General features: G+C 39.8%; 1 protein-coding gene across 1 annotated transcript; it reads right to left on the bottom strand.

The window, feature by feature from the left end:
- Positions 1–2,196: 2,196 nt before the first annotated feature.
- On the bottom strand, positions 2,197–103,565 carry mmp17a (matrix metallopeptidase 17a). The gene is made up of 10 exons (XM_085279360.1): positions 103,131–103,565; positions 43,191–43,323; positions 41,382–41,517; positions 24,959–25,245; positions 16,478–16,654; positions 15,845–15,947; positions 14,576–14,658; positions 12,824–12,976; positions 12,416–12,673; positions 2,197–4,252 (listed from the first exon to the last, which is right to left on the bottom strand). The coding sequence occupies exons 1-10, from the start codon at positions 103,263–103,265 to the stop codon at positions 3,927–3,929; spliced, it is 1,791 nt and encodes a 596-aa protein (XP_085135486.1). The 5' UTR covers positions 103,266–103,565; the 3' UTR covers positions 2,197–3,926.
- Positions 103,566–112,474: the final 8,909 nt, after the last annotated feature.

Below are 112,474 nucleotides of genomic sequence, written 5' to 3'. Positions count from 1 at the left end.
TTAACACCACTCAAGCGTGTACAGCAAAGCACAAAGGAAATTGTGTTTATGCTCGTAATCTCAGGACACAGCACAGAAAATTCACACAATAATCAAGCAGAAACATTTTTGCGGGGGAAATAATGGCTGCTACATTTACACAAAACAAGAAAACAAAACTTTTCTCAAGACAGAATGAAGGCTAGTGGAGGTCATCTGTACCCAGGAGGTTAAATTATTAGCTGTAATTTTGAGGTGAGGGTGAAACTTGTCACCATCATTGCTGGCCTCATTGCCAGTGGCAGAGCCAGACAATTCTTATATTGGTAGCCAGACCGAGACCATTACACTCACTGGGTCACCTCCGAAATGTAGTTATTTTTTTTTTCTGTGTGGCAAAGCCCTCCAGGCCAAAGTGTTCTGGTCAGTCGCTCTTAGTATTTGATTTGGCACTGTGAGGACACATATCTAATAAACTTTTAAAGAAAAATCTGGAACTGTTGTCGGAGCCCATCCATTTTCTTAATCGCTTGTTTACGTCAGGGTCACTGTGAGTCCATCACAGGGCAATTTAGAATCACCAGTTTACCTAGCATGCATGTTTTTAGACAGTGTTTCATCTCTCCTGTGAAAGGAAGCCAAAGCACTTGGAGAAAACCCACACAGGTACAGAGAAAACAGACAGAAAAGCTCCTACCTAGCCGGCAGATTCAAACCCAGCACCCAATCTTCCTGTGAGACCCCCTTCTAACCACTGCACCACCCATTTTCTGAAGTTATTTTTTATTTATTGATAAACTAATGTAATCTAAGCTAATAAGCTAATGTATCCAATGGCCTAGATTATATGTATGCAGTATGTCAGCGGTCCCCAACCTTTTTTGCGTCATGGACCGGTTTATGCCCGACATTATTTTCACGGACCGGCCTTTAAGGTGTCGCGGATAAATACAACAAAATAAAACTAGTACCGGTACCAAAAAAAAGAAGATTTATTCATAACACACGTGAAAAGACCCAGGAAAACCAAGTTAACGATAAAAACGATAAAAACGATAACAAAATAACGCTGAAAACCGATAAAAACCCTGAACACCATACATTTCACACCTGAGCCTCAACTCTCGTGGCCCGGTACCAAACAACTCACGGACCGGTACCGGTCCGAGGCCCGGGGGTGTGTGTAGCCATTTGTTTTTGTTTTTTTGCAGTTACCTTCAGTGTCTATCTTAGCCACTCATGGGTAAAGCATAACAGGACCTAAACGTGTTTGGATAAAGAGGGATTAAGTAGGTTACCCCTCCACTGTACTTCACATGAAAAAAAAAGTGTATACACTGTATAATCATCTGCCCAGGAGCAAAGCTAAAGGGTGGCAGATACCATCGATGACACTCTGGCAAACCCCTCTGGTCAGCTCACAAAACAAGCAGTAAAATCCTTCAGGGCTACATGCATATTCCAGGACCATATTCCATCCATCCATCCATCCAATTCAGGGTAGCAGGTAGACAGGCAGACAATCACCCATACCCAAATTTACACCTATGGCCAACTAAGAAACAACCTAATGTGCACGTCTTTGGACTGTGGGAGGGAGATGGAGTACCCAGAGAGAACCCACACAGGTACAGGGAGAACATGCAAAACGTTCATGCTGTGAGGTGACAGTTCCAATCAGTGCACCACCGTGCCACCTCTAGCAAAACATTTTATGCTATTTCTCTGTGATTACTGTTCCCACTTGGATCTATTCTAACAGCTTAAACGCCCCAGAATTACTCTTATGAGCTTTTTAAAAATAATAACCATAAAAAATCCAACTACAAACAACTTTTGAGGATGACATCCATCCTTTTTCTTAACCAGTTGTTCCAACTTATAGGTCCCTATAGAGTCATATAATTAGAGGTTACATAAAAATGCTTATGACATGCTTATTACATGCCAAGATTGAGTGAGTACAATGTGCCGTGCAGTTTCTGTGGTGGCTAAGTGAAAGTAACCATCACACCCCAATAAAGCTGCCTGTCTCTGCCAGCAGACCTATATTGAAATGTGCAGCAGAGACCATTACAACACGCTTAAGAACATTAGCAAGATGGAGAGCAGATATCAGTTAGTGCATAACCTCCAAACCTGGGCGTCTTTTCAAGTGCCGCTCAATAATTGCACACTCCGCCCACATGATCGAGTAGCTGAAATAATTCACAGTCATCCAATAAAGTCATTCGGATTCTTTAATGTTTTTTCTACAAAAATATTTTACATTAGAAAACACAGCTTGAAATATACACAGTCCACTTGGATTGAAGTACCCATGGAACATCTCCATTGAAATATATCTGTGTCTATATTTAAACTGTAGGTAAATATACCAGCAACAATAAACCTGGTTGCTGTTTTGTGAGGTTTTTCAATGATGTCACCAGGAGGAACTTGGGATTGAAACCGTGAGCTGTAATCTGATCAAAGCAAATATGGACTCACAATCTATCCATATTAATTACAAAAAATACAACAAAGCAGAGGCAAATGCTGCCTCTGATAATGGCAGGGAATGCTTCTGGTGAAAATAACGACTTTGTGTAGATATATGAACATCATTTCCTCAAAGAGTGTGGGAGTTTAGGTAAAGGATCAAAGCAAGGATAATGGCACTAAGCAACCGTGAGAGAGACTTTCTGCCATGAATAACATTCGTTTGTCTGTTTTCCAAATCCCAGAGTGCCCTTTCCTGCATGTAGCTGTAGCAGGTGGTATTCACCTGCCTGCCTGTTTACAACCTCAAATGCCACTCATCTACCTGTTGCCATCCAGCGTGCCATTTATGCCTGGCTGTCAGGATCCCACAGGGGCCATTCATCTACAAACTATCTACACCACATCCACAGGGCACTTTTTTTTTTTTTGCCAGGCTGCCTCGATATGTGCCGGGGTGTCAGTCAACTGTCTAACTACAGTATTTATATCCCAGGATGTCATTCTTTACCCTGGCTTGAGCCGTTCTGTGGGGTTTTTATATCAGGTTGCGTAAAAATACTATTTTTCTCCGGGATAGGTGAATCAGAACCCTAAACTTCGCCATCATGTTAACTGCAGTCAGGCTGAAACGAAAGATAAAAAAATAGATTTGACGGACAGGGTTTTGAAAGGCATATAGTAGCCTGGTAGGAAGTTTTACTTTCCAGGCACAATTTTTTTCTTTGGCAAATATGCTTCTTTACTCTCTTGCTGATAGTTAGATGCGAAGATAGGTGTTTAAATATTTATGGCTATGCTGGAAGGTAAAAAAAAAAATGTCTTGAAGCAAGTAAATGACTTGTAAATGACAAAAACAATGCTAGTTCAATGAGCTTGAGGTCAGCTAGCTATTCCCCTCTTTTCCTGGTCTTTCTAAAGCAAATGTTCTCATCAAACTCTCAGCAAGGAAGCATATTTCTCAAAAATGTCTGTCATTACCAGATTCCATGGTGTCACTTATTAAAATGTTTCTATTTTTTTTAACCACTTCACATCAAACAAATGCCATTCATTATTGCTGTAAACTTGGTGCACATGTAAAAAACAATCTCTACTCATTTAGTCTTCTCAGCGTTAAGCCTTTTTAGCCATTCAAAAACAACAAAAACAAACCTAAAACAAAAAAGATATAACAATTTGTCAAGTACGGCACTAACATTATCATTGTGGATGCATTGATACCTGTCAGGGGTACCTTAGTTTGATAGTATGATACTGGTATGTACATCGCAAACTGCAAGGCGCTTTAGATGACCATCAAATGGCATGTGAAATAAATAACAACAAAATAATGGTAAAAACATACCAATCAATACTTATATGAGCAGAAATTTCCAGTTTGTACTTTAGTGTGTGTCCACTGGCCCTTCACTAATAATTAAACTCTTGCACCCAGCTTGAGAACTGTGTCCCATGCTTTAGCATCATAGCAGTTCGGAGCGGAGGGCCAGTGACAGCGTCCAGAGTGGCGGCAGCAGCCAGACGGGAGACGGGGATGGGCGGACGCCTAAAGGCGATGCGGTGTCCGAGGTGCAGGAGCACACCTCGTATCCGTTCTCCGCGTGATCTGGGTGATTTTGCACGTTGACTCTCGTCTCTGTGCTTTTGGGCTGTGTGTCCGGAGAGTCCGACTGCATCTCTGTGCACAGCAGCCAGTCCTTTGCGATGAGGCGGGGGTATCCTGCCTCCACCTCCATGTCACTGCCTGGCACTCGCCAGTACTCCTTCCCTTTGAAGAAATAGGACGAGCCTTAAGAGAGAGTGGGAGGGAGGGAGGGGGAGGACACAGGGTTGATACTGTTATATTTTTGGATGTGAATAAACAGAACAAGATCACATGGAGCAGAGAAACAATATAATACTAAATCGCACGTAAGGTGGAAAGTTGGCTGCAGTAACTGTATTAAAAACACAGCAAGTGAATATATGAGCAGGATTATAGAAGTTTCCGTGTGATGTCACTGGTGAAATCCAAAATGACCCACAATGACTTGGAATTTACGAGGAGACCAACAGGAAAAAAAACCCCCCGTTTTTGTGTTAAAGCCTGCACAAAAGTAATGACTGGAAAATATTAATCATCCCAAGAAGGAAATGTGCCTGTTAGTTCATACATAATGGGCTATTAGTTCCAGTGATCTGGTCAGGGACGCGGATGTTATGAAGGCTGAGGTTCTGCACTAAAAGCTGCAGGAATTAAAAACTGGGAAGGGAGCAAACTGACTGTTTATTAAGTGCTTGCTTATAATTTTCCAGAAAAGTTAAAAAAAGATGTTCAGAGTTTTAAAAATGTGCATTTGATCAAACGTAAAGATTAAAACCAGCCTTGACAGTTTGTCAGGAGTGAAGCGCTGCCTGTGTGCACTGCTGCAATACATAATGAGTTTTAAGTTTAATGTACAAAATCAAGCATATATCAAATGTATTCTGAGCTAATGATACAAACATAGAAACCAGAATAAACTTAGGGTGGCACGGAGGTGTAGTGGTTAGCAGGCAGTGACCTCAATGCAAGAACATTAAGTTTTGATTTTGAATGTGCCCGTTGGGGAGGCCAATCCATGAGTGATACTGTTGGTATGTTTTTACCGCTCTCCCAGTACATCATTGTTATGCTGAAAAATGAAACTGGTGCCAACCAGACACTTTCCAAATGGTGGAGTACTGAGAGTACTTTTCTACATTCACAATTCCATCAATTTGACAATATTTCCAACACCAGTGGCTGAAATTCAGCCCCAAACCATGCTCTCTTGACCTCCTTCGACAACTTTTTGAGTCAGAAAGTTGGATTCGTCACTCCATAAAACCTGTTTCATCTCATTTTCAATCCACTTCTTCTGTAATTTGGCACACCTCAATTTTTCTTTCTTAAGACGGGCTTCTTGACAGCCACCAGTCCATTGAAAAGTAAACTTTTGAAGAGGTTCTGGCACTCACATACATACTGATAAACCAAAAAATTTGAACATTTGAAAATTGGAATCATCAGTTGTCACTGATTTTCAGTCCAGATGTTGTGGACTCTGCTTCACTTCCTTAAGAAGGACTTTTGGACAGCTATCCTTTCACTGAGACCATTTCTGATGAGGCCTGAGTGAACAGTAGATGGATCAAATGTCTCATATATCTCTTCCTGTTTCTTAAGGACACGACTTTGACATACTGTTCACATGCTGTAGACGGTTTTGTTCAGGACCATTTTTCAGGTCACACTGTACACCACTTTAACCCCACCTGATACACACAAAAGCACAGCTTTACAGAAACCCATACTATACTTTTTGACACACTTGAGACATTTTTCTCAACCCGTGGAGCTAACGTTATGCACCGTTTAACATCTTCCCCACTAGCTGCTTCTCGCTGATATCTGTGTCATGTTAGGTGACCAGAATTACATCAAATGTGATGCACTATGCAAAAAAGAAGCACGCATTGTAAGGTGTGATGTAAGGTAACGATCAGCACAATAATTTGATAAGTTTGCCTCCCTCAGACATGCTTCTACAGTTGCTTGGGAGCATAAAATCTGAATCTACTGAGCTAGACAAGCGTATAACTGATGTGGCTCCTCGTTTGCTGCTTTTGTCCCCTTCAGCATTGTTCACATCAAGTCTTTTCTCTTTTCTTCTTAGCTCTTAAAAGTGAATTCTTCCATGGCTTGTGTCTCTCCTCAACTCTATTCTCACTGCTGCTCACCATGAGTTATCTTCCCATCTTCTTCGTTTCTCTCTCCTTATCCTATTGGAAACAGCCTAAAGGCAGATAAAAAGCTTTGATGTAGCTTAAGTTTCAGTGCCCAAAGGTGTATATAGAGTATACGTGACTGTCTGTGTTCTTGTTTATATAAATGCACACATTCCTATGTGCCCTAACATGAAGCTTTGATTTGCTGGGGCCTTACCTTTTGTGTGATTTGCCTATTGCTATGCACAGCACAGAGCTTGGTGTAGGACCTCTGAAGCTGGTAACAACTCAGATGCAACACAGACCTCTAAACACCTGACAGGGAAAAGAGCTTCCACACATTCAGCTGGGAGTTGCTGCAGGGGAAATCAGTAATGTTGCTCACTCCTGCTGAGAGTGGCCTGAAAAACACAACCAAGTACCTCTGGCTAATTAGCTGTTTTTGTGCCAGTTTTAACTACAACAAGTGCTTAATCAAAGCCTAATATGGACAGCCAAATGGATGACACATTCTTCAGGGGGCTTTGCTTCACAAAGGCTTCCAAAACAATGCAACTAAAAGTAAACATTTTTTTTCTCTACCAGAAAATATTACTGTTTGCTTTTGACCTTTAATAACCATTTAGGAACTTCAAGCAACCCTTTTCCTGCATCTGAGGATCATCTGTAGCTCTGAAGCGTTTGCCTAGTCAAAGCAAATGTCAGGACCTTGTTAATATAATACTTTGGTGGTGTGATTCTGGAGAACTTTACCTAAAATATTATCTCTATGATCATGCATAGCTCTTTTAAGGTCCCAGCACAGGATTTTAGGTTAAGGTGTGGACTTTGGGCCATTGCAACACCTTGATTCTTTTCTTTACAGCTAAACTTGTTGTAGATTTGCTAATGTGCTTGGGCTCTTTGTCCTGCTGCTGGTGTTAGATGTTTGTGCTCTGACGCTCTGTTTAATTTTTGCCAAATGTGGTGCTTATGACCAAACATAAAAGAAACAAAGCAACCCTTCCAAACAAATCATGCTTCAGTCTTTTTCAAATTTTACTATCATGAACTTTAACATTTAACACGATTTGTGAGACCTGTAGAGGCTGAGATGTAGCTCTTGGATTTTTTCTGCAGTTTCTGACCTCGGAGTGAGTTTCCCGGGCATTTACTCCTGGGAATATTGGAAACTGTCTTGAATATATTCCACTTCTGAATAACGGACTTCAAGCTGTTTGGAAATGGCCCTATAACCATTTGCAGATTGATGAGTAATAACAGTGTCTTCTCTGAGATCATTACTGATGTCTTTCCTCCTTGGCATTGTGTTAACGGCTGAATGCTCCAGACCAGCAAACTGCTAAAATGTCGGCTTTAATTGAGGTGCTCACACTCGCTGATGATCAATTAATCAAGTGCATCTGATTAGCAGCACCTGGCAGCTACTTACCCTTTTAATCCTATGGCAGTAGTAAGGGTGTACCTAGTGCCTGTAGACTTACATAGCATAGGCTTTGTTTCAGGTTATTATTATTTTTCCATTTAATTATCAAAGCATGGATGTGGTGTCAAAATCGGCTTATTGTTAATTGTCCAACGGACAGCTGCTTTTCTGATTTCATAGTCTTTTACTCATTAAGTCTAATATTATTGTCCACGCATGCTGTTCTGTGATTAAATTCTATCATAAAACGCTTTCTAATTGTGAAAGAAATTTTAAGAGTGGCAGACAAAAACTTTACAGTTTCAATGTGAAATCAAAAACTGCTACTTTTAGAATAAACTTGTCACACTATTCAGTCTACTAGTTAATTTATTCTGTGCATACTACAAACCCCAAAGCCAAAGAAAAGCGTGCATTTCTTTATACATACCCAACACTAAGCACCAGATTTTTGAAAATGAATTCTCTATTTATTAAGATTTTTTTTGTCAGTACAAACTAATAATGCCTCATCACAATGGGTAATGCCGCGCTAATGCCAACCATAATTCTGCTGGAAGAGCAGTGAGCTCGCACAAGCTTATATTTTCACGTGTGTGGTTCTTAAAGAAGGTACTCAACATTTTTACAGGAGGTAAAAGACCAGAATGTTTTACAGGCACAGATGCACACAGTCCATAAACATTACTGACATGGCACATTCAGGCGTGACATGCTCCAGAAATGATCACATTATCCCACCTCCTCGCGTAAAGCTCGCCACTTTCAGAGAAACTAACAGGAGTGTGGGCTTGGGAGGGACACACACACACACACACACACACACACACACACACACACACACACACACACACACACACACACACAGTATGTATTTGAGCTGTTTTATTTGGTTTAGCAGCCGTTCATTTAAATTTCTGTGTGTAAATATTAGATCAGGCTTTCTGCGATGATTTAAAATTTATAACGACCAAAAAAATGACAAAGCTAAAAAGACGCTCGACAGCTATCCTTGCACACAGGGGGCATTAAAAATGAATATCTTAAATGCAAAGTAATCAAACGTTTTTCTTTTTATAAATGAGAGCAGAGACTCCCCATCATTTTGACGATGGTACTGACATTTCAGGAATACTCTGTGACTGATTCTTGTACCAGATTAACCAGCTTCTGGTTAAAACTCAAACAAAGGCAGGCAACGCACGTGTCACAAAAACATCTGACACCTGATATTTATGTCTCTTTGTGTAATACACAGCGTAGTATGAAACACTTATTTCTCATAGTGTCTAGCAAATCCCAATAGTCGCTGAAGCTTGCACTTCTCTGCAAAAACAAGCACTTCTGACTTGGTTAAACATTAAGTGGAATGATGCTTTTTGGTAATATGCTGAGCTATGTCTGGGAAAAGGTCATCGGTAACTGTTGATGACTATTTCAAATAGCTGTCAAGTGACTCTGAAGGGTTAGTGGCTAACCATATGTCATAAACACTGGGAGCTAATTTGGGGCGGTTAGCAGAAAACAATACCTCTGTTGTCTATCCAGCATGGAAATAGAAAATGTCACAGACCATAATTGCATTTTGGAACTGGACTAATTATCTACAAACAGAAGGCAGTGCCCGTGCTGCTGCAATGAAACATTTGTCATGCTCAACAACTCGGTGACAACTGTTGAGCACTTACACTCTCCAAAGATTGGAGTACTGGCTGTGGCCAATGAGAAAGCCAGTAAGTAAAAAAGTGCAGGCTGCTGTCTATGTGAGGACGGCACGCACACTCAGAACAGCGCTTAAGTGGTCACTCTCCTACAAACTCTTATGCTACATTCACACTAGTGAAAATAATAGCTGGAGACCAGGGTGTGACCAAAATCCCTGCGACTGTGTGCAATGACCTTGCAGTCTCGTCCCTTCAAAGACAAGGACCAGGTGTATGACCACTCAGACTCAGCTGCTGTCCTTCAAGCGACTTCGAGTGATGATATGACAATAAACTGTGTCCCTTAAACAGTCCGCAACGACCTTCCAATCTGTCCACATTCATAAATTAGATGGAAATAATTTCCAAACATTCACTAATTGAGAGTTAGTGCAGTCAGTCTGAGTCAGTCACCTGTGAGTCAAGAAACTCACAGGTGGTGTGTTCCCATCACAAGATGAACAGTAGTTAAGAGTATTTTATCGACTGTGAGTATGTGCATTCTGGCAAAATGATAAATCACACGAATTTACCAAATGCTAAAACTGCAATAATAAATTCCTATCATAAAGAAAATAATATAAATCTGAAAGAATTAATAACACAGATGTAAATAAGGGAAAGAAACTGAGCACTCTGTTTAAGTGATGAGTGGTTATTTATGATTCTTAAATGCCAAAGATGGCTGCTGCATGACACATAGTCATCTTCTAAATTACAGCTGAACTGGGAAACATAATCCAGCCAATCGTGTTGCTAATCACACACAAGTGTGGAATAAATCACTGCTGCGAAAATAGCAAAAAAAACATCCTCTAGGATTTTTTTCCACCAGCATATGTTACAATCCAAAGTTCACTAAGCTAATTTTGTCTGTATGCAGTGACACAGCTAACAGATTTTACACAATTGCTTCTTAATTAAGACTTAAATAAAATGTGTAGGCATACACGAGATAAGTAAAATAAATTAAGATGTTCAAATCAAAAACTAACATCAAGTAAAAAACTAAACGTGCCGTAAAAAATGCAGGATGTTACTAGTCTGAGGAGATCAGTAGAGTGCCTATTTACATGATTCCCTTAGTGCACTTCTGTGTTTATGCTGTGTATACTGGTGTTTGCATGTGAGACAGAAAGAGACCTTGTTTCAGTGATAAGAGGCTTACCAGGGCGGCCGATGGCTGTAGAATAATAACTGATGTTGAACCGAGAGCTGATGCAATGAGGGCAGTCTGTGAAATGCATGGCTGCCCAAACGAGGTAAAATCAACAGTGCTTCCCTTGCCTTCTTTCACACTCTACCTCCTTTCAAGTATTTTAAAGAAGATGAACAGAGTGACCGCTCCAAAGATAAACTCTACTTTCATCTTGGAACAGCAGCAGCCAGAGCGGCATCAGAACACGGATCTGCAGAAGAGGATCGACAGCATGATGGTGATTTTGCTGCGGCTAATGCAGCACGAACATTCTCAGCTGGAGCTTCTTGATTAAACCGGAGATCCTGTCATCCCTTCTTAGCCTTTTTTTTTCAGATGGTTTGTTCCCAGCGTATCTGACCATGTCCACCGAGCTCACAGTGGCAGCACTGATTACTTGAATCTTGTGGATTCATAACAGCCAACACAACTCTACGCTGTGTTTGCAGTGTAAAGGTCAAGGCTGTTTTCGGCAAGCCGGGATGCCTGCCTCGCGAGCCGTTTCTGGTAGCCTGGTTCAGTGTCTGTAATCTAAAAAGTTTGTTGTCTGGAAACTTCAGCAAGTAACATCCAAAAGGTCCGTAGGCAAGGTAAATATATGGGTTTACATTACATTTACTATAACCCCAGCTCACCTTTTATGGGGCTCTGGCTCCTTGTTGTGGTGTATCTGTAAGTCACATTTTCGTGTACAGTTTGTATGTGAATGTGAGATTTTGTGTAGATGAATGTGCGTGTCTGTTTACTTTAATCATTAAAAACAAAAGTCTGAACATGTGAGCATGGATTTATTTTTTGAAGGGCTGATCTGCTTTATAAAACATATCACTGTATGTATTTCTCCAAATCTCCCAAACTCCACGACTCCAGAACGATGCACAGAATAATGCAAATGTTCTCTGAGTTTCAGAGCCCCTCTGGAGCCTCTAAAAGCTCTTTAAGCCTCTCTTTTAAAAAACATCTGAAAAGTATTCACAGCACTTCACTTGTTCCACATTTTTCATGTTAAAGCAAAACGGATTTAATTTGTTTTTTCACCTCAAAATTCTGCACACAATACTCCATAGTGACAAAGTGAAAAAATGTTTGCTTGATATGTTAATAATAAAACTAAAAACCAAAGATTTAAAATAGAAAACAAAATGTATAGACAGATGTGTGCATTTCCAAATCTTCAGTCAAGTTGTCGAAACATCTGATCAGCAGAAACAAGGATGCACCTGAACTCAACTTTAAGTGTCATGGCAAAGAAATCGGTTAATACTTATATATATATATATATATATATTTTATTTTTAATAAATGTGCATGAATCTGAATTTTATTAGACCTTATTAAATTAAAGATAAATGAATTCATGTTTTTATACTTAGCAAACTGGACTTCTCTGAAAACTCTAATTAATTTAATTTATATGGCACCAAATTACAATAACAGTCACCTCAAGGTGCCACAATAAAAATGACCTACAATAAGAGGGGTAATCTGATTGTTGAGGAAACACAATCAGATTACATTAATAAGCAAGCTCTTGGCGACAGTGGGAAGGAAAAACTCCCTTTTAACAGGAAGAAACTTCAGGCTGAAGGCGGGACGTCCATCTGCAGCGATGACTGGGGGATTTTCTATTCGAGAATACAAGTCAATAACTGTAATTTGACATCTTAATATAAAAAAGCTTTTTTTTAAAGCTTTTTTATAAAACAATTTAGTCTTAAACCTTGTGCATACTGGTGGATTAACCACTACAGTAACAGTGAGATATATATGTATATATTTTGCTGTGTCATTCAGTGATTTGTTTTATTGAAGTACTGATTATACAGGCAGCAAGCCAACTTCTGTCAATTTGATGAAAAGTCATACAAATAAACATTGGTTTTTATGTCTACTCACCATCAGACCACCTCATGGCATCATCCAGGTGTGGAGGCAGCCCCTTCCATAGTGAGCTGTCTTTAGGGTAGCCCAGGTCCATACGTCGCAAGTGGTCATCGTAGCGCCAGTAGCGGTTGTCCTTAAAAAAGTAGGTTTTGTCGTTGTGCAGCCAAACAAAGACGGCGTCCACTCCTTCCAGTGGCAAGCCAAAGTCACTGATTGCACGAGGGTAACCCTCTTCTACATTATTGTCTTTAAAAACCCAGTATTTTAAACCTGAGTGATGAACATAGAGGTTAAAATCAAACCTTTTATATGATAGGATGTATCCACACAATTACAAACTAAACTAAATGAAACAAACAAGCAAAAAAACAACTTGTGAACACACAGACTGAGTAATCGAATAAAGTTACATAGATTTACCTTTGAAAAACACGATTTTGTGGTCCCCTGGTCTCTCGTACACAGCATCCACACTGTCCAGATTAGGAGGAAGGCCCCTCCAGAAACGATGAATCTGAGCAGGACGGAGAGATACTAGGTGCTTCTCTCGAGTTAGCCGCCAAAAATACTTCCCTATGATGGACAGAAATAGCAAGTAAAGATCAATAAGAACTTCTTAACAATACTCTGCAGGATTTATTTAGAAGGAAAGCCACAGAGTGTGCTGTATCTTCAGTAGTCACATCACAAAAGCTAGCTACTCCTTCAATTTGGCTAATTAACAAACTCAGCACTTTTTACCTTCTGTTGATTCTTCTGGAACTACTTTGATAAACCAGTTAGCAGCACTGGAAATTGAAAAATTTGGCTTGAGTTTAGGAGGAAAACAATTTATTATCCAGTTGAGCGTAGCCAAAAAACATCATGTATGCTTATGAAAAATGAAAGAGAAAACAAAAATCAAAAATGCTGCTCCACTGATTTTTCAATATACCATACAGACTGTTAATGCCCCAGAAACATCACTTTTTATGCTTAGTAGATTCCGTTCATCAACCAGTTTGGGCTTCATTTTCTTTGGACTGGAGAATTTGTGATAGTGTGTAAGCCTTTTATTCAACCTCATAGAAACACACATGACTTGGCTTCCTGTTGATTGCTGGCGCCACTGCTCGGCCCCACGCCCAGCCTCACTAACTTCACCATATGTTCTTAACTCATGTTTTTCGCCACATGTTCAATGTTGCACATTGAACTGCAACAACAATCAAAACCCAGTTCATCCAGGAAAACACTTTTTCTCCATATCTGATGTTGGACAATAAAGTACACTCTCCCTTTAGAAGAACGGCAAGGCATCCTTTGATCTTTAAGTGGAATCGCCGGTGGACCATTCACTAGTTCAATTTAGATTCATGGAGTTCAGTTAATGGCTTCAGACACTCAGGCAATGGCAGGGGAATTACTGTAAGAAAATGCAAGCGAGCGAGCGAATCAGTTTGAGACTCTAAGAAAGGACTCTCCAATCAAGATGTGCGGCTGCAAAACTACAAACAGACACAGTTTGATCTTGAAGAGACACCAAAGTGAACCCAAAGAGCCCTAAAATGACAGACCTACAAGATACTCTCAGAGAGAAAAATAAGGATGACAAAGAAACACAAAACAACCGCAAAGAAATGTAAAATAAATCCAGCAACAAAGCGACTCCTCGACTGTTGGAGTGCTCAAAATGAGAGCTTTGGGGCTTCAGACTTGCCTTCATCTACTAGGCCATTTGTCATATACCATTTCCTTTGTTTATTTTTTATTTAATTTGTTTGGTCAGTATGCAAATATGCATTCCTTATGCAGAGGACTCAGTTAACTTGCAGAAGACTTCTGCACAAGACCCTCACAAATGCAAACATAATATCTTCTCGCAACTTCAACTTGATCTGAAAATATCTTCAAGGTTTTTGCTATGTACGAATTCTAAGAGGAAACCAGCAACAGCCCTTTGGGTACTTTTACAAACCAAGGAAAACTAAGAAAAGAGCATGTTTTAAAAGCTGCTCTGTGTCCATCTTTGATAAGTGTAACTTCAGATCTCCATATTTGGCCATTTTTAAGAATAATAACAAATTAATTTTACTGTATTAAATTATTTAACCATTTGTTGGACTGGGAAGGTTGTATCCTGCAATCATAATTACACACACACTCTGACTTTCTCCTTTCAGATTTGAATACCTTTGAAAAAGAAGGCCTCCCCTCGTATTTGGGCCACGGCATCAAAGTGACTGGTGCATCTGTCTGGAGCATCCCGTGCCAGTCTGAGTGAAAAAATAAGAAGCAGAAAAAAAGAAATGAAGACAAAAGATGGAAAAGGTTGTAGTAAAGAAGTTACTACAATTACAATCATATTCGCTACTATGCCGCATACCCACTAGACATAAAACATAAAGGAACCCAAAACGATCCAACCGAGTTGCAGCTGTTTGCATATAGAAAAATGTCACGATCGTACTCATCTAATGAGAGATGTTCTGAATGTGTGCACAAATGTGCATGTTATGTGCTTTAATTAAATGGGCTAAATATGAGGTGAAATGCTGTCACACTGAAACGGTGCGGTCTTTCAGAACATTTATCCCACAAGCTAATAAGTGATTTAAAGCACTGACGTGGTCAGCCTGCCAATTATCAAGGCAATAGCACTACAGACCTGCCACTGTGAGTGGGAGGGCGAGAGCTCTCCTGTTATCAACAAAGATCTCTATTCAGAGCTCTTTTAATGAAACTCTGCTGCCTATAGTGGTCAGCATTTGTGACCCTTGGCAAGCATGATATAGCTTTTCCACGCATCATGATAACATGGAGTGGGTGAAAAGTGAGTGATGAGGACAGTGAAAGGCCAATATTACTGATGGAAAATGGGCTTCTATTCTTCATTGGTTTTAAAATGCTTTTAAATTGTGTGTATGCATGGAGGTCAGGAAGCAGCGGGTAGCAGGCGGCTTTCAATATAGCATGAAACATAAAATCTAGCTAAAAGGGCTAACAATTAAAACATTTATTCTTTATTATGGACTATAGCATTAGTTTAAATGGTTAAATAATGTGCAATTTATTATGCAATAAGAATAATATGCAATATAATGACCACATCTGGAACATGATATGTTGTGCTGTTGAAAGCACTAAATTGGCAGGGCTGTGAGAAACAGCTTTTGCAGGTAGCAAGCGGCTGTTTTTACTTAGTTTTGCTTTTCTGGGTGAATCTATTGGGGACGTTTATTACACTTTCCACTCCAACATCTTTAGTGCAGTGAACAGAAAGACCCAAGGGGGCTTGTAAAAAGAATAAACCACAATTTTGTGTTTGTGTGTGTGTTTGAGAAGGCCAGAAAAGCAGAAAGAGAGAAGATGAAAGGTTGAAGTGTATCATTTATGTGTTAGGCTACCAGAATCATTAAATTATTTGCACTGTGCTGAAAGCACACCAGGTGTCCTACTTACAGGAGTGTGGATCTGTTTTCGGGGAGGTCCAGTAGAACAGGAGGTTCAGCTGTCTGGGAGGGGTTTCCTGGTCGATTTGTATGGGAAACTGAGTCTCTGACACCTGAGAGGGATACGTGTGATTTCATTTGAAGAGGAAAAACAAAACGTGGCAAAAAATTACACTGTTTTATTCCTTCATGTAGGAAAAAAAAAGATTACTTATATTGTCACATAAAAATCATCAATTTCCAGAAAGAATTGAACATTTTGCACATTTTTAAAAATTGCTTGCTCAGTTGTTCATCGTTTGTACGTGTTTCTTTTATTACAACCAAATATAGCAGTCTTGTCTTAGTGTCTGTCTATCTTTAATTTAGTTCAATTCATTCTCCTCCATTCTGTCCCGTCCTTTAACATTCTTTCCTGCACTTCATTCTCAGCTCATGATCATTAGTCTCCCCTCAGCTCACTGATACTCTGTATATCAGGGAATGGTGTGATAAGGTCATATGCCATAAAGAGGTCCAATTAACTCCAGCCACGTTTTCATTAATCAATAACAGTACTCTACACAACTTGTCAATCTTTTTCTGTTTCAGTCACACGCACACACACACACACCGATATGCAGAGGGAATGGAAACCTCATACCGTAGAGCTGCCAGACTCTGACTTTGTCTTCATAGGGTAGATCATATTTCAGCGGGTCTCCCACGGGACCCTGGTAGTATGGTCTCATGATAGACTCTATGGCTGATGTGTGCACCAGGCCGATGGCATGACCGAACTCATGGACTGCAACTGCAAACAGATCCATCCCATGAGATTCTAAGGCAGACACAGAAAGAGGGGAACACTCATTAGCCTTACATGCATATCTGACTTTTTTTGGTCTCATACCTGCTCAAAGTGGACAAGACTGTGTGAGACTATTAAAAACCTGCATTAGTAATGATGCACATTAGAGGTCGGTACAGGAATAAAACATAAAGACGCACTTCTGGAAACTATTCTTAATTTATTTAAGAGAGAACTGACTTCAATCAAAGAAGTAGCTGCACACAAGTATTACTGCTGCTCTTCACCACGGTAGAAAGATTAAGCCACAAGCATGACAAGAAAAGTTACCTAAGAAACACCTTCTCGTTCCTTTCTTTAAACATTTCAAAACTAACCTGCGCTCTTTTTAGGGCAGTAAGAGAAAACAGCGGTGTTATCAATGTGAAACTGTGACATAGCAGAAAACTACTATATTCTTCTCTGCAGTTTAACCATAGCTTGCCTGTATCACCTCCAGCTTTGATTGAGATCACCTAGCTGCTTACAGATTTTTGTAAAACCCGTATAGCCACTGTTTGCGTGTTTATCCCTTTTATGAGTGAACTCTATAGGTTGCAAGTTAAGAAGCGTGACAGACAGCTCCTGTGGCTGTGAGTGCTGTTAGGAATGTGGTGCAGTGAGATAACTATGGTAATACTGCCTGAGCCCCTGGGCTGCCAATCAAATCCTAAGTGTGGAAAGACACCCAAAGAGGCTGCAGGCTATTAAAACACATTTCCCTGGATGTTGAGCTAAGAGGAAACGGCAACGCTTCCAAAAACTCCTTGTTTGGCTCTGCTAAGCAAGACAAAACCTGGTTTTTGAGATTTAGATTCGCAAAAATGTGAGTGCGGGCGAGTCGAGCCAAGCTAGCTTAGAGTTCCTCGGTGACTAGGATCAAATCAGCATTCTGTTAACCTTATGTTGGCCTCGACTTGGGAACGTCTTAGCGCTGTGCTCTGTCAAAAGACAAAGGACAATTGGAGAAGTGCACTTGTGCTTGCTGCACCTGGGATTTCCAGAAGCCAAATGCCAACGCTAATCTACATGAGCACAAGGTGGAGAGAGGGAGTGTGGATAAATGAAAGGATCGAGGGAGAAAACAGGGATTCAGAACAAAGTAGGCACCATGTCATCGCATTTACAACCCATCTGAGGTTGACAGACAAAAAAAATGCTCGTGCCTGCGGACAAAGAGAGATTTACGTGGATGAATAAGACTTATTGAGTTAGACTCCCATGCCTGGAAAAAAAAACAGACAAAAAAAGAAAAGAAAGTAAGCACAATAACATCACTGACAACAATTTGTGTAATTCCAGGTTATTATAAGATAAAATATTTTTAAAAAAAAGTGCTACTACTTTAATGCACAGTAAATACAATGCAATAAGGTACAATACTCTCTTGGATATGACATGATGAGTCCAGAATGCTGCAAACATGGCCTGCAGCATTTGGTTAAAAGTTTAATAAGAATGGTGTAACATAAGGTAGACGGAAAGAAACAAGTACACAACTAGCCAAGGGCTATCCTTTTCATCTGGCGCCAATCCATGCGCTATTATGACCTTGCATTACCTTGTGCCAATCTGGAATCGGTTTATACAGTGCTTAACAAATTTATTAGATCACCACCCAGTGTAAGGTTTACGTCACAGCTGCTCTAATGTAGTACTGCCAACTACCAAAATCTTTCTTTATGTTTCTGTAATGGTGAATCCACCGGTATGCACCAGCTCTTTAATCAAAAAAAATTATTATTGTTGCTATCTATGTTTTTTTTTTCTAATTTACTGTAAGAAAAAAAATAGTTTCAGTGGTTGAATTTTCAGTAATCCAGTACTTTTAGTTTTAAGCAAGTGTTTTAGAGGTTTTCTTTAACAGGGTGGTCACTGTATATATTTTTGAATACAAATGTTTAAATTACACATTTGTGTTTAAACTTGGTTCATGTGGTAAATTAACGAAGGGTGATGATTCAGAAGCTCCTGAGGCCTTTTTTTCTATCAATGATTTTTATAACTGATTTCTCAAACTAAACAAATGATGAACTACATGTTTTTTCAAACTTGTAACACTCAGAAACAAAACGTCTGTCTGTAAAAGCAGTTTATTACAACCTGTAATTGCAACACCATAAAAACAGTCTGTTTAAGGAAACACAAGGCAGTGCCCACGGTTGCAAGAACTTGGGCTTTCTCACAAAAGACTATTGTTTGTTTCCTTATCCACACTCGAAATTACACCATTTAATGTAATAAGTCTATTAATATAAGCTTGACTATGAAGGCAACTCTGGCGATTTCCTAACCTAACAAAACTCCTTGCAAATCACCAAACACAGCTTAAAAATAATTATAAAGTATTCACTGGCGTGGTGCTGAGGGACGGGCAGTTAAAGATGGTTTAAGGTGAAGGACTTCCTAACATCAAGGCATTCCTATTGTAAATGTTGGAATCTATGCAGAAGTACTTGTGTATTGGATCGGAGTTTTTATACTTCATCCAAAGTCTTCTGGTAACATTCAACCCACATATTTTGCTTCTGCATCTTTCCCCGACGGACTTTCTATCTAGAACACTGGAAAGTATACTAAAGGCCTAATTTTCTGCAGTACTCCAGTGCAACCTCTCGTTGCTAAAACCCAAATAGAAAGCTGATCAAACTTGACATCAATAAATAAACTTTACTTTTTAGAACTCTGTGAAAAAGTGTCCAGAGAAGCAAACTCACATTTTTAAGTAATAATCAAAGTTTCGTGAACCCCGCTGAGCTTCCAAAGAAGGAAAACTAGACAGAAGTAAGATTCTTGTACTGTAATTTAAAAAGCATGCCCAACTTTTCATTTGGAAATCAAAATCTGTTCCGAGTGAGACGTGTGACAAAAATAAACATGTAATGGTGACACGGTTTCGAAATGACCTCAATTATATCTTTGGATTACTCCAATTTCGTGCTACTAGCCTCCAAAGATAATCAGTGTAATAATAATATTGCTCTCAATGTATCGGGTCAGGCTCTATTAATAAATGTAACTCTGCCTATCCCATAATCAGTATTTGGAGACAATACTTCTTCTGAGCTGCAAAGTGTATGCAAAGAGCTATTATATGATGTCAAAATTAACTGTGAGAAATGGAGATCTGCATCAGCTCCTTTGTGAATATTTAGTGAGCTAAATTAGGCAAGCTGGCAGCTGCGCAAAAATGATCCTTTATATTAAGCAGGCCGAAGAGCTGCTATACAAAACTGTTTAATCAATACATTTTCAGATTGTAACAAAACCCAGAAGCAGAAACATCTGGCTCGCAGACATGAGTGACTAAACACAGAGTAGAAGAACTGGAACAACATGCTGGTACCTTAAATATTCTTTTAAGGTAGTAAAATAATGACAGATTTTGAAATGAATTCCATCCATCCATCTATTTTCTTCTGCTTATCCAATTCAGGGTTGCATGTGGGCTGGAGCCTATTCCAGCTGTCTTAGTGCGAGATGATTGGTGGCAAAAAGGGATCACCCGCTACTCTTTGGACCAGGTTATACAGGTTATAGAGGTAATGCAAGTTAAGAGGGTTGCAGTGAAATTTCATATACGATACACTGAGAATTTTGAATTATATGTGGAAATATAAAAAGTAGGTAAACGTTCACAAAAAGTGATATGAGATTTAAAACTCAAATGGAGGTCAAGATTCTCAGAGGTGGTCTATTAAGAGGAAAATGTAGTGACTGGCCTTCTTAGTAAATGAGCTGTGGCCGATTACCACAATGTCAGGTTTGCCAGGATTGAGATGGTGGAAAGTTAAACAAATCCACTTTGTAAAAAAACCCAAATGCAAAAAAAAGAAGCCAAACAGTCATGAGAGAGAAGTAAAGCTTCTCACATAGCAGTGGAAAGAAAGTTAAGCAGATGGCCTGATATCACTTCAAATTAAAACTGAAAAGGTCCAATGATTGACCTTTAAAGGTATCCCACCTGGGAGAGAGATGAAGCAGAAGAAGGTATCGAATCATTATCATGAATACTAAAATGTCTGTCAGTGAAATATGATAAAACTGAGTGAAGTAGCAGAAATGCCAGGTCCAGTTAAACTTTCTCTAGGTTTAGAATCGCACGATCAGTGGTGTCAAAATCAGAAGTTAGAAATGTGCTAAAAGGGGGAGGGAAAGACTTAAATAATCATGTATGCACCCAGAGGAAACTGATTGATTAATTGATAAGCCAGCGAATGCAGAGGAAATAACAGGAAGGAGACCTATTTAACAAAGAAGTATTTAACAAATCTTGTTGAAATTGTGTCTTTGGGGAAAGATGATGGGTGCACTTAAGTAATTATATCTTTGATGCAACAAATGCAACAGAAAGAACAAGCACATTTGAAATTCAATAATTTCTAATCATCTTGGTCTAGAAGTGCTAAAGTGCTTCAAGGAATTTAAGTAGACAGTAAAAAAAAATAAAATAAAAGCAGCATTTACACAAACCTGAATTCTGAGCTAACTTCATTAAAACATTGTAAGCTGCAGCGAATGGGATTTTCTTTGGCACTGGTTGGCCATAAGACACTTTCCCCCCTTTATGGAGTACAGGCGAACAAGAAGAGGCAGATGCCTGATTACCAAATGAAAGAGTCTGATGTGATTTTTTTTTGATGTACATTTCACCCTTCATCACAGGCAGTGAAACACTAGCCTTGAAGGCTGGAACATCTAACAAGGTAAGATGATTCACTGCCAGCATCTTTTCTCTCCTGCTCACAGTAAGAATCTGTGTTTTTAACACTAGTGCGGTCTTCCATCAGGCCGTCACCACCGCTGAGCAATTCGTAGCTGGAAGCACGAGTCTTTGCACAGAGAATTTTATTTGCTTAAATTACCTCTTCTAAGTCAGCGTTTGTCTGTGTAAGACAATTGTGTGGCTTGAAGAGATCAATAGAGGTCATGAAGACAAGAGCGCTCCTCTGATCCCTCTTTTCTTTAGCAACCTGCTCTCATTAATCACGACCACATTGACCCAGACGATGCTCTGAACTCCTGGAGCATCACGTCATCATGCCGTGACACTGATGCAGGCTGTTGGGAGATGTAATTGAAGCAAATTGAGTTGCGGTAACATATGTTTCCTAGTTTTAGGGCAAAAGCAAACAAAGAAATTGAACTATCACCCTGCCTGCAGACTTGGACTACGTGTCTTTATCGATTGGGTTTTTGTCTAAATTAAGTATTCAATATACTTTTATTTGACAAGGAAATTGCATTATATAACAATCACAATGGATTGTTTCAAGGAGCTATCGCACTAATACCACATCTTCAGGTGTTTCTTTTTTCAAAAGAAAGGTTTAGTATTTTGGGAAATACGATTCTGTGAGCATTATCATTTCATCTAAGGCAAGAAGGCAAATAATACTCGCAAAATGTCAGACATTAGAGTTTAAAAATAAACCACATTCAAAATGCATATACGTGTTATTGACTGTGCATGCATAAATTAGATTTAGATTCTTTTTTTTTAGCCATTTTTAGTTCAAATTTAGCTATGCTTCTTATTTTGCAAGCACATCCTGCAGTTGACTAATAAATATAAATAGTTTACAAAAAGTAAAAGTAGAAGGTATTGCCTTTCCTTATGAAATAGAGTGGAATAGAAACCTCTCAGTAGAAGTTAAAGACTATAAAAATGCACTTCCACGCAAAAGAGCATGCCCACAACCCTAGAAATCTCATCTCTGCTTCATTGCGTCGCAATTACTCTTTCATCGATTGTCATTGGTGCAGCTGTTAGCTGACATCACAAATTATAGTGGTGCTTTGTGGTCTGGTGGAGACATTTATTTCAGCTTCTGATCGGCACAAATCAAAAGGAAACATTTTGCTGTCGGCTAAAATACTTTAATCACCCTAAATATGGTGCTATTTCCCTCTGGTCTTTTAAATTTAAAGACTCAATTCTTGTAAAAAAAAAAAAAAAAGAAGCCCCATGGCATAGTAAAATTAGATCAATAAATGTCAACAGTGAACAATAAACAGCTTGTGCTAATTGCTGAAAAAAAAACTGATTTCCTCGGTTTGGGTAGGACGTTGGAGTGGATTCTTTGTTTGTGGCGGTTGGAAGAGATGAAAGAAGGTCTTTTATGCTTCCTAACAAGCTTGTGAAAACAGTCAATGCTGCTGTAGTCACCACACTGAAGCCACAGCATGTTATATTCTTAGTTCGAACAGATAAAATATTGATAATACAATCTGGAACATGAATAAAAGGTAGGAGGCGCAGCTTGGTTCCAAAGTACAAGTACAAAGTACAGCAATCTTGTTTTGAATACAAAAACCTTGGTGAGTATGGAAGTTCAAAACTGTTCTCAAGCACTTTTCATTTTGTTAAAGTTTTGTTGACGCAGACCGTTTCAGGCTCTTTATTTCATAGTACTCTGGAAGTGTCTCACAGAAACAGATCATCCTTCAGTTTTTTATGTTCTTTTCATTCAGGCACACTCTTTAAGTAATACAACTCACCGGCCATGTTGTTGGCTTCAAGTGCTCATCAGCGTTTTATTGCAAATATCTAATCAGCCAGTCACATGGTCGAAACTCAGTGCATTTAGTCGTGTAGACATGGTCAAAAGGTTTAAATTAAGTTTCAGAATAGGGTTGAAAGGTGATATAAGAGAGTTTGAACGTAGCACGGTTGTGCTTGTAGGGTTTACAGAGAATGGTTTGAAAAAGGAGAAAATATCCAGTGAGCACCGTTCCTGTGGGTGAAAATGCCTTGTTGATGCCAGTTGTCAGAGTAGAGTGGTCAGTCTGCTTCGTGCTGTTGGGAAAGCAACAGAAACTAAAATAACTACTCCTTATGACCAAGGTATGCAGAAGAGCATCATGTTAAACCAGGGGTGCCCAATCCCGGTCCTCGAGAGCTACCGTCCTGCAGCTTTTAGATGCATCCCTACTCCAACACAGCTGAATCAAATGGTTTGGTTACCTCTTCAGCATGCCATCATGTTTGGCAAAGGCCTGATAACAAGCCATTCATTTGATTCAGCTGTGTTGGAGTAGGGATGCATCTAAAAGCTGCAGGATAGTAGCTCTCGAGGACTGGGATTGGGCAGCCCTGTGTTAAACACTGAAGCAGGTTGGGTACAGCAGCAGAAGGCCGCACTGGGTGCAACAGCTTGCACGGGCTCACCAAAATGGGACAACAGAAAATCTGCTGTTATCTCTGGGTGGTAGGTTCAGAATTTGGCTTAAACAACATAAAGGCTGATCATGCCTATCCCATATCTCTGAAACTGGTCATGCAACATGTAGCACCTGTATAAAAAAGGCCAAAGCAGACTGTGCTTCCTCAGGAGGCTGAGGTCTTTCAACATCTGCGGGAAGCTCCTGAGGATGTTTTACCAGTCGGTGGTTGCTGGAGTACTGTTCTATGCTGGGGGAGCAGCACGGCAAAGAAGGACTCATCCAGGCTGGAAAAACTAATCAGGAAGGCTGGCTCTATGGTCGGCATGAAGCTGGACACTCTGGTGACAGCGGCAGAGAAAAGGACACTAAAGAAACTGCTGGACATTATGGACAATGCTGGGCATCCTCTGCACACGGTCGTGAATAATCAGAGGAGCCTATTCAGTAATAGGTTGCTTCTCCCAAAGTCAAGAACCAACAGACTTAAAAACTCCTTTGTCCCACACGCCATCAAGCTGTTTAACTCCTTGTTGGAGGAGAGAGGGAGGGGAAACAGGGGGACAAAGGAGGGCGGGAACAACTGAGCTTTAGTGCTTTTTTTCACTGTGCAGTATTCGTAATATTCTTTCTTATATTCGACTGTGCAATAATCACTGTGCAATAGACTCACTCAAATGTGCAATCCACTGGTATTCCTATTTATCCCTATTATATATTCTGTATTTATATTATGTGGTATATTTATGCTTATATCCTTTCTCTCATTCCCCTTTATTGTATCTGTAACATGCAACTTCTGCTGTGCTACTGGAAACAGAATTTCCCGGAGGAACCCACCCGAGGGATTAATAACGTTTCATCTAATCTAACCTAATCTAATTAAGACTGCAGTGTGCCCATCTTCTGATGGCTACTTCCAGTAGGATAAGCCACCGTGTTACAAAGCTCAAATCATCTCAAACTGATTTCTTGAGCATGATACTGAGTTCACTGTAATTAAATGGACCCCATAGTCACCAGATCTCAATCCAAAAGAACACCTTCGGATGTGATGGAAAGAGCCAACAAACGCAGCCAACAAATCTGCAGCATCTGTGAAAGATGTAGCTAATAAAGTGTGTTCCTTACCTGGTGACCTGAAGGTCCAGGCCTCGTCATCATCAAAGTGTGTATCCCCAGCAGTAAACCTCTCTCCAGGGAAAAAGGCATGTGCCACTGTGCCACCCGGCCCATCAAAGGGGTATCCATCGTTGTGGTCAGCCTTAGTGAAGTCGATTTGAATATCTGCATCACTGCCAGCTACTTCATGAAAGTTAAGGGGCGCAATATCGCTCCAGACCTTCAGGGCGTAGTACATGAGGGCTCGAACAGTGTCCCTGCCCAGTAAAGCCGAATCCTTAGGAAAGGTCCTGACTCTGTGAGAGAAAACAGAGATCACATATATGCTGAGAAAGAATGTGAAATAGATGGATCGATCTATCCACAGTATAGATCGAGTTCTTCATTTCAAATGCCACCAAACCTTTCAAGACTTTTTTTTAGATTTCTTTTCTTTTCTTTCCTCTTTTTCTTTTCTTTTCTTTTTATTTTTTTTACACATCATGAAGACGTTTTACAGAAATATCATTTATATCTGTCAAATACTGAAAAGTAATATAGTTTTTATGAACTCTGTTAATCAGACTAATCAGAATCTCCTTTTTGATCTTTCATGATTTACAGCAACATTTCATTACTTTTTCACTGTGGAGTCGCTGCTCTTTATAGTACTGTATAAGAAGTGCTGCATTAGAAATACTCAGTTTCTCTGCCAAGATAGGCGACTCTTTTCATCTGACTTCTGGTACAGCTTTAGTGTTATTGTTTAGAACATTTTTCTGGGAAAGTGAACTCTCTTCTTTGAAAGAAGAACATTTTATTCTTGTTTTTATGAAAGTATAGTACACTAAATCTAACTCGTGTGAGTGCCAAATGAAGCACTCTGCACTCCTTTTTTCCATCTTAAATTTAAGTTAATCCATATTTCATTTATTTATATACTTCAAAGGATATCGCACATTAATTTACATCAATAAAGTGAATGTATCAAATTCTGATGAAAGGATTTGGTCCTTGGCCTTTCCTGCTTCACAGAATAACAGCAGTGAAATCTCACTACATTTATTCCAGTATAGTGTTTTTTTAGCTATATTTTGGCTGCTTTCTCAGCTGATACCAACAAACATAAAGAAGCATCATGTATTAACGTAACAGTTTTTTTTCTTTTTTTATTACAAGGAGATGAAAAGATATGAGATGCTTCAACATTTTGAAAGAATAAACAGCCTCATGTGTGGGGTCTATATACAGGTAAGGTATAAAGTTTCATGTTGTGCTTAACAATTCTACGAATGGAAAAAAAGATAAATGAACAACAAAGTTATTTTTTTTTTGCTGCAGTGATTTTCAAACTTGTTTTTTTTAATGCCAGCCTTCCTCTTTTTCATTGTACTTTTGTTTTTCTGAGTTTTTTGCTAATATTCCCAGCAAAACAAAGTCATTCATGAGGCTCCATTAATATTTCTGGCAGTGCTTTTCCATTGGGTTAAACATTATTAACTCAAACATTAATGAGAATTTAGGGGCGAGTGCTTTTGCACTGGTTTAAATGAGCATATTTCTAACATAAAGTAGGCAAAATTATCCCCATCTATATTTCTCTATAGCAAGCAAACTATAAGCTAGTATTCAGTGCTTAACATGAATGCCGGATGGATGTACCGTTTCTACACACTATGGTGTGAAAGGTCTGTAGCTACCTTTACTCTTAGGAAAACAACTATGCCCTGTGACCCAGCAAGTACACTTTCAAAATGAATCAATATAGGAAACATATCCAACAAAGTTTGAAACTGTGACCTCATGAGAGCTTATTTTCACCCATCTTTAAAGCATTTGCTCTCCTCAGGACCTGCTAAGTGTTTTCTGATAACTTGAGTCACAAAACCTTTCAAGCTACATTCAGTCCTTTCATCCCCACATGAGCTGGAGAAGCAGCTGTTCAGACGATTCAGATCATAGCTCACGGTCACTGGACCTTTACAGTCAGGCAACCTCCTGAACACCTGCCAGAGGAGATCACAGCAATCAGAGCAGCGAGGTCTCTCTAATCCTTTAAATCACTTCTCAAGACACATGTGCAGGTTCTGTTTCAGTTTTGTTTTCATTTATCACCGCCTATCTTTTATCCAGTCTTTATTGGGACTGGTATTTTTTGTTTTGTACTATGATGGACAAGACAGTTTTAGTTCAATAAAACTATTTTGTAGCTGGCAACTCTACTGTTGAGTTTACACTCTGCTCTGATAGTGTTGTGTTTGGCCAAGGCTGTTTTCAGCAGCTGTTTTCAGCAAAGAAAGCTCTAAAAACCCACTACATAAACAGTAGCACTGAGATATTACAAACAGAGACTTCTTCTCAATAGCTGGTGGAGGACAAAACAGAGCTAAAAGTTGAGTATGTGGCTAGGAAGTGTAATAAACATGCCTCCTAATTAAGCACAATTTCAACCAAAAAATGGTAGCTGTATAAGTAACAAATGATTTCCTCATGAGGTTCTCAATCTTACAGTCATGACAGCTGCAGTATACACAGTACAAATCCACTACAGTCCTCTATAATTAGTTCTTTAACTTCTGGGAGCAGCGTGAAAAATAGCAGTCGTGCTGGTTAAGAGATGCACATGGAGACTAATCTGAAGGGGACAGCTGCCAAATTTAAGTAAAGTAAGGGAAGGGACAGTTAGGCTAAGGTATGGTAAGTTTTTTTGCATTTTAAAGTAAGCTTTCAGTACCCTGAGGTCTAAGTCATCACTGATGATGACCTCACTCCTAGCCCCCAAAACCTAACCCTATGTTTTCGAGACAAGGAAAAACTGACCTTTATGGGAAACAAAATTGATGCCTCTGCAAACCTCAAAACTATGTCTGAACATTTTGATTTCTAAAACAGTTTTAAATGCATAAATTGCAAATAAACAACACACAGTTTTGGCCCTGCGACAGGCTGGTGAATTGTCCAGGGTGTACTAAACCTCTCGCCCTGTGGTGGCTGGGATCAGCTGGCTGGCTGGATGGGAACGACCTGGCCAATCAGATAGCAGAAATTGCTCTTTGGCCTGTTGCCATAACGCTCTGCTAATTGTGACTGATTGACAGTTTCAATAATAAACCCAGTTTAATTGTATTCAAGTTTTTTATTGTACTATTGTGGATTAGTAGCACCATTTCTAACCCACAATCAGAATCAGAATCAGAATACTTTATTGATCCCTGGGGGAAATTATTTTTTGTTACAGTGCTCCATTTTAAACCAACATTAAGACAAGACAGACAATACGCTAACTAAGAATAGTACAATATATACATATATATACATACATACATACATAAGTCACTCATAAATAAATAGCTGGAAAAGAAACATGTGTAGTTGTAGCAGCAAACAGTGTGTTAAGTGGATGCGTTGTACAGGGAGATGGCCACAGGCAGGAATGATTTCCTGTGTCGTTCAGTGGTGCTTTTCGGTAATCTCAGTCTCTCACTGAACGAGCTCCTGTGACTGACCAACATGTCATGGAGTGGGTGGGAGGTGTTATCCAACATTGTCTTTATCTTGGACAGCATCCGCCTCTCCGACACCACCTTGAGGGAGTCCAGCTCCATCCCCACAAAATTGCTGGCCTTACGGATCAGTTTATTAAGTCTGTTGGCATCTGCGACCCTCAGCCTGCTCCCCCAGCATGCGACAGCATAGAGGATCGCACTGGCCACAACAGACTCATAGAAAATCCTCAGCATTTTCTGGCAGATGTTGAAGGACCTCAGTCGCCTCAAAAAATAGAGACGACTCTGGCCCTTCCTGTAAAGTGCTGTGGTGTTTTTAGCCCAGTCCAGTTTATTGTCAATGTGTACTCCAAGGTATTTATAGTCCTCCACAATGTCAACACTGACCCCCTGGATTGAAACAGGGGTCAAGTGTTTCCTGGTCTTCCTGAAGTCCACGATCAGTTCCTTGGTCTTTGCCACGTTGAGCTGCAGATGATTCTGCTCACACCACGTGACAAAGGAGTCGACCACAGCCCGGTACTCTGTCTCATCATCCCTGCTGATGCATCCAACCACCGCAGAGTCATCAGAAAACTTCTGAAGATGGCAGGTCTCTGTGCAGTGGCTGAAGTCTGTGGTGTAGAGGGTGAAGAGGAAGGGGGAGAGGACAGTCCCCTGTGGTGCCCCTGTGTTGCTAATCACCTTGTCAGACACACACTGTGGGAGACGTACATATTGTGGTCTTCCTGTCAGGTAATCAACAATCCAGGACACCAGAGAAGCATCCACCTGCATCGCTGCTAACTTATCACCCAGGAGGGTCGGCCTGATGGTGTTGAAAGCACTGGAAAAGTCAAAAAACATGACCCTCACAGTGCTCGCCGGCTGGTCCAGATGGGTGTAGACACGACTGAGCAGGTAGATGATGGCGTCCTCTGTTCCGAGACGAGGCTGATAAGCGAACTGAAGGGGATCCAGATGTGGTCTTACTATGGGTCGCAGCTGGTCCAGGATGAGCCTTTCCAGGGTCTTCATGATGTGGGAGGTCAGTGCCACGGGCCTGTAATCCTGGGGGCCACTGGGACGAGGCGTCTTTGGTACAGGGACGAGGCATGATGTCTTCCACATCACCGGGACCCTCTGCAGACTCAGACTCAGCATAAACAGTTTATGAAAGACTCCACACAGCTGGGGGGCACAGGCCTTGAGGACAAGGGGACTCACTCCGTCTGGTCCAGCAGACTTGCCTGAGTGAAGTCTCCTCATTTGCATCTCAACCTGGTATTGAGTGAAGGTGATGGGTGGGGGAGGGGTGTCAGGAATCTCACAGGAGGCAACATGTGAAGAGAGAGGCTGGCACAGTGGTGTGGCTCTGGATTCCAGGCTGACTGCAGGTGAGGTTGTGGGGGTGGGAGCAGACACTGTGGTGTCGAATCTATTGAAAAACAGATTCAACTCGTCGGCTCTATTCTCACCTCCCTCAGCTCCCCTGCTGTTGATTGGCCTGAATCCAGTGATGGTCTTCATGCCCCTCCACACCTCTCTCATGCTGTTCTGCTGGAGTTTCCACTCCAGCTTCCTCCTGTAATTGTCCTTAGCCTCTCTGATCTTGTCCTTTAGTAACACCTGGACCTTCCTCACCTCCTCTTTGTTGCCCCCTCTGAAAGCCCTCTTCTTGTTGTTGAGGAGGGCTTTGATGTCCTTAGTCACCCACGGCTTGTTATTTGGGTAACAATGAACAGTCTGAGCTGGAACAATGGAGTCGGTGCAGAAAGTTATGTAGTCTACAGTCTAACATCATCAAGTTCAAAACTGATAGAAAATGAACTAAAAGATAAATAAATGAAAGCATTTGTGCTGTTACGCATGTTAATTTAGATGTATTTAAATTTTAGCTTAAACAAATCAAAGGTTTTGACTTTTTCCCCCATGTTGCATCACATGCTGTGATTGGGTCATCAATGACGAAGATTCGTGGTTTAAGCATGCTTTTTTGTTGGTCCCAAGTATGCATAGCGTAACACGCTGGTTTACGAACCTTCGTCTACCTTGTTGTAGCGATTCACAGCGACCAGCCGCGGAGAAGAAAGAAGTTATAAAATAGCTGAAATGAATACGAGTGATAAAAAACAATGAAAAGTGCCCAATGCAGGCAAGTCTGCGCTTCTCAAGCTGTTTAAAAAAAATCTCAGTGAACCTTTCAACATCAGTATTTGACCTTGGTCTGCACACAGGCACGTTTGCGTAGGCTGCATACAGTACCCATCCGCACAGCATCTGCGTAGGCAAATACCTAGGCAAATGGACACAACTGCAGTACTATAAAATAGGCTTTAAGTCTCAGAGGGTTAATAGCACTGAATCTCTTTAATGATTTTTCTTTATACCCTTGTATAAACTAGACGGGCGCTCTGAAAGTGCATCCTCAGTCAACACCAATGTCTTGTCATTTAAAAAAAAAGTGATCCTGATTCATTTTCTCCCTGTTTCACATTCCCACCACGTTTCACGATATCCGGTTTTGTAGTGTTTTTGTGTGATCCTGATACTACACGCACAAAACATATGAAAACCTATATTCACCTTGGTTTGTAACTTGGCAGGGGAAAAAATATCCAGTGGAGTAATAATGAATATGGAGCATGTTTATCCCTTAAGTCTAAAACAGAAACTATCACCTATAACATCACACCTCTCTGATGAAATCCCTTCGAGGACTTGACAGCTAACATTAATAGTTTCAGCCCATATCAAGAGATATTTACTCCTGATCCTCACTGCAGCGAACACTTGAGCTGCCTGTTCTGCTGTTATCACAATGCCTTTAACACATCCAGTGATGCGAATGGGTTCATTAATTAGCAAATATGTCTATATCAACATGTTGTCGCAAAACACATGGTCGGCATTAACAATGTTTAAAGCAATAAGGAAATAGCAGCTTGAAAATGGGATTTTCCTTATTAATATGCAAATGTATGCAGCAAAGTCACCTCAAAATCTAATCGGATCATCTATTCTGTGGGGAAACTTGCAGTGTACAGTAGTGCAGAATTTTTCTTGCCTTGATTTATTTGGGAAAATGTGGCTGTGCAGTCCATTTGTTCATGCTGCCTGAGCATCTGAGCCTCACTGCTAACCACAGTTAGCCAAGGTCACTGCAAATGGCTCAGCCTCCACAGACAATTCACCTGCTTATTAGACCTAATTCAAACAGACGAGGGTGGGTGATTGTGTATGTCTGCGCATTTGGGTGGATGTTTGTGAGAATGAAAGATGGGGAAGCACGACGGTGTGTAAGTGTCCAAATATCCAAATGTGTGCGTAGCATCGAGCTGTAAGTGAGTGAGTGTGTATGGGTCTGTGTATATGTGCTAATTGCAGGTAAGTCCACCAAGGTCAGAGCATTCCTGCCCAGCATCTCAGATGAACTGAGGAGTCTCTGGGTGATGCTTGTGTTTACATACAGTATGGTGCAAAGGGGCATAAAAATGAGGCGGTTGTCATTTCTCTGTAGTGCATCTTGTCTGAGTAAACACCTTCATGATGTTTATTAAACACCTTGGCCTCAATAAATCCGTGTCAGTGTAGGGGCTTTATGATACAGTTACAACACACCCAAGCTTAACTTTACTTTTTGGAAAATTTACCTCAAAGAGATTCACAGATTTTCCACCCAGGTAAAGTCATATCGGGTTAATGTATCACTCACTTCATTTAAATCAGAAGTGATTGGGTAGTTTGCTCAGTAGCTGTGTAAACTGACTGAGTATGTTTAGATTAACATTTGAGGGTAACTATTTTCCTTTCACAGTAGTATGCAAAATTCTTGAGCCACCCCTCTTCTTTATATTTTGCCATGGAAATGGGAAATATATGCAATGGTTTATTGACACATTTGCAGTATAGGTCTTGTAATTTTTTTTAAAGTAGTCTTCAAGAATACTTCTCCAGGCCTTCTTTGTTCTCTGCCAGGATGACCCTACACTGCTTCAGTTGTTCTGTTGTGGGGAGCTGGGGAGGCCAGTCTTTGACTGATAGAGCTCCATGATGTGTTTTTCTATCCAGGTATGCTTTTCCTGCAATGACAGTGTGTTTGGGATCAATACCAATCAGATGCTTTCCAAATGGTACTGGATGGTGAATCAAAATCAGATGATACTTTTCTGTGTTCATAATTCCATCAATTTTGACAAAATCCCCAACACCACAGGTTGAAATACAACCCTAAACACTGACAGCGCATCAGTCTTTTTATTTTATTTATTTATTCTTTTTACAAATATCTGCAGACCTTGCTCCTGACCTCCTCTGTACATGCTGACAATGATGAAAAAAAAAATCTAACTGGGATTTCTCTGTTGCCACTGATTTTCAGTCCAAGTCCTCTGTAATTTAGCATACCCAAGTGTTTTCTCCATGTTTCCCTTTCTTAAGAATGGCTTCTTGAGAGACACCAATCTGCTGTAGATGGATGAAATGTTACACCAGATGCATCTCTCAGTTCCTGTGTCAGGTCTTTGCTGGATTTTGTCCTGTTTCTTAAGGATATGACTTTCAGCTACTGTTCATCTGCTACGAATTCTTTTGTCCTCCAGTTGTCTCAATATTTTTTACAGACACACTGCACACCGTGCTGAAATATGCAGACTAACATATCTTTGGGAATCACCTTGCTGGTGAAAAAATACTATTTTATGCCTGTTAAACCATCTTTGACACTTTTCATAGATTCAACTAAAAAACAAAAGGATCAACTCGTGTGTTTTTGAAACTGATAGTGACAGTACCGTAGACAAAGAGCCTGGGCATTATAGGGACCTTAGAAATGTGTAATGTATACACTTTTTAAAAGTATTTAATATATCTTCATACAAATTAAACACACATGCATGTCTCCAACACCAGATAAGCTGGGATAAAAACTCTTCATTCGCCCTCCTTTTTCCCCTTTTTTTAATTGCAGGGAGGATATTAAATTATAGAATCACACTTTGAGTCTGGCTGTTATTTGTAGCTGTGGGGTCTACAGACTTTTTTTGGCATCATATCTGCTGCCACATGGCCCCAAACACCACCTGAAAGCTATGCCAACACTCATTACTAATTCTGCCGCAGCTGCTCATTAAACCACACTTCAATTCTCACATCCACCTGTAAAGAGATCAGTCTCCCTTAGGGAGGACTTATTATCATCACTTTCCAATCCCTGCAGTGCTAAGATTAATGGCACCATCTGAGAAAAGAAAAGGTCGTAGCCTGGGTGCAATATATAGTGTTATCTATATTCACATATAACCACGATCCATTCCGCCCGAGTTGTTCAATGTGTAATGTGTTCAAAGCATCAGGTTGGGATTTTAAGGGCAGTAATGGAATCACACGTATCACTGAAGGATTTTTCAGGTCAGCATTGAAAAAATAAGCTTGTGGATGATCAAGATAACGGCCGTGTGATCATGCCGTAAATGTCTGTTTTCTTGAAATCGTCAGACCGTGACTCACGAGCAGTTACAGAGTGATAAGCGCATGAGCCAGCAGTTTGTAAAAACAAAACAACAACAAAAAGTGCAGATGTAAGAGTTTTTGGCAGCAGCGTATAACAGTAGTCATCAGAGGCTTAGCGGCTGAAGGGCTGTTTAGCAGCAACAGAGCTCCTGAGTATGCATCATCGACTCACAAATAAATACCTGAGAACGGAGTGTACTGTCAGACGTTTACACATCAATCAAACAGAACAGGTTTAGAAAGAACTGCTAACATCAAAGTGCACACTGAGCAGGCAGTGCTGGACAGGCTGTGGATCTTTTGCTGCGGAGCTTAAGTGGCGGGCAGAGGATAGAGTTGAAGGGAAAACAAAGAGAGGGGAGCGAATGATGGAGAAACGAGTGTAAGCAAGCGAAGAAATCATATATGCAAGTAGCCGAGCTTATCTTCAGGCATTCAGTCATTAGATTTATAGATGTGATCATGTTTAAATCATAAAAGCACACAGAATATTACTGCTTAAAAAACAGCTTTTCAAACACCAATCCGGCACTCAAGTACTCTCACTCGAGATTTATTTCCCCATCTAACAAGAACATTTTCAACTTACCAAGTTGTAAGAAAAGGAAAGTCATTATATATATATATATATATATATTGAATTTGCGCTTGTTTTTTTGCTTTCACTTTGCAATCGTGCGAACTGTGTATAGAGAGCGACAGCACTGATCTGTGAGTGATGATAATTTGTGCACCAATTCCTCTGACATCGTCTTATTAATCGTTAGCTTACTATGCAAACATGACAAGTGAAATCTCCCGCAGCAAGCTTAAACATGTGAGAGGTTGATCGCGCAGAGAATCGCTGAGCTTATGTGAGTGAGTGTGTAAAAGCATTTCAGTTCTGCTGAGCCAAACAAGACAGGTCAGGGTGAAGAAGTGACAGCCAAAGAAAAGCTTACCACAAAACGGAGAAGTTATGACAAATCAGACTATAAGGCAAAAAGAAAGTGCAGCTTTATGGTTTCATGGACAAAATAATTTCTGTGGCTGCAATATGACGAGCTATATAACCAGGGCTGCACATAAGTGGTCCGCAGGTGCGCATTCGCTGTCAAAATAAAAAACACGCACAAGGGTTAGGGTTAAATTTAAAAACTGTACTTTTGAGTTAAAATATATATTTATAATTTTAATAAATGACAAATTAAAAATGCATGAACATTTTTTTTGTATCGAAAAAATATCGAACCGTGACACCAAAGTATCGAACCGAACCGAACCGTGAATTATGTGTATCGTTGCACCCCTAATATATATATATATATATATATGTATATATATATATATATATATATATATATATATATATATAAAGCTCAGTTTGTAACACTTTATAGTATGGCCCGCACAAAGGGTGTAATTTCCCTGTAATTAAAAGTAATTTCAATGGATTAGATATAAAATTATAATAATTATTATTTTCATCTACAAATATGTAAATTTGGTAGCTATAATAATAGGAAACAAATAAAAAAGACACACTTTAAGTACTTTTAAGTAGCACATAACTTCATGTATTTTACAGGCAATAAAAAATAATTAAATTGTAAGTAAATTTAAGTAGTTTTTTAAGTACTGTGCAGTTTCTTGGTAATATTGGGGAAAAACAAACAATATTTCCGCATCTTAAGTACACTGCATTTTTCCGGGTCTGGGTTGTATTATGGATTGGATTAATCAGACGTTTTTATAGCTATTATCCTATAACTATTATCATCCATATCTATACCTAGCCCAAAAGTATAGCATATTTACCATGTGATTTATGAAAACACTGACTGATTTTCTGCAAAATCATTATGAAATTGTACAAATTGTTTCCTGTGAAATAAACTTAGTTGTTAGCCCCTTACTCTAGCTTACCTACCTGTAAGTATTTGTAAGTAAATTTAATTTCATTGTAATTTCAAAGACAATTTAATTACACCCTGAGTGTAATTCCCCTGTAGTGTTACACTTTTCCCCTGTAAATCAGTAACAAGACTGTTAAGTTCTGCATTAGTGGTAAACGCATTTAGTTGGGCTAATTTAAACCTGCCTAGTAAGACACAAGCAGCTCAAAAGTAGTTTAAGGAGGAAAAACAGCAAATAACTGACAGGTCTTTGCTTGGAGTCAAGCTTGGAGTTTAATATTTTATTTTTGTGCGTTATTATATTCCTTGTATGCTCTGTTCTATATATTGTTCTTCATATTCTAAGCTTATTTTCTATTTTCTTTGGTTGAGTTTCCTTATTGTTTTTCCCCCGAGGTTTTTTTATCGCCCTTCCTTGTCAAGTTTGCGTTCCTGTGTCCCCTGTTTAGTTACTTCCTGCTTCAGTCTTTTACCAGATAATCTTCTGTGCATTGTGTTTGGATTTTCTTCTCCTTGTCTCATTCATTGACTCTCTTCACCTGTATCTTCTTTTCGTAATTGCCTCATGCTAATTAACTAATTAACTAACTAATTACCTAATTATCCCTGCTATTAGTATTTGATTTGGGTTACTGCTGCTTGTTGGATCGTCCCAATTTCACTTAAATAAAGGGTTAATTTGGCTTCAGGTCTGCACCCTGGGTCCAAAGCATTCACCAACCATGACAGATATATTATACATACATTAACATCTTTAACTGGCTCCATGTGTATTGCAGTGAGATGAAGTTCTCATAATTTAAGATAATGGACATAATGACAAGAAAATGGAAAAGTTACTCATTGCAGAGTAATGTGATCACCCTCCTGGATGCCATGTAAATAAAATGGTTGAGGGAATTTAAGATGTTTTCCCATTTTCAAGCTTTACATCTCATCTAGCAAACGGAAAACTTCATTCTTTGAAAAATGGCTGTGAAATAGCATTTCTTCAAAGTCTTTAGCGAATCTAAGTCATAAATATGTAATGAGGAAGGAAATTAGTTTTGCCATTACAAACTCCATTATGCAATATTGTCCCAGAGTAATACTGGACTGAGAAAAAAGGAAGTTCAATTACAATATATTGCCTTTTTCTATTGAGATTCTGCTTTAACAGTGTTTTAGAGTTTTTAATTGTCTAAGATCCCATCGAGGAACAAGTGACTGGGACAGTGACTCTTTGCTTCATTTATTGGCGATGAACCTAAATGTTCTTGAGTCAACAAAACGGTGACCTTGGTGCTAAACAGAGATGGCAAAAAATACCAGACTGTTTGAATTTGTGATTTTCCAAGTCGGATAATTATACGAAGCATAATATCACGGCAAAAAAGAAAAAGTTGGCACACAAATCAATACAGAAGCAAGCAGTGATCCGTGCATTTTTTACATTAAGCTAAATACCTGGATGAAAAATGCCTGTGGTAACTCAAATGCCTGAGGCAGTTGTTCTATATAGAATATTATATCAATTTACTGTGTAGCTTTATTGATAAACCATGCAATATGGAAGCCTCTTTAGATGTGAATGAATCTGAAATCAACAAATAATCCACAGACATTTATAATAAAACCTGAATAATTGCCCCATCTGTTTCTCGGCAGAAGCCAGAGGCTGTTTCTTTTCTTTTTTCTTTTCCTCTTCTTTTTAAAAGACACCAAGTCTGTACATCTCAATTTTCAGTACATCTTGGCTGCGTTATGGTGCTACACAAATGTGAGAGCTGCGAGTAGAAAGGTGGCTTCACTGGACTGAAAAAGAAGCTGCCTTATTTCACAGAGCCAACTAGGGCCAGGCTGGAGGCAGCATAAAGCAGGTGATTGACAGCAGAAGGTTTGCAGCAGCAGGATGGAGAGAAGCAGAGTAAAAAGAGAGACTGAGTGATATGAAAAAAAGCAAAAATGTTCCAGTCATAAAACAGCAGGACCTCACAGCTATGTGCATGCCGGTCCCCAGAAGCAGATGTTGACTCCATGGTTTCAATGCGGTGTGCTGCTGGATTGCGGCCAACTGCTTTTTCCAGGTCATCTGAGACCTTATGCGGACCACCCCCACCCCACTTGTCCCCCTAAACCACCCACCCATGTGCAGTTACATCCTCACCCACCCCACCCCTGAAAAAAAGGCTGTATCTCTGACCGAAAGCCCCAAGTGAACTGAGGATTATTTCAACAAGGAGATGCCACAGGGACAAAGTCACCAGGTAATTTGTTATCAAAAAGCTGTAACCTTTCTGCCTCCGGTGACAAGTGATTCATCCACCTGAACTCATCCGTCTTGCAGTCTGAGCAGCTGCTTTTGCTGCCACAAACCTGCTGAAGAAGCTTACTTTCCTCAGCTGATTCTGGCTGGATAAACCTGACCTGTAATCCCTGGGAATAAAGTCTGGATGATTTTCCAACATCAACTTGAGTTAGTAATCTGTTATTAATGTAGCAAAGTGGAAAGCTCCTGGCACAATTTTCTTCCACGGAAATTACACTTTTCACTTTTTGGAAATGTAACACTACGTCACATTTGGCTCTCACACCTTTTAAAATGTGGGCTGGCTACGCAGCACTACTTCACTGGTGGAATCGAAATTAATGACTCACTAAATTTATCATAGTTCGTGTTCTAATCAAACAAACAAACAAAAAATTCTTTCCTAAACACAAATGTCAGCCTTGCTGTGGGCGTAGTCGAAAGGCCGATGGATCGACTGGTCTACATCTAGGGCCACACTACCACACGGTGAAAATAAAGCTTTCTTCATAAAGTTTAGATAAAAGCTAATCTTTGAAAAAAAAATTATTATATTGACGAGCTATCCACCCACCCATGACCCTGAACTGGATACACAGCTAAGAAAAAGGATGGATGACATTGGTTATAATCAAATACTTCACTGTGCAGCTCACAATTACCCAGACATCTTCATCTTGCTAACTCCGTTTTACACACTGCTTTACTTTCTGTTCTGCTATTAAGTATCACGGCTCACCCACAGTCCCTTTTGCGCGCTCAGCCCTCCCACCAGTGGAAAATTCCTGCTTATCGACCTGTTTCTTCAATCCTCAAGTGCCCTGATGTCCTGCTTTCCAACCACCTCTTGCTTCATTTTGCTTTCCTTCTGTCCTACCTTAGATCTATTACCCTGCCTGTTTCATCATCCTTCTGCAGGATGCTGTGGTCCATCTGTCCTGCATGCCACACTCTCCCTAAAGCAAAACTTATAACTACTGTATGCTAAGTGACATAAAAACACTTGGCCAACCAATAGTTGTTTACCCAACAGATCATACACAAAGAAACCTTTGTGTAAACCCTTGATTAACATTCACATATATTTTGCTACTTTATTCATATGCACATACTGATATTTATGTTGTATTTATCTAATTATTACAAATAATTAGAAATCAGCTGTCAAAAAACAGTTTGTACCTGCAAAATCCTATGAAAGTAGCACAAAGCAGTACCAGCCTCAACTGTTTTTGAGCCTGTTCTCAAGCTCTATAACGCAAACGTAAAATCATGTCTAAAATCAAGTGTAAAATCTGTACTTGTACTACATGCATAGACTGTATTTTAAGTTCACGCAGACACCTTGCTGCTGCTCATTGGTGTGTGAATCTTTTGAAAAGCCTTGATTTGAGCAGTTAGGCCATCAAGGGAAGGAAAAGCATGCTTAGTCACAAAGCATACCCTGCTTTCTCATCTGTTTTTACCTAAACCGGGCCACAATTTACAAACTGAATCTCATTCTGTGTCAATTAAGCGTTGTAACTCAGAGGACACGAATGCATTAATAATAGATTAAGAGAGCAGCGGAGTCATTTTCCCTCAGACCTTTATACAAACTGACTTCTTTTTGCAGGCAGAAGAGTCTCCCCCTGCAGGCTATTAGACAGAATGCAGTTTTAAGACATTTCTACTGATAAACTGTGACAAATTTTTATTTGTTATTCTCTTCCATTTTAAAATATTAATACTTAGACTAGCAACTCCACAACCTCCATTCCAACCCTATATAATAAAGTATAGCGTTGCCAATATGTCATATATAAAATAATAATTTGGCTGACTCCTTCCATCAGCAGCTTCACTGCAGGCCAATATCACAGCAATATCAGTGGGTGACAATAAGCAGAGGGTGATTCGGGGATATTTATCAAAAGACCTCCCATCTCTAAAGGGAAAAAAATCCAGCCACACATGGGAGTGAAGAGCGTGGGTGTTACTCTACTCTTTGTTTATGTGTGCATATGTAGTACCAAAATGTTTATTTATTCGTTTTCTCTTCCCCTGCACTGCTCTTTAGGTTGATGTCTATTGCTGCACAGCACACACAGATTAAAACAAACCGGCTGACACACCACCTACCTTAGATCATCTCCCGATGGCGTGTGCGAACCAGCTCAGGCCAACCATATGTTTCACAGCCTCCTCCTCTGCTGTTTAACACTAAGCTGGATCCCTGACAGATGGCCCAGCTGCTTTTAACATGCCCATATTATCTTATCATGTACTGTATAAACAGCAGACTGTGACCCTTCTCTTTAGGAATTATAAAAAAGGCATCGGTATTAAATCTGAAGACTTAAAAAAAATAAAAGCCCTGTCTCATTTATGAAAACTTTATGAATAATTTACACAAAGGTTTGTGTATGATCTAATAAGAAAGACACGTTTGCTGATTATATTAAGTTCGATGTATTCTTTTTATTTATTTATTTTTACAAAATACTCTCAGTCAATTAAAAACACCAAAGTTTTCCACTTTAATAAGGGACATCTAATCTGTTCTAATAAAGCATGCACAGATGGGAAATCATTTTAAATAGACTGAGAGAGGATTTTTACTATATTATAGTTAAAACAGTCAAATATAAGTAGCAAATGTTTCCAGTGGCATGTTCCTTCCAGCCTCACGAGCTGGGTGCACTTCTAAGCTTTCAGTGGTTTGTAACCGTTTACAGCAGGGTTCCCCAATCCCAGTCCACGAGGGCCTGCAGGTTTTAGATGTGTCCTTGATCCATCACAGATGATTTAAATGGATAAATTACCTTCTCAACATGTCTTGAAGTTCTCCAGAGGCCTGGTAATGAACTAATCATGTGATTCCGGCGTGTTGACCCAGAGTGAGATCTAAAACCTGCAGGGACACCGGCCCTCGTGGACTGGGATTGGGGACCCCTGGTTTACAGAATAAGGTCTAGGTCCTAAAAAAAAGGATCATGCATCATTTGCAGGACTTGAAATTCATACAAACCTCTAAAAATCCCTTAAAGCTAATATTTATCTATATGGTTACAGACAGATAAAAGCATCACATCTGAAGAAAGAGGGAATTTATTTTGTTCATTAGGATGATTCCTATTTAGGTTTCATATTTGTATTATACATTACTGCCTTAACATAGCTACTCTCACTGGGAATGAAAATAAGGATTCACCGTCTGTGGACTCGCTGGTTTTATTGTATCTGGGCGACAACGCTTGCGTGTCACCTTAAAGCGTCCTGTTAATTTTCCCTACCTCCAGGATAGATGTCTCTTGTTCCATTTGTTCTGAGGGTTCAAGCTTCGCTTCCTGCGTCCCACTGTCCCCTCTGTCTCGGACACGTCAGGCAGAGAACATCTGGGTGTTTTCATCAGCCCTAGTGTTTCTTGGTCTGCAGGACAGAAGAGATACATGCACATATATAAACTAATTCAAATACATGGCACAGTTACCATGTTATTTTTAGAGAAAACTAATTAGCTAGTGTATGAATGCATTTTATGCTTGCGCATGAATAAGGACATGTGATCCATCACTGTTCAACATCTGTTTGAAAATGAATGCTTCAGTAGTTGAGAGTCATGTTACACTGTATGAGCACATATACGTACACAGCTGACTGAACAAAAGGCTGCAAGAAGCCATTTGGGCCAAAACATATACATGCTCCCCAACTTCCCCTTCAGGCATTTACTGAGTAAAAGTCGTGATAGCAAACCTATTACGTCAGAACTAGTGATATTTATGGATACGCATGTAGCGCAGTCATGATCTGCATTTCAGAAGTCAGCAGGCCTCCAAGAACTTGTACGGCCTTTTGGCCACTTTAAGAAAGAGAGGCTGCCCGGACTCAGAGCCAAGACGCTGGAGCGGCCCGTGGAGATTACTCGGATGGACATCCAGGAGAAGGCACCTGTCACAGACGTTTTGAACCCCATTTCTCTTTTTATTCCACCACAACCACAGCAGCATTTCTGCACAGTGACGAGACACTAAAATGGATTGTGCTGATACCTGAACCATCTGTTCAATCTTGCGAGTATAGGAAATGCTGTGCCTGCGCTGGAGCTATCTCTGATAAAGTAGAGGGTATGTCTGAATGAAACTGTGATGCTTTGTCTGAACAACAGATCACCACAAAGTTACCGAACAGTATTATGTAACTTTATGTATTTTTCTAGGACACTGATTCTTTTCTTTATACATTTTTTTGGTCTTGAGTTTCTAATAAAGATTGATTGACTGTATCTCATCCCAGGAAGAAGTTTAACATCCTCCAAATCCACAGTTATTTCTGGCATTCCCCACTACAGAAGCACAAAAAAGGGTCATTTTACTGATAATTACCCCAAATAATTGAGTCTTACTTAAATAAATATTCATTAAATATGTTCAGCTTCACCCTAGCATCACATCATGTTCCTCAGATGGCTGTCCACGCCCCACAGTTTGAGAAGCAGCGCTTTAGGCTAGCAAATTATTCACATACAGTATCCTGTTCTCTACCTTCTATATTTGTGTATGTGCGAGGGAGTAGCCTGTAAAGAGTTTTGTTTGTAGAGGAGAATTGCTGTCTGTGCGAGTGAGTGAGACTGCCAATATGCACCGCGGGAAACTATGAGGGCCTCACATGAGAGCGAACAGTAAAACCCACACTAATCAATATACTGCTCCGCTTCAGACATACCAGTGTTATCAATCACATACAGTACAGTAGGTACATAGCAGTACTGTAATTCTGCTTTGTGTGGTGCGGCAGCAAGAATGATTTATGCTTACAAGGTGTCTCATGACATGGAGACAGCTGTGCAATATAATGCTTTTCAGTACATAAGAACTGAAATAAAAGCTACCTTTTTATTGTTCGGTGGTTATTGTGTCAAAGCGTTATTGATTCGCCTCTGTTGCTTTTCTGTTGGTAGGAATGCGTTCTATTGTAAGGCATACCTTATATTTTCCTCCGCAGGCGTTTACTCTTACATACGCTGGTATCAGTGAACATATAAAACCAGCCATAGTGCTCCTTTCGTAGAGCAGAGCTTCGCAATCAACCTAGCCACATACCCAAGACTCCAGTCTCCTTAAGCCCTCCAAACTTCTGCATGGCTTTGATGGCCTTGGTCAGGGCCTCCTTGGTCTGAAGCTGGCCAGTCACAGGATCAGGCGGTGGGAGGTACCCAAACTTACTCAGCCAGTCCTGAAAGGGAAACAGAAGACACAGAGTTTAGTCGTCACTCCAGGCACCTGAAAATATTCAAGTGCCCTAAAGATGTTGAGACCGTCTTCAGTTTGATCTCTACTGAATCATATTTGTATATTTAGGATCAAAAAGAGCTTTGTGCTTCTGTGCAACTGTTTGTGCGTCCAACAAATGAAAAACCGTTTTCCTTCTCTTAACAGAAATTTAGACACTATTTGTCAGCATTTTTTTAATTGCAAGATGTTTGAATGGCAGAGAGCAAACTTTAATTCTTTTGCTAACATCTGACTAAACCAAGTCAGGTGTGAAATAATTAATTTAAATGTTATGTAATATATATAAATTAACCCCTTAAAGCCTGAAATATTAAATATTTGCAGGAAAAATTTTTTTTGGGGGGGCAGATTTTTGCAATTTCACTTTAATTTCCCTGTATTTGGTGGAAACAACAGTAGACGACAATGTGGGGAATCCCCGCCCCGCCTCATTGTTTTGTAATAAAACAAATATCATTAACAGCTGTTCGCTGACAATGAGCCAGTATGCACAATATTAGGATCTTGGATGTTTCTTATTTATATGCAATCATTTTAAAAAATATAAATGCTTTTATGACAGGTCGAAACATGCACTGCAAGAGTCCTGTACCACGATTAATTCAGATATGCTCTGTCAATTTTATTATGAAAACTTTCCGAAGGTTATTTTTTGATCTTGTGTATCATGAGTTTAAATTGCAGCTAAATCCATCCTCTTCCTTTTTCTCTCAGTGCGTCACACTCAGGTATCCATTTCAGCTCAAACCCTCAATTTCCGTGAACTGATGGCTGGTCTGACAAATCTGTTTTTTAACGGTTTTAATGGTTAGATCACTACTCATCAGAAAGGAGCAACAAGGAGCTATAGCAAGACAAGGTAAAACATAAAAACAGGATTTTTAAGACCCATTTGACTGATATTTGGTGATGTAAAAATCTGATATTCAGATGTATATTTTTAGACATGTAATATATAAAATGGTTTGCCTGACTCTGCTCGGATCAGCTGGCTGTCATATTTGTGCCATTCCAAAAACTTGTCCCTGTGATGGACAAACCATGCAACATTAATACTCATAATAATGTTGAAGGGTGTTTCCGCTGATTCTACAATCTCTTATTTCCACCAGTATTTCCACTCGGAAAGGAAGGTTTTGACTTGACTTGGTTTTTAGAGTTTTCTATAGTTATATATGGGAAATTGGCTGAAATTGTCCCCTCATTAGACTGCAATTCACTGATTGGTCAGGGAATGACGTTAGCCAATAGGTCTTGAGAGCAACTCCTTCACAGGAATCAAACCTGCCATTTTTGAAACCTGGCATTGAGGCAACGCTGTGGTCCAATGATGAGATGTAGACGTTTACCATTGGTTTAGCAGCAGGTATACCATCGCCATTATTGTGTTGTGTTTCTGTCAATGTTATATGACGACCCCACCCACATTGAGGCGGGGTCGTCAAGGGCTTGGGTTTCATAAAAGCCTTTTTTTCTATATTAGAGGAAACAAGCTGTTCATGTGTTTGCTTACAATATCTGAATGCTTCCCATATTTAGACCCTACCCTTATGTGGACATTATAATTTAAGGTTACGTATAAATGCTACCTTATATTTTTATGTCCTGGCAAATGTCGGGCAGACAGCCCTCTTTTCATTACCAATAAAACTGAAGCAACTGTGTTCGATTTTGTTGCTTTTAATACCCGTGTTCACGGCAGGTGGCTGCAACTGGATATAAAAGGATATTGGAGGGCAGATCTGCTATTGAGACATAATGTTCACTTTTGCTGTGGTACAAAGGTTAGAAAGATGAGAGGCAAAAATAAACATAAAAAAAGAGCTGATTCAGAATACTGAATGGCATATGAGCTTTGGCTTGATACAGTTGACACATAATATGTGTGTCACCTGGGTGAAAGGAATTGAGATTCTGGGGCAGGTATTGCTGAGCAGGAGGTTCTAGATAAGCACTTTAAAGTTCAAAAGCAACCTGGCCCACCTTTCAGTGACTGAAGAAAATGTCAGCGTACTCAATGTTCTGGCAGGAAAATAATGATATAAGACTGTATTGTTGTTACGTTTCAGTCAGTGTGAGTCTCGCCAGCTAGAGCACAAGGTCAGGTATATAATAACACCTCTGCAGCTACTATAGATTCAGGAACTTGCTCGAGGTCCACCTTACTAATACTTAATCCTAGTAAATCTAGTAAAAGAATGACTTCACTGCATCACCCTACAGCTGCTACGTAGAGGCACTCACTGTAAATGTTTTGTGTGAGAAAAAAAACATGGCGGCAGAAGTACTTGGCCTTGTATGCATTAGTGGACCTTTTGGCTATACTTTCGCTGAAAGAGCATCAATCAAAAGTGTTAACTTTGCAGTTAAAGGCCAAGGCAATATGTGCCGCACATTTCACACTTAAGCAGTTCAGTGTGCATTAAGTAATCACAGAAATGCATTAGAGCGTTTATGGACCCACTGAAGAGGAAAATGAGCAGAAATCAAATCAAATAAAACAACACCAGGAAAAAAAAAAATGACAATTTGGGTGAGCATAATTAGATTTTTTATAATGTTTACAAAAGACTCCTGAAATGCAGTTTCTGCCTTTCAGTTCATATATGGAATGTATTTGGAAGTATTACACATTACACATTGTGGCAGCCAAAAACTCACTAATGCTAATGTGAAGGTACGTAGGCAAATAAATGACACCAAAAGCCACATTTGATTACACTAGAACACACTAGAAGAGAGAAACCTTGCTGGGAAAGAAAATGTTATATATGATGAAAGGAATGAGACCAGCCACATGAGTTTATTCGCTCTAAATCTGTGATTGACTGTAGCACGAGGGGCTCATGCAGATGGAGGAGACTCTGCAGTTCTTTAATCGTGCATTATTAAAAAATGCAAATATAAAGAAGCAACGGCACAAAACAATGTCTGCATCCCCATATTCTTGGTCTCAAATGAGAAACACACACGCACAAAAAGCATAAAACACATTCTGCCAAGCCTGCTGCCATTTTATTGGGCTCTTTGTCTCAACAATCCGGTTTTTGTAGTCTCACAGTTTCTCCACTGCGGGTGGCATGAAAGTTTAGATTTCAGAAATTTCTTGTCTCTGTTGTATGAGAAGAAGAAAGAACAAGTTGAGGAACAAGTAAAGAACTGGTTTTAAGGTTGTTTGATTTATTTAAGGGCAACACGAGAGATGGAGATAGTACAAATGTACTTGAAACACACAGAAAGATAACTGCCCGTGTACTGCTGTATTGCATTTCCAGCAACAGTAACAGAAACATGTATTTTCAATTTGTGTCCATCTCAGTTCTAACCTTTAAGATCATTTAATATAACAAACCCTCCAATCCCTCAACTATTACCAATTCAGGAAGTTTTTAACCCTACATCAGACTAGCATGAGCATAAAAGTAAGTAATACTACTAATAATACTGTGAATGGATTTTAGCTTTGGTGCCTCACAGAGAAAACATGATTACAGCCATTTCCATGACTCTGCAGCTTTGCAAGCAAACTCAGCTACATGCTTACACCACGTCGACAGAGCCAAGGGCTGGGGGCACCCTATGCCCCCCTTCTGAACATGCCCCTGGACTCTGTTTCATTCATATGAATTTTTAAAGGCTTGGTAACCTAAATGTTCCCTAATTGTGCATTTAGACTATATATCTATAATAGGCTTTAGCTGCAATTTATAAACCCTTTGTTAATTAAAAAAAAATCTACTGCCAACTACCTATGGAAATAATTTTTTGTCCAACATTCCTGCCCACAAACATCCATTGCCAGTCTCGAATAGCAAGTAGAAACCAGTGTGACCTGTACTTAACAACAAAGGCGAATAAGTGTGTGGAGGTTTTGAATGAAGAGGATGAAATTCTGAAAATGAAAGAGGAAGAAAAAACCCAAACTTGAATATCCTGGTATTATTTGGCAGGGAACCTGTTTATTACAAAGTTGTACTTCATTTTTTGTGTGTGTGTTTGAGCACAGAGCAATATCATTGTCCTATCCTGTCAAGAACCCCCAAATCCATCATCCATCTCACTGTCAGGGCTGCTTACCAACTGTTCACAAAGGTTACTCTGAATGCATGTTTCCACATACAGTATAAGACCAGAACTGTGTGAAGGTCAAATAAAGTTTGAACTTAACAAAGCAAAAACACTTAATAGAAAAGCACAGTAGGAAAAAATGAAGACAAGACTGGAAAAAGAAATGTAAATGGTAAAGTGGAGAAAGATAGCAACACAAAGGAGACCACTGATGAAAAGGACGTCTTAAGTCTTAAGATCTGCTAATGCTCTAGGGAACTTTCTGTTGTACAGCCTTGTAAACATCAAACCAAACCACTGACTATGATTTCACACACCACAAGAGAGACAGGGAGTGTGTAAATGCGAGTCATGCATGAGTCATGCATGAGCCGCATGAATAAAATCGACCAAAAGCAAAGGCACTAAAACAGAGATGTGCACACACACACATAAAGGGCATCCTGTGTTACCTATTAGTCTTATTCTATCTGACCGTCCTAAAAATGGATGTTCTTTCAGAACGAGGTAGGAGAGCAGGTCAGGTAAGCACCGCATCTCCCGATGTGTGTTTTAATACCAACTGCATGTGTGAGTTGCATCCAAAAAAGAAAGAGCTTTTAAAGTTTTTAGCCAGATTGGTTTTATGAGTTCCTGTGACCATTTGACTGCTTTTTCCACCATTAAAACATGTTTCCTATTCAACAATGAGAAGTCAAATTGAACACAATAGCTTTTGCTTATAAAAATGAACAAAGTGGGAACTTTAAAAGCCAACAGTGGCAACGAATTGGCATTAAAAAGGCACATTTACAGTTATATGGTTTTACAGTTATAATATACCAGATTTTAGATAAAAATGGCCAAAGGAGGAGCTTATTATGGAGACATATAGCCACTTTTTGTGGAATTTGTAGCTGCTTCCTAATGAGACCCTTTGATCTCCCAGTTGTTTTAATCTAGAAATGAAGCAGTACAGAGGAACTTCTGCAACAACGCAGAAGAGATAAAAGAATAAATACATAACTGCACACAGACTCAATCTTTTAAACACATCATCCAGCAAACACAAAAAATATCTTTTTTTTCTTGTATCATCGTCAGTCTTTTTCATAATACAATCTACCAATTCCTCTTGCACAGTAGGTCTTCCCAATTTTCCCATTTACATGAACATGCTATGTTTTGTTATTTGTGTGCCAGATCAGGAAGCCAGTGAAGTCATACAGAATGCAAACTGTTAGTAAGAGCTACAGCAATATTTTTTATTATGCTTTTACCAAATCAGTTGTATAAATTCCTGTGACCCTTTCATTGCTTTTTCCATTGCTTTAAATCAGGTTTCTAATTCAACAGTGTGAACTGAAGCTGAACACAACTGCTTCTGCTTACAAAACTGAGCAGACAGGCCCTTTAAAAGGCAACAATGGTAAGGAATTGGCACAAAAAGGATTTAAGTTTTATGGTTTCAATAAATTACTGCATCTATTTCCCATGTTTTGTGCAAAATGTAAAGAAAAGAGGGGTGACTCATGCACACATGTTCATATAATTAAATCCCTGTTACGTATTAATTCATTACTGGTTTGTTGGTTTGATTATACACACTGAGTGAGTCACTTTTCTATGGTATAGTGATCTCGCCTTCTGCCTGTTAGTATGTTTTTGTGTCTTTTATATTGTTGGAGGACTGTGCCATAGTACTCAAATATGCTAAGAGCTTCAGGACAGTCTATGCTTCTGGTTGCACCTTAGCCCTCAGTCTATTTAACGTTCACCTCCTTCCCTCATGCTCTCTCCCCGTCTCCCCTTCTAACTCAGCGTCGCCCCTGCATATCTTGACATGAGGTCAGCCAGTGAACATGATTTAAATCAGTTTCCTACAAAACAGAGGCGCATGGGATAGAAGAGCAACAGAGTGGGAAAAAAAGGGCACACTGATGAGAACACAGCAGCAAGTTAGCGAGAGCAGTTAACAGACAGTAACATGAAGCTGATCTTGTCAGCTTGTCCTTATCGCTCCCAGGTCAAGATGAGCAAAATAAAGATTAGATGTTGGACCAAAGCAGCATGGGTGTGGGAGACAGATGAGGTAGAGGTGAATGTAATGTTGCACGGTTTAAAGAAAACAAATGGCAGGAAATACTTCGTGTGCTCAGGGGAAGCATACATTCACGGTGATATTCACAATATGTGGAAATCGCTGCGTTTAGATTACTTTATGTTAAGAGCACTCAAGGGCTGTTACTTAAAAAAAATGTGATTTACTTGCAGGAAAGGGCAGTGCACATTGAGTAACTTGGAAAATCCTTCTGGACTCGTTGTGCAATTTGTTTCGAATGTGTGGCTTCCTGACATATAGCCATTTTTGTGGGATTTGTATCTGCCTCCTAATGAGAGTCTTTGATCCCCCAGAGTTGTTTTAATCTAGAAATGAAGCAGTACGGAGGAACTTCTGCAACAACACAGTAGAGATGAAAGAATAAATGCACAACAGCACAGACTCAACCTATTAAACAGAAAAGCTTGCGAACAGAAACAGATAGGTAAGTGCATCACCTTGTGTCATCGTCAATCCTTTTCATAATGCGATTTACCAATTCCGCCTGCACAGTAGACCTTCCCAATTTTCCCATTTACACAAAATGAAAACACTATGTTTTGTTATTTATGTGCCAGATCAAGAAGCCAGCGATGATACACAGAGTTCAAACTGATTAGTGAGAGCAGCAAATTAAGGGAAAAAACTAACTTCTGTTAAACCCCCCCGCCCCCCCAATGTGTTCACTGATAATGATAGTGATTATGTAACATAATTATATGTCTCATCTATAAACAAACGGTTCACTGTTTCACTACGACGGTGCACTTTTAATCATGCTTTTCACAGCTCTCCTAGCAGACTGCGGGGCCCGAGTCTGTAGGTTTAGTACAGTACATTACACTTCGGTGAGCGTGCAGGAGGCATGCTGTGAAAATGGCAAAAGCCCTAACAGGTAACGTCAGGGCCATCCTGCATGGAGTTTCTCATTTATCCCACTCCGGGATGTGGCTGACTGCATTTTTAATATTATTGCTGTTGTACTTTGGGATAATGCTTCTTCCAATCTTCCATGAAAACAAGGCACACATGATAAAAATAAAACCAGCCTTGATTTATCAAACTGTGGAGGAACTGTGATTTTGAGATGCTTCTTCTTCTTTCTTTTTTTTTTTGAATGTGACCGGCTGTCACAAATACAATTTTTATCTGTAGTAATCAACAGTGAACATTCAAGGATTTTATAACTGCAAAGTTGTCTGACAAAATCACCACTCACAGAAGTTAAAGCTGAGGGCTGTGCTGTTATTTCAGCTGTAACTGCATCAGTGGGAAATACAGTGTTAGACAGTGGAACAAGAACACAGAGACAGAGAGAGAGGCAGGTGTGCCCGGGGGGTTGGAGAGCAAGATTTTAGTTCACTCAATCAAGTAACAACAGAGCTGCGTTCATTCAGTGGGGTGAACTGAAGGGTGATGATCAATGTGGGATAGGTAGGCAGGCAGCCAAGCTGAGACTGTATATTTTTCCACAATTAACAAATATTCGCATCCCCAAAAATGAAAACCAACATCTAACCAGTGAAGTAATCTTAGTATTCCAAAATCACTGCCTCAACGTGATGCACTTAGGTTCATAATTTTGCCTGTAGACTGCCACGGTTAAAGGTAAATCAAAAATAATAACACCAAAGTACTGTTAGGATTGTCTGTCACTGTTTAGGACTTAGAGCCACTTTCATTCATGGTTTTTCATTTCCAGAGGCTCAAAAATAACTGGACTGACAAACAACGTTAAACATTAGGACTGTTTTCAAGCAGTATTAACTTTGACAGCATTTTTTTTTTAATTTTAGTGTTTGGCTAAAATTTCATGTAGTTTTAATTATTACTTAGACGTCTAAATTCTTTTTGTTTTAGCTGACTACATAAGATTATAGTAGACTGAACCTAAGGTTGATGTTTTGGCACGTTTTCATGAGAAACAGGAAAGTCGCACTCTTTCCCCGCAGCCAGAGCTAATGTGTGCCTCTAACCTTACTGCACAAGGATATTACTTGATATTGGATCACTTCCAAACTTGTCCTGCCTTTCTAAACAACTTAATTACTTTGCATTGGCTCGTGTAGCTGCAAAATATTTTATTTAGTGTCAATACATTTCAGCACAGTTTTTGTCCTCGTGCAGGAGTTTTTATTTATTTATTATCTTTTGTTAGCTTAGTATTTTTTTCAGAAATAAAATGGTTGTTGATGAAAACTATGACACAGATTTTAGGTCAATAAAATTAACTCTGTTTTTAATGCTCGGATGATCCTTTGCAGTCAAACTCATGAACCCATGGCATCACCGAAAGCCGTTTCCCTTCTTGAGATGCTCTGACAACTCTTTTACCACAGTCACCTTCAGCTGCTGCTTGTTTGCGGGTCTCTTGGCTCCAGCTTTGAATTTAGTAACTGAAAAGCACGCTCTGCTGGGTTGAAATCAGGTGACTGCTTCTCAAAGAAAACCTCGTTTCTTTGTCCCGATACATTTGGCCTCTTGTAGACGTTTTTTGGCAACGTCTAATCTAATCTTGCTCTTGAGTGTAACCTGTCATTTGCACCATGTTGTTAAACCTCATTCACAGCATCTCTTTTATTGTGCACTTTGGTAAGCCCACCTCCTGAAGTTTTTTTGTTGACTTGTTAAGATGTTGTGAATGGTTTTTCTGTGGCCTTTCAAGCCTTTTAGTGTTGCTGAGCCTGGTCACTGTGATTCCTTCTTTTTAAGATTTGTTCACCCCTAACATTTTGGCTGTCTCTTTGACAGGTTTGGTTTTTCAGCTTAAAAGCCTCCTTCACTGGCATCTGCACAATTCTCATGTTGGGAATTCATATGAAAAGATACCAAATGCCATTTCAGCACTTGAAATCAACAGATCTTACATCAGCTTAATTTCTCATGGAATAACAAGAGAAAAAAACAGCGATGCCGTGTGTAAGAGGAGCTGCAATTCCCAATACCTTTGTGCAACACTTTGAAAGAAAAGAAAAGACATGTATCATTATGTAAAAACCTATGGACTTGACTGTAAATCTGGTAGTCACTTTTTACAGTGTAAATTGTTACAAACTTTATTAAAACTAATTAAAAACTTACACGTTCATGAGCTAAAGCCACGCTTCTAACTCACGTCAAAGCCTCCAAGAGACTGCAATAAAGGCCATTTAAGTGTTTTGTATCTTACACCCAGCAAAAGACTGAAAACAAAAAGAAATGTGTGCATGTCAGCAATGTAGTGCTATAGTCCTTTTTTCCTTTCAAATTTAGGACTCAAAGTACCTTGGATTGCAAGATTAAAGTCTGGTTGCAAGATAAAAATGAAAGGTCACAAGATGATTATCACCACAGAGTAAGAAATAAAAAAACGAATTCTCTGGTCATTGTGAAATACTGGATTGTTTGACCTTTGCTGGCTTCAAAAAGTATTAAAATAGCACAATGTGAGATGGGAACTATACTACATATTGCGCATGCTGTCACAGGGCGCTGTGAGGAGATGTTCGTTTGCTTTATAGTGGAAGGTCTAAAACTGTTAATCACTGTTGCATTACACATAATGCCACTTCTCACCCATGTAAACATCCCACAAAATGCAAAGCAGCAAGTAAGTCACTGGGGTGTATAACACCACTCTGCAGTATTTGACATGGCTCCAAAGCACTCTACTGTAGTTTTACTGAATCCACACTTGTTTATATTATACAGCGATGTCACTTTTGTGCCGCTGTAATTGAATCATTTAGGCATTCACACATTTCTGTGCTTCTCAGGCTCTCTTAGAGACAAATTATCATTAAGTACTAAAGTAAATATTAAATCCTCTGAGCTTATGTTTGTTCTCTTTCACACCTCCTTATCTTTGCAATAAAATTGGTTTGCTCTGTTCTGAACCCTGGTTACGGTAATCCTATCAGGAGTAAAAAAGAAACACAATGTAAATGTAAAAGTCATTTCTTGTTCAGTATCATGTGTCCCTCTATTGCTTTGCTCTATTTTTATACTTCTATATCTTTTTTTCCCCCGATTTTCACTTTTATTCTTTGCCTGTTTGGGCAATGCTTCGTATAGAGTGGCATGTTCTGAGGAAAATAAGAAGGATTTTCCCCACAGACACAAAACTATAGAAAGTGGACACTGAGACAAAAAGACAGAGGCATTCTGTATTTATCTCAGATAAATTCCCCCATCCTCCTGTAACAGATTAAAGTCATTCCAACACCATAGAATACGTCCTGTCAAATGGGAAGAATCCACTTCTTGATTCCACTAAAGGTCAATATCCATCCCCTTAGCCTCTATATAAAGCTCAGGCTGCTTCATCCTTCTGCTTCTGAGCTGCTCCATCTGACAAAACCTCCCTGTTTTCCCCTGATGAACAGCTTATTGACAAGAAATGAGTCATCGGGAGACGCTTAACCCCACAACCTCACTGTCTCTCAACGTTCAGTGAAGTAGCGGGGGCCACTTTAGAGTTTACATTTTTCTTTAATGCCTCGGGGACACAGGAAGACTTTTATTTTCCTCTCCGCTAAAAGATTCTATGAAGCGCTTGAAGAAAATGCTTAACTGTAAAGTTTTAGTAGAAAACTGCAGTCTTCTTACGTTTAGATAGCTTTACTAAACTAAGGTAGTTCAGAAATCCATCTTAGCACTAAAGAGTCCTTAGTTCCCAGCAAATCATCACACTTCTCAATCCTTTCAGCATCTAGTATGTTACCTACTACTGCCACATTGTCCTTCTTTTGTAAATCCTTTTGTGATTTTATACAGTATTAGGTCATTTCTGTCACAGTTTGCGGGGCAAGCCGTGTGGAGTTATGAATGAAGGACCCAAGATGAAGGCACTGACTTAGATGTGAGTGATCTTTATTTATGATAACAGAAATATAAACAAAAAACGAAGGTGGCAAAAATAGAACTAAGAAAGAGCCTAAACTGGAAAAACTAAGAACCAAACTAACAAACCTGAAGGAGATGGAGAGCAAGCAAACACCGGGTATGATAAGCAGGGAGAAACGTACGGAGGAAACACAGAGACTGACTGAACCGCAGGGCCAAAACCTAACAACTAGCAAATCTTAACAGAATACATAACCAGAATAAACAAGAACATAGGATAATATTAATAAATACAAAACCCTGAGTCAACAGACTTCAGACGATTTCTGACCACCACGCCACCATAGATAGACTGTACATAAAAGATGGTCGAGGCCAACGGTTAACCTTTTTTCCTGTTTCTTTTCTTTTTTTTAGTTTAAGGTCAGTTCTTCAAGGTCAGCATTTTGACTGTACAAAAGTCATGGTGTTTTTAAACAGTGATGCACCGCTAGGTTAATCTGATTAGGAGACCGAGGACACGGCCCCCTAATTTACAAGATAAAGATCAGAAGGTGTAAAAAAACAAAACAACCAAACAGACAAACAAACAAGAAAATAAAAAATAAATACCTAAAAAAAACAAAACAAAATGTGCTGGCAATTTTCTGCTAGTACATTATCCATTTTTAAATGTAAATTTATAGGCATTTACACATAAATGGTTAATTGTAAACTTTAATACAAGGTACAAAACCAAACCAAAACAACCAAAAAAAACAGTGCAGTGAGGTAGCTCTGCGGCACACTGGTGTGCTGTCCAGAGCCTGCCTCTCTCCCTGTGACAGCTGGGGTGGGCTGCAGCACCTCTTTACCCTGAGTTGGATAAGCAAAAGAAAATTGATGGATCAATGTTGAAATTCAAAATTTCATATACCAATTTGATAATGGTGATAGTTCAAAGCTGAGCACAAAAAATATGTGGATTACCAAACAAATACCCACAGTTCTGCATATGAAAGGCAGTCGTCAAACATATCTCTTATTACACTAAAAGTCTATAAAGAAAATCCTGCCCCTTTTGTGGCACAACAATCGAAAGCTTTAAGCCAAGCACATTTCTCTAAACCATTTCTTTCAACGACGCCCCGGCAGTGTATGCCATAGCAACGGTGATGCTATCACTCTCCAAAGCAGTTGAGGCAGCTTTCCGTTTTATTTCTCAGGTTTATACTGAAATCATTTACTTAAAGCATTACATTTGGATGATATAACTGCCAGGCAATGACAGCATGTGTGTTAGACTAAGGAGCTCAAAAAAATCCACAACTAGTGGCAGACACTTTGAGCAAACAGTATTTCCTTTAGAAATGAAATATTTAGTCCTTGTGCAAACAGAGGAGGTGAAAGAAGCAGGATATAATAAATAGAAGCAGAGAGATATTGCAGGTGAGGTAGAAGGATAGTTGCACAGCCTTAGAAACACATTTGATAGCAAACAAAAACATTGCTGCTAGATTGCCTGGTAGCAAAAAGTGAGAATTAACTCGAACCTTGACATCATCCGTTTCCTGTGATGCATTTTGCTCATCTGTTTTCTCAGTTCTCACAAACAGGACTTCCTTGGAGAGCCAGATATATTTGGCACAGAACGAGGAACTAGACCAGCGCTAAGGAGCCAGACCACATCATTTTAAACCCAAAGGGGCTCCATCTGTTGATCACTGGCTCGACCTTCTTACAAGCCAAAGTTGATGAACTCTTTGTGTGGTGTAAATATAAACGCTTGTTCACTGGTCCTCACTCACTGTAAGTAGAAAGTTGCTCATATTCCCATAAATGATCATATTATCACTCTCAGGTTAAAAAAAAAATTGGCTCAATGAAGAATTGTTTTGGAAAGAATTTAATTTTTAAGCAAAAGTTAAGCAACTTCAATTAGTGGCAAACTGAGTCATTTAGCATGATTTATTACCTTAAGGAGATTTCTTCACTTTCCATGTGAAATTTAATATGCACATGCTTTATTTTGAAAGGACTGGAGCTGAAAAAGACACATTGCCTGAACCCACACGTTAGACGCAACAGAGGCCAAGGACGAAGGAATAATTACTAACAAGGTCAAGCATGTTTTAGAACACTGACGAACCAAAGCACCACATGGCAACCTGCCCGTGGAAACAAAACAGGGTATTTAAATGAGCAGCTGTAAACATTTTTATCATTTTTGATTAATAAATTCAAATGAATGAATATTTAAAAAATATTTGGAGCTCTGTAGTGATAATTATTTCCAATCTGTGCATAAAAAAGATTTATAAAAAAGTTAAAAATGCTAGTAAAAGCAGAAAATCAGAGCTAACTGGAAGTTGTTCGCATATTATAATACTGTGTATTGTTCTATGTTGTAAACAATGCACAGTCATTTTGTGAGTTTAACAGGTGGTTAGTTTTCTATGGCTACAGAACAGGGACATTTAGAGATGCTCACAATACCACATTAGTCCACATTTCAAACAAAGATGGGAAGCTGAGCTCTGGCTAGCATTAGAAAATTCAATGAATTTCAATTTAATTCAGTTTTGTTTAAATAGCACCAATTGCCAGTCAGTCGCCTCAAAGCGCTTGATTTCGTAAGACTTCTAGGAAAGACCTTCCAATATTAGAAAAAACCCTAAAAATGAGTCGACTCCCTATGAGCACACACTTGGTGACAGTGGGGAAGAAAAACTTCTTTTTAACAGGAAGAAACCTCTTAGTTAAGAGTGTTCTTATGATTTCCGTATGTTCTTCTAATGATGTTTTTTGATTGTGTGTTTGAGTTTGTACCTTTTTTGTAGACTGTATTTTTGGGTCCTTGTGTTTTATTAATCCTGCCCTCCTGTCTTCTCTGTGTCAAGAGTGCGTTTCTGTTCCTGTGTTCTTTTACTTCCTGTTTTATTTTGTTAGTCTTTCAACTTTAGTTCTTCTTCCCCTGCCTCGTTCTCAATAATTATCCCCAGCTGTGTTTCCTCCTGTTACCCATCCTCTCGTTATCTTGTGTTTGTATAAAATGGCTGTATCCCAATTCAGGGTCTGCAGCCTTAAAGTACGCAGCCTCAACGATCCTCAAGGGCCGCGTACTTAAAGACCGCTAAGGCCGGAAGTGCGAGGCTTGTGAAATGGGACGGTCTAGCCTCCGTTGCGCTGCCCAGGTTGCCTAGCAACCATGATCCTGGAACAGCTGGAAACGTTTCATACAGCTTTGTTTGACAGAAATGAAGGAGAAAATCTTTTGTTCATTTGTTTGTTTCTACATGAGCTTTGATCATTCTCTGTAAGATTAAACTCAGCTATTGAACGCCGTATATTTTAAAGTAAAGGCTTTAAAACCAAGTTAGTACAAACGTCACTAATGTCACATAACTTTGCCGACATGTGGCCAACAGTAATGTTTTAATGTTCTTCGTTATTAAACATTTGCACATAAAAAAGTGACATAATATTCAGTACTTACTTAAAGTTTACTCTTCGGGCGCCCCTCATCCGCCGTTTTTTTCCCGGCAAAATTATCCACACCCACCACCGCGCTATGCATTCTGGGATATGTTGGGCCACGAAGTCTACACCGCCACGTCCTTAAAATTCAGGGAAATGAAGGACGCATTTGAGGGCTGCATTTCGAGCAGCCTTCGAATTGGGACAGCCTTCGTCGCGTCGCTGTGACGTAATCGGCCTTAAGATGCGGCCTTTAAGGCTGCAGACCCTGAATTGGGATACAGCCAATGTCTCAGTCTCCTCATGTCCTCTACATTATTTGCCCAGGCTCTGCTGACGTCTTTGTTTTGTATTTTTTGTTGGCAAGAACTGAAAGAAAACTGCCCTTTAGTTTACATGTTTATGTTTTGTCTCCTGAGCCCTGCATTTGGGTCCACATCCTGTCCTGACAATGGTGACTATACTACTATTACTGTACTATAGTACACTATTGGACTTTATTCATGTATAAATTAGCCTGCATGTCAGCAAGTGGCATAAATAAAAGAGTTAAGAAACTGCATTCCTCTCTTACAATTGTAAAACCTCAGTACGTGCCTTCTGGGAAGGAAACACAGCTGTTAATGTCTGTATCAAACAAAATAAATCACATCTATAAACCTGCTGCTAGATCCGAAACGCGTAAAACAATCCATCTGCAGTATGGAATTAAGTGATTTATAGAAATCTGTGAAATAAATGAAATGATAAAATGATAAAGTAAAATAATAAAAAATTAAAACCATCATTAAAGTCTAGATTCAAGACAAAATTATAGCTAGAGCATTACTGTGAAATTCCTTCTTCCAAAAGGTACACTGACTAAGCAACATTTCTACCAGCAACTTATAAAAATACAGCAGATTTCTTAGTTTTTGTTAAATTTGAAAAAAATATAAAACAAACCCAATCCTTACTTGTAGGACGCAATTAATGTTTACATCACAAAGCAGTGTGGACAGCGGTGGTAAATGGACTACAATGTCCTACAGCCCTTTCAGTGTGAACCCCAGTGTACATGATGAAGTAGTCAAGTCATAAAATTTGCCTATATATATATATATATATATATATATATATATATATATATATATATATATATATATATATACACACACACATATATATATATATATATACACACACACACACATACACACACACACACATATATATATCTACCACGGGGACCACCGTTACCTTCGTCCTCCACATCCTCTCGAGCTCTTCTCTGAGCCCTTGGTATTTCTCCAGCTTCTCGTGTTCCTTCTTCCTGATATTGCTGTCATTCGGAACCGCTACATCGATCACTACGACCGTCTTCTTCTGTTTGTCTACCACCACTATGTCCGGTTGGTTAGCCACCACCATTTTGTCCGTCTGTATCTGGAAGTCCCACAGGATCTTAGCTCGGTCATTCTCCACCACCCTTGGGGGCATCTCCCATTTTGACCTCGGGACTTCCAGGTTATACTCGGCACAGATGTTCCTGTACACTATGCTGGCCACTTGGTTATGGCGTTCCATGTATGCCTTGCCTGCTAGCATCTTGCACCCTGCTGTTATGTGCTGGATTGTCTCTGGGGCATCTTTACACAGCCTGCACCTGGGGTCTTGCCTGGTGTGATAGACCCCAGCCTCTATGGATCTTGTGCTCAGAGCTTGTTCTTGTGCTGCCATGATTAGTGCCTCTGTGCTGTCTTTCAGTCCAGCTTTGTCCAGCCACTGGTAGGATTTCTGGATATCAGCCACCTCCTCTATCTGCCGGTGGTACATACCGTGCAGGGGCCTGTCCTTCCATGATGGTTCCTCGTTTCCCCCCTCTTTCTTGGGTTTCTGCTGCCTGAGGTATTCACTGAGCACTCGGTCAGTTGGGGCCATCTTCCCAATGTATTCTTGGATGTTCGTTGTCTCATCCTGGACTGTGGTGCTGACACTCACCAGTCCCCGGCCCCCTTCCTTCCGCTTAGCGTACAGCCTCAGGGTGCTGGACTTGGGGTGAAACCCTCCATGCATGGTAAGGAGCTTTCTTGTCTTTATGTCAGTGGCTTCTATCTCCTCCTTTGGCCAGCCTATTACCCCAGCAGGGTACCTGATCACGGGCAGGGCGTACGTGTTGATGGCCCGGATCTTGTTCTTACCATTCAGCTGACTCCTCAGGACTTGCCTGACCCTCTGCAGGTACTTGGTGGTTGCAGCTTTTCTAGCGGCCTCTTCATGGTTCCCATTCGCCTGCGGGATCCCCAAGTACTTGTAACTGTCCTCTATGTCTGCAATGTTGCCTTCTGGTAGTTCAATCCCCTCAGTTCTGACTACCTTCCCTCTCTTTGTTACCATCCGACTACACTTCTCCAGTCTGAACGACATTCCAATGTCATTGCTGTATAGCCTGGTAGTGTGGATCAGTGAATCGATGTCTCGTTCACTCTTGGCATACAGCTTGATGTCATCCATGTACAGGAGGTGGCTGACAACTGCTCCGTTCCGTAGTCGGTATCCGTAGTCGGTATCCGTAGCCAGTCTTGTTAATGATCTCACTGAGGGGGATCAGGCCTATGCAGAACAGCAGTGGGGACAGAGCATCTCCTTGGTAGATCCCGCACTTGATGGTGACTTGTGCTATGGGCTTGGAGTTGGCCTCTAGTGTTGTACGCCACATCCCCATTGAGTTCCTGATGAAGGCTCTTAGGGTCCCATTGATCTTGTACAATTCTAGGCATTCCAGTATCCAGCTGTGGGGCATTGAGTCATAGGCCTTCTTGTAATCAATCCAGGCAGTGCACAGGTTGGTCAGTCTGGTCTTGCAGTCTCGGCTGATTGTTCTGTCTACCAGTAGCTGGTGTTTTGCGCCTCTGGTATTCTTGCCAATTCCTTTCTGTGTCCCGCTCATGTATTGACCCATGTGCCTGTTCATCTTAGCCGATATGATGCCTGACAGGAGCTTCCATGTAGTACTGAGGCAGGTTATTGGTCAGTAGTTGGAGGGGACCGGTCCCTTCTTGGGGTCCTTGGGGATCAGGACCGTCCGGCCTTCAGTTAGCCATTCCGGGTGTCCCACTAGAGGATGTTTTCTGCATTTCTAGATAGACAGATTGCTATGGTTTCAGTGCTTATGCGTGTGCTGTAACGTTTTTCTGTGGTGAGGGCAAGAGTGAAGCTGTCAATTTACCACATGATCTGCATTCCTACGCTCACATATGGCCTCAAGTTGTATTCCTTTACATTGACGGACCCAGTTAGGGTGGTCCAGGCATCTGATTAGGATGCCTGCTGGGTGTGAGGTGTTTCAGACATGTCCTACTGAGAGGAGGCCCTGGGGCAGACCCAGGACACGTTGCAGAGATTATATCTCTCAGCTGGCCTTGGAGCAGCCTCCACCCTCCCACCCACTGGACCAGGTTAATTAGCAGAAAATAGATAGGTGGATGGAGGGATAGAAATGTTGCTTTATTTAAATAAAATCATATACTAATTTTCACTAGCCTCTCTCTTTCGCTTAATTACTTATTTTTCTTGAAAGCCTCTCAAATAGATTTTAAAGGGAAAACGGACGATTTGACCAATTCTGGTGTTTTTATTATCTCTTTGTGATGACGTGACTAGTTGAAACATTATTTATGATCTAAATGGTCTCCACTGTAGAGCAATGACGTGTTTGATTCGCTCTCATGCCCATGCCTCAGTGAAATCTGACACAGAGGAGAGAGCTTCTGCTGCCAGCACAGTCCTTCTCAACACCAGCTGGTCTTGCTCTAAATGTCTTGTGGACTTTGCCCCATTAGATTTTGAACTTCAAATCCTGACCTTAAACCGAGCTTACGTTTCTCATCAAGGGGCTCATGAGCCCATCTGTGTCAGTGTCTGTTCATGGCCATTTGTGTCGAACTGTAACATGTTGAAATACCGATACCCATCTTTCTTTTAACACTTCAGTGTCACCCCCATGGGTTTGTGCACTCGACCACAAATGATTTGCAATGGATGGAATTTACTTTTACAAGCTTTCACAGTCCCTCCTCTTGCCTGCAGTGGCCATTTTTTTTATACTGTACTGGACACATCCAAGGGATCCAATTTGATCAGTAGGCGAGAGGATAACAATCTGCGGATGAATGTCAGCCAAGGTAGTTAAGGTCTTCTTCTATGGTTTTTAAGTACACCCTTAAAACTTAAAACTTACAGATTGATATTTGTGTGCAGTTTGGAGTCCAGCACCAAGAGCACATCAAAAAAAGTATATGTACAATATTTGGCTGAATGGCCTGGAAGTTTCTCTTCCCACAGAAAACACACAGTTGTGTGTATTCACATCTCATTTTAACATTTATATGACTACAGAAATGTTTAAATTTAAAGAGACTTTTCCAGAGTAGTCTCAGACATCCGTTTGTAACTCCAGCTGTTTATACATGTGAGTTCTAATGTCGACTGATTTTGTGGCTCCGTCATATCTTTTTGTATAGTTAAAAACCACAATACTAGAACAACTGTTTTTTTTTAACTATGCCTCAAAAACTAAGTATTTTGTGTTACGTTCCCTGGGGTTGGTCATGCTTTTGAATTTAGATTCTTTAGTTAATATGTTTGAGTTTGGCTCTTGTTTCAGGTTTTTCTGTTGCTCCTCTGTCTGAAGTTTTGTATTCCAGGTTTGATTTGACCTTTATTTGAATACTGAGCAAATTCTTATATTCTGTGGCTTCTTACTTTTATGTTTTTTCTTTTTTGTATTTTGTTCATGTCTATCATTAATATGTTTAATATTATATAACGGATATGGCTAAACCTTCTAGGCTTATTAGAATTTATACAACCCTTCAAAACACTGCGAAGCAGAAAGTAATTTCTGGTGATTGATGAATAGAAGGGCAGCATGGTGGCACGGTTGCTTGCCTCATTGCAAGAAGGTCCCGAGTTCAATTCCACCATCAGGCAGGGCTCTTTGTGTGGAATTTGCATGTTCTTTTTGTGGTTTCTGAATAGTAAGATTTTCCTATAATTAAAAAAAACAAAAACAAAAAAAAAACGGTACAGTTGTCTCGCTAAATAACATTGACTTGACTTTTGAACCTGTTTGTATGTAAAGGGTTTAGATACACACAAATAAACACATACAAGCACAATAACAGAACAAGAGACTGAGGAATGTAGCTGCAAAGAAAATGTTCGTGCAAAAATATACAGGACAATAACATGACCACTAAAAATGATGGTAATGTCTGCCTTGTGTTTTTCACAGGCAGCAGCTACAGATTCACCCACATTAGTCACCACTAGTTACCTCACTGGAGACCACAGTACTATTTTTATCTAGGGGGCCAACTACGTGTTGTGTATTTTTTTTAACACTACTTAAAGTATAATGTTACACTCACCACTAAGCTTGCAAATGGTTTGACTGTGATTAATGGCAAGATGAGCTAGCTATTTGTGCACACAATGCACCATATATGGTGATGCTATTTCCTGTAGTTGTCATATTGTCATCACTGTACGTTGATTTTGTTTCTTGGTCCTTGCTCAGGTTATTTGAATGTATTGAAATGTGCTGCTTTAACTCTAATGGAGATTTTCCTGGTATTTTGCTGCTCTGAATGAAGGTCGTTTTACTTCAAAGCCACATGAGGGAAAAAAAAAAAACTAAAGGTCAACAGCTTAAATGTTTAAATATATGGAGCTGATACAAGCTTGGCTTTTATTTATTAAAATACAAATATCCTTTGAACTTATGTCTTGGAAATCTTTCATTCCATAATGACCATCATTAGTTCCTGCTGTAACAGCAGCAGATGTCATTTTTCCTGTTGTCACCTTCTAAGTAATCCTTAGCATACAGCTCTATTTCCAAAAAGGTGAAAGGTTGTGAAAAACGTTAATTAAACAGAATACTGAGGTAATGTTAACCCTGTATGAAATTGAATACAAATGCACCGACTGGGCAGGGACCCGAATTGGCTGATTTCCAGCATACTTGGCCATGATCGATGACCGGGTGGTCTAATTATGAACCAACATGTAGACAGTGGTGCAGACAAATAGTCAGAGGCACACACATATGTTAGCTACATGCTAACATATAGTACGCTGTGAGTGAAGACACAAAGTTCACAAAAGTAAATCACACACCCAGCTGGACACAGACAGTTTAAAGAAGCTAAGAAAGGAAAATATGCTAAAGCTAATGCTATCCAGAGCTCAGGGCCAGCCACGAGCCAGCAGCCTCGGCATGAGCAAAAGATCAAAGCAGTTACTTGGAAAATTATGGAGATGAGTGAAAAAGAGAAAAGGGTCAATCTCCTGTTATTTGGTGAAGTTACAAAAATACTGGGAATGATATAAGGCATTTATTAAATATGTAAATATGTGTAAAAACCCCCCCAAAAACCTTCTGAATATTTCTTATGTTCTTATTGAGGGTGTGAGGAGCATATTGAGTGAGAAACTGAAACTGTGAAGCCCTGCATGTGCACTCATTAGCAGCATATGTTGACTAGCACGTCATCCTTAATCCAAGATGTTCCAGCAGTTTGAGTACATATGATGTCCAAAAGGATAAGGATCGCAGACTTATTAAGAGTAACATAATTTTTCTCATAATGAAACAGTATGTATATCCTAGAAGACCCTATGCAAAAAGAATAATTAAAATTGGTTTGAGGGCCTGTAGTGCCCAGACTTCTGCTTAATATTACTGATGTTCTTGTGTTCATTTGATTTTCTTTTTTGAGTTCCTTTTTTTACGAATGAAATTGACACCAGCACTAAATCAAACTGCTATGTGTAATGAGAGTTGGCTTAAAAAAAGGCGATAAACCCACTGCACCCATATGGAAACGGAAATAGTGAATATTTGATTTACATTCACCTCGTAGCCTGAAAAACAGCAGCGCTTGAATGCCAATGCAGGCCTTTGTCTGCTGGATGTGTAAATGGACAATGGCTTGACACCTTGATCACGTCTTTTTAAAGTGATGATATCGTGGGCATATGTTTGCTGCTCTGTGTTTTGCCTTTAAAAAAAAATCAATTATTGCAACATTTCCCACTGCTTTAATCAATTTCCATTTCAGTTTCCAGCCAGTCCTGGTGCTGGCCTCTCCACAGGACAAAGACTGAAACTGAATGGGAGGCAAAATGGAACACAAAAGGTGTGAAGGTGAAAGAGATCAACAGGAGATTGAAGCCGACCTTCCATTCATTGTCTTGAGATATATACGCAAGCTCAAGAAAGACTGCGAGCAAGATGGAGAAGCACTCAGCCTTGGTCAAGACACAGTGGGTATATTGGCAAGGCAATTTTATGTGCATAAGAGAAATGGCTCCGGTTTAGCTGATGTGAACTGACAGGATATAATAATAGATATAAGATCCCAGTTTTATCAGCATTAGCAGTCTATTTTTTTTATTCTTCTATTTTCTAATCTAGTTGCTGCAATGATCACAGACTGTCTTTATTCTGTCCTCAACATTATTATCTCTTCTTCACTGTGGATAACACGAAATTAGGGTAGTTTAAAAAAAACTGAGAGAAGAGGACATAATTAAATTTAATATTTAAAATCGGTTTAATCTGTGTTTAATACAGCTTTTAATACTGAAAGATATATTTCTAAAGAACTTCGTGTCTTGACAGTACTTGCAGCAACGCATTACGTGGAAACCTTCACAAGGACCCTGCCGAATATTTTCCATTTCTTTTTAGAAAAGATGGTTATATTATATATAAGGTTTAAATGTTGAAGGGCACCATGAATTGACAGAAATACACAGAAAACTGTCAGTTTCTAGCATCTGAAATGGTGATGTGGAAGCTGCCTTGGAGACATATTAAACTTCACATAAACTTGGAACAGCCAACAAAACTTGAGTGAGAATGTAATCTATCTTTCTGCACCTTTACATCACTTATTTGTTCAGAAATGGTGAGTCCCATGATGTCTTGCTGGCCCATTTTAGGAAGGTGTCGAGCTGTTGACTTAGATTAAAATCAAATAGCACTTTTGAAAGAACATTTTTGCAGCCGTTGAAAGTGGGGTGGGGTGCTATTCATCTATCCGTCTTTCCTAAGATGTGCACCCACTAATAGGGAGGTTCAAAATAGCCAGACGTTTTGTGTTGTTGGGTTTTTTGTGTTTGTTTTTTTTAGGTGTTAGCTGGTGGTTGTTAACTGTGTTAAACCAGGCTTCCTGCTTCAGGCTGTGTGTGTTCACACAAAGGAAGCACTTTGTGCGTCATTTGTTGTTTGTCGTTTTTCAGTCGTCAACGGGTGAAGAAATTTAAAGAACATAAAAAATCATTACGATAAAAAGCAGAACTGGTGCTACATGTAAGTAAGGAGAAAGGAATGCTGGCAGAAAATCGTTAAGTGAATATACATTTATTCAAGTATATAAATACATAAGTGATTATATTCATTTTAGCTTTCAGTGCTGCTGTTTTTATCAGCACAGATTAACAGCTCTTAAACTTTAAATCTGATGCCTTTAAAGGTTTTACTTAAGAAGTGGACAGAGTGGGATTGTACTGAAGTGTGACACTGTCCCATAATGAAGGACATGATTTTTTTTGCCCAGATTACTTTATTATTATTTCCATAACACTATGTTGTCTGTAATACTCCAAAAGCCTAATAGTTTTTCTAATTTACACAACAGATTTGGCAGCTTGAGCCCAAACAAAATCCTATATATTAGCATTTTATATACATTTGTGAAAGAGAGTTTCCACAGGACTCTATGCAGCCCTGTGGAAAACACCCAGTAATTCAGTAGGCTGTTGAAACAGTTTTAGTAGCAATAACATAAAGTAATCCTTATCTCTATGACTCTTTTTTTTTACAACATGACTTCAGTTCACTGAGGTTTGTGGCCATTTATGCACAGCTATTTCATGATCCTGCTACAGTTTGACTGTCTGGACTTTGACTGGGTCATTAGACCACGTTTAATTTTTTTGTTATTACCCATTCTGTTGCAGATTTGTTTCTGGATGACTCAGTTTTGGTCAAACTTCAGCTTCATTTGATCGGAATACTTTGATATACAGAGAGTTCATGGTAGACTCAAGGTGCCCAGGTGCTGTGGCTGCAAAGCAAGCCAAATTCACCACCTCCCCACCACCGTGCATGACGGTTAGTGCTGATATGCTGTCTTTTGTTTTTGCCAAGCAACAGTGACTTACAGCCAAACCTCCACTTTGGTCTTATATATCAAAAGGACATTGTTCCAAAACTCTTGTGGGTTTTTACAGACGCAGCTGTGCAAGCCTAAATCGTGCTGCCATGTTCTTTTTTTTTTAGAGAGAAGAGGCTTTTTCTCCTGGCAACCCTTTCAAACAAGTCACCCTTGTTTAGTCTTTTTCTAACTGTACTGTCATGAACCTTGTGCTCTTTTCAGTTTCATTTACCTAAAAGCTCCAAAACGCCAATCTGCCAAAATTTCTTCTTTTATAAAAATGGTCACACTTGCAGATGATCAAGTAATCAAGTGCATTTGACGGGCAGCGCCTGATAGTTAACCTCTTAACTCCTTTGGAGGCAGTCGAGGGTATTATTAGTTTTTCACAGGTCTGCATCACATATTTAAAACAAGTAAATCTTCGTGACAATGCAACATCCAGTTTTCACTACTGTGCCATTCCAGTTTATATTAGAAACATCACTAACAACAATCTCAGCAAGTGTCAGATGTAAAACACATGCCCTCAACTGAAAATCTATTTTGCACTTGGAACATGTCCAAAAAATCTTCTTCCACTTATCCTTTTTAGGGTCACGGGGGTGCTGGAGCCTATTCCAGCTGCCAGCGGCAGGGTATACCCTGGATAGATGCAGAGCTAATACAGCGAGACAAACAACCATCCGCACTCACATTGACACCTATGGGCAATTTTGAATCACAAATTAATCTAACCCTACTAATTGCATGTCTTTGGACTGTGGGAGGAAGTTGGAGTACCAGGAGACAACCCCCGCAAGAGCGAGAACATGCAAACTCCATGCATTGTGATCTCGCCAGGTTAAAGAAAAACAGAAAACAGGTCATTCAAAACTCTGGTTTTTAGGCTGCACATACCTCACTAATCTTGTTTAGTAGTCCACCATTGTAGTGCAGCAAATAAATAATAACAACAGTCAAGTTCAAAATCTCTTTAACCTGACATCCAAAACTTTAACAGAACTTACTGAAGCTACCTCTCAGAAAATCCTTTTGATTTTTTTCTAAACGTTTCCCACGAGTAAAAGGTTTCATGGTGAGGAACCTGGTGAGGAATGCAGTGTGTGAAAGGTTTTGTGTTGTAGATAAAGTAACATTAAAAATCCATTTGGTGTGAAATGCGGGGGAAATGGAATAAAAGAAGTAACACAGCCTGTGGGCAACAGATTGAGGGGAAAGCATTTCTGGCACTGAAAAAGTCCAAACACAATGGAGGGGGGTTATGGACTGAGGGATTCATTTAGAAACAAATCTGGTGTGATTCTAACATAATCCCTTAAATACGGAGTTGATTAATAGGATGATAATCATCAGACTTAAAGACCAAAACATATTCAACTTGACTGTAAACATTTTGCCCTTTTTTAGGTTCAAAAACACTCGTTCTTACTAAAGATACCCGTCACATCCATGCAATACAAAATGATATTCAAACTTTTTTTACAAGTACTACAGCTGGACACACATCTAATAACTGACCATCTTTAGGTGATTTGTATCCCATGAACTAGTATTTCTATTGTGATTTGGGGTTTTAATGCAGTAAGTCTGGAGAGCACAGTGCTGCAGTGGTTAACATGGTTGTAGTTCTCTCTCATGTGTAAGTATGCATTATTACCTGTAAGTTTTAGGTTAATATTTGCTTTTGTTGCTGCCTGCCAAGTGTCTGCATTCACTCTTTGCATTGAACTCGTAAAAAGTTTAGATCTTTTTCTTTATTATCTTTCTGTGCCAAACGCGAGCGATAGATCCTCATCTTTAACGCAAAAATTTTCAAAAACAAAACTCATATTGTAGGGATGGTTAGTCCATTTTTTCCTCTTCCTCCCAAATTTTGTGTTTAGTTTGTTACTAACTCCATAATACCAACATCTGCAGCTTTTACTGAAGTTACTTGGGAATAATTTTGCACTTAATTAAAAATTTCAGATGACATGCATAGTTTTGCTCAATTGACTGAGCTGGCACATGCTTCAGGCTATTGTTTTCACTTCTTATGTAAATGCATGAGCACTTTCATACATAGAGATCCATCCATCAATTTCCGTCGGCTTATCCAATTCAGGGTTGCAGGTGGACTAGAACCTATCCCAGCTGTCACAGGATGAGTGGTATATGTAGTAACAGTGCATAAGGAAAACAAATAAAACATTGCCTCCTACTATACTATGAATTTACATAAAAACCATATGATTTCCATAGTAGGGTATTTTCTTCAAGTGTGCTTACCCACATTAACAGAAGAGTAGACTGGGGTGACTTTGTTTACAATCAGCCTTCTCTACAGAGGGCACATACACAGTGCTTATGGTTGTGGTGCTCTCACGGTCCGAATTTGATATATTGCAGTCATTATCTAATAAAATGCAGCCATCAGAGATGATACATAGGAGCTTTTATGTCCCTTTAAAAGTGGTCACCAGAGAGCAGATAATCACTAACAGTACAGCAGCCAGTACAACACTGTCGCTTCCTTCCAGTGAGTTAAATGGAAAACAGAGGTGGGAGGCAATTATCTGTGTGTGCTGTGCTAGCCACATTACGTTCAGACCAACTACTGCCCCACTGAAAAGACTTTGCTTAACATGGTTGCTAACATGTTTTAAAGGTCTATCCAACATTTACGCATTAAAATGAAAGCATATGGACCAGTGTTGTAATATACTGTTGACTTCTGCACTAACCTGACGTTTCCAAAATGGACTCAAATCCAAAAATTCATCACTGTATACTATTACATGGCCCTCACTCCCTCCGATGCATGCCCTCAGCTCAATGTCCTTTTTATTTATTTAAATGTATACCATCAAACATTTCGTAGCGTCTTGAAAATGGCATCTACTAAGCTGAACTGGTGCCTTGCTGAAAGATTGTTTTTTAATTCGAAGAACAGAACAATGTAATTCACACCAGCTAATGCACTGAACAAATGATGGATCTCAGTCAATGTGAATAGAAGACAAATGCACGACACATTGCTGACTTTTCCTGATTGAATGCATTAACACATGCAAACACAACATTAAGCTTATCTGCTGAGATGAAATTCTCATTCAGACTAAAATAAATATGTGCATGCAACAAAAACCAATGTAATCAGTGTAAACTGTTAATTTTGTCACCGATCACTGTTGTCACATCTCCAGTTCTCATTTCAGCCTCCAATTATAAGCGTACAGAAATGATATAATGTCACAACTTTCAGCATGCTTGCAAAGCTGGTTTTAATTTGACTCTTTCAATCAGGCATGATGGAGAAATTACATTTCTTGGCTGGCTTGGGAATGATGTTCCCTGCAAAAGAGCTAGAGGAAGTAGATAGGAAGTGGGAGGTCTGCACTGCTTAGACTGCTGAGTTGATGGATGTTTAAATCATAGAACATCAGGTTACAGTCTCGGTATACAACATAGAAAGGAGCCAGTTAAGATGGTCCGAGCATATGTCAAAAATGCCTCCAGGGCATATCCTAGATTAGGTGTTTGGGCCACATACTATGAGAAGAAGCCCCAGGATAGGATAGATTATCTCTCTCAGCTGGCTTGGGAACACCTCAGTGCTCTGCCAGATGAGCCTGAAGAGGTGGCTGGGAGAGAGTGGTCTGGGCTTCTGTGCTTAAGCTGATGCCTCTGTGATAAGTAGAAGAAAAAAATAGATATTGTTGGCTGAGAAAGAACAGTATCATTCTTCTGAGGGGGTTTGAGAAACAGATGGCTTCCTGGGTGGAAAGGGTCAGCCAAGCACTTTCTTGTTGATTTCTTGGTTCTGCCCACAAGCATATTTTCAGTTAAGAGCAGCGACTGGATGGTTACCCTCTCTTTCTTGTGAACAACAATACATGCTGTAGTTTGTCCATAGCAAATGCATACTATAAGAAATCACGAATTAAACTAACTACATGGTGGCATGTCCACAAATCCTAGCATACAGGAATCAATGGAAGTATGCCACATTCACAGCTGTTCTGGTGATTTACAGAGAACAATGAGGTGAGAGGCCTTCTCAGAACTGAATTCTCAACTCAAGTGTTTCGAGTTAAGAGTTTTTCTTCTAAAGCACATCATAGCCAAACAGGCCTCACATCTGTGATCCCCACTGGGATGGGTCACCTGCAAAATTTGCCAGACATAAAGTACAATCGGTAGAATATAAGGGGCAAGCAAGGATAGACGGCCCCGTGGTGCAGCAGAGCTGGCTACTCTTAATGTGGCAGATGAACAGGAAGCTGTAAAGACCTCCAGATTTCCTCCAGCAGAGATGGCTTTACAGAGCTATCTTGCCTTCTTTTTCTTTCCACCTTATATTCCTCCACACCAAATGCTGGGTTTAGAAAGGTACTATCCTTGGGACATCACAGAAAATCAAGAACATTGCAAGATGGCATATTCAAAAGCTCATACTGAAGGAGTTAAAAAAAAAAAAGAGCACAGAGTTAAAACAAATATAGGAAGAAACGAAAAACAAACGAGGGCACCAGAAACACTGTGGTAGCCAGCACTGGCAGCAGCCTTGCAGCGAGTAGGTGTGTGATGTTTAGCTACTGTCTCAGCAAGAAAATATTTATTCAAAGTGCAATAGGGAAGAACTGTGATGATGTGATATGCTGCCTTCATGTACACATTGTCACAATATGTAATACAACATTACCGTTTTCACCCATGTTGCTTTAGGACTGCAGTTCATTGAGTTATTTGTGCTTTGTTGTACTTTTTAAAAGTCTTGCACTTCCTTATACACACACACACAAAGCTTTAAATCCTCAAATTTAAGAAAATAAAACCATAAAATATTTGGCATTTTTCTTAAAATAAAAACACTGTTTCGGCACTACACTCACTGCAACTGACCGAAGTGGGAAAGACAAATGCACTAAAATTCATCTGTTGGATTTGAAGCAACTATGTAGCAAGCAGATGGCACACACCCCAGCTTGCTGAAGCACTCAATCACTTCATTAGACAAGTACTTCCATCTAATGTGCTTGTAATGGAACACATGGCTGACATGTTGTAAGAATGTTCTGATGGATGGGCTTACTTTAACACCATGTATCTGTTCACAGATGAATGTCAGTGTTTAATTGCATATATCTAACTTTGAGATAGAATTCAAATATAATTCAATTTAATGGACCCACGTGAAGCAACAAAGTGTGTGTGTGAAAGAGAGAGCAAGAGTGTGACAGCAGGGATTAAAATGCGGCTGGTAAGTGATTCCTTTAATCCGTGGCTTAAAGACAGCTGGTTCGACAGAGAGCTGAGACACAAGCCTCATCTGCTGGCCGAAGCTGTGCAGGAGAGAAAAGAAGTGACAGTGAAAGAGACAGAGGGGTAAAAGGAGGTAGGTTTAAAAAAAAAAAAATGGTACACCTCTCTCCTAGATCTTCAACGCTAAATGACTTAGACATGCCTGGTTAATGGAGGGTGCCATTTGTTCAATCTTGTTAAATATGGAGCGGTGAAAGAGGGAAGAATGGTGAGATTGAAGGAGACTCGGTAATAGAGGGAATTGATCTGAAGGGCAGCAGCGCTGAGGTAACCGTCAGAGACACTGATATAATGTAATTTAATGACTCCCGAGCCGTACACACAGGGTGGAGTGACCTATTGGTTACCAAGACCATCTTGTAAGTAACAGTAAACGATTAGCGCTGTTGAACATTTTACCCATATTAAACTACTTCCTTCTGCACAAACCGGATCGAACTGAGACATGCTTGATTTGAAAAGATTTGGAAAGAGTATTTATAAAATAACTAATTCACGTTCTTCACATCTACGTGCAGGAAATAACTTCCAACATGGAGTGCATAGGCCGTGCACTATCAAGAATCTAGTGAACTAGATGCTTGATTTTAAAAAAAAAAAAAACCTTTAACATAGCACTGTATAAAACACCAAACCAGTCACTTCCTCTGCTCTTCTTAATGTGGATATGACGTTTTGAGATGCTGCATGCATGGATAAAGCTTAAAAAAAAAAAAGAAAAAAAAAAAAAGGACTTAGCATGCACTCCGGTAAAGCTTGTCCTGGGTATTTGTTTTGTTGATTCTCCAAATGTCAGGGCTCTGTGTGCGGGCAGGTGGAGATGTGGATCCAAGTGCAGGACTCAAACATGGAATTGTAGCTCAAAACCTCAGCTTCATTGCTGGAGAATACAAAACATGAACTGAACAAAGACTACTGGCAACAGAGACCTGCAACACACAGGCATAATTCTGAGGGTACGACACGACACTGAGCACAGGGAAACACAGGGCTAATATACACAGGGTGGTAATCAGGGAAACAGGAGGGAGACACAGCTGGGAGAAATTGGACTAACGAGACAGGGGAGCAGTAGAACTGAACACACTCACATGAGTCATAGACCTTCACAATAAAACAGGAAATAAGAAACCACTAAACAAAGAGGCAGACAGAGAGGCAGACAGAATATAACACATGCAACTCAAACAATACATGAAACAACAAATCCTTAAACATGGATAAACAGAAACATGAAACTAATAATCATCATCATCATCACCACAAGCCCTACAAGAGAATAAAAAAAACAATCCATAATGCAAAAACACACCAAAATAACTGAAACACAGATTTGTCATAAAACCCAACAAAGCACCAGAGAAACATAAAGAACAATCCATCATTCAAAAATAAACCAAGACATAAAAAACTCAAAATGCTGGGTCAATCCGACCCAGGACCGTGACACCAAAAACTGCCACAAGATGCCTGGAATATGAAACATGTACTTTTTCCTGAATGAATTTCATTTTTGTACAACACAAGCGCGTGTATCACTTTTGATATCAGGGACACCAGACTGGGTTTGCCTGGTATTGGATTGGAAAGGAAATGTAAGGTATCACCCATCTGTACCTGTGGATCAAGTTTGGTTTTCTCTACCTGCTTCTGATTAGGCATCGCTCACCTGCCTGCAACAACCTGTAATGACCACAGACAACCACCAAAAGGTAGAGTTTTTATAGGCTAGTTTAAAAAATTTATCCCCTTATAGGTTTCTGAAACTTACTTTCATCTGTAACCACATATGAGTAAATAGCAAACATCTTTAAAGTTGCTGTGGAAAAACACTTTAAAATGCACAGCAACTATGCAAGGCGGTAGCTTCCTCTTAGGGAGCAATTTGAGCTCCATCCTCCTGCTCATGGACACTTCGACACACCACACACCAGCTTACAGCCACCTGCTTGCTAGCTGTAGGATTTTTCTATTGATGTTTGCCGTGTTAGTGGAAAGGGAAGAACCACACGCAGTGCAACTGTTCTTTTTTTTGTCTTTATTCCATATTGTGGGCAACAACAAAAAAAGAAAATCAATAAATAATGAATTAAAAGAGAAAGAATCCCCTGAACAAATGAAAGTAAAGACGATGAAAAGCTGGGTCATTCTCGCCAGTGTTGCAGTGCTATAAGCAGTAAAAATCCATCTTTTGGACTTATGTAAGATGTCACAGAGCAACTATCATAAAACTTTTCACAATCAAGTAATTTTGTTTCAAACAGCACCTGGGGCTAGAACTTTACCCTCTCTTTATTTTCTGTATGCTGAATTAAACAAACATTTTGCTATACGAGCGCTGTAGCTGTGGTTTTAATGTAACATTTCAATAAATCTTTTGTTTGCAGAAAAGGTGAAGTTCATGTTTGCCTTCTTTAATATCATTCTGCGTTTGTTTTGAAGACCAGAGGGAACAAAAAAACCTGCCCTTTTGAGAGGATATGCATTTCATTAAATGTAAAAAGTGCAGCAGAAAAGATTAAACCATGAAATGTCTTGTGTGTCCAGACGTCTGTTTATGTCTGTATGATTTGTTCTTGCGTGGAGAACAGCTCTACAACAAGACACCGCATTACAAAGGTATCAGTCTTTCCACAGCTGTCATAGTCCTGTAGACTTCTTATGAACGCTGGACAAAATGATCCACCGAATGGCATATTTTATGTGAGCCCTGGAGGGGGATTCACACAGAGTGCATGCAGTAAAAATAATCAGCAGGCTAGGTTTTAAGATAAACAACTGATGGCTTTTGGAGCCAATTAGGACATGGCCCTGTAACTGGAGTTTTATTTTAACAGGCATAAGATTCAGTGGCTCCACTCAGGGAAAAAGCCCGCAATCCTTCTTTGAAGTTTCTCCCTCCGTGGGCGGTAATGTGGCATGGCACCCAGCCAAAGCCCACAGACAGAGGGATTGAATAACGCCGGCCCAGTGCCCCTGCTGTGGCATTCATCCAGTATGCCACAATAGGAAAGAAATATGTGCAGTCACACATATAGATATGCATATAAACAAGCGCACACACACTTGATTGCTTGACAGACCTCCCCAACTGTCAACATGTGAAGCTCTCAGCCAGAAATAATCTCAAACTTTTAAGTGTGGGTCTCAGAGTGTGTGAGTGGATTTCAGTCAGTCAAATTTTAATGTGTGACAGTTAAGATGACTTCTTTGTGCCTTTTCTTTTTAGTCCCGTTTATAGGTTTTATAGGCTCGTACAGCATACGGGAGACGGCATCTCTGTCGGCTCCAAGTTCAAATAAGCTGTAGGAATACATGTGAGTGTATTTATGGCTCTTGTATGTAATTTATAGGGCTGAGGGTTTAGCTACATGAGAACACATGCAGAGAGCTTGTGCCAACTGGTATTCATCACGCAGGCATCGACAGTAAATGAAATGTAGGTTCCTGTCGGCAAGGGAAATGATGGATTTTCCTTGCTCTTTAAACTCAAAATATTCAACATAAAAGCACCATGTGGGAAAAAAAGGGTTTTGGGATATGTTGCTAGAGGGAACCTTAAAAAATTAAATACCAGTTCAACCAATGCCAAGACAAAGAAGGTTCATGCTTGTTCCACACCAAATGTTCAACAGTGTTTCAGTCAAGACAACCATTGTCCAATTAAGATTGTCATTGTCTACGGTATTTATATTTGGCAGTAGGGCTGCATGATTAATCGTTAGAAAATCGCGATCTCGATTCATACTTATGTGCGATCTCATTTCCAAATGACAACGATTAAAAAAAAAAAAAAAAAAAAAAGACGACGACGGTTGTACCGCATTTTGATCCGGGATGTAATCTGCATGAAAACAAGCGCTCACTCTTCCTGCTCAACAAATGACAAGGGCGGAGCCTTATACCACGTGATACAGAAGCTGTGCCGTGTGATGCTAAAATTAGCAGGGAAAAAACAACGGAGAGCACGTCAGGGATGACGAGAAAGTGACAGGAGAAAATCCGTCCCGGTCAACCACCCAAACACTAATAACGGGAACCTTATACAGCGCTTCCCTATACCCGTCGAACTCCCGCAGGCACAAAGAAATTACGGAGGCTATCACTTATCACCTGACCAAAGATATGGCTCCCATCAACACTGTGCAAAACGAGGGATTTAGGAAAATGATCAACACCCTAGACAAACGCTACACAGTGCCGTCCCGCAACTATTTTTCTATTGTTGCACTACCTGCTCTATACACGCAGCGTCGAGCAACGGTGGAGACGGAATTTCAAGCAGTACAACATTTTGCGGCAACAACAAAACGTGAGACATTTGTTGTTTTTATGTTTATTTATTGTTTTTATGTTCAGTCTCAACTGTTACGAAGTTGATGTGCAGTTAATAAGTGCAATAAATATTTATACTGGAAAAGAAAATCGTGAGAGAATCGTGATCTCAATTCTAAGCCAAAAAATCGTGATTCTCATTTTATGCAAAATCGTGCAGCCCTATTTGGCAGTATGTCTTTGTTTTGAAATCTTATGTTGAGAATTAACCCTAAAGAAAAACTGACATCTGGAGTCCCAGAGGCTGTCAAACTATATCCGCCCTCGCCATTCCTTTACACTCATCAGCAGTGCGAAAATAGGGAACCTGTTACTCGGGGTAGAACTGCTTCTCCATATGAGCTTGCCCTGGCTCACAGCCTGGAGAGGACACTCCAGCTTTGCCTCACAGCGTCAACCCAATAAGGGAAGCAGCAGTTAACCCGTGATAATCCACTGTGCTCCAGTGGTGTAGCGTGTGGCACCAGGGGCTAATTCTGGAGGGATTCTTGGATCCCACTGGAAAGCTACCATCAGTCTCACGTTAGTGTTTTCATGCCACAGTCTGCCTTTCTCGTTGGGTCCATGGGAATTAAGTTAATGCTGACAAGCAGACTGCAATCATCGCAACAGGCTAGAAAGTAAAAAAGTGTCAGGTCTTTGTACAGGATGTTCTTCTCACAATGCTGCTCAGACTACACAGACTGTGTTGGTTTGGCCAAGTACACTATATGGAAAATGGCTGTATACCAAACTATGTTCTCTGTGCAAATACCCTCCAGCTAAAGCCTTTTTGCCCGCCTCCAGCTGCACTACAAAGATGCTTGCAAGCATGATATGAAAGGTCTGCACATCAACACTAAAGCTACATACACACTGTAAACCATTTGCAGCAATGGGGTGACTAAATACCACAGAACTAGGTGGAACCTTACATAAACTTTTTTCAACTTCCTGGTAACTACCAATAAGAGCGAAGAGTATCGTTGATTGATATATGACCTGGTAGTAAATACTTTAGCAGCTCACCTCAGGACCTGAAGCTGGGAATGCCCACAAGTGACCAGTTGTCGGCTTCAAGGCGATATGTGATGAACACATTGCTTCCAATTACGATGCAGTTGAACAACTGGAAGCATGCAGCACTCAGCCATGGGACATAGCACAGTGTGCTCTAGAAACAATTCATGATGGGACAAGAGATGGTCCATAAACAATCGGGAGAAAAGAGAGACCACCCCAATAGCTGAGTTGCCTAAGGGTGACAAGGACATTACTCGATGGCTGATTTAAAGTAAGCAGCCCACCTCTGTGCCTGTTGTTGTTGAACACCACTGAGAGAAAAGTCTCATTGTAACTTGCATTCTGCTGATTTCGTTTGTGAATGCCTTAAGCAGGCACTACAAAAACAAGAACAGCACATTCCTGATCTGTTAGATATACCGGGAGCAGGGGTGTTGCTGCTTTGTTTGGTTTGTGCCGGCAGTTTTACTTTATATTTTCTTTTATGATTTCGAGAGCAAGCTGGAACTTTGTTAGACTGCATTTGGTTTTCTTTCTTTGAACTGGCAGCACCCACAGACTGTGTCACGCTGAAGCTTTTGCTTCTTTTGTTTATAAGTTGCTTTTTTTTTCCAACAATCAATTACTTTAGGTTAAATATTGCTTCCTTTCTTCCTTGGCTAAGCTGTGATGCATATGGCAGCCACAGCTGTCTGGTAGTCATGATACATGGTACAAAGTAATCTGGAACCTGAAATGTACAACTGCATAATAAAAGCAAAACAGCTCCTTATCTGTCAAAACAAGTCGAGCATTAAAGGCTTCAGACTTTTGTTGGTTCATTTTCATGCACGAAACTACTTCACCTTCCAGCTTACAGAAACTTTGAGAGTTAGAGTGCAGCATTATCAAAAAAAAGGTCACTTACGAACTAAGAATTCAGTTTTTTATTTAGAAACCCCCCACAGCTCACAGCTGTGAAAAATACAACCAGCACCTCGTGGTGATAAGCCGTTATTTTGACAACATTGAAAAGTTATCTGAGAAAACAGAAGTATAACAAGGAGGGAAGACAATGTGGGATATTGCTGTGTGCATGTATGCGTATGAGTGCAGCACCTGTGGAAAAACATGAACTTTCGGGATACGTGCTGTTTCATTAGAGAAGGAAAGGGGAGCTGCACTGTATTCATAGCAATAATACTGCGGAACAGAAATGACAGCCCCACTGTTAGTCAGCTGATACCTCCACCGCCAGACACTCAAACCCGCATAGCTGAGATCATATCAAAAGAAAGCCCGACTTCAGTCCTGAAGAATGGATAGATGAATTGGACAAAATGAGGAGCAGAGGGAGTTTTCTTGCTTTGCAATTTGACACGGCTGTAGCCTGGGAAATAGGGTCAAAGTTCACACTCCAGCAATACTTCTGGCATGGGAATAAAATGGGGTTCTGTGACACAGCCACACGTCCAGACTGACACCAGCAGCATTTCCATGCACGTCAGTGTTTGAACTAATTTATTTCATACCCCGGCTGTTACTGTTCTGTCTTCATTCCTAATGAATCTCTTTCTCCATGCTGGATGTCAAGGGGACATGAGTTGAATTTTTTTCAACTCACGTCCCCTGGATGAAACCAGCGTGCTAGAAGGTAATAAGATACTTGTCTGACAGAGCACAGCCCAGCTGCAAAGCTAAGCTTGAAACTGCGTAGGCAAGAAATACAAGTGGAGCTTGTGTTGTGCTCATGACAGTCTGGTGGTCAAGGAAAAACATTGTATTTTTGGCCATAGAAAATAAAAAAAAATGCTGTTATGACATATTTGTTTATTAACTTACCTGCTCGGGATATCACAATCCTGGGTATTTGACAGTGGGTACGCAATGAATTTCAGGTTCAGCACATAACTCAGTTTCATGTACTTTCAAATGAACTCTTATTTAAACACTGCAAGTGATATTAATGACAACCTACATGCATCATGATCACCTTATATGTGTTGCAAAATCTACTGTGCTGTGAAAAAGTATTTGGCCCATCTTCATTTCTTAGTTTTTTGTATATTTGCCACACTCATATGTTTTAGATCAACCCAATGTTCAAATCAGACAAATGGGTGGCACAACCAGTTATCAGGGTTAGAGGGCAATCTCTTATTCACACAGAGCCAGGTTGGTTTGGATAACTATTTTTTTTTTCCACTTAAAATGAGGTCCTCAATTAAAAACTGGACTTTATATTTACTCGGGTTAATCTTTGTCTAATATTAAAATTAGCTTCATGTTCAGAAACATTTTAAATGCAATAAATGTGCTGAAAACTAAGAAATCAGGAAGAGGACAAATGCTTGTTCACAGCACTGTAGGTAGGTTGGTCTAAACAAGATGTTAGCCTTTCTGCAACAGATCCAAGTTCCAGTCATTACCCATACTGTAGTAATTATTGCATGTATGATATGTTTGGACTTTGCGTTACATTTGTTAGGTGGGTTCGAGTGTGTATGTGTGACAGAGTGTTTGTTGAGGTCAAAAAATAAGGGAGCAATATGGTCATTTCTCACTCAATTTCTAAATAATCAAAAGCCTTTAAGCAATCAAAGCAGGTCCACTTTGCGATCAGAAAGGATGGAGGTTTAAGGCATTTTCATATTGGCTTCATTTCTCAGGCCAAGAAACTAAGTCTATCTTTTACACACAGTCTATGACTGAGAACAGCATATAAATTAACTAGCAACAGGCCACCATCACTGAGGCTCCCTGTGGTGATTAATGACATCTGCCCAGTGTTCGGGTTCAGTTGTATGTAAACGTTAAATAAACCAGCGATCATATACCTATGCTGAGCACGCCAGCCTTGATTAAAGACTGAAATCTTGGTCTTTCAGCTCCTTTTTTTTTTCCAGGGAAGCTCAACACATTATAAAAAGTGCAACACATGTCGTATTGGCACTTTAATAATCAGTCATCCCTGCTGCTTCCTCTTGCTAAAGCTCCTATAATGAGTAAATAACTTAACAAAAAACCAGCCAAAACTAACCCAAATAAACACCCGACCCACTGGTAATGAACCAGAAGACATACTGTACATAATCGTGTACACTCACACTGTCATAACAGAACTGTCGGCTAAAAATCACCATCGGCAGAAATTCCTAATCTGCTTGATAAGTGCACAGAGGATAAAAAAGAAGCAAAGATTTAGACAGAGTCTGTGTTCTTGGAACAAAGATAAAGGAAGTTAGATAAAGAGGAGAGAAAACCCTATAGTCCTGGAATATAATGACTTTTTTTTATCATGCTAACAGAATCTGATAACACGACGAAATATGACTGAGACAGAAATCTAAGTAGTGTAATTGTAGTTATGGAGCTAGAGGGTTTCTGTTTTCTGTGTCCAGCAGTACTTCAAAGAATAGACTGCCTATAAGCAAGCAAGGTAACAGAATATTTGGTAGGTTCATGCATTAATATGCAATAATGATTGCAATGCCCTACAGCACGCACTGTTTGGAAAAATAAGCATACACAGGAATCACAGAATGCATAAAAGATGACCTTAGACACGGGGACATCACCAGCTGGTTGAACAGTCGCCATTTTGAAGCCTTACTGAATCCTTAGCTATTGCCACAACACCAAAGGTAACAAACTACCGTAATTGTCGGGCTATAAGCCGCTACTTTTTGCACAAGCTTTGAACCCTGCGGCTTTTAGTCAGGTGCGGCTTTTCTATGGATTGTCCATGATTTTTGTCATATCGTAAGCGGATTTGTTTTGTTTGTTCCGCTGTTGTACGGCACTACGTTGCCTGGCGGAAGGATCGGGGTTCAAGAGTGGTATGTTGGTCACATGTCCGTCTGCCAGGCAACGTAGTGCCGTACGAAGTAGCGGGAAAAACAAACTTCAAAGTAGCGCTATGTGTTCAGTTGGAGGCGTGGATGATGAGCGGCGGTAAACTTGCGAAAAGCAAGTTATGCTCAACTCCACCAGTAGATTCTGACAGCGTGGAAAAGTGTGAAAACATCCACGATCACCAACGGATTTCGAAGGGCTGGACTGCTGCATGATGGAGAGGAGGACACCGCCACGGCCCTTCTGAGGGTGTTCGACTCCGACACTGACAACGAGGATTTCTTTGGTTTTGAAAGTGACAACGAAAGAAAGGAGCTGAGAGTGGATGACGAAGCCATCATGAGCCTGTTCGTATCCGACACTGGAGAAGAGGACTTTGGTGGTTTTAGTGCGCAGGAAGAAGAGAAAGATGGTGAATGACTGACTTTTCTTCTTGTTAAAGCCGTGTCACTGCACCTGAGCCTAAAAGGTAGTCTGAATCTATTTTTCTGGTGTGCTGTAGGTTATTATGTACTACATTTGTTACTCATTTATGAAGCACAGTACATGTTTCGTACTTGTAATTACCGCTACTTGTACATATACCTAAAAAGTTATGCAAATATGTACCCATAACTTGTTTTTCAAAATATTAATAAAAGGGGTGTGTCTCCAAACAGCCATCTCTTTCCTGACAATTCCCTTTGTGCATATTCTCTTACATATGATAAGTCAACATTGAAACACCTGCGGCTTTTAGTCAGGTGCGGCTAATGTATGTACAAAACAGGATTTTCCCCTGATTTTAGCTTATGCGGCTAATATTCAGGTGCGCTCTGTAGTCCGGGAAATACGGTAGTTGTTTTTTGGGATGACCCAAATCTGTCCCAACACTCTTAATGTAAAATGAAATTGCCAGATGAGCTTAACAGCCAATGATTTTGCCCTTTAGTGCAACCGAATGCTGCAGAAAACAAGACAGCACCCATAAAACTCACAGATGTGTAATTTTAGGCCCTGATTTCCAATTTAAACTGGTCATTAATGACTAGGCAAGGCAAGGCAAGGCAAGTTTATTTGTATAGCACAATTCAACAACAAGGTGATTCAAATATGTGCACTAGTCAGGCAAGTCACAAAGAGGCTAAAGACACTGAAAGTGTTGAATATGTTTTTATCTACTGTAAGGTTTTGCATTTTAACACTGGAGTCTAAGGGGACTCACTTCTTTTAGATATTTCATAAAAAGAAATTTTTGGCTTCTTCTTTTTTCCATGTTTAATGTTAGTCAGAGTCCCACAACCTCCCCAACCCCACCCCTCAACAAAAAAATTCCCTGTGAAAAAAAAAAGTGCTTAAACTAGAGAATAAATTAATAGTGAATTCAACTGCAGCATCTATTGTTTGATAAATTTGATTTAAAGTCAGTTTGATTCAATAACTTGCTATACTGGCCCTGCACTGACAGAGCTGCCTACAGTGGAAATCCATTTAAATCAACACATTTTGGCTAATATGTGAGGGTGATCGGCTTCTTCACAGACAATGCTCGTAAATATGCTAACATATGCTTACATCTGTAGTCTTGTCACTTCTATTGCCTGCTCAGTGCTTCTACTGTGAATTGCACTGAGTGTAGCTTCACTCTTGCTTCCATATATTGGCTCTGAGTGTCAAATCAGCCTTGGATTACAGACAGGCTGTCAGATGAGAGGATTTGTTTTGCATCTCCAAGTCTGCTAAATGTCAGCATCTAAAATAAAATCAATGCAGAGCTGTAGCAGTCATTGCATTCTCAGATTTCTTTTAAATTTGTATGAAAAGATGAAGAACTATGAGAGTTTTTGTGTTTTTGCATTTAAATCAGTACGTGAATGTCTAGAGATTGCACTGATTCATTAATGTATCTTAGGAATGAGAAATGTCCACAGTTGTTCTTTCTACCAACTCTTCATTTCCATTGTTATCCTAAAGCACACCAAAGAGTTTGTTTTCAAGGCCGCCTGTGTTAGAAAGTCAGCATTTTCAACAACAGTGTCAATATAAAACAACAAAACCATATGCTGCTTTGACAGTTGCTCAAGGGGTATCCTGCTTGGCATCAAAAAATATTCCAGCTCCACCTGGAAATGTGTGCTACGCTGTGACGTGAATGGGAAGCGACTGAGGAGAGCATCACTGCACTCATCTGCCCCAACATCAGAAGGTTAATCAAATCAGCTACCCAGTATCACAGAGAAGATGTCCTGAGGTATCCACCAGTTCTTAGCACTCATAGCGTCAAACATTGGTTAATCAAACATGAGATTATATAAAATACAATCTGTCACCTCTCATCCACAGAGCTGATGGGGGGTACCAGATGTTTGACCTATAATTCAAGTCAACCGGTTCTTTTATGATGCTTTTCTACTCTTCTTGAGCGCACAAAGCTCTTGATACAACATGTCTTATTCACCCATTCATACAGGCTTTTTTTTTAAATACGTAACTAACATTCACACACTCCAATGCATCAGTACAACCTGGGGTTTACTATCTTTCCCAAGAATACTTTGGCATTCAGACTGAAGGAGCCAGAAATCAAACCAAAAACCTTCCGATTAGTAGAAGACCCGCTCTATCTCAGGACCACTTTCATGGCGGGACTGTTACCCTGGAAGTGGTCCTGAGATTTGCTGACCCAACCTGTTGTCATGTGACTCGTTAGGGCCCCAGTGACCACCTTGGTTGCCATCTTGACTGATGTGACCATAACGTCTCTCATGGTGACAGCGTGGGTGAACGGCTCTCAGGATGAACTCCACTGTGATAACCTCTCTAGAGGTTCTGGTACTGCCCATCAGCATTCTGAGCTGAGGAAGGCTTTTGGATGAGAGATATAAACATCTTCATTAACATATAAAAAGTCCTGCTGGCTTGAGTTCAAGCACTTCAGACTGACTTGACCCTGATGACTGAGAACTTTGACAGAATATGTGTAACATCCGTAATCTTTGTACGCAAAGACAAAAATGACACATCTCAATGCTTCATGCACGTCAAGCTTAAATGTTTCAGTGTTCATCACATAATTTTCTCCATTTCTTAACAGGGCTTTTATTATGGAACCTTTGAAAGCATGCATTTTACTATTTGGTCAATATCTTCTGCAGAACTGCTTGTCAATAAAGTTATGCTATAAGTGTTCACTTAATTACCTGGCAAATATATTTTAGAGTGGCTGCCTTCCTTACAAAATCCATTTTCAAAGCTTGTAATGCTGTACCTTGCCTCGGTGCTCTCTATATCGTACGGCTCTGTAGGTCATTGAAATGATTGGTTGATGTTAGCCATGCTAGATGCTGGTTCATCAAAGCCGCCACCAGTATTCATTTAGAAAAAGGACCTGGCCTTTTCCGAACAGTTTCCAAGAAGGACTTCCTGTTTACTCTGGCCCTGTCTTGAGACTATTTGAATGGATCATTACTTTTCAATGGTCCCTTAAAATTTGTTGAGTTTTGCCATGTTCTTTATCTGAACAGATTTAATTGACAGATACTTCATTAAGATCAAGGAGTAATCCATTTATTTGCAGCTCTATCTTTCTCTTTTATTCTTTGCCCTTAAGCTGAATTTTGAGGAGTTCACAGATTTTAAAAACAAAACAGCCCAATCACGAAATTACTTGTTCTTTTGTCGAGGATATGCAATTAGTTTTGTTGTGACTTAGGTAGAGGTTCACTGAGAAATAACACTTTCTATTTGTCTCTCATGGGCTGGAGAAAGAAATAAACATGGAAAATATGCAATTAGCCAACGAATAATTACTAAGCTAACAGGCACCTCCAGATACAATCTTGAATATAAAAGAACCTCTCCAAATTAATGTGGCTGCGCAGTGTGCTATGGACCTAAGTGAGTCTACTCTCTGTAAAAGAAGTCTGATTTGTATGCCTTAATGCTTGTTTTCAATCAAGCTTTTATTCATCTTCCAAGAATCACATTGGACACTGGGCAAACACTTTGTCTATCTGGCTTTAGTTCTTTTATCCCATTTTACTCAGATGAACAGACAAGATGCGAACATGGAGTCTGAGAACATACAATACTGAAAGTTAATTACAAAGCACACATCAAATATTCCCTCAGAAACCTATTTTCTCCCATCTATTTTTTTTATATATAGTAAACCATGAGACAGTGCTTCCAATCACTTCTTTGCCAATGCCAGAGATAAATATCAGCATGCTTTTTGATCCAGAAGCACTTTTTAAGCTTTTCCTTCCCCACACAAATAGGAATGCACATTTATTATAATTCTGCCAGTTTTGGACAGTGAACTCAGAATAGCTCTGTTGATGCTTTGAGGTTTCTTCCAGTTCAATTTGTGGGGAAAATGTGCCTGAAAATTAAACTTCAACTAGCAATCGGAGCAACACCAGATACCGCCATAATTACAAGGCCTTTGAATACCACTTGCAACCAAAAATTTGATCTGGTTCATGACTAAAAGGAGGCGGGATGCCTGCATTAAAATAGAAAAGCCACATGGACTTGATTTAGGGTTTTCTACAAGGAGAGCCTGAAAGGGAGCCAACTTTCCTCTAACCCACAGTTAAACTAAACCATGAAGCCAGTGAAAGGCTGAGGGAGACGGTAGGATCATATTTAACTGAGGAAAACAGCAATTCCTGCTAAATTACTGACACAGTAGGGCCCATTACTTCTGTAAAGTCGGATATTTGGTTGTGTCAAAGCCGACTAAGACCGATTTGATTATTTTGAGCAAACTGCTTACAGCAGATACCGTATTTTCGCAACTATAAGGCGCACATAAAAGCCTTAGATTTTCTTTAAAAAGTGCGGCGCGCCCTATAGTGCAGTGCGCCCTGTGTGTTGTAAGGAGGACGTAGTAGAGAACACCATGAGAACGCTAAAGGGTGAAGTGTGGGCGTTGATCGTATATACCGGACAATCGCACATACCTGTATAAAAGGACAGGTATGTGCATTATGTGGAACATCGTTGTTTTAACAACCCTGAAAATGGCAAAGAGACACGCTTATGAAGCACAGTTTAAACTGAAGGCCATCAGCTACGCGGAGGAACATGGAAATCGAGCAGCCGCGAGAGAATTTAAGATTAATGAATCGATGGTTCGCAAGTGGAGGAAGCTGGAAAACAAGCTCTGACAGGTCAAGAAGACGCAGCTGAGTTTCCGCGGACATAAGGCGAGGTGGCCCGAGTTGGAGGAAAGACTCGAGCGGTGGATCATCAAGCAAAGAACGAGTGGGAGAAGCGTTTCGACGGTCACCATTCGACTAAAAGCGGTTTCGCTAGCAGAAGAAATTAAAATTGAACATTTCCGAGGAGGTCCGTCTTGGTGCTTTCGTTTCATGAAACGGTGCCATTTTTCCATCCGGACCAGGACTACGGTAGCGCAGCAACTTCCAGCGGATTATACCGGTAATGAAAAGCTGGCCATCTTCCGCTCCTACTGCAGCAAACACATCGCCGACAAAAACATCCAGCCCAGCCACATCACAAACATGGACGAGGTCCCGCTCACTTTTGACATCCCGGTGAGTCACACTGTGGAGAAGAAGGGGACCAGCACGCTAGCGATACGCACAACGGGGCACGAAAAGTCTTCTTTTACTGTTGTGCTTGGCTGCCATGCTAATGGACAGAAACTGCCGCCTATGGTGATTTTTAAGAGAAAGACTTTGCCTAAAGAGAAGTTTCCAGCAGGAATCATCATTAAGGCAAATGAAAAGGGCTGGATGGATGAGGAAATGATGAAAGACTGGCTGAGGGAGGTGTATGTAAGGAGACCAGGTGGTTTTTTCCACGCATCACCATCGCTGTTGATCTGTGACTCTATGCGTGCCCATCTCACAGCCAATGTGAAAAAGCTAGTGAAACAAATGAACTGTGAGCTTGCTGTCATTCCGGGAGGCCTGACAAAGGAACTCCAGCCGCTGGACATCGGTGTGAACCGCCCGTTCAAAGTAAGGCTGCGAGCGGCGTGGGAGCGATGGATGACCGATGGGGACCACAGTTTCACTAAGAGTGGAAGGCAGCGCCGGGCGATTTACGCCACAATTTGCGAATGGATTGTAGATGCTTGGGCTAACATGTCTGCTGGCACTGTTGTTCGAGCTTTCGCAAAAGCCGGCATCATTTCCGAGGAGCCGCACGGCACGGAAAGTGACTCTGACGGTGAAGACAGTGAACCTGGCATGTTTGATGGAGATTTAGCACAGCTGTTCAATTCAGACACAGAGGATGAGGACTTCGATGGGTTTGATTGATGACAATTACCGGTAATAAAAATGTGAGTACCAAACTCAGTTTTGCTCCCGCTTCATTTTTAAACACGCATACTTGTATGTTTGTATGCTGATGATGATGACAATTACCGGTAATAAAAATGTGAGTACCAAACTCAGTTTTGCTCCCGCTTCATTTTTAAACACGCATACTTGTATGTTTGTATGCTGATGATGATGACAATTACTGGTAATAAAAACGTGAGTACCAAACTCAGTTTTGCTCCCGCTTTATTTTTAAACACGCATACTTGTATGCGCCCTATAATCAGGTGCGCCTTATGTGTGTGTTAAATACAGTAATGGCACACATAACTGAGACTGCGCCTTTTAGTACGGTGAGTCTTATGGTCGTGAAAATACGGTACACAGAAATGATGGAAAGCTTAATGTGTAGCTAAACAACTTTAATCGAAAGATTTTTTTTTAACAAGTACTTGCGTTAAATCAAAAACAAACTGGGCCTATATTGCATTTCAAATAATGAGGTTAGCGTTTGTACAAATAACCACTACGAGCCAAAATCTCAGGCTTCAGACTTCACTAAATGCGTGTTTTCAGTTCTTTTTCTACTCTTGGGTCTAAAGAATTTTTTCTTTGCTTTTACTGAATAAGAAAACACTTTAGATCCACGGAAGATAGTTGGCATAGAATTTGTAGCCTTGATAACTTGTTTAAAGCTTCACTTAATCGTGCAAGCTGTTATTTTTTTATTATGAGTAAAAGCAGCTGTGGTTCTCTCCAAGTCATCACTTTTTTATTTAATTTGATTTGGTCATCACTCACTACCTGACAAACAGGATGAAGTATATGAGACTGGACGGTGCTCTGTCTGACTCCACGTTGGGACTGTGCTGTCTCTATCCCTGCTGACCTTGTGCCCCTCAGACTTTCAGTATAACTTCGGGTCATACCACTGACAGAAAAACAGAAATACTCTCTCGCCGAGTCTCTTGCTTAAATGCATTACAGCGATGGATGGTGGTCCGGGGGGAATCATCTGCTTCTGAATGTGAATAAGATGATCGAGGACGGCTACTTGACTTGATGACGTAGGGGAGGAGCACAAGTATTTGGAAAACCACTGGAATCTTTTGAAGCTGTGCTAAAGAGGAAGTCAGTAAACAAACTGAATAATAGTTTTGTTTAGGGACCCCCCAGAAGGGACCCCTTAATAGACAGCAAATTAATTAATGGGCCCGGAAAGGCCAGTATAGATGAGATGGGATTTTTCTTTCTTTTCTCTCTCTTTTTTTTTGCAAAGCTACTCCAGTGTGTAGCTCAGTCCAGAACAAAGATACCAAGGTGGAGCGGGCATAATACGTCTGCTAATGTGGTTGACATTTTGATTAATTTACAAGTTCCAGTTTCAAAAGATCTGTGACAAAGCACTGAAAGATTACACATAACTATTTGTTTTAATTCAATCTTGTGCAAAACACACATTCTTTTGCATCTCTCTATTCTGCTTGTTTAAGATAGTGGATTTGATGAGCTGTAGTTCATCATCTCGTACATTACTACTACATAACTTATTTATATGTTAATATCTACTATTATTATCAGTATTTTCAGCAATTTTAAAGTTTTGTTGCAGAGCATACAAGAACCAGAATATCAATCCTACTTGAAGAAAATCTTTTTGCCAAAGACCAAAAAATTCTGATTCAAATGAGCAACCAATGTTACTATATTAGAGAGACTGGGTTGACAGTTGCTGCAATAATTTTTATTTCAGTGCACCAATTGTTTGTTTTTTTCTTTTTCTATTGAGAATTCAAATTTGGATGGTTAAAATAAAAATAATCAATCATTTCGCTCATGAAGAAGTTACTGATTCAAATGAAAATTATCATTGGCATCAATGATGTTTTGCGTGACAATAAAAAGAAGTATGTTGCCATCACTACAGCGAGTCAGAATGTGGGCATAAACATTTTCTACATTTCATATCTGTTTAGGATGTCAAGTTAATTACTTACAACTTCACTAAGAGTAACAGTGTACGATTAGATGTACAATGCTCAGAAAAATTAAAGGAGCACATTTTAATCAGAGTATAGCATCAAATCAATTAAACTTCCGGGATATTGATCTGGTCAGTTAAGCAGCAGAGGGGGTTTTATAATCAGTTACAACAGCTTTGGTGTTAATGAAATTAATAGCTGGTGCATTAGAGGGGCAACAATGAGACAAAATCTCCAAAATGGGTTTTACAGGTTGAGGCCATTGACATTTTTCCCTCCTCAGCTTTTCTGTTTTTTGTACTAGCTTTGGTTTTGTCTAGGGTCAGTGTCACTACTGGCAGCATAAGGCAATACCTGGACCCTACAGAGCTTGCACAGGTAGTCCAACTCCTCCAGGACAACACATCAATATGTGCAATTGCCAGAAGCTTTGCTGTCTCTCACAGCACGCAGGAGATTCAAATGAGACAGGCAGTTACTCTAGGAGAGCTGGACAGGGCTGTAGAAGGTCCTTAACCCATCAGCAGGTCCGATATCTGCTTCTTTGTGCAAGAAGGAACAGGATAAGCACTGCCAGAGCTACAAAATGACCTCCAGCAGGACATTGGTGTAAATTCTCTAACCAAACAATCAGAAACAAACTTCGTGAGATTGGCCTGAGGGCCCGATCTGCTCTCGTGGGCCTTTTGCTCGCTGCCTGCTTCTGTGTACCCGATTGGCATTTGCAATAAAATACCAGACCTGACAAGTCCATCACTGGCACCCTGTGCTTTTCACAGATAACAGCAGCTTCACCCTGAACAGATGTGACAGACATGAAAGGGTCTGAAGAAACTGTGAAGAACATCATGCTCCCTGTTACATTGTTCAGCATGACCGGTTTGGTGATGGGTCAGTGATGGTCTGGGGAGAGATATCCGTGGAGGGAAGACCACCGATCTCTATAGGCTAGGCAATGACAAACTGACAAACTCTATTGTCAGACTCTACACAGGTGTAGTGAATTTTCAGTCAGTAATTTGAATGAATTAAAGATGGATTCATCCTACATGTCATCCAATTCTACCAGTCATGTAAAAATTTGACCTATAACAATGAAAGACAAACTGACAATTAATTCATTAAAACACAAAAGTATAAAGATAAGGAACAAAGAAGCACATTAGCTTTCAGCAAAAGCAAATAGCAGATACACATGGTTAACAAAAAGTTGTTGTTATAACTTCTCCAATCTAAGAACCCAGCAGCTTTTGTCTGCACACATAGGCTCTTGCAGTTTCCAGTGGAGAAAAGGGTGAAATAGATAAATTAAGAAAGAATAATGGAAGCTGCATTATAACCAATGCAAGCATGGTTTAATGTGATTGGTGTCTCGACATGCTGTGTGGAGGACAAATTATATGGACCCAAATGCAGGACTGTTGAGTCAGGAATGAACTTTAAAGAAGCTTTAACACATCTTGGACCAGAAAAATCACAAAGTCCAAAACCAGACAGCCCAACAGGGAACCATGCCCAGGAATCTGAACATCTAGAACACAATTAGGAAACTCAGGAAAAACAAAGCAAGGAGCACACATACAGGAACACAGCAAAGGACAAGACGCAATTTAGACAAAATATTAGGGCTGCACGATTTTGCATAAAATGAGAATCACGATTTTTTGGCTTAGCATTGAGATCACGATTCTCTCACGATTTTCTTTTCCAGTATAAATATTTATTGCACTTATTAACTGCACATCAACTTCGTAACAGTTGAGACTGAACATAAAAACAATAAATAAACATAAAAACAACAAATGTCTCATGTTTTGTGGTTGCTGCAACATGTTGTACTGCTTGTATAAGGTTCCCGTTATTGATGTTTGGGTGGTTGACCGGGACGGATTTTCTCCTGTCACTTTCTCGTCATCCCTGACATGCTCTCCGTTGTTTTTTCCCTGCTAATTTTAGCATCACACGGCACAGCTTCTGTATCACGTGGTATAAGGCTCCGCCCTTGTCATTTGTTGAGCAGGAAGAGTGAGCGCTTGTTTTCATGCAGATTACGTCCCGGATCAAAATGCGGTACAATCGACGTCGTCTTTTTTTTTTTTTTTTTAAATCGTTGTCATTTGGAAATGAGATCGCACATAAGTATGAATCGAGATCACGATTTTCTAACGATTAATCGTGCAGCCCTACAAAATATACACAAAATACCATGCTCCCAGTCACATTGACGTGCATATAGCACCAACCAAAATGTTATGACACTCATGTAGACAGCTGGATTGATGAAAATAAACATGTCTATTATTTTAGACATGTGACATAAATACCCTCTGTATGAAACACATTCAGCTACTGATTAAAAACAAACAAAAACATCCTAATCAATCCTCAGGTCTAGAATTTCTTTACACTCAATAAACACAGACAATGGAATACGTGGTTGAAATTGCAAGCTTTATTTTACAACTCCAATACTTTAGTCTCCTCATAGATCAACATAAATATTGCCTGCAGTAAATCAAGTTGTGAACACATGCTGCCAAATCTTATCAGGAAATCAATGTTATCATTGTCTGGAAACATGCCATGGAGAAGTCTTACAGCTGCCACACATCAGTCCCACACCACCATGCTACAGTGGCAGCCAATGAGGTGTCGGAGCTCTTGAGACCATTTCTGAATTGATTTCTGAGGAAATAATGAACTCCCCAATAATGCTGACAGTCTTCTCAGAAACTTGCATGTCTCCAGAGAACTTTTAATCTTATCATGGCTGAGGTGACAGATTGGATAGGAGTGGATTGAAGGACTGGTTTCCGTCTTACTGAGAAGCTTAAATTACAAGCTGACTGTCAATCTTTATGGAGAAATATGTTCTCTCCAACATTAAAATCTTCTCCCACGTCATTGTTCCTGAAATAATCTGCTGCCCTCAATATAAGCCCCATGATACCTTTCTACAGACGGCAGGTCACACTTGATGAAATGGGACAGCACTGCTAAAAGTATCCTAATGATTCAGGGTGAGAGACTAATAACAGGTTTACAGGGAAACTAGCATCCAGTTATTTTTGTGTGGGCTAACATTTCAGGACTCCTCATCACTCACTAAGGTAAATTTTTAGAAATACATATCAATACACTGTCCAGACAGTCACTACTTGTAAATTATGCTTGCTGATAAATCATATTCTGTGTGGGCAGAATGCTCATTTGGGATACGTCTTATTTTCTTGACCTGTCTCTATTAGTTAGTGCAGCAATCCTTGACTGTCACAGCTTCCCATTTTCTCTTTGAGCACCTTCTATCCCTGGACTTCTTGGAGTAATAAGACAAACCAAGATGTGCTGGCAAAAAGTGCAAAAGAAAGTGTTCTATTTGAAACGGGGTACACTCAAGGAGAAAGTGAAAGGTACTGAAGTGCAAGTACAGACAACTTGATGGTACTTTTTTCCCCCCAGCATCAAAATTTTGGGTTATTACCTCAAAATGTCTATGTGCTCACTCAAACTTCTGAGTAAGCTGAAACTTTTGGATAATAACCAAAAGTTTTGACTTATGGATGACAATTTCTTTTCAGTGACAGAAACAAATTTCAGCAGTTGGCAGCATGTGTACCGATTAGGGTCTTCAATAAATTATTACTCATATTCTAATTATTAGTAACTATTATTGGATTAGACACTCATTTGCAAAACCTGACACACAACTTCACAGCAAACAGCTCCTCCTGTCACTAGCACCTAAACATGCCACTAGCAGCTAAACAGTAATGCACAAACCTATCTTTATGAGACATTTTGCAGGTCAGTAAAGCTTCAGTTTAAAAATACTAAAGTTATCATAAATATTAACTTAGTCAGTGGACATATTAATGTTAGCCATTTTATCAAGGTTAACATTTAGGACCCATTATACCTGTTGTCCGGTGCCTCATGAACGTCACCGTACAACAAAGCTGAATTGAAATTGATGTCACCACTTCTGTGCATTGGGCACCTCTTAATTTTTGTAACCTTGTGTGGTGTGCTCCTGCCACAGCAGCTGCAGTTTTTATTGCTTTTTTAATGCTATATCGGTACAGAAGCTCAGAGATTTGCAGATTATACTGCAGGAGCTGTTGGAACAGTTTGAAAAGATGGAATATTGTGGAAAAAAACTTTGGAAAAAAAAACTGCAGGTATTCTGCTTCTGGTTTTGAATTATTTCACCATTGCTGATATAGAAGCAAGAGTGCCAAGACCCATTTTTCAGGTGAATACTGAAGGGGATATCCACTCTGTAATGGTGAGCATAAATGTATGCGGCTGATGATGTCACCAGGAGGGTGTGGAGAAAACAATATGGAGACAGTAAAAAGTGTAATAGTCCTCCTAAAGTCCCTGATTGAAGCTGAGAAAACTGCCAGCAACCAGACAGAAATTGTGACATATTTGATCAGCGATGAAACCAAGTCACCAGAAAAACAGGAAATAGATATGGCTGCAGCTGAATGCTTTTGCACAGAACAGTATTGTTATAATTTTTATTTAAAAACAATTATGCCTCTTCATTTGATCACTTTCTTCACGTGGTATCAAAAATTGTATCAAATGGTATCCAGCATTTTCTTAAGTTCTAGTATTGTGACAAACCCAGACGTTAGTAAAGGTGGTGCTACAGGTGGTGGCCAGGCTGCTTGTTTGAGAAACCCAATTATACCCTATAGAACAAAAACTGAATTATTAAAAATACCATTTGCATCTTGAAGCTCTGCTGCTGGTCAGAGGATTAGCACCATTTGAAGAAAATTGGTTGGGATTCAACCAGCAGAGAATGAGTGGAGTGGATATTGTTGCATAAGTATTCTGGATGTTTCCTGAGTCATGCTTATAGGTCTCTTAAGAACACAAGCTGCAAATTGATCGCCTATTAACATACTATAATAGTGAGTCCCAGCTACATTTTCTTCCCAGAGACCATGTATTTGTTAACCATGGAAAAGGCCACAAAAAAAGGTTTTTAAGTCAATCAGAAATGTCACTAAAAATAGAAGAATAAGAATTTTTGGTTATATCAAAAATGTATTTTTGGTTATAATAACCCCCCCCCCCAAAAAAAAAAATACGTAGCCTCACTTTTTAAAGCCCATCTTCTGTCTCGATCCTAAAAAACAATACATTTGTTTTTGCTTCTTGTCATTGCTCCTGGATGCAATTTCAAGACTTGATTAAATTATTTAGATTTTAGCAGGGAAGGATAGTAAGTGGTGGCAGTGTGGGAGCACAAGGGGAGCACCTACCGCTCCAGAGGAATTGATGCCAGATGGTGTTCTCATTTAAGAAATTACGTAGCAAAATGAAGGTGAGAAATGGACTAGCCGGAGTGTGGTTGTCCTTCTAGGCACATGGACACACACACACATACAAGTGCAGTCTCAAGGTTTTAGGATCATTATTCAAATGTGTAATGGTTGTGTTTTTTCATGAATAAAATTCCACAGGTGGCTGAATATACGTAATTTAGGTAATTTATCAGCTGCTAATCTGGCCAGCTCAGGCTCGCTTATCCAAAGGGAAGAAATGTGCGTTCAGATGGATAGTTCCTTTGGGAAGCTTGCAGTTATGTTTCAGTGGAGAAAATACACCTCAGAAGGAAGATTATATGATGAGCAAGAAACATATACCATATTATATTTTACTTGTTATGACTACTTTCCCTCAAGTGCTGAAATAGCAAATAGGAGCTATTCAGTGATATATCAAGCTAGATAAGCGTAGCTATAAAATGAACACTTCTCATCGCTGCTGTGTGGGGTGTTTCTAAAGGACTCAGTATTTGGTTGTTAGAGTCACTACTACAGGATTCAAAGGTTTATTTTGTGGTTAGGTGAGTGTTTCCTTAGAAATCTTGAGTGACTGAGTACTTTATATCAAACACATACACACTCATGGACCTCTTTATTAGGTATATGGTTGCGATTGTGGTTCAAGAGTTGGCAGTTCGTCTTGTAATCAGAAGGTTGCCGGTTCGAGCCCCAGCTCCGAAAGTCTCCATCGTTATGTCCTTGGGCAAAACACTTCACCCGTTGCCTACTGGTGGTGGTCAGAGGGCCCGGTGGCGGCAGTGTCCGACCGCCTCGCCTCTATCAGTGCGCCCCAGGGCAGCTGTGGCTACAGTGTAGCTTACCATCACCAGTGTGTGAATGTGTGGGTGACTGAATGTAGTGTAAAGCGCTTTGGGGTCCATAGGGACTAAGTAAAGCGCTATACAAATACAGGCTATATATCCTATGAGTATCGTGTAGAACTGCCTTTTACCCTCAGACCTGCTTTTATCCTTTGTGTCATGGATTCAACAAGGTCCTGGAAACATGTTGGTCCACATTGACATGATGTGGAAATCTTTGATGGAAATCTGTCAGCTTCACATGCATGTTGTGAATCTCCCGGTCCATCAGATCACTCTCCGGTCCTCTAATGGATTGAGATCGGGTGACTGTGGAGGTCATATCAGTTTAACCTTATTTGAGCTTTGTGATATCCAAGCAGCCATCATAAGATGGATACATTGTGGTCATGGAGGGATGGACATCATCACCAATGATACTGTGGTGTTTAAATGATGCTCAGTTGGTATAAAAGGGGCCAAAGAGTGCCACGAAAATATCCCCCATACTGTTACACCACCACCATCTGAACTAAACTATTGATACGAGGCAGAATAGATCCATGTTTTCATGTTGTTTACAACAAATAATGGTGTGATTTGAAATCTCAGCATCCTGCTCTTAAAAGACAGGAGTGGAACCCCAGAGTTGTCTACTGTTTATTTTGGCATCAAAGAAGAGCACTTATTTTCTCTTCTTTGGACAATCAGCAGTTACTGAAATACTCATACCAGCCTTTCTGGCAACATCAACCATGCCAGTTCAATCACTTAAAATCACCTTTCTTCTCCATTCTACACCGGGTTTTAACAAGAGCAGGGTGCCTTGATCGTGTCTACATCCCTAAATGCACTGAGTTGCTGCCATGTGATTGGCTTATTAGACATATGAGTTAATGAGCACTTAAATAGTTGTGTCTAATAAAGTGGCGGGTGAGTGTACACAGTGGCAGGCTAAGCATGACCTCCCTCTGCAGGATAAGAACCTCAATGTGTATACCACTCAGGAAAAGCACCCACACCATTATTGATGGGATAGATGACTGAACACATATCAGGTGAGTCTGTCAGTAATTGTTCTTTGGGGACAGTTTTTGTGTTTGAGGTTGTTAGGCATTATTTTGGCGGTTTTGGTGGTTTTACTGCTTGGAAATTACATTGTTTGAATATTTAACTTAGAAGGTGCAAATTGTTAACAGTTCAGTTATACTTTCTATATCTGGAAGTTTATTGGAGTCAGTTCAAATGTCCCAGTGACTTAAATTTCCTCATACGATGGTGAGCACGAGGGACACTGGATGCCTGCATGCCTGCCTAATTTTTTGTGATCGTGCCAACTCGTCTGGAGAGAATTTACATTACAATCCACAAACTTTGGATGCTCCCTATACAGCTGACTTAAGGCAGATGTCAAAATAAAACAGGAATGACTATAACTGCTACTCAGCCGTCGTGTCTCCCCAACTCTCCTGTTTCTGCAATGGAGTATAATTTAGGCTTTAAAGCCGAAAGCTTTACACAGACCCTGATGAAAATTCTCATCAAGCAAAGCTAGCATATGTAGCACCATAAAGACCTGGAATTGTATGGTTCATATTGAGTACTGTTCACTTTTTCTATACATTTCTGACCTAACAAGTGCCACAAAGTACAGGTTGCACTGCGTATATGGAACACCACACAATTATCAACAGTCGCCAGATGGAAAATATTTACATATGGCCCAACATGGCCCCATCTTATAACCTACAAGACCCCAAGGGCCCATTGCGAGGATCCTATTGTATGCCAAACACGACGTGGACCGCCCCCAGATGTCCTGTCCTGTAAGAACAGTTCTAGGCAGGTGGTTTTAATGTTGTGGCTCATTGGTTTGTATCCACTGTGGAAAGAGAATTATGTCTACAATCATCTGATAATATCTGTAGTTTACAGTCCTTCCAGTGAATAATGTCCTCTGTGTGTACTCTGGCTCCCCAGTGACAACAAATCAGTCACTGGGCAACTAATACTCATCTCAGCTGTCTGCACTGATAAGCACTCTCTGTCTTTCATGATGAACCTAGAAGATGAAGTAAGGTTATACTGTTTACATTTACTTTTTTGTGTGAGATCAAATGTGAGAATTCTCTCTTTTTTGACAATGAATAAAGCCGGAAACTTTAATCTTCCAAAAAGTCTAAATCACATTCTTCTACTTTATCAAGTATAAGGTGCTATAAAGTCGTAATTCACACATGCTTTTGCCTCTAACAGGGCTTTGCAGGATTAAAAATCATCTTCTGGCTTCCAGCTTCAGCTAGAAGCTTTCACATATGGTAATTTTCATAATGATATGATCACTTACTTTACTGGGAAAATTAAACTATGAACTTAAAATTTGCTATCTAGCTCAGATCCCTAGAGTAGGAGGGTGTCACATAAGGCCTCTGAAAAAAAGAACTGCAGGATGACACCTCTTCCCTGGAGCGTCAGGAGTTTCCCCAAAGACATCTTATTCATGTCGCCTCTCTGGAATACATATTTTTTCTTCTGTCCTCAAACTATTTATTAGTACCAAAAAAAAGAAAAAAGAAATATGTGATCTGTCCCAGACTTGCAGGCAAAGATCCTTGGTCAAGAGGGGTTCGAAAATATAAACTTGAAAGGCACTTTCATGTCTTTGTGGTTTTTTGAGCAGAGAGATTTTCTACATTTCGCTTTTTGCGGTTGGCCATAAGAGGACATCACATTCCTTTTCAGGTACTCCCGTTTTCAAAGTAAGAAATATGCTTTGGTCCGGGGGAATGCATGTTTTCCTTAAACTAGACAATTCACATCTCAATACAACTAATAGGCTACGCCATACCCTTAGAAAACCCCAACTGAAGTATGCATATTTTGAAGAAACAACACTTATTTTCAAAGATCACAATGCAAACATGTTGCAAAAGTTGTTTAAAGTGTCTATAGATGTTTTTTTCCACAATGAAGAGAAGAAACTACAAAGACGCTGCTCTCACCACTATAAAAACTGTCACTGTGATCAAACAAATTTTAGTACAGCCTACATGAAGAAGCCAAGAAATGACTTCAATCGACATCAGCATGTCTGCATATGTGATCAGAGTTAATTAAACAGACTAAATCGAAACAAACAAACAAAAACAAAGCAGAACTGCTTTGAAAATGGACTTAAATCGGTAGCAGTTGTCTTGTTTTTTTTTTTTTTTTACCATCTGCGAGACTGGGTTTCTATTGCCAAAACACTGAGGACTACAAAGGTTGGACTATATATATAAACAAAATATTTCAATCCCAATCAAGACTTTAGCAGATGCTATAGGTATAAACTTCATCAGTCTATTTTCTCAACCACTATCTGGAGCCTATTCCAGATAAAATTTGGCAACAGTTAAGATACACCACTGGACTGCCAAGACATCACAAGACTAACACAGGGAGACAGGTATCTACTCCCACATCCACAAGAGTCATGTGAAAAAGAAGGTTTTCACAGAACTGTAAGTACACCCCTACTGTCTCCACAGGAATTAAGAGGGTAAGTAGAGGCAAGTGCTGCTAATCAAAAGCACTTCATTAACTGATCATTAGCAAGTATGACCATCTCTATAAATACAGAAGTTTTGGCAGTTTGCTGGGCTGGAGCATTCAATTGTGTGCTAACACAATGCCAAGGAGGAAAGACATCAGCAATTATCTCAGTGAAGCAATTGTTGCTGCCCGTCAGTCGGAGAAGGGTTATAAGGCCAATTGCAAACAATCTGAAGTCCATCATTCGACAGTGAGAAAGAGATCACAGGGCGACCGTGGCTCAGGGGGTTGGGAATCGCATCTGTAACCGGAAGGTCGCCGGTTCGATCCCTGGGCTCTCTGTCCTGGTCATTGTGTCCTTGGGCAAGACACTTTACCCTACTTGCCTACTGGTGTTGGCCAGAGGGGCCGGTGGCGCGATATGGCAGCCTCGCTTCTGTCAGTCTGCCCCAGGGCAGCTGTGGCTACAACCGTAGCTTGCCTCCACCAGTGTGTGAATGCGAGAGTGAATGGTATTGTAAAGCGCTTTGGGTGCCTTGAAAAGCGCTATATAAATCCAATCCATTATTATTATTATAATTCACAAGGGGAAAACATTTAAGAGTGACTTTCCAGGAGTGGACATCCTAGCAAAAACATACTGCTACGCAATGTTCAGGAAAATTGCAAATAACTCAAAAGCTACATCTCTGACTCTATAGGCCTCACTTAGCATATTAAATGTTAAAGTTCATGACATTACAAATAGAAAAAGACAGAACAAACATGGCTCATTTGGGAGGGTTGCCAGGAGAAAAGCCTGCCCTGTTCTGGCAACACAGCTTAGGTTTGCAAATTTGTATCTGAACAAACCACAACACTTCTGGATCAATGTTCTTCGCACAGGTGAGATGTTTTGCAATAATGCACAGCGCCATGTCTGGAGAAAACCAAACACAGAATTTAAGGATGAACACCTCATACCAACTGTCAAGTAGAGACATGGAGGGGTGATGCTTTGGCCTTGTTTTGCAGGCACAGGACCTAGGCACCTTGCAGTCCTTGAGTGGGCAATGAAGTCTCTGTATACCAAAGTGTTCTAGAGTCAGTTTGGGGCAAGCTTTAACTGCCAGACAGATGGCCTCACATTTGAGTCAAGCAACAGGAATATGTTCCCCCCCACACACCACCAAATCAGGACCAAATGGCTGGAAAAGAAAATAATCAAGGTGTTGTAATGAAACAGTCAAAGTCAAGACCTCAACCTGACTGAAATGCCGTGGCAGGACCGAGAGAGGTCCTCTCTTGAGTTGTTGCCGTAAATGAATGCCAGAAAAACCTCACGAACTGAAGTAAAACTGTAACGAAGAGTGGGCCAAAGTTTCCCCTCGATGATGTGAATAATAAAGTCATATAGGAAAAGATTATTTCAAGTTATAGCTGCTAAAGGTGGCTGTTGACTATTGAATGATTTTCACAGGACTGCAGAACGTCCTATGAAAACTTTTTCACATGACTGCAATTAAAAGTCAAGACTTTACCTGGCTGATAACCAAAACAAGGTTTCCTCAACACATCGAGCTGGAAACTATTCAAACATAAAAGAAACGGTCATTCCATTAAACTAATTGCTTCAGGTTTACCAAGCAGCATGTTTTTTGCAGTGTCACCCTTCTGTTAATGGCAGAGAAAGCTGGGCAAAGCATCCCAACTATTACATCAAAAAGCTAAGCCCTTCAGTCTACAGGCTGCACAGAGGCTGAGTGTTTTACACACAGCTCTATCTAGAAATGCAGGAAAAACTCCACCTTGAGCATTTCTTTCTGTGACACAGTAAATGGAGGAAAATTGCTGCTGTTACTACAGCTTTTCATCTGGTGACACTGGACTGTTTGTTGTGTCACAGTTCATGCAATTCTAAAGAAATGCCTGGGCGAGAGGTCCCGAAAAGCACATTGCTTTTATTTTTCCTATTCTTTAATGAATAACAATTAAAAAAGGAGGATAGCATTGTGCAAAAAAATAACAGAGGACAGAGAGATATTGGTATCAAGAGGAAAACATCTGATATGATGATTTTTGCTGTTATGTATCATTTCATTACTTTCATTACTCATAGGAATGCAGCAAGGAAAAAGTGTGTATATGTCCTACTTAAACACTCATATGTCATATGTGGGGACATTGAGCTTAAAAAAAGGCTCTGTGCTACAGATCTGTGCCTAGTTTTTAACCTACATATCTTGAATTTTCGTGTTCAGATTGTCTTTCTGTTGCTCATACATGCCAACAATTACGGCCTGCATATCATCTCGATAAGATCGTCTGCCGTGCCAGATGTGTCAGAACAGAGTATCAAAAACTGAATGACGCAGCGCTCAGAAGGTAACACATGAATAAAAAAAAAAAATCTAAACTTATCTCTTCTCTTGTTCTTGTCTTTAAGCAAAAAAATAATCCCATGTGTAGGGATTTTTGTGTGTTTTTCTTTTTTCTTTTTAGATAGAGAGAGAAGAGTTTGAGGGCTGAAAGAAAGTGAGACAGGAAGACTGAAGTTGGGATGAGCCGCAAAACAAACAAAAAAAACAATAAAAAGGAAAGAAAGAATGAAAGAATGAAAGAAGTTGCCCTAAGGAGTGGAATATGGAGAAAAATGCATCTTCAGCGGGGACTACTTTAGGAAGATGATAATCAGCTTTTACAAACTTTTTTTTTTAAAGTAAATGGTGCATACTGTAATTTTATGCCTGCCGTCATTATAGTGGCTATAAACACACAGTATGATCTTGCAAACATAAGGTCTCTTTTCTTTCTTAACGGCAGTCTTAAATAAATGCCATTCATGCTGTTGTTCTGTAGTAGTAGTGATGATGACATACAGCATTAGGCCAGTTACCACTTTACAGGCTGTGTATATTTCAAGATGCATCACCAATACCAAACACACACACCTAAATATAATGTAACAGAATCATTAATGATTAGTTTACTCTGCTCTAGCTCCAAACCCATGAAGGTTCACTGAAGCTTATTATTAAAGGTCTTAAATTTATTCTCATAAGCAGTCACAGCTCTGATCGATTTGTTTGTATCCTCCACCAATGGTGCTGCCTATTTAAGAGATTGCATTTAGTTCAAGTCTACTGAGCCACGCCAGACTACAGTATTGGATCATCTATTTTAAACACAGCAATCCTCTGGACTCTTTCAAAGGCGTTACTGGGAGGGGAGGAAAAAAAAGCATTAATAAATTATGCTTCGTGGATTGTCGTTCACTATAAGCTGGAAGAGGTCGATACAACATCGAAGCAACCCCCTGCACAGACATGTATTTATCACAACTTCATTCTTTTAATGGAGCGGTTCCTCCTCGGGAGAAAAAAAATCCTATACAGTCTTTTATTTTTTTTTTTTTTTTTAATCAAGCAGTGTGCTATTGCCACTCTGCCTTGTGGAATGGACTGCAGAGCGCAGTTAAAATTCAGAGCAAGTATTTAGAGAGGCCAGCACTTGCTCTTCGCTGGACGTTCAAGAGTAGCCCAAGTAAAAAAAAAAAAAAAGGGGGGGGGGGGTGTTGGGGTCTTCCAGCTCTCTCACACACCAAAGCTAAAAAAAACACACAAAAAAGAACACACCACTTCATATTCCCTGCACCATCCAGAAAAACTTCCGAGCCCGGTTCTCTGTAAGTAGCTAGAAAAGGTTCAAAACTTACCACCCCCATGTCCAGCTGCTCGGTAGTCAGAGAGGGAGCCGCTCCTGACAGACGAAAGGAGCACAGTATCGGCACCAGGAGCAGCATCTCTGGAGAAATATTCCTCATCCACTTGTGAAGAACCTGATGCACCATGATGCCCTGTGACAGGCTGATCCTGCAGGGCTTACATGGATTCCGACAGCCGCATCCACGGGATAAATCACACGCTGACACTCTAAAATGTGCCCGGATAAAAGTCTACCTCACTGTTGAGCGCAAACACATAAAACACATTAAAATGGGCGCAGGAACAGTTGAGAGCATCAGAGCAGTTTGTGTCTTGCTGTGTTACTAACACCCGGGGCATCAAAAATGAGAGACGCTGACTGATCTCCTCTAATCTCAAGTCCATCAGAGGTGAAGCGAGAAGCGCGAGCTCCCCGTTTGATGGTTGGGTCTCGCGCACTGAAGCAGCTGCCAGCTGCGTGCGTCTGCCTCAAGGAGACTCGAGCGGTCTCAAGACGGACGCAACAACCAATTGAGCTTCCGTGAAAGTTTCAAAATAAAAGTCCCACGGCTTCGTAAAGCCCTGTAAAGTAAAAGTCAATGGAGGGAATTATAAATACAAGCGTAATTTTACTGCACGTTGCCCCGAATCTAAAAGTACAAAATATACGTAAAACACAAGCGACAAAAAAGGAGGTAGGATGCAAGGTAATATTATCTTTGGTTTGTTTACTTGTTTACAGTTACACAAAGTTCACAGACAGATTTAACATGTTGTTTTCATGACGTAATCGTACTATTAATTTATTCAATTACATTTATGAAAAGAATCACTTTAATTTAGTGTAATGCTAAATGTGATATATATGGCATCCAGTCTCCATTTTATTAGCAGAACAACAAAATATTCTAATCAACTAAAACAAATTATATATGTTTGATTCTAATAAGTGAACATAATTTTTTTTTAAAAAGTAGATTGCCTAATTAACAAGGTGTCATTGCTAGTTTTACTTTTGTTCAGGATTGTCATAAAGGTCTATGCACATCTGTACAAAATACTCTATTTTATTAATGTATTTATTTGTTTACAAGCCCGACTTTCCGCCTCCATGGTAACAAAATTCCCACGTAGTCATCTCACATTTACAATGTCCTTTACGTAGTTTTCATGTGTGCTTTTATTTTGGAATTCTGTTCCCAAATTTCCTTTGGGCTGCTATATTTCTTTCCTGTGACTTTATTTAAACAGCTGTGAGAAAATTTGAATTGGCTTGAGACACCTTTCATTCAATCTCTTTTGACTGGAATCGTGATTCATCAGAAAGTGAAAGGTCAGTGCCCCGAAGAAAGCAATTAAAAGATCAGTTAAAATGTGATGCAACATGATGCCGAAAAACATCACTGAGTGAGCACTGCTGACTAAAATACTTCTGACTCCAGACCCAGGCTACTTTGCTCAGAAGTTTTAGTGAGGGGGGTTGGATATGATTTAAAGAGATTAATTGTGAATTATGAATAATTATGAATTATTAATTATGAATAAACATCAGAAATTTCTAAAATAAAAAACATTAAAACACACGTGATATTTACCGTTTTATCTTCTGGTGTATAGATCCCAATATGAAAGCTGTTCACTCTCATGAATTGTCCTAAGGCTAGACATTGAATCCTTATTAGGTTTAGAGGTGTTGACCTGAAAATGACCCAACAAAACAGCACTGAAACCTTCCTGCATTTAAAAAACAACAACACCATTTTCTTGGAGCAGTTTTAAAAAGCACATGATTGTTTCTATTGTGCTATTGCTTAGAATAACTGCTCACTGTGGCTTCTTTATCGTCAGGGTGGATCGTGCATTTAAAACGTGAATCATAATGCAGATATACGTGCACACCTCGGTGGCCACCCACATCCAGGCGCCCATATTCAAGCGTCTTAATCATTCTGTGTCTACTTTGATAGACAGTCTCCTTAACCTAACCACAGTGTCACTAATGATTCACAGCTCTCCTTTATTGTACCACGGCCTCATGACTCGACTGCAAAGAAATGCACAATGATTGCCAGGCGCACACATTCACAAATTAAGCTTATTCAATTGATCTGTGCTTGTAACCACTTCAAACCATTTTTCTGTGTACATTTTCTAATAGATATATCATTATTTTTTCACTGGCAGACCTAGTCGACTGGTGCCATTAGAGTCCCAGAATGTGCAGGGAAACAAACAGGAAGGAACTGACATCCAATTAAGAACACATATCAGCACAAGCTTGTTCCTTGAAGTGGTGAATGTGCACGCCTGTGAGATGCAAAGATTTCGCTCCCTTCATTACACTAATGTTTTCGTTTGTTTTCAAAGCAAAACGGGGGAGCATAAAATGTGCTGAAATCAGGGAGATAATCTGCAAATATTACAATGTGGAAAACACTGACAGTAAATGCTCAATACAGCTCAGTTTGCCTGAGCTTTGCTTCATTTGACGAAAGACAAATGGATTGATTTATTAATAATATTATATTATGAACACCCACCGGCTAATCTGGAAACTTTTACTATCAACTGACCCATCAATTGGTCCAAATAAATGACCAGTGACAGAAGCGGTCAATATCTTCTTGGCAAGTTGCTTGTCTCATTCAGATCCATTCCAGCAGTCATTCATCACTGGTTCACAAAGAAAACTTTTTTTTCTATCAGCATTAAGTTCTGCTGTGTTAGTGCTAAATGCTCAAAACTTCTCGACGACAGAGTGATTTCAGTGCTAGTCACATACATCTCATTGCGACAACATTATGATAATTGTAGCATCTGAATATTGTCTCACAGCATGTCTGTTGGCAAAAAGAAGCTTCAGTCATTCAGTTTGATATTAACAGAAGGTTAAAGTACCCATTTACTTGTCTCAGTCTGCTGTGGGCACTGGCTTTCACCTTCAAACTATTTTCCAGAGAAATTTAGCTAATTTTCTCTGGTCAGATCGTACAATTATAGAAAAATCTATTGCCCAGTGTGGACATGGGAGGAATTGGCTGGTATTGTAATGCATGTATTTTAATATTTGTTGAGGCATATTGTGCCAAGTTGGCGGCTGCGATGCCTTTTGCATTGATAAATGTCAACTTGAATTCTATGTCGTCAAGTAATGTCAGGCAAAGTCACGGAGAATTGATGAGCAGATTATTGTGGGACTTAGTGAGATGCTGTTTGAATATGATGACAGTGTTTGATTGTAAATGTTAATAACATAATTCACACCTAATGTGTTTTGTATTCACACCTTCAGCTCTACCTAATGGGCTTTACCATTAGTCAAGTTAACATTGCGGTATTAATACCCGTGAAGCTTTCATTAATGCCTCTGCTTCATCTACTTTCGGTGTTGTTTGAAATGAAGAGTCTTCACAGTACTTATGCAAACAGCTCGTCTTTGCACATGGATAACTTAGCTCAAGATACAAGAATACGCATACACAAAAAGGTTTATGATGTTTTATTGACTTGTGTTTAAGGTACTGGTGAAGATCTGCCCCAGGAATTACAATGCACTAGGCTGTGCTAAAGCCTTATACATTGATAGGAAAGTTGGAAATTTGTGCAACAATTTATTGAAAAATGTGCAAACTCACATGGACATACAGTACGTATATAATAATCATTAATCAGTATTTAATTGCTACTTCAAGGAGTGGGAGGAGCTGCTGGCTATTTAATCAGGGGTTGCAAAGCCTCTAGAGGACTAGTGTGTGCCAGAATAAAGAATAAAAATAAAAAGACTGGACTGTCAACCTTCTGAACAATTTATTTCTGCCTCCACCACTTGGTCAATCCTCACAGTCAATAACTGGTGTGACCGCCTTTATTCTTCAACACAGCCTGAACTCGCTTACGAAGCTTTCTTAAAATTTATTTAAGCAGTCTTCAGCAATAGTCCTCCTGACTTCTCATAGGACATTCAAAGTTTTTCTTTGGCTGCCTTTTGTTTTATTCTGTCAAGATGATCCCACACTGCGCCAATAATGGCTCCAGGGAGGCCAATCCATGACTGATAAGAGTTGCATTATGTGCTTCTCTGTACAAGTGGGCTTTTATTCTATTGGCACTGTGTTTGGGATCATTGTCATTGAAAAATGAAGCTGCTGCCAATCAAATCTGCCATTCCCAGGTGGATTAAAATTGCACGGTACTTTCCTTATTTATAATTGCATTTTTACAAGATCTCCAACACCTCTGGCTGAAACGCAGCCCCAAACCACGACAGGGCGTCCACCGTCATCTATAGATGACTGTAAAGACTCACTGTTGTACCTCACTGACCACCTCAATTTTTGAGCCAGAAATTTCAAATTCACTCCAGCTGTTGCATAATTTGCAGTAACTCATTTTTCCCCTCCCCATTTTCATTTCTTAAGAGTGGCTTCTTGACAGCCACCTTTCCATTGAAAGGTAATTTTTCTGATGAGGCTTCATCGGACAGATCAGGAATTTTTTTAATCCTTTGTCCTCCACTTGTCCATTTTTCTCAAGAAAGGAAACACTGCACACCATGCCAAGATATGCCAGAATTTCAGCTAGTAGCTGTTGGCACAAAATAATATTTTATGCCTATTAAATAGTGTGTGTTTTTCTTACATTTTCTTTCATTTAGATACAACTAAAGAAATGCCCCAAAATATGTGTTTTGCGGGAGGCTGCTATCAACAAAGTGCCTAAAGATACAATTTAAAAGTGGTTCTTTGCCAAGTTATTTGTTGTTTTTAGACTCAACTCTGGTTCATATCTTGAATTAGGGCAGTGACAAGTGGTCAGGTACAACAACTGGACTGAAACTGAGTGAAAAATCAGTTAGTCTCCAAAGAAAAACTTTTGGAAAGCCTGGAGAACTTTAAAAATATAAAGAAAGCCTGGCTCTCTTGAAGAAAAATATAAAGAAATGAGGATTGGCTCAAGTGTAGATAAGTATGGCAATTTTGGTTTGTCCAAAAAATAATAATTTTAACGTATACCTGAGGATATGTGTAGGGAAGCTCATTTATAATTTAATGAGTGGAATATGTTAACTGCACAGCTGTGCTTCTTATCGTCATTTGCTCCCCCAAAGGTGTTCGGGCCAAAAGAGTCCCCAAGGCTTCCAGAGCACCTTTTAAAGGTTCCAGGTGACACCAAGTGTAATTGACGAGGGGATGAAATGGGTATATAATCCTTTATTTTAGATTACAGGTTGTAGGTCAGGGGCCAAAATATTTATTTAATGTTTATTGCTTTTTTCTGTAGTGGTGAAAAGCTGTTATTATTAGTTATATAACCCCATACAGTGGTATGATTGGTGGGTCAATTACAAGCAGTCTATTCGTGAGTGGTAAGTGAGATCATTCATAACAAACAGTTCAGTGCTCTCAATAACTTTATCATCAGAATGGCCCTTTGACATTGTTGACTGAGTGAAAACGCTGTTGACAAATCATGAAGTATTACTTGTTGAAATGATAAAAATCCACAATAGGATATGCAATACCAAAATACAGATTGAATCAGGAAAGGCATTTTAAAAAAGGAAGATTATGCAATGCTATAACAAGAATGAGCAAAGAGTCAGTGCAGATGTAAGGATTTAAATTATGAATACATTATCATCTTTTTTGGAAAATTTAGATTAAACATTATTGGCAGAATATTAATATTAAAATTTTAAAACTATTTCTGGATAGTAGCCACATAAAGAAGAGAGGCACACATATACTTATTGATTTAAGGGTGGAACAGCAGAGGCAAATTGTCTCTCTGGTTGCCTTGTATACAGTACACAAGAAATGTCTCCTGGGGCGCACTGAGATGCATCGTCAGTGATGTATCATGGGCTCGTTGGGTGTCTCAGGTCTTTCCTGCCACACCAGCTGTAAGACATCACTGTCATCAGTCCTTTGCTAACACAGAGAGACAAATAACAATGCCTATGGCCAATGTAAAACACCAAAATGTTGTTTTCAATATTTACAAATGATAAACAATGACATAATTTCCCATGGAGGCCCTCTCCCTCTCCCCTGAAGTTACCAATTCATTCACCTCCCTGTTGAGAATTAGCTATAGCTCACTTAAATGACTCCTTCCCCCGTGGCTGTCTGGAAGACTGACAGCGACTAAACGCAACAAGCCAGTTTTCTGAATAAAATATACCTGCACCTGCCTTTCAAAGACAAAGAGGTGTTTGTGAACAAGCATCTGGCCTTGGGCTTTATTCTCTCCTTAGTGTGTGTGTGCGTGGTGTGTGTGTCATTGGGCGTGCATCTGTTAGTGGCTGAGATGCCTCAAAAAGAATGTAATTAATTCATGAGAACACAACCATATCCTTAAATCCCATAGGAGTGTTAGTGAACCTATGGCCACTGAACTACTTTTCTCATTAATTCTCCCTCAAAGTTCATTAAAAAAAATCTCTTTAAACATAATTCTTACTTTGTCTATTCGGTCAACAACTGAATAAATGTATGAATGTATAAATGCTGGACAAATATCTTTGAACATAATCTTTTCTGAAAGGTGTCTAGGAAAAAAATTCACCCACCATCATTTCTAAGGTTTTAGGCATCAGGATAAGTTACCAAGTGTTAAAATTAGGCAGATGAATAAGAATCTCAGGTAAGCAAACTCGTATGAACCACAATATATAATATATTACATGGCGTTATTATTTATTTAACAGAAACCAAGACTAAGCCAAAATGAAGAAGTAGTGTGTGAAAGTACACCCTTATTGCTTCCACATGAATTAGGAGGGTAAGTGGCAGCCAGGTGCTAATAATAAGATACACTTCATTAACTGACTAGTGAGCAAGTGTGAGCACCTCTAAAAACAAAACAAAACCAAGGAGACATTTTGGCAGTTTGCTGGGCTGAAACATGGTGTGTCTCAGCATATTACCGAGGAGAAAAGACAGCGGTGATCTTAGAGAAGCAATTGTTGCTGTACATCAAAGGGTTAAAAGGCCATTTCCAAACTATTTCAAGTCCACTGGTCGGCAGTGAAAATTTTTTTCACAAGGGCAAAACATTCAAAACAGCTCCCAGTCTTCCCAGGAGGGGATATCCCAGCACATTATCCCCAAGGTAAGATTGTGTAATGGTCAGAGAAACAGCAAAAAACCCAAGAACTATATAACAGACTCTACAGGCCTCAGCTACCATGTAACATTTTAAAGTTTATCACAATATAATTATAAAAAGACTGATTAAGTATATAGTTTATTTGATATCACACCTGTATTACTGAAAATAATGTATCACAATACAAAGAATAAAACTATAACTAAACTTCTAAGGTTCTTACAATGTAGAAACAGTATACTGCATAATACAGTGTAATACACATGTATGCACTTAGAGATCCTTAAATAAAGTTTATCTTCATTATTCACCAAGTATCCGTCGCAAACTACAATCAACTAGGTATTCAGTTCAGATCCTTATAATAAAATACCTTGTCTGTTGAGTAAAAAGAGTAAAAAACAAACAATCAAAACAACATTAAAAATGGGAATAGCAGGAAAGTGCAGGAAAAAGGAAAAGAGTGCTTTTTCTGTCAGTCTACTGCTCTACTCACATTCAGTCTGGTGCAGCAGGAAAGAGGAAAAAATACATATTGTTCTTATACAAAAGAGTCCTCTTCAGTTGTTTAAAATGTCATTTTCCTCCTGTCTTCTACAAAAGAAGAACAGCTATATTTTGTTCCTGTGTGCAGAATGAAGAGAAACACCCCAGTGAGGTCACTCATCCATAGTAGGACCTGGGAAGTTAAATGCAAATCCAACATCCGTCACCCTGGGGAAGCCTGAATGTGGAAAACCTTACTTAATCTTCCATCCTTCAAAAGTGTATCTGGAAAAAGGGGTTGAAAATAAGTAATGAATGTTACATGGTGAAAGGCCATACAGTAAATCATTATCTACTAGGCAAGGATTGATGTTAATGCTGAGAATCTGACATGTATTTGTAAGACTTGGAGCAATCAGTCCTGCTAAATCTGCTCTATTCAGAAAGAAAAGATGAAATGATGCAGGGTTAGAAAGGTCCCACTTTAATATATGGAGCACAGTACTCCTCTTTTCAAAAGTCTCTCCAGAGCTGCGTTCCACCACAAATTTGTTTAACACGTGTAACATCAGGGAGAGTATTTATGTGTTATTTTTCCCCACCATCTGAGTGCATCATCCATTACCACAATGACGAAACTTTATACCTCTTCTTAACATCTGAATAAAGTATTCATCATATTCCTGTCCCCTGGAAACACCAAAGCATCCATTAGACCCCTTACCTTTAAAGTCTAGGTTATATTTTTAACGGAGGCAAAGCCCACCCTAAAACATGGATACTTTAATCTACTTCTGCTCCAAAATAAATATTAACAAACGGCTCAACATTTTGATATTTTGCAACTTTCAGCACATAAAGAACGTAAAAAAAATACAAATTCTAATTGCAAAAAATAATCCAGGTGAAATAATCCACCTGTCCAAAGAACACACTTCCTTGTTGTCTGTAAATGTCAGTGTTACAATGGTAGAAACTGCAAAGAGAAACCCAGTCCTGCTCCCACCTCGTCACAGTTACTGCCCTAATAGAAAATGTGCTCTGCGTTAAGAGCTTGTTTCACTGAACTTGTTTCATTGGTAGGACTTCAGCGTGAGCCATCACGGGAGCCATCAATGATTAAGCGCTCTCCTCACTCCTTAACAGGATCTGCAGGTGTGGGGCCGCAATCAATCATCTCTTTAATATTGTCAATTCTCATCCAGATTAAGCAAACACCCTTTTTCTCTCTTTCTGCTTTCCCTGCACCGTGTAAACGTCTCTCTCTATCGTTCATAAACACTGCTATAATTCACAGAAATCCTTCTGAAAATAACCCTATTGGTTAGATTTCTGTCATACTGGGCAACCTTTTGGCAGTTTGCTTGTATTTGGCTTCCATAGAGAGTAAGTATCTGACAACTGAGAACAGGAAAAGTGCACAGCCTTTCCACATGAGCATCCAGACAGATTTATTATGACTATTATGATTTTTTTGTAAGGTATTCAAGACCATTTGGATTTATTAACCCCTGAAGCCTAATGTCCATACAAAAATGAATGCTCAGACAAATGTTTGCAAAAACACCCCAACATGAACTCAACAGTAACCCCTCCAAGTCTCTCCTCTTACGACACCTCCTCTCTTCCACCCCAACTTCACAGATGCAAATCTTTCAGTCATCAAAACACAAGTTCAGTAAGAAGACCTCGCCTCACCCTAGAGTTACTGCCCCTACGTATTTAGGCGACGCTAACTCTTCTTCTCTCTCATGTTCTC

This window comes from Mchenga conophoros, linkage group LG7, assembly GCF_057382185.1.
Source record: "Mchenga conophoros isolate Kocher_MC1m ecotype Shallow Benthic linkage group LG7, M_conophoros_male_GT1.1, whole genome shotgun sequence".
Classification (NCBI taxonomy): Eukaryota; Metazoa; Chordata; class Actinopteri; order Cichliformes; family Cichlidae; genus Mchenga; species Mchenga conophoros.
This window is presented reverse-complemented; position numbering and strand designations above follow the sequence as displayed.

Excerpts from the sequence above, each read along its gene's own strand:
- mmp17a (XM_085279360.1), bottom strand. The coding sequence starts at position 103,265 with ATGGTGCATCAGGTTCTTCACAAGTGGATGAGGAATATTTCTCCAGAG. Across the intron at positions 41,518-43,190 it reads TAAGGAGACTGGAGTCTTGG|ACCAAGAAACACTAGGGCTG; the intron begins GTATGTGGCTAG and ends TCTGTCCTGCAG. Across the intron at positions 15,948-16,477 it reads CAGAGTCTGGCAGCTCTACG|GTGTCAGAGACTCAGTTTCC; the intron begins GTATGAGGTTTC and ends TATCCCTCTCAG.